At 35.0% G+C, this 120,257-nt stretch overlaps 3 protein-coding genes across 4 annotated transcripts; all 3 read left to right on the forward strand.

The window, feature by feature from the left end:
- The first annotated feature begins 4,282 nt into the window (after positions 1–4,282).
- Positions 4,283–53,430, forward strand: LOC143245192 (uncharacterized). Its single transcript, XM_076491246.1, has 4 exons — positions 4,283–4,896; positions 43,088–43,190; positions 49,162–49,307; positions 52,694–53,430. Exons 1-4 carry the CDS (start codon positions 4,599–4,601, stop codon positions 53,191–53,193), a joined length of 1,047 nt encoding a protein of 348 aa, XP_076347361.1. The 5' UTR covers positions 4,283–4,598; the 3' UTR covers positions 53,194–53,430.
- A 16,173-nt stretch (positions 53,431–69,603) lies between these two features.
- LOC143245186 (inactive hydroxysteroid dehydrogenase-like protein 1) lies at positions 69,604–90,679 on the forward strand. Its single transcript, XM_076491225.1, has 9 exons — positions 69,604–69,876; positions 73,257–73,383; positions 76,123–76,133; positions 80,067–80,165; positions 82,839–82,897; positions 84,555–84,634; positions 87,439–87,520; positions 88,605–88,820; positions 89,488–90,679. Exons 1-9 carry the CDS (start codon positions 69,672–69,674, stop codon positions 89,587–89,589), a joined length of 981 nt encoding a protein of 326 aa, XP_076347340.1. The 5' UTR covers positions 69,604–69,671; the 3' UTR covers positions 89,590–90,679.
- A 9,186-nt stretch (positions 90,680–99,865) lies between these two features.
- On the forward strand, positions 99,866–105,288 carry LOC143245187 (4-galactosyl-N-acetylglucosaminide 3-alpha-L-fucosyltransferase 9-like). Of its 2 annotated transcripts, none has more exons than XM_076491227.1 (2): positions 99,866–100,061; positions 101,818–105,287. In XM_076491227.1, exon 2 carries the CDS (start codon positions 101,826–101,828, stop codon positions 103,113–103,115), a length of 1,290 nt encoding a protein of 429 aa, XP_076347342.1. In that variant the 5' UTR covers positions 99,866–100,061; positions 101,818–101,825; the 3' UTR covers positions 103,116–105,287. The 2 variants fall into 2 exon arrangements, with proteins under 2 accessions (XP_076347342.1, XP_076347343.1); XM_076491228.1 differs by lacking the exon at positions 99,866–100,061 and adding an exon at positions 101,337–101,510 and having other exon boundaries at positions 101,818–105,288.
- The last annotated feature ends 14,969 nt before the right edge of the window (positions 105,289–120,257 follow it).

Genomic DNA, 120,257 nt, shown 5'->3' on the forward strand with positions numbered 1-120,257 from the left:
GATGTGGCGGTATATACCTTTATCTATAGAATATGGATTCAAAATTAGGGGCGGATATACGTTGAAAACCCTTTCTGTTTCTGTAACTTTACTCGAAAATTCCAAAATTACAACAAACCGACCTCTAGTGTCAGTATAGTTTCAGAAAATAACTTATATAATTCCAATGTATAGTTCTTTAATAAAAATTTTACATTTCTGAGGTTTCACCCATGTGAACCCTACACACGTGGGCTACTTGTTTTATAATTTTAGTTTATTTTTATGAGATTAACTCGTATTTTTTGTGTACGTATTCTCATCATGGATGTTTTTATATAGCTCACTCTCTGCTATAAACTGCAATTTGTACAGAAGAACACGTTGTACTTTGAGTAACAATGACAAGTTACATGTGAACAATGTAATAGAAATGCAGTATTGTTTGTTTGTTTTGAAGTTCTCGCAAAGCTACACTAGGACTATCTGCGCTAGCCGTCCATAATTTAGCACCGTAAGACTAGAGGGAAGGCAGCTAGTCATCGCTACACACCACCAACTCTTGGGCTAATATTTTACCAACGAGTAGTGGGATTGACTGTCACTTTATAACGCCTCCACGGCTGAAAGGGCGAGCATGTTTGGCGCGACGGGGATCCGAACATTACGAGTCGAGTGCCTTAACCAAGAAATGTAGTAACTTAGTGTAATTAGTATAAACTTGGAGTGTGTAATTGATACTATTCAAAGTTGCCTGAAAGAGCCAATCTAGCATCACTGGCGTACGATGTAATGTAATATCAGAGAAATATGCAAAACTCATACGATATTGTATATTACTATTGAGTTATAAAATTAAATAAATGTTCAGTTATTAACCTGGTTCAATAAACTTTTTTTTAAAAAAGAGAAGAAACTAGTGATAAAATAAATTGTAAAAATGAAGCGCATATATAGGGCTGACAATGTCAGAAACTACAGAAACAAGAAAGAGATGAATACATGAAACCATACAAAAAAACCCACATAAATAGTCAGTCCTAAGTGAACCTAACAATCCTATGGTTATTAGCCACTATAATACTGTATAACACTGTTCAGTCTAAGTGCTTTTGTTCAAACTTGAATTCACGTCGCTGATAGGAAATCAACATTTAGGTTTGTTTGTTTTAGAATTTCGCACAAAGCTACACAAGGACTATCTATGCTAGCCGTCCCTAATTTAGCAGTTTAAGAATAGAGGGAAGGCAGCTAGTCATAAGTACCCACCGCCAACTCTTTGACCACTCTTTTACCAACGAATAGTGGGATTACTGTCATATTATAACGCCAGTATGTTTGGTGCGACAGGGATTCGAAACCGAGACCCTCAGATTACGAATCGAACGCTTTAACCCACCAGGCCATGATAACCCTCAGGAAAGGAGAAAGTATATTTTAAAATCTTAAACTAAGTTATTTTTGAATATATTTCAATGTAATTGATTTGTATGAGGGTTACATTTTATGTGCATAAGGCATGTGTAAAGGATATATTTAGTTAATGCTATTTACTTTCAAATACTTCAAGGATTTTAATATTGTTTCGTATGTGTAGCATAAATATATATATATATACTTCATAATTCTTGTAAACAATGAAAACCCCACATCTATAGAGACACCTCTATTTGCTTTGTTGATTGCAACGTGACAAATACGAACATGCTATTTGGAGATCGCGGGATACCAGAATTATCTTAAGACTATATTTAATCACTATCTGTTCACTTGTAAAATTTAACAAAAAAAAAAAGCACAGTGCTTTGAAAATTCGGAAAAATAATCTTGTTAGGGCGACTTGTATATTGCGTTTAGTAATATACATCACATGATAAGAATAAATCTGCAAACATTTTACATATAGCGAAACCAAGCATCTTCTATCACAGGCCCGGCATGGCCAGGTGGTTAGGGTACTCGACTCGGAATCTGAAGGTCGCGTTTGAGTCTCCGTACCACCTAATATGCTCGTCCTTACAACCATGGGTCGTTATATGTGACGGTAAATCCCACTATTCGTTTGTAAAAAAGTAGCCCAAGCGGTGAGAGGTTATGACTAGTTGCCTTCCCTTTAGTCTTACACTGCTAAATTAGGGACGACTATCACAAATAGCCGTAGAAGAACTTTGAGCGAAATTCAAAACAAAACAAACAAACAAACTCCTTCACGGACTGTTTCTTTTAAATTTAAACCATTTAATCTGAGTCATTTTGGTATACGATGTGCCACCTACTTGATACGACATTGTGAATAAATTATTTCGTGGAACATTAATCGTAATATTTTTTTGATAAAGAAATATATGTGTTGTTATCATATGTGCTGTGATTTTATCCTTTAGCTTTCTTTTTTCAGTAACATAACAAATATCCAACTTAGCCGATAGTTTTAAATGTTACCTTAAATAAAACGTTTTCACGGATAAAACAAGATGAACTGAACTGGACAACGAATTTTTCGAATGAACAGAATAAAAGTAAATTATCCTGAACTCTTTTAAACTTTTATTGAAGCTCATTTTGCTTTAAACATAATTTATGAATAAGATAATAAATGTTTGTTTCTGTAGAAACTAAAGCTATAAATTTGGACGTATGGATATCGTAGAGCCATTTTCTTTATTGCCACGGGAAAAGCGTTCTGCTAACACAAAACAATCACATTAAAAACTGAAGGTATCTTATTTCATATTAAAGTTTTAAAGTTGTTAAATAATCAAATCCATTGTTTAAACTGTTGTGAAAGTTCTACACGCAAAAAACAAAACAATCTCAAACATTAACTTTAACACCTGAAACAGTGCACAATTATTTCGTGCTCAAGTTTTAAGTTTAAGTTTGTTTGGAATTTCGCACAAAGCTACTCGAGGGCTATCTACGCTAGCCGTCCCTAATTTAGCAGTGTAAGACTAGAGGGAAGGCAGCTAGTCATCACCACCCACCGCCAACTCTTGGGCTACTCTTTTACCAACGAAAAGTGTGATTGACCGTCACATTATAATGCCACCACGGCTGGGAGGGCGAGCATGTTTTGGCGCGACTCGGGCGCGAACCCGCGACCCTCAGATTACGAAGTGCACGCCTTAACGCGGTAGGCCATGCCGGGCTCTTAAAAAATGTCATCATCACCCCTCGTGCTCAAAAGCAATGCGGATTTCATGACGAAATGTACAAAGTTTTATAAGGTATCGAATGAGTTTTGAGATAATTACCGCGCACTCTCGTTCGCGAGGCCTGGCGTGGCCAGGTGGTTAAGGCATTCGACTCGTAATCTGAGGGTCGAGGGTTCAAATCCCTGTCACACCTCGCCCTTTCAGCCATTGGAGCGTTATTATGTAATGGTTAACCCCACTAATCGTTGGTAAAAAAAGTAGCCCAAGACATGGCGGTGGGTGGTGATGACTAGCTGCCTTCCTTCTACTCTTACACTACTAATTTAAGGACGACTAGTGCAGATAGCCCACGTATAATTTTGCGCGAAATTCAAAAACACGTTTTAATTTATTTCATTAACGTTTTCCATTCTCCAATCTATGCGATACAATTCCGAACTTATGATAACAAGTACTTTTATTGTTTTCATAATTATATAGAAACATATCAAGCACATGTGTTGTTTGCATTATTAGATGACTGGGAATTTTTATTGTATATACTATCGTTTGGCAGGCCATTTTTAAGGAACATCTCTATCTCGTTCGCAAAATAATCTATTGTGATAAATATCCATTTCCGAAAATTTGTTTGAATAGTTGAAAACAAGAACTGAGCTCAACTGATTTTTTTTTGTTAAGATTTTGTTTTTATGACAAAGCTATCTTTCTCTATCCCTAATTGTGAACTACTGACCAACGGAAACTTACCACCTATCGTCCGTGTTAAGACATTGACTCTTACTCCTATAACGCACCCACAGCTTATAGTGCGGCAGATACTTTAAGGTATCGCAAAGATTGGAATGTGGTTTGTTCGCTTCGAAAACCAGAGCTCTCCCAAAAGGTCAAGCTCTCGCTCTTCTGTTAACACGTCAGTTAAAATGACAAGAAACATGAATCTAGTTACAGCTGTAATAATATTATAATTAATAATAATAATAACACAAAGTGTAGTTTTATTATGCTGACGTTTAATGACTGAGAATATTTCCTTAAAATTTTATGAAGTAACCAAGTGGAACGTGCCAAGTCTCCATGGTAACCGCAAGGAGAACAGACAACAGCCTGTTATTCGCTTTTCCTTATGACTGTCCTTCACGCGTGTCTAGTTGGTGACGGAGCTGGTTTCGGTTACATCGTTCGTCTCTCGTTTCTTCTGGCAGGAGATTACACAGAAGGTTGAAACCCAACGTTAATCAGGAAACTTTGGTGACAGTGTCCTAGGGTCTGATCGTGGAAACAAACAGTAATTAATGGTAAAGATTGACTGATACGTTTACACTTTCTCGGGAGCGTCATATTTGTTAAAAATCTGTCATTCTGAAGACTGAGAGAAGCAATTTGGTATATCTATTAAGGCACGCAGTTCCGCAGGAATCGTATTAGTAAAGATTAGCCATTGGTTGATCTGCGCTTGGATAAATGAAAAACATCTCGAGCAAAGGAAACGAATCTTCGCCTCAAACAAACCTGACAGCGATGACGTCACCACAGATGACCACTGTTGAATCTTTCGTAATTCCTATGTTTGCTGCCTTTCTTATCAGTTGTTTATGTAACTTCTGCTTGACGTTGATCTATGTACTTGGTGGACATTCGAAGACATGCAAGTTTAGAAGAAAGACGTCCTCTGTTGATGTAATTTTAGGGTTCATCAGTCTGACCTGTTCAGCCAGAACAATGACAAAATCACTGGTTTACGTCGCCTTGTTTTTGTCTGGTAAGTCGCTCTCAGTAACCAGTTAAGTAGCAATCTCCATTACTAAAGTACCATCCATCCAAGTGAGACTATACTAAAGAAAATACAGTCGCTGAAGTTTAAGATAGAACAACTTACGTTGGAAGTGATTTTACTTATTTACAAATTGTAGATAAACATAAAAAAGTTAAAATTCCAGTAATATATGTATACATCAAAGTTTTCTGTACACCACGTGATTTAACATCAAAAGCACGAGCGGAAGAAGCAATAGATCTCTGTGTCGGGTTGAGGACTAAGCATGCCCCCACTCCATTGTCGGGGTGTTATAATGTGATGTTCAATTCTCCTACTCGTTGGTATGAGAGTAGCTTAAGAGTTGCCTTCCCTCTAGTATTCCAGTTCTAAATTAGAGACAGATAGCTCTTGTGTAGCTTTGCGCAAAATTCAAAACCAAACAAACTATTAGTTATTGTTAGACGTACCAACAATATTACCAGTGCGATTTTTGTTCATTTTATTATTGAAAAGTCATTACTAATATAAGTACCAACTGTGATTTTTTATTCAACAATATTAGTTCTTCACTTTGGTTTTTAGTGTTATAACAACATCTGTAAGAGCCTTAAGCAAACCATTACGAAGAGAAATTTCAATAACGTAGTTCATCAGGTCTGTTGATTGAGGTTTACGTACTACGAATTCACATCATCCTATAAGCCTTCTTTCTCTCCTATAATACTTTTTTCTCTCCTATAATCCTTCTTTGTCTCCTATAAGCCTTCTTTCTCCTTTTTTGTGCCTCCCACTGGCAAAGAGGTATACCTGCAGACTTATACAGCTAGAAACCGGGTTTTGACACCCATTTGTGTAGTTTTGTATTTAATAGTAAACAACCACAAACTACAACTTCTTTTTTGTTTCTTAAATTGTAATTTTATTCCAAACCGAAGGGGGACCGCCCATGGTTATGTTCTCTGAGATAATGTTATTATAATGTAGCTTCCGATGTATACGTACAAAACTCGGATCTCGGAAACTATCGTACCGATTATCACCAGTAATAACTGGATAATATTTTTATGACTAGACAGTATTATTGTAGCAGAGCAATAAATAAAACAATTGAAATTTCCACAAAAATATGTTTCAGATTTAACCAATAAAAATTACTGACAAAAAGGAGTGAGTTTCAGATTTAATCAATAAAAATTACTGACAAAAAGGATTGAGTTTCAGATTTAACCAATAAAAATTACTGACAAAAAGGAGTGAGTTTCAGATTTAATCGATAAAAATTACTGACAAAAAGGAGTGAGTTTCAGATTTAACCAATAAAAATTACTAACAAAAAAAAGTGAGTTTCAGATTTAACCAATAAAAGTTACTAACAAAAAGGAGTGAGTTTCAGATTTAACCAATAAAAATTACTGACAAAAAGGAGTGAGTTTCAGATTTAACCAATAAAATTACTGACAAAAGGAGTGAGTTTCAGATTTAACCAATAAAATTACTGACAAAAGGAGTGAGTTTCAGATTTAACCAATAAAATTACTGACAAAAAGGAGTGAGTTTCAGATTTAACCAATAAAATTACTGACAAAAGGAGTGAGTTTCAGATTTAACCAATAAAAGTTACTAACAAAAGGAGTGAGTTTCAGATTTAACCAATAAAATTACTGACAAAAGGAGTGAGTTTCAGATTTAACCAATAAAAATTACTGACAAAAGGAGTGAGTTTCAGATTTAACCAATAAAAATTACTGACAAAAGGATTGAGTTTCAGATTTAACCAATAAAAATTACTGACAAAAAGGAGTGAGTTTCAGATTTAACCAATAAAAATTACTGACAAAAAGGAGTGAGTTTCAGATTTAACCAATAAAAATTACTGACAAAAAGGAGTGAGTTTCAGATTTAACCAATAAAAATTACTGACAAAAAGGAGTGAGTTTCAGATTTAACCAATAAAAATTACTGACAAAAAAGGAGTGAGTTTCAGATTTAACCAATAAAAATTACTGACAAAAGGAGTGAGTTTCAGATTTAACCAATAAAATTACTGACAAAAGGAGTGAGTTTCAGATTTAACCAATAAAAATTACTGACAAAAGGAGTGAGTTTCAGATTTAACCAATAAAAATTACTAACAAAAAGGAGTGAGTTTCAGATTTAACCAATAAAAATTACTGACAAAAAGGAGTGAGTTTCAGATTTAATCGATAAAAATTACTGACAAAAAGGAGTGAGTTTCAGATTTAACCAATAAAAATTACTAACAAAAAAAAGTGAGTTTCAGATTTAACCAATAAAAGTTACTAACAAAAAGGAGTGAGTTTCAGATTTAACCAATAAAAATTACTGACAAAAAGGATTGAGTTTCAAATTTAACCAATAAAAATTACTGACAAAAAGGAGTGAGTTTCAGATTTAACCAATAAAAATTACTAACAAAAAGGAGTGAATTTCAGATTTAACCAATAAAGATTACTAACAAAAAGGAGTGAGTTTCAGATTTAACCAATAAAAATTACTAACAAAAAGGAGTGAATTTCAAATACCAAACAGTCAAGAACAAAGACAATATTTGTTTTTCTTTAGCAGAAATCTTACCAGTGTTGCAACAACATAGCAAATTACTTTCCTTGATAACTATGTATCAAAAGAAATACTTGAATAAAATATATTCTGTGTTTTAATGCGTGATAACAGCTAATTTTTTAAACTGGCATTTTAACACAATCATTTATATCATGGATTGTGAACTTTATTGAATGTCAGATATGAGTATATCCTTATAGAACTCCCAGACAATTTCAGAAAAGGCATCAGGACCAATAGGAAATTTCTGCTAGCATCAGCTGTAAATATATTGTTTCTGTAGGAGAAATAAATAATGCACGACATAAAGGAGAGTGTAAGAAATGTATGTCCTGTGTAATCGTCAGACACTGGAGCTATAAGTTACCAAACTAAGGAAGTATAAATGTGAAGTGAGGAGTATCGTAAGATGTTCAGCAGCGGGTCTATATATTATCAAGTAGTAAATTGCAAAAGATGTCATGATGGTAGTGATCTTTGTTGGTAGAGCGTGCACGTAAAGGAGAATATATGAGAAACGTACGTAAGCACAAACTTTGTTGATAGGACTAAGGAATTTAATATGCAAGTCTAATCGAAGTGCATGACGCTACAAAACCTCCATTATCTTTAGTGTAGAAGCCCATACGTCTGATAGTGTATAAATAAAAGACAAATTAGTATTGCTTATCTCTAACTAATCGAATCAGTAATCTGAGCTTTAAACTTAAATCGTGTAGCAGTATGTGTATTTGTTGACGTCAGAAGGGCCTTTGATTCTGTCTGGTTGAAGGCATTACTTTAAAAAGTATCAAAATTAAACATGTCAACTAATAGCTGGATAGTTAATTTTTATCAAATAAAATCACAAGACTCAAAATGAATAAACAAGTTTGACTGTGTGGGTATTTGGGTATTGATGTTGTTAAATACCCAGGAGGGTCAGGTACATTTGACCTCTTCCTCCCTCCCGAACGATTATAGCGTCTGTCTTTAGGGTTTTTTTTGTTTTGTTTTTTTAAAGCTTTGGGCCAGAGTAAAAGTATAACATCATACTCAGGTCCATTTCAGGGCTCAGTCCATGCATGGACGAACAAACAGTTTTTTTTTTCTTCATTTAATTTTTTTCCATATATATATTTTTTTGTATTTTCATATATATATATATTTTGTATTTTTCTCCTTTTTCTCGATTGAGAGAATGCTACTACTACTTGTAGTAACACCAACACACACACAGAAAAGAAAGTAGTAATAATTATTATTATTCAATACTTGAATAATAATTAAAAAAAAAAGATTAAAAAAGAAAATAATAATAATTAAAAAAGAAAATAATAATTATAAAAATAAAAAGAAACAAGGACTAAGTGTCTAGTGCATAGTGGCCAGCTTGTGTTACATTTCTTAAATATATGTTAAAAGGGGAGAGGTATTTAGGACCATTTACATCATGTACGTGATATCTGTCGAGATCACACATTAAGTCATTTTTATGCCAATTCTTATTGAAATATTTTAGGGAATTATGCAAGAGTCTTTCAGCTATTGTATCTATGTTTGCATACTTGTGCATGAATGTGGTTGAGGTGCTACGTGGTACTTTATATGCTGAAGTTAGTACAGAATTTTGTATACGTTGAAGTTTCTGTACATGTGTGGGTGCTATGTTAATCCAGGCAGGTGATGCATATTCTATTGTTGGTCTAATGTACGTTTTGTGAATAAACAAACAACAAAGTTTGTTTGCTTTTGAATTTCGCGCAAAGCTATACGAGGGCTATCTGCGCTAGCCGTTTCTAATTTATCAGTGTAAGACTAGAGGGAAGGCAGCTAGTCATCACCACTCACCGCCAATTCTTAGGCTACTTTTTACCAACGAATAGTGCGATTAATAATGTCCCTACGGCTGAAAGGGCGAGCATTTTGGTACAACGGGATTCGAACCCGCTACCCTCGGATTATGAGTCGAACGCCTTAACCAACCTAGCCATGCCCGGCCGAACAACAAGGTAATCCAACCCCTTCAAACGACAACCAGGCGTTCGTCAAGGCTCGGTGATTAACATTTAATGGTATATTCTATTTGTAAATGGTATACCTTTCTCCCAGTTACTCACAATCCAGTAGCCTAATGGCGTAGCTCTCTGGAGGGCATTATATAACCCTCTAAAGTGCAGATTGTAAAGTTTAGACTACTTTAAATGTCGTAACTTCAAGGAGTAACAAGTGACATGTCGCTTTAACCCCCCCAAAAAAAGAAAAACTCAAACCTTACTTGAAGATGATGGTATGATCCTATGTAAGAAGTGAGACACACTATTTAAGAAATTAAAGATACAACAGAAGTTAGCTTTAAGAACAGCTTACGGGTTACCTGTATGTTTAGACCACTAATCAATCTCAACATACTTAATGAAATACCACCCAGTAAAGACAGAATAATAAAGACAGCTAAAGATTACAAAATAGCAGTAAATCACAACCCATTAACTAAAGAATTCTCATATCTGTCTAGTAGTCTAAAAACATGTGGCACCAACTTGTCTCCCTTATGTCTGGTCAAAACTCTGTAATGTAGTCATGTGCACCAATCCACAGTTTGGGTACTTTACCGATAGATTATTCGGTATTCGGGTTGTAAAAGTGTATTTTTGTCGGGTGCGATACTCCCATTCTCCTCCCGCAAAAACAAACTAAGGGTATTTAGATCCCCACCCACGTTTTTGCTTATCTCCCAGAAATAAGTAAACAAGAGACCCAAGTTTTTTCCTAAAGTTTGTCGATTGTGAAATGCTTTTTGTTTTTGTTTGAATGAACATATTATTACGGCATTTAAGTAACATTTATTCTATTGAATCTAGTGAACAATATTAGCTATTCAAGTTATTTTTAGATCTGGACACCCGGATTTGGAATACTTTTGAGTTTATGATCAAATGGTTTAGAATCGAAATACCTACCAAGCTACAAGACAGCTGCTTATCTCTGCTTCTGTTATGTAATTATAAGGCTTATGGTATTTATCGCTTAGACTGGCGAGTCAAGGTCTGTTCTTAGATATTTTGTAGGATACGATATCAAATAAATATTTTAAATCTTTCTTTATCAGTCCTGTAGAAATTTTCATTAAGAAAATTATAATAATATTTGAACCGAATAAGAAAATTACGTTGTTGGTTTCTTACAGTATAGCGAAACAATAAAATGTATACGTTTTGTCTACTGCGGGCGTTTGAAGGCCAGATTTTAGTTTCCTAAGTCCCAAAACCTACTGCTGAATCTTCGGGTGGTAAGAAAATAATTATAAAAAAAATTTTACTGGTCTTACCGTACATATACGTTGTTGCTTATTTATTTGAAGTTAATCACAAAGCTGCATAATGGGCTATCGGTGCTCTGCCAACCATGGGTATCGAAGCTCGGCTTCTAGTGTTGTAAGTACTCAGACAGAATGTTACTTAAATGTAAAAAAAATGTATTCTTGAAATATAGCAACGTTGTGGAGATGTAGGATATTGTTATAAATTGTTGTTGTAATTTGACTGTAAAAATGCTTACCATCTAATTATTATTAGCGATTTCTTTCCCTTTTGTATATAATTTGTACTGTAGAAGTCTTTAGTAAAAAGAAACAAAACCTGTAATATAAATATTAAATAGGTGGTTTACTATATGACATCGAAATATAAATTATATAATATATCATAACACTACTGCACACCTAAATTAATTTAGGTTATTAAAGGTTGAGTTAGAAAGGACTTGGAAACTTATAAATATTAGTGACAAATTTTGTTTCTTGCTCCAAATACCTTGATAACTGATATATTGTTTGATAACTTTGATGTGTTGTTTGATAACTTTGATATATTGTTTGATAACTTTGATGTGTTGTTTGATAACTTTGATGTGTTGTTTGATAACTTTGATATATTGTTTGATAACTTTGATGTGTTGTTTGATAACTTTGATATATTGTTTGATAACTTTGATATATTGTTTGATAACTTTGATATATTGTTTGATAACTTTGATGTGTTGTTTGATAACTTTGATATATTGTTTGATAACTTTGATGTGTTGTTTGATAACTTTGATATATTGTTTGATAACTTTGATGTGTTGTTTGATAACTTTGATATATTGTTTGATAACTTTGATATATTGTTTGATAACTTTGATATATTGTTTGATAACTTTGATGTGTTGTTTGATAACTTTGATATATTGTTTGATAACTTTGATATATTGTTTGATAACTTTGATATATTGTTTGATAACTTTGATATATTGTTTGATAACTTTGATGTTTGATAACTTTGTTTGATAACTTTGATATATTGTTTGATAACTTTGATATATTGTTTGATAACTTTGATGTGTTGTTTGATAACTTTGATATATTGTTTGATAACTTTGATATATTGTTTGATAACTTTGATGTGTTGTTTGATAACTTTGATATATTGTTTGATAACTTTGATATATTGTTTGATAACTTTGATGTGTTGTTTGATAACTTTGATATATTGTTTGATAACTTTGATGTATTGTTTGATAACTTTGATATATTGTTTGATAACTTTGATGTGTTGTTTGATAACTTTGATATATTGTTTGATAACTTTGATATATTGTTTGATAACTTTGATGTGTTGTTTGATAACTTTGATATATTGTTTGATAACTTTGATGTGTTGTTTGATAACTTTGATATATTGTTTGATAACTTTGATGTGTTGTTTGATAACTTTGATGTGTTGTTTGATAACTTTGATATATTGTTTGATAACTTTGATATATTGTTTGATAACTTTGATATATTGTTTGATAACTTTGATGTGTTGTTTGATAACTTTGATATATTGTTTGATAACTTTGATGTGTTGTTTGATAACTTTGATATATTGTTTGATAACTTTGATGTGTTGTTTGATAACTTTGATATATTGTTTGATAACTTTGATATATTGTTTGATAACTTTGATATATTGTTTGATAACTTTGATGTGTTGTTTGATAACTTTGATATATTGTTTGATAACTTTGATGTGTTGTTTGATAACTTTGATATATTGTTTGATAACTTTGATATATTGTTTGATAACTTTGATATATTGTTTGATAACTTTGATGTGTTGTTTGATAACTTTGATATATTGTTTGATAACTTTGATGTGTTGTTTGATAACTTTGATGTGTTGTTTGATAACTTTGATATATTGTTTGATAACTTTGATGTGTTGTTTGATAACTTTGATGTGTTGTTTGATAACTTTGATATATTGTTTGATAACTTTGATGTGTTGTTTGATAACTTTGATATATTGTTTGATAACTTTGATATATTGTTTGATAACTTTGATGTGTTGTTTGATAACTTTGATATATTGTTTGATAACTTTGATATATTGGTTGATAACTTTGATGTGTTGTTTGATAACTTTGATATATTGTTTGATAACTTTGATGTGTTGTTTGATAACTTTGATATATTGTTTGATAACTTTGATATATTGTTTGATAACTTTGATGTGTTGTTTGATAACTTTGATATATTGTTTGATAACTTTGATGTGTTGTTTGATAACTTTGATATATTGTTTGATAACTTTGATGTGTTGTTTGATAACTTTGATATATTGTTTGATAACTTTGATATATTGTTTGATAACTTTGATATATTGTTTGATAACTTTGATGTGTTGTTTGATAACTTTGATATATTGTTTGATAACTTTGATGTGTTGTTTGATAACTTTGATGTGTTGTTTGATAACTTTGATATATTGTTTGATAACTTTGATGTGTTGTTTGATAACTTTGATGTGTTGTTTGATAACTTTGATATATTGTTTGATAACTTTGATGTGTTGTTTGATAACTTTGATATATTGTTTGATAACTTTGATATATTGTTTGATAACTTTGATGTGTTGTTTGATAACTTTGATATATTGTTTGATAACTTTGATATATTGTTTGATAACTTTGATGTGTTGTTTGATAACTTTGATATATTGTTTGATAACTTTGATGTGTTGTTTGATAACTTTGATATATTGTTTGATAACTTTGATATATTGTTTGATAACTTTGATGTGTTGTTTGATAACTTTGATATATTGTTTGATAACTTTGATATATTGGTTGATAACTTTGATGTGTTGTTTGATAACTTTGATATATTGTTTGATAACTTTGATGTGTTGTTTGATAACTTTGATATATTGTTTGATAACTTTGATATATTGTTTGATAACTTTGATGTGTTGTTTGATAACTTTGATATATTGTTTGATAACTTTGATATATTGGTTGATAACTTTGATGTGTTGTTTGATAACTTTGATATATTGTTTGATAACTTTGATGTGTTGTTTGATAACTTTGATATATTGTTTGATAACTTTGATGTGTTGTTTGATAACTTTGATATATTGTTTGATAACTTTGATATATTGGTTGATAACTTTGATGTGTTGTTTGATAACTTTGATATATTGTTTGATAACTTTGATGTGTTGTTTGATAACTTTGATATATTGTTTGATAACTTTGATATATTGGTTGATAACTTTGATGTGTTGTTTGATAACTTTGATATATTGTTTGATAACTTTGATGTGTTGTTTGATAACTTTGATATATTGTTTGATAACTTTGATATATTGTTTGATAACTTTGCTGTGTTGTTTGATAACTTTGATATATTGTTTGATAACTTTGATATATTGGTTGATAACTTTGATGTGTTGTTTGATAACTTTGATATATTGTTTGATAACTTTGATGTGTTGTTTGATAACTTTGATGTGTTGTTTGATAACTTTGATATATTGTTTGATAACTTTGATGTGTTGTTTGATAACTTTGATATCTTGTTTGATAACTTTGATGTGTTGTTTGATAACTTTGATATATTGTTTGAAGTTTTAATTCTGAATTAAGTTATTGCTATAGCCGAGTTATTTCTCTACAAGAACTGTTGCTTTACTTACCCGAAATAACCGAAACGTTATTACTCTGCCAATTTCGCGAATGAGACAGTCGCAAAATATAACAACTGAACTATCCAAGAACGATTTTACACGATAATTAAACCTTTATCATTGGTCCTGTGTGACTGGAAAGTTCACATGTTAGAAATAATTTGAAAACTTTCTCGGGTTTCCTTTATAGGTAATTAAAAGTGATGATATTTTATTTCATCAATGAACCGATTTATAAAAAAAATCTAAATTTATTTTAAGCGCCGTACTTAAAACAATTAACTATTTCTTTAGTCTGAAGTGTGTGGAAAATTAAGTTAAAATACGCACAGCCCATTTTGTGAACTCCAAGGACAACAAAACTTTTATACGCATATTGTATCTTACTTTTAATAATGTACTAGCGTTATTTAGCTTAATAATAATAGAAAATCTTACTCTAATTATTTTCGCGCAAGTTTTAATAACGTACTATCAGTAACCTTATTCAATTTAAAACAATATCAAATCAGTGTTTATTTAAATATACTCTCTGGTGATTCAGTGGTAAATGTTTGTATTTAAGTGCAAAGTTATAGAATGGGGTACCTGTGCTATGCCTGCTACAAGTATCAAAATTTGGTTTATAGCCGTATGAACTACCGGGTTTATGACTTAGATCCAGACTGATAATGCATAATTGTTTTTTTGTTTGACCGGACAGTTCATCACTGGTAAATACGCTTCTAAATGTCTTTGCGAGACTATCAAATAAATTTATATTATGTTCACATTTATATTATGTTCGGATATCAGTTATGATGTTTTTAGACTGATCACTTTCTAGCATTGACTTAAATCTGCATATGTTAGAACATTTATAGTGTTAGGTAAAGTATTACCATACGTATTTCAATACGTAAATTTCCCTGTTTCACCAAGTGCGAATCTCGAACAGACAGATCTGGTGTAAGATCAGAGTGTATATCCTCACGAGTATTCCTCGTATACTATATCAGTTCCTTGATCTTAAAATTGTTTTCCTGCTCAACTAAATAATGTTTTGTAGATTCGTGCATGCAGCTTAGTATAAAAATCTAGTTGTAAAGGTTTGGTTTGTTTTGAATTTCGCACAAAGCTACTCGAGGGCTATCTGTGTTAGCCGTCCCTAATTTAGCAGTGGAAGACTAGAGGGAAGACAGCTAGTCATCACCACCCACCGTCAACTCTTGGGCTGCTCGTTTACCAACGAATAGTGGGATTGACCGTCACATTATAACGCCTTCAAGGCTGAAAGAGCGAGCATGTTTGGTGCGACGGGGATCCCAACCCGCGACCCTCGGATTACGAGTCGAGTGCCCTAAGTACCTGGCCATGCAGGCCAGTTGTAAAGGTTGAAAATGAATTTGTTTTCCACCCAGTTTAATTGCCACCAAGTTGAAACTGCAATGTTTGAATTGCAATGATTTTTTGTTCAAAGATCCATTTAATGCACCATTAGCAACACCTTTACAATAAGACGTAAAAATATTTACACGTTACAAATTTTAAATGACATTTAGTTCCTTGACACAAGGGTGGTTTATTTATCTACAGATTTCTGCGTCTGCAAAAGAAAGAAATAAGTAGATCATTTTATATAGAAATTAATCAATATAAACGATATGTAAACAACTAACAATAGTCAAAACATCAGAGACTTTAATAATCCAACACCATAATTACCGTCTGTATGCTGACATGCTTTTCGTTTTTATTTATATATATTCTTGTTGTTCATCGATACTGGAATCATATCTTACATAAGTATAAGTTGACAAAATGGAACTGTAAAAATACCTGTTTCATTTATGTCAGAAATATATTCAAAATTACACTTATTTCAGTTGAGTTGTCCATGGTTTTTATTTGTATAGTTTAATAACAAGTACAAGAACTCTGGATATTTATCTCTGTTTTAGTTCGATCTTTCTTAATGTTGTGTCCAATTATTGAAATACTTCCTTTTTTCTCCGGATATTATTTTCCAAAGTGATTCTCATAACATGTTTTTATGCTTTGAAAATGGCGGAGAAGTTTTCTTTAGAATACAAAGCTTTATTTTACGTCTTTTTATCGTAATTATTATTCCATTAAACATTTTTCAGCTTCTCCTAAACAGGATTATGTAATTACAATTCTCATACTTCAGTGGGAGCTATTCAAGAAGCCGGATAAAAAGAATGGAGTGAATAGCTTCATTTCTAGAATAAACGACTGGAGGCCAGCTTCGTGAAACCAAACGCACCTAAACTTCATAAGACTGTGCGTCGCGTTTGCAGTGATTTATAACGCGTGCGCACGCGTGTTTATTTGTTATAGCAAAACCAAACAACACTATTTGCTGTGTGGTTTATAACTTTCATTGCAATACAACTTTAGGCACGTAAAGGGGAAACCTGAATATATGTCAACGTTGTTTAAATACAGTTCCATGTAATTTGCACTAATGTTAAAACTTACAAACATAGCGACAAATCCCGATTCTCTATTTTCATCATTTCGCTATATACCGTCCTTTTCAGGTTCATTTTCAGCTAATCAGCTAATATACTATCGTCTGTGTAAATAGTTCCTGTTATAATATCAAAAATAAATCAACACTAAGTTACCTATTGAAATATTTACTTATTTTTACCTGTGACGCATTCAAACTTCAAAGTCTCAAATGTATCTGTTCCAGTCTCGGTCTTACCTAATAACGTAAACTGATTTTGTCCAATGTTATGTCACCATGACAACCGTCGAAACTAACCAGAGGCGTTTCTAATCAGAGCAATAGGCGATGTTGACCAAAATATAATATCGTGCGCTTAATATCTCCTAAATGGAAGGAGCACAAACAAAGTAACTGTCGGAGTTTCAATAATGTTTTAGTCGGTAACTAACAGTTAGATATAAACAAAAGTTTTGTTTGTTTGTTTTGAATTTCGCGTAAAGCTATTTTAGGGCTATCTGCGCTAGCAGTCCCTCATTTTGCAGTGTAAGACTAGAGGAAAGGCAGCTACTTGTCACAACTCTCCGCAAACTCTTGGGCAACTCTTTTACCAACGATTGTTTTGTTTGTTTGTTTGTTTGTTTTGGAATTTCGCACAAAGCTACTCGAGGGCTATCTGTGCTAGCCGTCCCTAATTTAGCAGTGTAAGACTAGAGGGAAGGCAGCTAGTCATCACCACCCACCGCCAACTCTTGGGCTACTCTTTTACCAACGAATAGAGGGATTGACCGTAAAATTATAACGCCCCCACGGCTGGGAGGGCGAGCATGTTTTGCGCGACCGGGATGCGAACCCGCGACCCTCAGATTACGAGTCGCCTTTTACCAACGAATAGTGGGAGTAACTCACATTATAACGCTTCTACGGCTGAAAGGGCGAGCATGTTTGGTGCGACCGAGATTCGAACCCGCGACCCTCGGATTACGAGTCAAGTGCCTTAACCACCTGGCCAATGCGGGGCATAAACAGAAGTCAATACTCTTTCATCGACTCTGTGTTGTTATCAAAAGACCAATAATGCATTATTGAATAGCAAAAGCGCAAAGTCTACAAATTAATTAATTCGGTGCATTTCAACAAAGAATCGTTTTAATTCGTAAACTTCACAGCACGAGTTCGAGTTGGAACTTTCGGTGTAGTACTAAATGTTACAGTATCGGAGCCCTGGCAAAATCTGTCAGACTAGTGACGTCACCATCAGTGTCAATATTTCATACTTAGAGCCCAGTTTTTATTTCCGTGAATTCATTTTAGACTTTAAAAAATCTGTATCACTAATTATTTACTTCTTATGTTGCTATTAAATTGCACCTGAGTTTAAGCGACGAGCGAAAGAGAACAACAACTGAACAGCATATAAAAATCACTGACATTAACAAACGTTTTGAAAATGCACATCTTACTAATTTAGTATATTTCCTGGCCTGGAAATATATATTAAATACATATATCACCTGTAATTGTCGGGTGGTTAGGTGAGCTCGACTAGTGATATAAAGGTCTCGGGTTCAAATCCCAGCCTAACCAAACATTCTTATTATTTCGGCTATGGAAATGTTACAAGGTGACGGTCAATTCCACTATTCGTCAGTAAAAGTGTAGCCCAAGAATTGGCGGTAGATTATGATGATTAGCTGCTTTTCCTATAGTCTTACACTGCTAAATTAGGGAATAGCGCAGATAGACTTCGTATAGCTTTGCGCGAAGTTCAAAACAAACAATCTGCACTACAGTATTAACAACTTTGATGTTTATAACGATTTTTGCATCTCTTGTTCTGCCAACACGAACAACCAAAGAAAATGACTTTTGTTATGTATATTATGTAAATAATAAATCTTTAAAAGTGCGTGTGTTTTAAACACGCAGGTGACCACGTGACATATGACTACAAACATTTCACCATTTTAACACTTACACTTGATTTTAGCCTGCGCAACTGCATGGTGTATAAAGTAAATAACATTTTTCTCTGCATATTTTTATATTTTTTAGTTTTCGAAATGTTGAAACTGGATTTCGATACCCGTGGTGGACAGAGCGCAGATAGCCCATTGTATAGCTTTGCGCTTTCTTAAAAATCAATCTATCAATCTTTTCGAGAGTGCACGCATTTATATAGGATAATTTAAGATTTCACTTTAGAAAATTCAGAAAATTTTTCTCAGATCAAGAATGATCGAAGATCCGGGTCCTTCTTTTGAAATGTGATGGGGACACTCGATCTTAACGCGTCTATAGGGAGCAATTGTTCTTTACTGTACCATTTGAATACCAAATCATCGAATCAGATATAAAGGTTAACTACTTTGGAATAGCAACTACAAACTTTAGTTAATTTTATGGTTCGTACATTTATATTTTAGTCTTTAAACTGATCGCAACATGTTAAGATTATCCAAGATAGAGGAAAAGGACAAATATTAAAGGTCAATTATTGTCCTTGCTTTCACATGTTGGAGCTAGTGTTAAAAATGCATTACAACGGAAAATGGTAACAAAACTGAAGTGAAAGGTTCAGACTGAAAACATACTACAATATTTTGCTTTGGAACAATGAAAAACTTAACACAGAAAAAGTAAAATAATTAAAAGGATCAAATAAAGGGAGTTGTAGGACTTTCGAAATTGAGATATAACTGTTCAAAGGGTTTGTTTTGAATTAAGCATAAAGCTACACAATGGACTAACTGTGCTCTGCCCACCACGGGTATCGAAACCTGGTATCTAGTGGTGTGAGCCACAGACATACTGATGTATTATTGAAAAGTTATTTCAAGACAAATAGATACAAATTAAAAATTTAGTGTGTTTTTTTTTTGCTATAAATATTAGAAAAAAAGAGAAACTTCATATTAAAATATCATTACGTTTCTTGCTTAGAAAAATAATGCTCTGGTGAAAAATATGTGATTGGAATAAAAGGAAACAGTATACAGCAGTAAAACCATGAGACATTAAGACTTAATTTACTGAACAGCAGTAAAACCATGAGACATTAAGAATTAACTTACTGAACAGCAGTAAAACCATGAAACATTAAGACTTAACTTACTGAACAGCAGTAAAACCATGAGACATTAAGAATTAACTTACTGAACAGCAGTAAAACCATGAAACATTAAGACTTAACTTACTGAACAGCAGTAAAACCATGAGACATTAAGACTTAACTTACTGAACAGCAGTAAAACCATGAGACATTAAGACTTAACTTACTGAACAGCAGTAAAACCATGAGACATTAAGACTTAACTTACTGAACAGCAGTAAAACCACGAGACATTAAGACTTAACTTACTGAACAGCAGTAAAACCATGAGACATTAAGACATAACTTACTGAACAGCAGTAAAACCATGAGACATTAAGACATAACTTACTGAACAGCAGTAAAACCATGAGACATTAAGACTTAACTTACTGAACAGCAGTAAAACCATGAGACATTAAGACTTATCTTACTGAACAACAGTAAAACCATGAAACATTAAGACTTAACTTACTGAACAGCAGTAAAACCATGAGACATTAAGACTTAACTTACTGAACAGCAGTAAAACCATGAAACATTAAGACATAACTTACTGAACAGCAGTAAAACCATGAGACATTAAGACTTAACTTACTGAACAGCAGTAAAACCACGAGACATTAAGACTTAACTTACTGAACAGCAGTAAAACCATGAGACATTAAAACTTAACTTACTGAACAGCAGTAAAACCATGAGACATTAAGACATAACTTACTGAACAGCAGTAAAACCATGAGACATTAAGACTTAACTTACTGAACAGCAGTAAAACCATGAGACATTAAGACATAACTTACTGAACAGCAGTAAAACCATGAGACATTAAGACATAACTTACTGAACAGCAATAAAACCATGAAACATTAAGACTTAACTTACTGAACAGCAGTAAAACCATGAGACATTAAGACTTAACTTACTGAACAGCAGTAAAACCATGAGACATTAAGAATTAACTTACTGAACAGCAGTAAAACCATGAAACATTAAGACTTAACTTACTGAACAGCAGTAAAACCATGAGACATTAAGACTTAACTTACTGAACAGCAGTAAAACCATGAGACATTAAGAATTAACTTACTGAACAGCAGTAAAACCATGAAACATTAAGACTTAACTTACTGAACAGCAGTAAAACCATGAGACATTAAGACTTAACTTACTGAACAGCAGTAAAACCATGAAACATTAAGACATAACTTACTGAACAGCAGTAAAACCATGAGACATTAAGACTTAACTTACTGAACAGCAGTAAAACCACGAGACATTAAGACTTAACTTACTGAACAGCAGTAAAACCATGAGACATTAAAACTTAACTTACTGAACAGCAGTAAAACCATGAGACATTAAGACATAACTTACTGAACAGCAGTAAAACCATGAGACATTAAGACTTAACTTACTGAACAGCAGTAAAACCATGAGACATTAAGACTTAACTTACTGAACAGCAGTAAAACCACGAGACATTAAGACTTAACTTACTGAACAGCAGTAAAACCATGAGACATTAAGACATAACTTACTGAACAGCAGTGAAACCATGAGACATTAAGACATAACTTACTGAACAGCAGTAAAACCATGAGACATTAAGACTTATCTTACTGAACAACAGTAAAACCATGAAACATTAAGACTTAACTTACTGAACAGCAGTAAAACCATGAAACATTAAGACTTAACTTACTGAACAGCAGTAAAACCATGAAACATTAAGACATAACTTACTGAACAGCAGTAAAACCATGAGACATTAAGACTTAACTTACTGAACAGCAGTAAAACCACGAGACATTAAGACTTAACTTACTGAACAGCAGTAAAACCATGAGACATTAAAACTTAACTTACTGAACAGCAGTAAAACCATGAGACATTAAGACATAACTTACTGAACAGCAGTAAAACCATGAGACATTAAGACTTAACTTACTGAACAGCAGTAAAACCATGAGACATTAAGACATAACTTACTGAACAGCAGTAAAACCATGAGACATTAAGACATAACTTACTGAACAGCAATAAAACCATGAAACATTAAGACTTAACTTACTGAACAGCAGTAAAACCATGAGACATTAAGACTTAACTTACTGAACAGCAGTAAAACCATGAGACATTAAGACTTAACTTACTGAACAGCAGTAAAACCATGAGACATTAAGACATAACTTAATGAACAGCAGTAAAACCATGAAACATTAAGACTTAACTTACTGAACAGCAGTAAAACCATGAGACATTAAGACTTATCTTACTGAACAACAATAAAACCATGAAACATTAAGACTTAACTTACTGAACAGCAGTAAAACCATGAGACATTAAGACTGAACTTACTGAACAGCAGTAAAACCATGAGACATCAAGAATTAACTTACTGATGACTCAAATCAATTTGATAAGAAACCCGCGATCTAATAACTCATGTCTACGTCACTTAGAAATGTATTCATTATCACTGAAACTTTGCATGATACAAGATGCATCAGTATAAGCAACAGTATGGTTTGAACTGATTTAATATAAGCTTTAAAATTATTTCAGTCTCATCGTTACACATCTGTAGAACGTAATTGTTACTTTCATATCCACGTTTTTCCTTTCTTGGCTCTCCAGATCACGATTTCCTGAAAACGCAACTTTGGTATCCGCCATTTTGAACATCAAACTTTACAGTATTTCATGATTATGAAGCAACAAAGCCGAGCGAATACTTTTCGCATCTTGATGAATTGAAAGATCTTTCTTTAATGGATAATTCCATCGCTTTACGTCAATATATTATTCCACGGGTATACTGGACCACTTGCTGATGGTGATGTCAAATCAAAACATGATCATTTATGTGATACTGTGACAGTTGTAAGCATTTTGTTGATTTCCATCTGTGAAAGTACGAAACACTATAAATTCTTATGTGGCTTTTGAGTCATCTTTCAACAAGTAAAGCATACTACTTTGAACATCATCACTCGTTATATTAACTTGTATCATGAGGGACAGTTACCCTTTTTAAATAACTACTCAATAACTCGCTTCTACGAGGATGCAAATTGCGGTATCTTGGATCGGAACTAATTAATCCTGCCCTAATCTAGCGACAGAACTTGTAAAATTGTAGTCATAGATATTAACCGTTAGTACCTGTAGAAATTGTATGTAATCGTTATCAAATATCGCTACATAGTGTGTCAATTATAAAGTAATCTAATCATAAATTTTAAACTTCTAGAAATGTTATTAAACACATTTATTCATTCTAATACATTTCACAAAATGTACGCTTCAGATACATGAAAACTGCGTAGGCTGCTAATTTTTCATCGCACCTGTGTTGATATTAAATTGACTTCCTGTTAGGGTTAGCTGTAAATCACTAAATCTATAAAATATATTGATGCGGTTAAAACAGCAACAGTGAAAAGGATATTCAATTTTTTGTTCTTTTTACTGACTAGAATAATCACATGCTGACATGCAATAGAGAAGTAAAAATCACGTGATGGCATGACGTCATTCTTGGAAAGTCTACTGCCATTTATCAAAAAGTGGTTCGAATCTTACAGAAAATTATTTATACTGAGACAGAAACTCTTCTCAACCACATATCATGATTACGTGTGTCTCTAAGTTGTTCGAGAGGGAGGTTCGCAGGACACGAACCACGGACCTTCAGACATAAATGACTAGGCATACTGGACCTTGGACTCTGCCCTCTCCTAGAACGTGGAAAATCTCAGTCATGTATCGTGGCTACGCGAACTTATAGCTTATTTTACTATCACTTAAAAATGATTAGGACAAATAGTCCTTGTAACGCGAAGAGTAAATAGCACAAAACAAGCAAAATCACATTACACTGCGATGTAGAAAATCACTATCTTTTTCGACTACTTTCACCATTACATAATGGTCTGTATGAGCTCTGCCCACGACGTGTTTTCAAATCCGGCTTCCAGCGTTGTAAGTCAGTAGACATACCGTTGTGCTTCTGAGGGAGCCGAAAGAAATCTCAGTTAATTGTATACTGTTGAATATGTGTTATTATATAGATTTTAAATATGTAATTACAAATCACATGACAATCACAGCTGATATAAAGTCACAGCAGGACGACATGTATCAGAACTACATTTTTACATTCTTTCACGTGTTATACATAATGTTATGCAACCGAAATTGAGCGGTTTTGGAAAGGGCATGTGGAAAGCACAGAAAGTGTGTAAGCCTGGAAAAGCAATAATGGAGTGGCCATGGATTGCTTGGTTTGGTAAAATTAAACCATAAAGTGTTAGGCTCTGAGACTAGTTTACAATATTACGTTTTATTTGTTGTTATCAACAGCTGGATTACAGTGTGTGTGTTTTTCTTATGTAAAAGCCACATAGGGCTATACGTTGTGTCCACCAAGAGGATTCGAACCCCTGATTTTAGCATCGCAAAACCGAAGAATTACCACTCTACCAGCGGGAAAACTTGCCCATCTTAAAATGTAATTAGGTATTAAAATAATAGAAAATCTACGGCGAAAAGTAAAAAAAAAAAAATTATTCGCTGTTTGTTTTTTTTGTTGGAACATAATATTAATATTTGCAGCACTTCTACTTTCTTTGAGATGAACCTTAATATTTGGAACTACTGCTGTTGTTGCAGTAGTTGTACACAAGTGAAACGAATATTGAAGATATTCATTACGTGATTTCTTGTTTGTTTGCTTTGTTTGTTATTGAATTTCGCACAATGCTACTCGAGGGCTATCTGTGCTAGCCGTCCCTAATTTAGCAGTGTAAGACTAGAGGGAAGGCAGCTAGTCATCACCATCCACCGCCAAATCTTGGGCTACTCTTTTACCAACGAATAGTGGGATTGACCGTCAAATTATAACGCCCCCACGGCTGAAAGGGCGAGCATGTTTGGCGCGACAGGGATGCGAACCCGCGAGCCTCAGATTACGAGTCGCACGCATTAACACGCTTGGCCATGCCGGGCCACGTGATTTCTTTCAGATTATTAAAGATTAAAAGACATTTACATACCAAAACAACTAAATTATTGAACGGGCCAAATCCAGTTTCAATTGTTACATCCATATTGAAACTTAGGAATATATATTAGCCCATGGTAAAGTTGCTAACATCTTATTTCTATACGTAAAGAATCATAATTCATGATTTGCAAACAGCATTATACCACTCTAGGTTGGCCAGTATTTCATTTTAATCGGCTCACAAAACTGCACTAATATCTTCCTAACTAAAAATATTATTGATATACAAGTTGGAAAAGTTTCTTCCTTTATATTTTGAAGTAGTGTAGGTAAAATTTTTATCAAGCCAGCAAATCTGTTTTACAAGAAATACAGCATCTCGTAATGAAGTCCCAACAGTTTCATAAAATCAGCTCCTATGCTCTGAACTATGTAATAAATATTGATATATTCTGCACATAAAAAGATAGATAGCTTTAGCGTTATGAGGGTTCTTAGGTTTCACTTTATATGAACAATAAGGGGATTATAAATATCTCAAGAGTGTTTCTTCAAGCATGTTCAAAAGGATTTACAATGGACAACATGATGGAAGGTTTCTTTTTTGAAGATGATTTTCCGATCTTCTCTCGTTGACCCAATTCACGGCTGTAAACGTTGTTTCGTTTCTATTTCTAGGGTTTCCGTGTACTATTTTCTTGATTGGTTGAGGGTTGAGTGGAGGTGGTTTCTGATTGGTCGGTTGATTTTCTAAACAAAGATTGTCATCGAATGATTTTTGGGAAGTTTGCTCCGCAGGTTGTTGATCTTGTTGAGTGCAGATACTGTTGTTCTAACGTGGAGAACTCCTTTTATTTTCCTGGATTTTATGTTGTTTTCTTTATAGGTTATTTTGACTTGGTTCCATTCTGTATTGTAATATGTGTCCATATTGGAAGTTTTGGGCTTTATCAATCTTTTTTTTTTTGAGTTCTGTGAATGTTTGTACCAAGTATCTTTGTTCCATATACGTTTAACTGAGGCATATACGTTTTCAGTGCTCTTAACTTGGCACAGAAATTTAAAGTTTTTCATATTTTTCTCATTCTCTACAATTTCTCGTAAACAATTAGTACTGAATACTGTTGAACCACTTTCATTTTTCATACTTTCATTCAACAGTATATAATACCTTTTCAGTCTTCAGGGATATTGCTACAATCTCATAGATTGTAGAAGCAAGTCAAAACAATTAGATGATAAAAATAGAGCTCATATCTTTAACGATGTTGTATGACAACGACCAGTAACATGGGTAACATCAATCGTCATGAGTAAGTCTTAAGTTTTCTGTAAGTATGGAATATCGTGTTTCGTTTCTAACTTGAGTAGATCAACAGAAAGATATCTCGCAGGGAGAAAACTTATGGTCGATTTATAGATTTTGTAAAAAGCAACAATATAGTATCCACGCAAGTGTGGACATTATATTTTTCGTTTACATATAAATAAAGAGTTGTTTGTTTCTGAATTTCGCACGAAGCTAGACGAGGGCTATCTGCGCTAGCCGTCCCTAATTTTGCAGTGCAAAATTAGAGGGAATGCAGCTAGTTATCACCACCCACTGCCAACTCTTGGGCTACTCTTTACCAACGAATAGTGGGATTGACCGTCATATTATAACGTCCCCACGGTTGAAAGGGCGAGCATGTTTGATGTGACACGGATTCAAACCAGCGATCCTCGGATGACGAGTCGAACGCCTTAACCCATCTGGCCATACCGGGTTTTTAATTGTAGAGAGACACAACTGATACACTTTCAGAAGTCACAGACAGCAGGTAATGGAAACTGGATAGTACATGAATACAAAAGGTTGAGAAAATTCAGAAGAAAAGCGATAACAATATACAATATGTTAACATTTTTATATGAACTATTTGTATTACAAAATTTAGTTTGAAATGCCACAGAATATTCTGGTTAACAATGTAATAATTTAAGTGTCTGCAGCTATATTATAATTATATCTTATTGACTTACTGTGTAATCTTACAATAAAGAATTTGGATGAACGTGACAGAGCGTGTCATGGCAACAGGATGAAATTATGACAATTTTAAATAAACTTGGTAGAGCGTTTAATAATGAAAAAAAAAAGCTTCTTTGTATAGACTCGGGTTCCCCGCTGTTACAGCAATAAGTCTACGGAATTACAACGCTAAAATCAGGGTTCGATTGCCCTCGGTGAACTCAGCAGATAGCTCGATATCGCTTTGCTTTAAGGAAAAAAAAAATCACAAACATAAACTCGATAAAATGCCTCTTAAAGACAAACCTTAACTGATGGTACAAATCGGCCCGACATGGCCGTGTGGTTAGGGCGCTCGACTCGCGGTCTGAGGGTCGCGGGTTCGAATCCATATCACACCAAACATGTTCGCCCTTTCAGTCATAGTGGTGTTATTATGTGACGGTCAATCCAACTATTCGTCAGATCTATTGCCGGATCTATTTTTCTAGGACCTGGCATGGCCAGGTGGTTAAGGCACTCAATTCGTAATCCGAGGGTCGAGAGTTCGAATCCCCGTCGCATCAAACTTGCTCGCCCTTTCAGCCATGGGGGGGGAGTTATAATGTGACGGTCAATCCCACAATTCGTTGGTAAAAGAGTACCTCAAGAGTTGGCGGTGGGTCTTGAGTCTTACACTGCTAAATTAGGGACGGCTAGCGCAAATATCTCTCGTGTAGCTTTGCGCGAAATTCAAAACTACCAAATTAAAAAAAAAACGATACAAATATTCAAATAAATTCTAATCGAATCTGTAGCGTGCGTTTGACACATAAATTAGCACATCTTTTCATCGAAATAATTGTATTCATGAATTAATTGTCTGCTAACTGTAGTAAAGAAAAGTTAAGTCGAAGTTACAGATTGAAATAATAAAAGATAAGATGAAAAAGTACAATAATTATAACTTTAGGCACCATGGAAAAATAACACATGATACGAAACAACTATTCTTTTTGACCAAAGCTATTAGCTCCACTGAAAGATGATTTAACCAATTTCTTCTTAGTGAACAACTAATACCATAGATGAATAAGGAGAAAAGATGGTACCTCTGATTATAATTATTTATTTTATCTTTTGTTATTTCGGTCTGTAATTTGTTTACTACAGCTAGCTTTTAATCGTTTCAACAATACGATATGATACTTATTATGTAAAACGCACGCTGGATTACTCAGGCATGCTGTAGATTCAAATTTATTATTTAAATTATTTGAAGCTTTGTGCTGTTAGTTACGGTGTGTGTTCCAGTGGCAGAAGCTGTGAAGCGAAACTTTGTGTGTCCAATTAAAAACTAAAGTGATTTGGTGATACAAACTCGTTTATTTCTGGTATTAAAATGTCTTTTATTCACCAGTATGTATGATAAAAGTTAACGGATGAAATAGCAAACCGTGAGTACTTTATTTAAACTTAATAAGGCTTGTCGTAACAACAAGATGAAACTATTATTACTTTAGATAATTAATAAGGCTGTCTTAAGGATAAGAAGAAACTACGATTAGTTTAGATAAACTTGATAAGGCTTGTCGTAACAACAAGATGAAACTATTATTACTTTAGAAAATTGATAAGGTTTGTCGTAGCGACGAGATGTAACCATTACAACGACAAAGACAAACTAGATAGAAAGATGAAACTACCGTGAGAATAGTTAAGTTTTGTGATAAAAACACAAAATATTACATAGATTGGATGATTTAGTGAAAATATTGGTTATGATTTCTGTGGGTCACATAATTTATATCAGGATGGATCGTGACCACCACATTGAGTCGTGCTCTGTATCTCTTAGACAATTAATCGTTGGTATATATATATATATATAAATCAAATTTAATGTATGCATTAGACCGTTATTAACAGAGAATTTATGTTACCGAAACTCTGCCAAAAGATATCCTGTACAGATTTTATGGTAACTTATTTATGGTAATTTATTATGGTATAATAAATAATCCTTCAGCTTAAATGCAAAAGTTGAAGAACTACTTTGAGCGATTTGTTTGTTTTTAAATTTCGCGCGAAGCTACACGAGCGATATCTGCGCACTTCGAGCGATCGTAAACTCTCTTCTCTTATGAGGTCTCGCAGTTGATGTATGTTAAGTATCAGGAATTACGAATATAAAATTGAGAGTTCAATTCCACGCAGTTAAATATAGAGCTTAGAGAGTTTGTTCTGTTGCTTTGCGCTAAAAACTAACAAACCCTTCGTTTGTTTTAATTCTTTACAATAAGTAGAAATAGAAATAAATAACCAGCTACCCTAAGTGGCACAGCGGTACGCCTGCGGAGTTACGATGCAAGAATCCGGGTTTTGATACCCATGGTGGGCAGAGCATTGTGTAGCTTTGGGCTTAATTCAAAACAACAAGAACCATTTAATTTATCATTTGACATAAAATGCTGATTTCCTTTTAACTGAAATGTTAAGTGTTTGAATGTATAAACTCTGGTAACCTTGCACAATTCTGGAACATCAAGTTTCTTCACCAAAGTACATTCATTACCTTTTAATTTCTGAACCTCACACATTCAATGAGTTCAGTTTAGAGAACTCAACTATATTCTTCATTTCTTAAGATTATATTTTGCCTTCAGTGGCACAGGCGGCATGTCTGCTGACTCACACCGCTAGAAACCGGGTTTCGATACTCTTGGTAGGTAGAGCACAGACAGCTCCTTGCGAAGCTTGGTGCTTAATTCTAAAACTAACAAGCTTTTATTTATGTGTGTCTAACTCTTCCCACGACTCTGAGTTTATCAGAGCCAAACTTGATATCGATCTCAGTGTATGTTCTTATCAATATGGCGGATCTTACATTCTCACCCTCACCCCTTACAGAGGGGATGAAACTCTGCCGGAAGATCACCCGAGCATAATAGGGAGTCTGATACCAGGATTTCAGGGTAGATAAACCCAAATATGGCATCGCATTTTGTTTTTCTGTTTTTCCCCTCGGGATTCGAGGACGCCATGTTTGAAACCGTGTTCACACCTTTCTCACAAGCTAGTGGAGCCAAATTTCACTTAATTATTCAGCTATTACAAGGGAGTGTTTGCTGTGTACTGAACCTCCCGTTAGATAGTTATAAAAGTAACTGAAGATATTGAGGTTTCCAACCCTGAATCGGGTCTTTCAAGTTGATATCTGCTTTTCGGGCTCCTGTGCTACCTATTTCTCGCCGCACCCCTTTCTCACCCGTCAACTTTATACTGCCTCACCGCAATTCATCACCTTAAAGTAAAGAAGTAAAAGTAAAATACAGGAAAATTTCCAAGCAAAATTAAGTAATCATTCATGTGAAGGGACGAAGAGGAACCACAACGTTCCTGACCACCCATGTTGGGGAGAGAATTCTTCAGATTTCTCTCTGTCTAAACTAAACCTCTGCCAGGTTGATTTGCGTTTTGGAGGAGATTGACTGGTACACTGGAGCCTCTGTCACACTTTAGAGGGGGAAGGTTTAATCGTGAAACAGATTACACGTATTTTATGCTAGTAACACTATAAAATGCCAAATTTCATAACAAAGTATTTAACACAACAAATTAAAACTGGTTTTCAGGAACAATTGGACGACGTTAAAGGTGGACGTTAACTTCACGCTGTCCCGAAGTTTTCAGAAATGTTACGCAAATGTTTATACTTACCATTAATTGTATCTACAATTCATTGGAATTGTGTTGTCATGGTAACATGGCCGTAGTTAAATGTTTCCTGGGGTGGAAATTGTTGTTGTTTTGAATTTTGCACAAAGCTACTCGAGGGCTATCTGTGCTAGTCGTCCCTAATTTAGTAGTGTAAGACTAGAGGGAAGGCAGCTAGTCATCACCATCCACCGCCAACTCTTGGGCTACCCTTTTACCAACGAATAGTGGGATTGACCGTAACATTATAACGCCCCCACGGCTGAAAGGGCGAGCATGTTTAGCACGACGAGAATGCGAGCTCGCGACCCTCATATTACGAGTCGCACGACTTTACACGCTTGGCCATGCCATCAAATGTTCTAACAAGAAGGGTTTATGGATTTTTTGAAAACTAGAGAGAAGTCAGCTAGTCATCACTACCTACCGCCAACTCTTGGACTACTCTTTTACCAACGAATGGTGAGATTGTTCATCACATTATAACTCCTTCACAGCTGAAAGGGCGGTCATGTTTGTTTGACGAGGATTCGAACTCGTGACCATCAGATTACGAGTTTAAAGCCTTAACCACCTGGTCATGCCGGACTAGGTCTTAGCACTCTATCGCTCTAGCAATGTAAGATCTAACGTTACAAAATTGTACGTCGTAACATTCTGACAGTTTTAATCTTAATACCCTATAGCCTCTCACTAGCACAGTGGTAAGTCTGCTGATTTACAACGCTAAAATCAGGGGTTCGATTCCCCTCGGTGGGCTTAGCAGATAGCCTGGTGTAGCTATAGATGTGGGACTGAACTCATTATGTGCAATTTGTGATAGCAAACAGTAACAGACTAACATTGAAATAAAGAAAGAAGTTATTTTATTAAATTAACAAGCATGGAGCATGTACGTAAAATTGACAGTAGTGTTTAGTGGATCTTGTTTTTCAATGTTAAAGGCAGAAACTCGGTAACACATCGTAATTATGAGGTTTGAAATTTAGGTCTATGGAATCGCATCACAGTACGTGAATGAGGGTGTCCAAAGAAGTTGTTTTTTTTAAGACACTTACACAGGGTTTATCCTACTATATAAGATCTAATGGGTTTTTGTAGGGTGACTGGTTTGGCCACATCAGAGTGATAATAATGCCCATTAAGCTGTCACTTTTTGTGACTCTGAACAGGAACTTCATTTTTCAACACTGCCTTGATTTAGTCAGTCAGTGGCAGGTACCTTTCCTCGGGCAGAAGTGATCACTTCTTTCCACACAACCAGCTATGACCGTCCAGCTTCCGTAATGGTACTCCACTCCATAATAGAATTACTGCCGTATACTTTTGTGACAGTTAAGGTGGTTTCTATGTCACCAAACTAAGATATGTCAACTGTACGAGGAGTAAGTCAATCTGGACTCGCCAGTAGAAGAGTGTGATATCACCTGTGACATCTACTGTTATCCGTGTACGATATCAAATTGATTAAAGTGGTTTCCGTTTTGATATACTGCTACTGTACTCCATGCTATGAAGACAATGTGTGTTGGTAACGAGGCACATCCATACCGACTTTACAATAGTTTGACATGACTTATTTTCCACATTCTTTTCCCATTGGGAAGAGTACGTTCTATTGGTTTTGGATGCGCGGGCAATTCAGATATTGTTTCATCGAAGTGACTGGAACTGCATTGTTTCTTTACTCACCGTGAACATAAGTTATCTGAGTGCCACCTGACGGTTTCTCACTGCCTTCGATTGGTTTTTCATCATCCAATTCTGCAAACTCGAAAAAATATTGCTAATTCCTGGGCCGTTGTATTCTTGGCATGACTCTCTATATTCTGTGGTATTAATCGAGCTGTACTTATATGTGTACATCGAGGTTTTATTCACACCGACAAATGGAGACTAAGGTAACGATGAAACTAATTATGCCATAGCAGGATATTTATCCATACTGACAAATGGAGACTAAGGTAACAATGAGACTAATAATGTCAAAGCAGGATCTTTATCCATACTGACAAATAGAAATTAAGGTAACAATGACACTAATTATGCCAAAGCAGGATCTTTATCTATACCGACAAATGGAGAATAAGGTAACAATGACACTAATAATGCCAAAGCAAGATCTTTATCCATACTGACAAATGGAGAATAAGATAACAATGACACTAATAATGCCATAGCAGGATCTTTATCCATACTGACAAATGGAGACTAAGGTAACAATGAGACTAATAATGCCAAAGCAGGATCTTTATCCATACTGACAAATGGAGAATAAGGTAACAATGAGACTAATAATGCCATAGCAGGATCTCTATCCATACTGACAAATAGAAATTAAGGTAACAATGACACTAATAATGCCAAAGCAGGATCTTTATACATACTGACAAATGGAGAATAAGGTAACAATGAGACTAATAATGCCATAGCAGGATCTTTATACATACTGACAAATGGAGAATAAGGTAACAATGAGACTAATAATGCCATAGCAGGATCTTTATCCATACTGACAAATGGAGAATAAGGTAACAATGAGACTAATAATGCCATAGCAGGATCTTTATCCATACTGACAAATGGAGACTAAGGTAATAATGAGACTAATTTTGCCATAGCAGGATCTTTATTCAATTATAAGTCTTCTTCAGTATCCATATGTCGGGGCTATTTGTGCATGACGTCATGGAACATAACGATTTGTATTCTCAAGGTTAGCAGTTTAACTCTTCATGTAGAAGATCTTATCGATGATATACAATTCAATTATTATTTAATATAAACTCACACATGCGCAACACAATCATGAGTAAACTTTCACACGTCATATAAATACTCTTCAAAAAAAAGAAACGCAAAAGGCAAAATTTGAGACAAATTGTTAACAAGTTTATTCCGGGTAGTTCTGTATGACATGTGTGAAACTTTGCACATTCACTGCTGAACATCCAAAGTCTGCAAAGGCGAAGTCCACGCTCACTAGTTGAAGTTTAACGTCACTCAACATCAATAACGAGTATGCCCCCTGTGTACATCAATAACTGCTTGGCATTTCCTGCCCATGGAAGCGACGAGATAACGAATCACATCCTGTGGAATGGCTGTCCACTCAGCCTGCAAAGCTGCTGCAAGCTGAGGTAGAGTCTGTGGTTGAGGTTGTCGCCGTCGCAGACGTCGGTCCAACTCGTCCCAAAGATGTTCGATGGTGGGGTTTAAATCTGGTGATCTGGGGGTCAGGGAAGAACGTTGATGTTGTGGTGTCTCAAGAAGACAGTGGTGAGTCGGGCTGTGTGAGAACGAGCGTTGTCATGTTGAAAAACGTCGTTGACGTTCACCATGATGGGTTGCACATTGGGGCCTAAGAATTTCGTCGACGGTTGCGTACGGTCTGATCGGAAATCCTACGCAGCCCTGGTATGGTTGAGGCAGTAGACGTCGCGGTGGTGGTCATATCCTGAAGGGGACGTAACCGGATGTTGCGATCTTGTCCGGGCGTCGTCATACGAGGTCTGCTAGATCGTGGACGGTCACGAGTTGATCCATGTTGTTGGTGACGATTCCATAGCCTTGTGATGGTGCTTGGGTGGACATTCACAGCTCTGGCAACATCTGATCGAGATTCGCCTGCTTCCAAGCGACCAACGGCGTTGTTGCGTTGTGCTTCAGTCAGTCTTGGCGTAACTGTATTGCGTGTCGGTGGCTTAACACTGAGCTATGGAAACCGAGAACCCGTCACTTTTATAGGGATTTTGTACATGTTGCACTTGCAGAACATGCAGATCTCTCAAACAAATTTATTGGACACGCATGCGTTTTGGCGAAAAATCCGATGTTTTCCTTCGTTTTCAAAGTGCACAACTTTTATTGTCATTTTGGTCTGACAATCAGTGCCTTAACACGTGTAACATCACATACTCTGAGCTTGTAACGTTATTACATATATTTCTCTTTAAAATAAAAAGAATATCCCTTTTGCGTTTCTTTTTTTGAAGAGTATATTTTATGTATTTTGTCCTTTCAACGAGTGTCCGGCATGGCCAGGTAGTTAAGACACTCGACTCGTAATCGAAGGGTGGCAAGTTCGAATATCCGTCGCGCCACACATGCTCTCCCTTTCAGTCTTTCGTTGGTAAAAGAAGAGTTCAATAATTGGTGGTGGGTAGTGATGATTATCTGCCTTGCGTCTGGTTTTACACTGCTAAGTTAGGGGCGGCTAGCGCAGATAGCCTCGTGTAGATTCGATCGAAATTAAAAACAAACAAACGTGAACCTTCTAATGATATAATTGTGTAACTGAATTTATAATAGTAATTTGGTTTGATTGTACAGGTTTCCAGTACGAGCCCTATATTTTGTTTTGCATTTCACGAATAGCAACACGAGCGCTATCTTTGTTAGCCGTTTTTCATTTGGCAGTGTAAGATTAGTGGGAAGGCAGCTAGTCATCACCACCCACCGCCAACTCTTGGGCTACATTTTTACCAATGAATAGTGGGATTGACCGTCACATTATAAAGCCCCATGGTTGAAAGGGCGAGCATGTTTGGCGTTACGGGAATTCGAATCCACGACTTTAGGATTACGTGTCGAGTGCCTTAGCCATCTGGCCATGCCGGGCTAGTATTTTGGTATGTGTTAATGTTGATTCATGTATTATTTACATGTAAAATAAGGCTCAAGGAGCTCTTACAGTATTAATGTTTTTACCTCGTTTGAGGTAATGCTTAATTCAAAAATGGTTCAAGACGAGAACCAGAAAGTATTATGCACAAGTCCCGATTTTCAGCGGCCATGAACGTATTCAGACCCATATATGAAAGGGAGCACTGGTACAGTCAAACATATGTCATAATATCCTTTAGCGGCCTGGATCTCTGAAAACATTATAGCAATATTTAAAAACAGCAAATTCAATTACGTCTATTACAATCGGACTTTTCAACACTGACCAGAAAAAAAACCCAAGTGGCCCAGCGGTATGTTTACAAATTTACAACGCTAGAAATAGCGTGGTAGGCAGAGCACAAGAAGCCCATTATGTGCTTTGTTCCATTAGATAGGAAGATTCTTGGTTGAATTACTTTGTTTTGTTACACACAATATTTTGAAGTTGAGTTTTGAAACATATCCAGCTTTTACTGTTTCATGTAGAGTTTATTCTTCGTTTGAAAGACCAATTCTACTGCCTACTTATTTGTTTTATAAATTTCTCGCACAGTTGCACGAGCGCTATCTGCACGAGCTGTTTCTAATTTAGAGGTCTAAGGCAAGATGGAAGGCAAATAGTCATCACCAACCACTGCCAACTCTTGGGCTACTCTTTTACCAAGGAATAGTGGAATTGATTGTGACGTTATAACGCCCACACGGCTGAAAGGGCGAGCATGTTTGTTGTTACAGGAATTCGAACTCGCGATCTTCACATTACGAATCGAGCACCCTAACCACCTGTCTATGCCGAGCCGAACGCTACTGCAGGTCGAAAATACAGTCTTGTCCTCTGTTTAATGGAAAGAGGTACAGTCGTATCCTCTATTTAATGGAAAGAGGTACAGTCGTGTCGTCTGTTTAATGGAAAGAGGTAATCCAATAAAATATTTGTCATCCCTGTTTCGTAGCTACGTTTTTTTCATTTTTTTTCTGGAACACGAATGATTTCCTCATAGATATCTTATTTCAAAATCAAATTCTGGTGTTGTTGTTGAGTTAAGCACAAAGCTACACAATGGGCTATCTGTGCTCTGCCAACCACGGGTAGCAAAACCCTGTTTTAGCGTTGTAAGTCCGCAGACATACCGCTGACCCACTGATGGGGCAATTCTGGTGTTACAGATACGTGTACGTATTTATGAATTTGTTTGTTCAATTGTAACTACTTTTTGCACAAAGTGTAACGACATTTATTTTCTAAATATCATTTCTTGGCAGTGTATTGTCGTCGCATAAAAGGTGTGATTATTATTAAGTTTCGATTACATACCAAGTAATTCACTTTGATTTTTATTGAACTCTGTGTGTGTGACAATCGTATTCTGATTTTTATTAAACTGAGTGTGTGAACTAATGTAGTCGGATTTTTACTGAGCTGTATGTATGCGAACCACATTTAGTCATACAATTTCCACAGAGCGATTCATCGTTAAGGACATTTTAATGTTTCTGACTATTGTGAAGCATTGGTTAATGAACAAGAATACAATCGTGACGTGAAAATTTTATGCTAAATATTGTTTCAGCTTTTCTTCTTAGCATTGCGCATATTGTTTATTTTAATAATAGAAAAAACATAAGACATCAGAAATTACGTTAGGAAGCTGACAATGCTCTATGATTCAGTGTGAAAAGATAAGAACACAAGACAGCTGTGTTTGTACACCATATCACTGGTTCATTTCAACGAGGCCCGGCATGGCCAAGCATGTTAAGGCGTACGACTCGTGATCTGAGGGTCGCGGGTTCGCATTCCCGTCGCGCCAAACATGCTCGCCCTTTCAGCTGTGGGGGCGTTATAATGTGACGGTCAATCCCACTATTCGTTGGTGAAACAATAGCTCAAGAGTTGGCGGTGGGTGGTGATGACTAGCTGCCTTCCCTCTAGTCTTACACTGCTAAATTAGGGACGGCTAGCACCGATAGCCCTCGAGTAGCTTTGTGCAAAATTCAAAAAACAAACATTTCAACGAAATGCTGTTTAGTTGCTAAAAGATCCTTGGAAGTATGTGATCTAAAAGGCAATGCGACGTTCTTTAGGGAGTCACAGAATCATGAGCTGAAATGTACAGACGTTTGAGCGCTTTATATTAATACGATTTTTATATGCACATCAGCATGTCATGTGACACCCACAGTTAATATAGGGTCACGGTAGAATAGAATGTATCAGAACTAGATTTCTACATTATTTGGCGTTACCAACTGAAATTAATTGCTTTTGAATAGGGTATGACGGATCTTTACGACGCAAAATGCTTAAATGATAAAGATCGGTAAGTTAGAAGTTTCAAGATGGGTATATCTTTCATGCTTAATGACATGAAGAAACAGAGGAATGTGGATCACCATGGTGTACCAAGACCATTAAGAAAGAGATCTGGAACAAGTCACACTTAAGCTGTAGTTAGCAGACTGCATTATTTTGTATTAGAGAACAATCCTCGAACGCATGGGTCAGTGGCAAAAGCCAACTAAGAGCCCCGGGAATAGCAGGTAAAATAATGAAGAAGGGTATGTTGTCTAAAATTGCGACATAGGCCACGTGCTTCTACGACATAGCAATAAAATTGTCGCATACCTCAAGCAGCTGGATAACGAAATATGCTATTGCATATAAAGTTGCTGGACGTACAACTCACGGGTTTATGCGCGAATGGACTGTTAAGACTGACGTTGGGGAACCGTTGTCTACAATCTATCTACTACAAAATGGTCTGACATTGGAACTTTTTTTACAATAAAACTGTACTGCAGGACTATCTATTTTCAAAATCATCAGAGGTATCATCATAGAATCAAAATAAAACAATCAACCTTTCAGGAATCGAGGCGAGAGCAAAAACAAGTAGTTTCAATTCGAACATTATCTTCTGTCCAGGTTTCCAGTGAAACAAGGTCACACATGCTGTGTATAAGTTTTGTTAAAACATACGCTTCTTTAAAAACACTCTCAGATCGACGACACTATGCAACACAAATTGTGTTCCTGGATAGTATGTGTTATTTCTTAATTGCTTATGTTGTAAAAGTACAGAAAATGGCCATTATTCCCTTCAAACTTTGCTTTTGTGACCTGGATAATGAAATTTAGTAATGTTAAAATAGGCACATTTGCACATTTTCATTCACATAAGGTGTGAATAAAACAACATATGAATTAAGATTTACATGTATTTATACTAAAGTTATACAAAAAGGAACAAAAATGTTTAGAAATGAATAGTTTTTCGAGATTTGCGACTGTAACGTAAATCACTTTCACGTATCAGCCCCAAATATAGTCTCCCATCATGTTTTCATTATACACTTTCAGGTCACAAAAGCAAAATTCGAAAAGAAAAGTAGGTCTTTTCTATTTACTTTAGGCGTAAGCAATTGGGAGGCCTGGCATGGCCAAGCGCGTAAGGCGTGCGACTCGTAATCTGAGGGTCGCGGGTTCGCGCCCGCGTCGCGCTAAACATGCTCGCCCTCCCAGCCGTGGGGGTGTATAATGTGACGGTCAATCCCACTATTCGTTGGTAAAACAGTAGCCCAAGAGTTGGCGGTGGGTGGTGATGACTAGTTGCCTTCCCTCTAGTCTTACACTACTAAATTAGGGACGGCTAGCACAGATAGCCCTCGAGTAGCTTTGTGCGAAATTCCAAAACAAAAAAAGCAATTGGGAAATAACACTTTTTGCCCAGGAACAAGACAAAGTAAAAATTTTGTTGCATAGTGTAGTTTTTAATGCTATCTAATATTTTTTTAGCTAGTATCAACATTACACTCACGTTTCTTTCAGTTTAAAAGTACAATGTTTTTTTTCACACGAAAAATATTTACATCACCATCTGAGAACTGTAGTTTTGAGTTGCATCCACCGCCGCAAGTTCAGCCATATGCCAGTGACAGATAATTTTATGTAATACAGCAATATACTGTTTACAAAACAAATTATGATGAAGAAGACATGGACGTTATGATTTACGCATACTTAGTATATAAACTTGCAAATAAACACAAGTCTAATAATGTTTCAGTAACAACCATATACTTGCAGATAATTGTAATTCACGAACATAAAAGTAAAAATGAAAATATAATCTAAAGATAGAAGAAAAAATCTTAGAACTTCTGGGACAACAAATTACACAACACTGCCGCTGTATCTTTTATACTAATAACCCGTCTGAAAGGTATGACTTACCAGTATGAAAGAAATCAAATTATATTAACCGTATTTATCCTACTGAGTAAAAAATGTTTTCAACTCGTTATTTTAAAATAATCGCATAACACTTTATATTTGACTTTTAGCGATACAGGGCTCGGCATGGCCAAGTGTATTAAGGCGTGCGACTCGTAACCTGAGGGTCGCGGGTTCGCATCCCGGTCGCGCCAAACATGCTCGCCCTTTCAGCCGTGGGGGCGTTATAATTTGACGGTCAATCCTACTATTCGTTGGTAAAAGAGTAGCCCAAGAGCTGGCGGTGGGTGGTGATGACTAGCTGCCTTCCCTCTAGTCTTACACTGCTAAATTAGGGACGGCTAGCACAGATAGCCCTCGAGTATCTTTGTGCGAAATTCCAAAACAAACTTTAGCGATACACCATAACAAGGACTTATGACTCATTATAAATACAATACAAGTGCAAATGTACAGTCCATCTAAACTTGTACGAACATTAAAATTTATTTTTGTCAGAAGATTCAAGTTTGTATTTCTATTTTTAAATCACTGACGAAAATATAAACCTAGCATTTTATTCAAATAATTCTTAGTGCTCGAGAAACGCGTCCATTCAAGAAATAAGTGTTACAGTATGTTAAGGTATCAAAAATAAATAGGTATGTTATAAATTCCGGATTCCATGAATGAGTTATAGATCTCGAGTCCGTCCAGCTGTGAATTTTCTACCTGGTAACGGTTGACACAGTAGTTATACCCACCAATTGTTCACTGTTTTGACGGTTAGTTTCTGTGATAGGCATTATAGAAATCGAATATCATCTGGTCAAGCTTCTTCGATATATCATCTCCTTCCTTAACCGTAATAAATCAAACTAGTGGTGACAGTTGTCACAGAATATGAAGTAATCACTGGGTATTTATTTTCTGCTCACTAGATCAAGATCACATTAAGTAATTTTGCTTGTCATTTGTGTAAAGCACAATTTAAGAGCACAGATTAACAATTTCAAGCAACATATTGTCCGTTAGAAACAAATTGTTAATTATGAACAGCTGATTTCTAAACAAAAGGAACCTTTTTTACATCTTCTAACCGACTCCTGAAAACTAGTTTAGTGCACCTCTATAGCATTCATGTTGGTGTTAGATCGGTATAACAAGAGCCCCCAGTGGCACAGCGGTATGTCTGCGGACTTGCAACGCTAGAAACCGGGTTTAGATACCCGTGGTGAGCAAAGAACAACTAACCCATTGGGTAGCTTTGTGCTTAACTTCAAATAAACAAATATATGAGGAATAGACCAAGAAAAATTTCAATGCTCTTTTTGGACATGGAAATATCGCCCTTTGACCTCTTCTTGACTAGAAGACGCTACATAATAAGTGTACCTTTAAGTACAATTGTATGTAAGAAAGCATTAAATGTAATATTGTGTTCAAAACATTTATATTGTATGATTAGTATTGAAACGCAAGGTGGCGAAGAGCAAGAGTTACTCTAATCGTATGGTGCAAGTTACGTAGCCATGTAACATGGGATTGAATTTATTGGTTTGCCGGAAATAGTTCATTAGAGTTCGATTGTTGTGTTACCGATCAGATGGCTATCTATTAAATAACAATTTTCCTGATAGCTTCATGAAACGGTTAAATAAAATCATAAGCATCACCTTTAACAAACGATTGAGGATAGCAGGTATAGACAGAACGACCACCTATTCTGAAAGTAAAAAACAACAACAAATAATTATCTTAGTTTCATGCTTTTGTTACGGTAAAAGTACTCCTCCTCAAGGCGTTACTTCTGATGAAGACATTTACAAGTGATTTAAAGTCCATTGGATCTGATTCTCAAAAATATTGGGCATAAAAAATATTGTTATTTTTGCTTTACTTCAGGGTGCTCGTTAACTCTCGCGTCGAGATATTTTGGATATGTTAAAACACTCACAGCACTCCTGATTATGAATAGAACACACCTTGCCGCCCTAACATTTAGTGTTGACAAATCGGTAGTGTTATTCAAGCCTTTCTGCTATTGTTAGTATGGTCCTGTAGTATGTTGATACTATAATTTACTCAGGTTAGCTTGAAGATGATCTAAGAAGGTCGAAACGTTGTTCTCTGCTTTATTATTAAAAGTGTTAATACCCATACCAGTCGTCGTGAGATACGTAATGCTGTTACATTATTTATTATTACTTTACCCAAAGTTTTCTATAAGGTTTAAGAACTCAATACGTACATACATAAAACATGGTATACACCGTGAGGTGGCCAGGATGAGTTTGTAATAAGAGGTATCGGTAAAGTAGTGGCGGTAGGGGGGAGCTTTCTGTTACTTGATTTAAACATTCAACTCTTTTTGTCATTCCACGGTGTTTCACTCGATTAATTATGGTCACGAGTCAAAGTTGGAAATGACATAACTCAAGAAATGGTTCCTCATATTACACGTATGATAGCTGAGTGACTAGAAACTTCAGCTGAGTTTGTGTATTCTTGTAATAACTGACGCATCTTTTTTTCCTTGGATTCCTCCATGGAAGGTGCTATCTCCCCACGTGTTGTGTGTATGTTGCGTTGTAGGAAATTTAACATGTTTTCGTTAAGGCCTGGCATGGCCAAGCGCGTAAGGCGTGCGACTCGTAATCCGCGGGTTCGCGCCCGCGTCGCGCTAAACATGTTCGCCCTTTCAGCCGTGGGGGCGTTATCATGTTACGGTCAATCCCACTATTTGTTGGTACAAGAGTAGCCCAAGAGTTTGCGGTGGGTGGTGATGACTAGCTGCCTTCCCTCTAGTCTTACACTGCTAAATTAGGGACGGCTAGCACAGATAGCCCTCGAGTAGCTTTGTGCGAATTTCCAAAACAAACAATTTTCGTTAAAGACGTGACGCCAAATTATCACTAACTTACATAAAGATAATAAATGCTTAATGACAGCAATAATGTGGGAAGAGGAATTTTTAATCTGGTAACATGCCCCTTGTTTCAACTTATCATTCCAGAAAGTTTGGTTAATGTTGGTCCAGCGACCTAAGAGTAGTTAGATAACGGACAAACAGACAGATACACAGGTTTTTTATTTTTATGCTTTACATATAGATAGAGTCGTTATTAATATATGATAAAATTATTCGTTTTATGCGCAAATAACTTAACAGACATTTAAAGCAGAACAGAACAATATATAAAGGATTAAACTGCACTTTAAAGGAACACATAAGAAAACATGTAAACAGTTACGTACTATTTCTAATAATTAAAATACAACGTGCAATAATTAGATTTAAGATTTCACTAAAGAGCAAATGATTTTGTTTCAAACTTATTCATCCCGACATTTACAGTATTTGTTGCTTAGAAAATCTACAGATGTAAAATCGTGTAATTTGTAACAGATTTTACTGTTAAATATCATTTAATATGGTTTCAATGATTTATTTCGATATTGCTCAGTATTTATTTTCTGTACACATTTCAGGAGGATGGGTATTTGGAGATGCTTTTTGTCAGTTACAAAGTTATGTCGACGTCCTCTGTCGTCACTTGTTCTTTTGGTTGATGGCTCTCTTCAGTTTTGAAAGGTAAGAACGAATTTCATTGAAATATAAAGAGATGTATAGGTAAGCAATAAATAATTAACTAAAACTCAAATTATTGTTAGAAAAACAAGACTCTTTCTATTATTTTATAGTGAAATAAGCTGTTATCGAGTGATAATTCTATATTGTTGAACTCAACAAAATATTATTTTACCTACAAATACTTTAGAAACTTAAGACAAAAAAGAACAAACTAATAGTAATATGATAAAATTCACAAGACAATAAAAGTAAAGGTCATTGTGAATTTAGTGCCTCACAAGGATATCGAAGATATTAAATATTGCTTTATGTAATTCATTTTGCAATCACATGTTGCAAAGAAAATGTATAATTACCAAAAACTGGCAACTTTTTATTTCTAAATGGGCTTCATTTGTAATCCAACGAAACAAAACATGAAATATTTATCATAAACTGCACCTCCATCCACGCCAACTATTTAGCTATTTTTGTTAGGTTGGATACTGGGATTCGAATGCGTCTCTTATAACGCACACACGGCCTCAAAGCGCACAACAGATTTTTGTCACAAAGGTATCACCAACAGCCGATCATCTGATACACTAGCCACGTCCGCCCATTCTCGTAAAGGAACCGACTTATAAATAATTGTTTTTTTTTTATTTTCACTTGTCTCCAAGCCTCCTCACAGCTTCTCTAGGTTTATTGTGACACTTCTAATCGAGGAAAACTTTAAAATTCTCGTCTCCCACGGGCTACTCAAATTCTCACATTTAGGCGCCACTTAGAACTTGAACCAAATGGTAAAGTAAAGAAAAACTTTAGGAAAAGAAATATACTCTAACCTAGATCCTTCCTATGCTCTTTTTTGTTTCTTTTTGATTTTTTTCACTTGTAGGTAGATCATGATTTAGTGGACAATAACGAGTTTCACTGGTGACAAGAGAAGGAATGTGCTAACATTCTGTTATATCAGATTGCAGCGTAAAAAATAAAAATAATAATTAGTTTGAAAACTGAGTTAAAAAATAAAGCCGGTGTGTTGTATTTAAACTTCTGTATTCCTAATTTCGTATCGTCCCCCCAGTTAGTCAATGGTAAGCCTGTAGACTTACAACGTTAAATTACAGAGTTCATTTCTCAGCGATGAATAGAGTGCAGTTTATCATTTGTTTTACAGTAAGGAAACAACAGCAACATTTTTAATCGTACATATTTATGCCACGTTCTAACATCATCGTCCAATAACAGAAAAATTAATATACCATCCATTATGTGAAGCAATTTCCAACTAATTTGTGAGGAACTTCTGTTTGATTTAAGTTATGTTATTGATGTACCAACGTAATAAGGCACGAAAAACAGGTTTTTCTATCATTACTTTTCTTTGTAATTTTGTTTGCTTTTTTGTTTTAACGGAAAATTACATCAGGTTATGTGCTGTGTCCACCACGAGGAACTAAACCCTCGAGGCCCGGTATGACCAGATGGTTAAGGCACTCGACTCGTAATCTGTGGGTCGAGAGTTCGAATCCCTGTCGCATCAAACATGCTCGCTCTTTCAGCCGTGGGGGTGTTACAATGTGACGTTCAATCCCACTATTCGTTGGTAAAAGAGTAGTCCAAGAGTTGGGGGGTGGGGGTGACTAGCTGCCTTCCCTCTAGTCTTACACTGCAAAAAAGGGACGGCTAGCGGAGATAGCCCTCGTGTAGCTTTGCATGAAATTAAAAACAAAAACTAACTAAGTCCGCAGACCTACCACTGTACAACCGGGGAATTCTCTGTGTAGTATTTAACTTAAACATTTGAGAGCCATGATAGGTAAATAATATTCGTGTGAGGGTGTGTATGAGTATTGTGTTTTGTTCAATTAAAGCTTCCACAAAATGCGTAAACTACAAATAATGTTTGTTTTTGTTTGTTAGAACAGTGGTAAGTTTACAGGTTTACAATGCCAAAGTCAGAAGTTCGATTTTCCTCGGTAGACTCAGCTGATAATCCGATGGTTTTGCTATAAGAAAACATACACACTGGAACGTTTACTTGTGGGCTGAGAAACAGTGTTATGTCAAGCTGGAATTCCTCACAGGAAATAACATTTTGCTCAGTTTAATTTATTAAATTCTGTAGGAAGTTAGGCATAGTAAATATATTGTAGGTGGAACCACCAAGAAGTCAACCACAGACATACGTATATTTTATTATATATACTATTGTCGATACAACGTTTTAGGCAATGGCTTTCTTTAGGTATCACAGAAACGTTGTATCGACAGTATAGGTATAGATATTTGTTTATTTGTTTTTGAATTTCGCGCAAAGCTACACGAGGGTTATCTCCGCTAGCCGTCCCTAATTTAGCAGTGTAAGACTAGAGGGAAGGCAGCTAGTCATCACCACCCACCGCCAACTCTTGGGCTACTCTTTTACCAACGAATAGTGGGATTGACCATCACATTATAACGCCCCCATGGCTGAAAGGGCGAGTATGTTTGGTGCGACGGGGATTCGAACCCGCGACCCTCGGAATATGAGTCGAATGCCTTAACCCACCTGGCCATGCCAGGCCATAAGTGTAGATATACATGTATTAAGATATATATACTCTTCAAAAAAAGAAACGCAAAAGGCAAAATATGAGACAAATTGTTAACAAGTTTATTCCGGGTAGTTCTGTATGACATGTGTGAAACTTTGCACATTCACTGCTGAACATCCAAAATCTGCAAAGGCGAAGTCCACGCTCACTAGTTGAAGTTTAACGTCACTCAACGTCAATAACGAGTATGCCCCCCGTCAATAACTGCTTGGCATCTCCTGCCCATGGAAGCGATGAGATGACGAATCACATCCTGTGGAATGGCTGTCCACTCAGCCTGCAAAGCTGCTGCAAGCTGAGGTAGAGTCTGCGGTTGAGGTTGTCGCCGTCGCAGACGTCGGTCCAACTCGTCCCAAAGATGTTCGATGGGGTTTAAATCTGGTGATCTGGTGGGCCAGGGAAGAACGTTGATGTTGCGATGTTTTAAGAAGACAGTGGTGAGTCGGGCTGTGTGAGGACGGGCGTTGTCATGTTGAAAAACGTCGTTGACGTTCACCATGATGGGTTGCACATGGGGCCTAAGAATCTCGTCGACGTATCGTTGAGCCGTAAGATTCCCTCGAATGTGCAAAAGGTCTGTTCTGGCATTGTAGGCGATGGCAGCCCACATCATGACGCTGCCACCACCAAATCTGTCAACATCCTGCACACGAGGTCTGCCAGATCGTGGACGGTCACGAGTTGATCCATGTTGTTGGTGACGATTCCATAGCCTTGTGATGGTGCTTGGGTGGACATTCACAACTCTAGCAACATCTGATCGAGATTCGCCTGCTTCCAAGCGACCAATGGCGTTGCTGCGTTGCGCTTCAGTCAGTCTTGGCGTAACTGTATTGCGTGTCGGTGGCTTAACACTGAGCTATGGAAACCGAGAACTCGTCACTTTTATAGGGATTTTGCACATGTTGCACTTGCAGGACATGCAGATCTCTCAAACAAATTTATTGGACACGCATGCGTTTTGGCGAAAAATCCGACGTTTTCCTCCGTTTTCAAAGTGCACAACTTTTATTGTCATTTTGGTCTGATAATCAGTGCCTTAACACGTGTAACATCACATACTCTGAGCTTGTAACGTTATTACATACATTTCTCTTTAAAATAAAAAAAATATCCCTTTTGCGTTTCTTGTTTTGAAGAGTATATAATTACCAATATATATATGTGTGTGTGTGTGAATATATATATATATAGTGTGACTACAAATTTTTATTGTGAGACATATTTTGCTATTATATTTTATTACATTTACAGCAATTTAATTACTTTAACCAGCTTGCTAGGCTAAATTATAGTTTCAACTTAATGTGTCACTAGTTAAAGCTATTATACTTAACTTCATAAAGCTTGAACAAAGCAATGGAAGGTGCGACATAGACAGCGACCATTCGCATACACTGAATATATTTTAATAAATTAAATTATTAAATCCAAATGAAGCCAAATAAGTAAAAAACAAAATCATGAGGAAGGACTGCGGACTGCGTTAATTATAACCATAAATTTTTAAATTTTTATCTCAAGACAGTCTATGGTTATAATATAATCATCAAAAGTTCGGATTTGCTGTCTTTAACACCTTCCTTTCTCGTGATTTTGTTTGTTTACATACTTGGCTTCATTTAGATGCAATTATTTAATTTCAGTTACCAACATATATATATATATATACTTATCTGAGGTTAACTTCTTGATAATTGACCTACAACATTTTTTAATCTCTTTCAGTTTAGTAGATCTGGCATTAAAATATAGTTAATTAGTTTCATTAATATCTGGCATTCAAATAAGAAAGCAAAAAATCGGTCGTTCTATTGAATTTCTGAGGTGACGTTAACACTTTGCCATAAGCAAGTTATTTCCATTAATTGAGAACGGTTTCTCGAGCGGAAATGTGGCGTCTATAAACACGAGGGAAACTAGCAGGTTTGATACGCTTCAAATGGAAGGTAATTATTACCGAGAACAGTAATTTATTGTAAGTGTCGGGAAACAGGAGGGACAATGCAAAAAGAACGCTGAAACATGTCTGACTTAAACTTTGGTCTATAAAAAGCATAATTTATGTATAATGTTAAAATTTCAGTTAACAAGTTGGTTTATAAGTGACATTTTAAATATTATGGTTAAGTTTTCGGGTTACCTCTGCTTTTTTTCTTTTGATAATGATTTGTTTCTGAATTCGAATAATAGTAGAAATAGTCAAGATGTTATGCAGGATTAAGAACTTATACTGCTAAAAATCGAGTTTCGATGCTCAGCATACATAGCCGTTTGTGTAGACTTGTGCCTAGTAACAAACAAACAAAACTGGTAAGTCGTTCTCAAACTAATATGTATTTCAGTAAGGCTGGTACGGGTATTAACACTTTTACCAACACAAAGGAGAGAATAATGTTTCAACCTTCCGGTCATTAAAAAGTATATGATTGAGTTCTTTGAATTTCTAAGAAAGGGACTCGGTATATCCGTTTTGAATCGATATCTCTAAATAATCTCTAACCTGTGTGTTTGGAATTAAAAATCACCTTCAACGTGAAGTATCTGAATCTCAGAACAGTTTTTAAAGAAGTTCTAATGAAGACTTGTGCTATAACAGATAATGTTAAGCCTTTTGCAAGAACACATAATAATGTTAAGCCTTTTGCAAGAACACATAATAATGTTAAGCCTTTTACTAGAACACGTAATAATGTTAAGCATTTTGATATAACAAACATAGAAATAGTAAGATTTTTGCTATAACAAATACAGAAATGTAAATATTTTTGCTGTAACAGAAACAGAAATGTAAGTATTTTTCCAATAACAGATAGAGAAATTATAGATTTTTGTTATAACATAAAGATTTTTGGTATAGCGGATATATATATACTTGTCAAAATTGCTATATTACACATAGAAATGTCAACTGTTGAATTAGTTTATAAATCTCTACTCAAGCCAATTTTTAAACATCGTTATATTGTTTATATTGGAAATATTCTATAATCTGATATTAAATATGATGAATTTTAGATATTTTAGCTTCAAGTAAATTCAACATGAATTTTTATTTACAAAAAGATCACGCATACAGATAAGTCCTGTTAAAACTTTAATTTCAGTATTAATGCCCAAGCTAAAAAAAGGTTTTTCATCATGACTTATATTTCATAAAGAAATTTTTTCATTGAATACTAATGGCTGTATCAAAACATCACGAACAAAAAATCAATATTTTTATGTATTATTGTTGTATTTTGCATTTAGCTAACCCTAATTGTGAACTTTGACTAGAAAGAACGTCAACAGCATTTCAAACTGCAAATCATTTCCAATGTTTGCTAGGTTTAGCTGCTAATATTATACGATCTGTTTCTAAACATACTTAATTTCATTCTTCTCAGGTATACAAAACACCTGATGCCTCACGACCATGTTATAACATTTTCACCACTAAGTGTCAAGGTTATGATTCCGGGGACCTTTCTTCTAATCTCAGCTCAAGTATCATCACCCTTGTATGGCTGGGGTCAGTATGGATATGTTCCAGGTAAGTTCTGTGTGAAGTTTAAAAAGATATATAAATTTATTATGTTTGATATTTCATTAAGATGAAGAATATAATTAAAGTAAATTTTATTTTGGAATCATTTAAGTAAAACTTCTAACTAGATCATTTGATTTACCAAATGTAGCATTCTGTAGGGGTGTTTAATTAGTGCTAAAGTGACGCTGGTAGAATGGTGTTACAATGTGATTTCAATTCGAGTATAGAATATTCGTCTTTCAGTTTATTTAGCATAAATATACATGTTAAAGTATAAAATTTGCAAGCAGGAAACACATGTCTTACACATGGTGTAAAGAATCGCGGATTATGGAAAAAAAAACGAAAACAGACTTACAAAACGTTTTGCTCTTCAACAAGTTGTTCGATCACTGATTAGACTTACAACTCTCTTGAGTTGTTCGACACAACACTGAAAGTTTTCATAGGATGTAGCACTGTAGTACGTTGATTTCTCTTTTTCACTCATGCTTATTTTTAAAGTACAGATTTCAAGTAATGGTTAGTATAAATGAGAAAACTGTATTTTTCAAGTGTACACTTTATGCTATCTTTATGATTTTATTGCCACATTTGGTGTGAAAGGTGTACTGGCATTTACTACATATTTCAAAACAAAATAGTTTATTAAAACGTAATATATTTTTGACACTGTATTTTGCCAGTCACATTTTTTAAATTTATTGTTTGAATTTAAAAGTAATTTTCTAAATGTCTATGTAAATAAAAGAAAAACGTGTTTTCAGTCCGTGCATGGTAGTTCACATGGAAACCTAATAATCGTATTGACTAATTGTACGGTGGTGCTGTTACATTTATATGAGTGCAAAAGTAAAGAACGTTTAACATGTATTATTTTATACGAGTGCAGAGCTATGACTTTTGGAACATTTCTTTCAGAGACACTTACTTCAGTAACATGAACACACAAGAAAATATATTAAGTTAAATGTTTATGTTTCCCTGATTTATAAATAAGGCAATAACATTAAAGCTCAATACATATTCCAAGTTTAAATACGTTTTGTACGCTGAGAACTAATTTACTTGTTATATAATTTACGGCAATTAGGCATTCTCATAACTTCATTCATTTTCTATGCTCTACAACCAAAACATTGCGCGAAGGAAAATAATTGCAGGTTTCAAATGATGTATAAATGCGATTTGGTTCACAAATTTAAGTGGCCTGGCATGGCCAAGCGCGTAAGGCGTGCGACTCGTAAATTGCCCGCGTCGCGCTAAACATGCTCGCCCTCCCAGCCGTGGGGATGTATAATGTGACGGTCACTTCCATTATTCGTTGGTAGAAGAGTAGCCCAAGAGTTGGCTACTTAAATCACAAATTTAACAATTAGGCCTAAAGCTATTGGTGATAATGGACCCAATGTTTTGCTAGTACTTTAGCAAAGAGTGGATTATATAACGGAAAGAAAAAGGAAAATAATAATATAGCGACAAATGAAGATAGTTGAACTGTACACTTCTTGATAACATAATTTTAAAAATTCAATTTTAACTAATTTGTAGAGTTGTTTGTTTGTGTTGGAATTTCGCACAAAGCTACTCGAGGGCTTTTTGTGCTAGTTGTCCCTAATTTAGCAGTGTAAGACTTTAGGGAAGGCAGCTAGTCATCACCACCCACCGCTAACTCTTTGGCTACTCTTTTACCAACTAATAGTGGGATTGACCGTAACATTATAACGCCCCCACGGCTGGGAGGGCGAGCATGTTTGGCGCGACGCGGATGCGAACAGGCGACCCTCAGATTACGAGTCGTATGCCTTAACGCGCTTGGCCATGCCGGGCCTATTTGTAGAGTTGCTGTATCAAGGGGATGATCACAAAAAATATCAAAATTTTATATTACACCCATAGACAAAGTGTTTATACAGAAAATGTTGTATACGAAGATAGATGTATAAACTTTCCACGTTTTTACATTTCTATATTTTAAATCTAAATACAAGAACTCTAATTCTGCTCAGCAGGTTTTGTTTCATTTATGGCTAATAACAGTATTATTTAAAGGATTTGTATATTTAAAACATATAGATATACCCTTCTCACACATACGAGGTCTATTCAAAAAATACCCGGACTGATGTCATAAAACAAAATGTACTTTATTTAGAAGTTACAGGTCTGGGACCCCTTCAAAGTACTCTCCTCCCCAACGCACACACTTATCCCAACGGTGTTTCCACTTGTTGAAACAGTCCTGGTACGCTTCTTTTGTAATGTCCTCCAGCTCCTTCGTCGCATTTGCCTTAATCTCGGGAATCTCAGATCTTCTTCCTTTCAAGGGTCTTTTGAGTTTGGGGAACAAGAAAAAATCGCAAGGAGCAAGGTCAGGTGAGTAAGGGGGGTGGGGAAGAACAGTGATCGAGTGTTTGGCCAAAAACTCACGAGTTCTGAGGGCTGAATTTCGCAGCAACGCGGTGCATCTTCAAAATCTCGTAACAAAATCCAACTGATATCCCACACTCTTCAGCAAGCTCCCTGACAGTCAGACGTCGATTTGCCCGCACCAGGGTGTTGATTTTGTCGACGTGTGGGTCGTCAGTTGACGTGGAAGAACGTCCAGGACGCTCATCATCTTTAATGGACTGTCGACCATCCTTAAAACGTTCATGCCACTTGAAACATGCCGTACGTTTCATAGCAACATCACCGTAAGCCGTGTTAAGCATAGCAAAAGTTTCAGTCGCAGATTTTCCAAGTTTAACACAAAATTTCACAGCAAGTCTTGCTCCTTCAGATCATTCATTCTGAAATCCGCCAAACGAAAAAATCGCACTTCACTTAAAACTGCGTAGCTAACACACAAATGAAGATATCTGCAATCGGGAAATGGCGTCGTAATCAGCTGATCTGTGCAAACCTAGCGACACCAAGCGGATTCCCCTGGAACCAACTGGAGCCGCGCAATTCAAACAGTCCGCGTATTTTTTGAACAGCCCTCGTACACACATTGATAACACTGCAGATGTGACCAAATCTTTGGACTTTGACTTAAAAATGGCGCAGTACTCCCTTCGTATACGAGAGATCGAGGACACAATTTCGTATATATTCATTTATTTAAATTTTTGCTTTTCATAACTGTTTCAGCAGTCGGATACTTTTGGTACGAACATCGTACACAAAATACAAGTTTATCCTCTAATATATATTATAAGACAAACTCTTTCCTCTTACAGTTGAGTACTTCACTCACGACTTCGACAGTAATCCTTTCTTGAAATGTTTTTATGGGTGAAGTAACATTCTTCAGGTTCTAACTTACCATATCAATTAACTGTATTTTTAGATGTATTAAAACATTAATTCATAGTTTGTGTACGGTGATCTTTTGTTTGTTTCAGAATATGGAGTTTGTGATCTCCTTTTGTCTTCGGCTCATTGTTGCTCCTACATGACCTACACGTGGATCGTATTGATATTTCCACCTGTCTGCGTTTTGGGATTCTGTTTGGGAAAATTGATTCGTCGATCAAAAGCTTATTTTTCTCACGACGACAATATCTACATGCGTGGTCTACTGCGTGAAAAATCCAGGATCTTAGAAGAAGACAAAGAAATAAAAACAATAGTTCTCTCAGGCCTACTCTCTGTTGTTCTCATCCTTCCAACATGGGTACTTGCAATTTTCGAGAGCTGCGAAGTCGTCAGTAAGATTTATTCTGGATTTATACTTGTAGGATACCTCCTAGAGGTGTTAAGCGGGCTGATTTTACCAGTCGTCTGTGTGCTGTATCATTCAAAGATTCGAGAAACGATTATGATTCTGTTGAGGAATGACAGATGTTGCCCTGTTTTAAGATCAAGCAACAGTAGAGAACAAACAGTAGCAACTGTCCTGTGATAAACACAAAACAACAGCCTTTAAATACCACCCAACCAAATATCATTTCTAAAATATGTTTACATTAAGAAATAGTAAATGCATATATCTCGGTGGTTTATGAAAACACTTATTTTAATTTTGTACAGGTAATCCGAATGAATTTAGGCTACCTAATGGTTTATATCGTTAAACATCACAGTTAGCCTGAAATTGGCCATTTTCTTTTCTGTATTTGTAAAAACTAAAAAAAAATAATAAAAAATAACGACACGAATGTATAAGTATATAAAATATTTATTAAAATGATTTAGATTATTTCTGAAAAGATGAATGGCGAAAATAATGTTTTAACTTCGGTGATGTGCTACGTAATTCTGCGTTGTGTATCATATGTATTTTGGGTATTAGTTTAGAAATGTGTGATGTATAATTGTTATTCAGGTTGTTAAAGATGCCCATCATTTTTGTCGAAACCCGTTGTTAGTCCAACGTTGTTAGGGTTCTTTTTTCAAGCTACTATTTTAACATTACTGAGACATTAGTAACATTACATCTGTTCACAGTAATTTTTTATTGTGTGTGTGTGCATGTATGTGTGTAATTAATATTCTTGACAGAAGTAATTCTGAAGTTTGCTTTCAGTTTGTTTTATAGTTGTACAACGATGATATGTAAGCTTCCAGTGACGTCAATGGACTTTCTCACTTAAGAAAGAGAAGACGTAATGACCACCAATCTTTAGATACAAGACTAGAATTAATATTTTGTTAAATGTAGTATCAACATGTGTACATAAGCTTGCACACACGCATATATACACCGAAGAAACTCAGATGGACTTAAGTTTTCTGTATTATAGTTTTTCTCCCGGGAGATTATTCCTGGTATGTAGTTATAACACACGGTTTGGTTGGGCAGATTCATATATCTATTAAATAACATAAATTACTACTTTGATACAGTTATAACATGGGACTTTGGGACATTTGTATATCTACTAAACAATACAAATTATCCCTTGGATAAAGTCAGTTATAACACAGGGTTTGGGGACATTTGTATATCTACTAAACAAGACAAATTATATCTTGGATACAGTTATAACACAGGGTTTTCGAATGTTCGTGTATTTTCTAATTATACATGTTAAACAACAATAACTAATCCCATCATTTACCTAATGTGCGTGCAACTCTTCGAATGATTGTTAGTTCGTGCAAAAAACAGAGACAATAAAAACTGGGATATATCCATCACTAATTAATTAAAATATTTTAATACTTTCTGAAAATTTTCCAAATATATCTCAGATAAATTTTAAATTAAATTAACAAAATTTTATTTAAATTTGTGATAAGTTTAGTTAAATATTGCAAATTAAGTTTGGTTAAAATACTAAGAATTTGTTTTGAATTTCGCACAAAGCTACTCGAGGGTTATCTGTGATAGCCGTCCCTAAATTAGTTATTATTATTATTATTATGCCACTCGATTCCATGAAGGAACATAGGGCCGTAATCGCTTGCGGATTCATTAACAGGCTGGTTTTTTAAGTGAGTAGATTGTTAGCCTACTGCACAACCCCCAACCAGGAGGAGAAACCTGAGCCGTCCATAATTTTGCAGTGTAAGACTAGAGGGAAGGCAGCTAGTCATCACCACCCACCGCCAAGTCTTGGGCTACTCTTGTACCAACGAATAGTGGGATTGACTGTAACATTATAACGCCCCCACGGCTGAAAGGGCGACCATGTTTAGCGCGACTGGGATGCGAACCCGCGACCCTCGGATTATGAGTCGCACGCCTAACGCGCTCGGCCTTGCTGGGCACCCCTAATTTAGTAGTGTAAGACTAAAGAGAAGGCAGCTAGTCATCACCACCCACCGCCAACTTGGGCTACTCTTTTACCCACAAATAGTGGGATTGACCTTTACATTATAACACCCCCACGGCTGAAAGGGCGAGCATGTTTGGTGCGACGACATCTGTTCGATGCATTTGGATATGTTGAACCATAATAATTCACTTTTTGTTACAACGACAGTACACTAACCATCGTACGCTGTTTTTGGAATTAGGCCTGTTAAGGTTGTTATTCTGTTAATTTGTTACACTTGTTTCTTGTAATCCTTTCTGAAATTACTTGAACTACAGATAAAATAAAACAATGCGGTGATATTTTAAAAATACTCGGGTGTGAAGAAAAATAGTTTAATATTTCTTCTTTCCACCTACCACACCAAAACTGTTTTGAGCAAAACTTTAAAATTGTACGATTTATTTCTATTAAACGTAACTATCAATAGAGGGCACTAGCGACATAAACAACCGATTTGAGAAGTTCATAAACATTCTAAAATTTACAAATGTAAATATATTCGTTTCGTTTGTTGGATTTGGCACAAAATTAACTGAAGGTTATCTGCGCTAGCCATCCCTAGTGTTGGAGTGTTAGACTAGAGAAAAGGCAGCTAACAAGCAGCACTCCCAGTTCTTGGGTTCCTCTTTACAAACCAATAACGCCAGCTGGTTAAAGCGCTCAACTCGTCATCGGAGGGTCGCGGGTTCGAATCCGCGTCATAACAAATATGCTATTTTTTCAGCCGTGGGGACGTTATAACGTTACGGTTAGTCCTACTATTCGTTGGGAAAAGATTGTTTGGTTGGTTGGTTGTGTTTTATGGCAGAAAGTAACTAGGCTATCTGGGCCAAGCATCTGATAAAATCTTAAAATTACAATTAAATTAGCAAAATTTATAAAAGAAAATAAAGTTTTAAAACAACATAAATAGCATTGAAACCAATTTTTACATCTAGTCTACAGCGGTAAGAGAAAACTACAGTAATACAAGTTGTAAAGGACTTTCTGTAGTAATTATTATAACTCACCAGGAAGACTAACAGGTAAGTTCAAAAACCACCATTAGTCACCTGGAGTTGACTTTTCCAGTCCTGGTTTCGAGTTATTTAACGTTACGGTTATTTTTTAATTTCAAACCGAACTAGATGTACTTTGATTCTTCACATTTAGAAAGGTCTAATGTATAAATTTAATAACTTAAATACCATTAAAAAGATTAATGGCCTTTAAAAACTAAAAACACTTCTAAGGTGGACAGTTCACCATCGCCAATAACATTGTCTGATGTTACGGAAAATTTTTGGGAAAAACATGTTTAAAATGGTGCCGTAATTGAGCGTCGTAAAGACGGCAAGACAGTAAAATGTTGCTTATTGTGACCAAAACGTTGCAAAGACAACACACTGGTGCATCAGCCCCAGATAAAAGAAAACGATGAGTTAAAACCTGTGACCAATGCGTAGTCTAGTTCGGACAACTTCTTCTTTCCGATCCTTACGGAAGGAAGACAGCCAAAGTTCAAAAGAGGGTTTTATTTGCAAAAGCTTGTTTTCTTGTTGCTCACCCAAGCCGACTGCGAACTGGCACGGAGACGAGCCTCAAATACAGGACTATATTCCATATATGGAACAGGTACAGCAGTGAAAGTACCAGAGCACACAGATTTAGCTGCGGTGTTAGCGAGCTCGTTCCCAACGTGGCCCGGTATCCAGAAAAACTGGATAAAAGTAGATGTTAAAGAGTAATGGGCCAGTCGGTTTTGAATATCAGCGATAATAGGGTGAGAACTAATGTGAAGAGATTCCAGGGCCAGAAGAGAACTAAACGAGTCAGTATAAATAGTGCAATTTGAGTACTGCTCAGTTTCTATGTGATCCAGGGCAAGAGAAATGGCATACTCTTCGGCAGTAAACGCAGAAACTGTGGAAGGGGTTCGGTGGTTTATATGGATGGTTTGAAAGATGTTCAGCAAATAACAGACAGTATTTCCAATCGGGAGTATCTGCTTTTATCAGATGACTTACAAATAGGTCACATTTGGGGACTGTAAGAACCTGTAGATACAACAATGTTATTCAAGAAAAGACCCGATTTATCCAACTGTGCCTGGATACGAAAGCCTAAAGGAACAATGGCAGATCGCCTGTTCTGTAAAAGTATGGCCCACCGAGGAAGGAAAACACAACCCCATGTAGAATCTTTGGTAAAGAACGAAGTTTCGAAATATATAGAAAAGAAACTTAAAAATGGCAGAGGTGCAAAGAAGGTTCATGAGACTCTATGTATATGCTCTGAACTGGGGAAGTGCAGAAAGCCCGAGAGCAGAGCCTAAGTCCTTGATGAATGAGGTTCAGCATCTTTAAGGCCAAGGTCCTGGCAGAGCCATAGACCAGTGATCCATGGTCGAGTTTCGATCGAATAAGAGCACGATATATCTTTAACATAGAACCTCGATCCGCTCCCCAAGCAGTGGAAGAGAGGACATGGAGGATGTTCAATGCTCTCGTACATATGACCTGCAGCTACTTGATGTGTGGTATAAAGATCAGCTTACGGACAAAGATAAGCCCCAAGAACTTCATCTCAGGGGCCAGAGGTAACACAGCTTCACTACTACGGAGTTCAGGATCAGAGTGAATACTCCATTTCCGGCAAAAGTGCATGTAAACGGTTTTAGAGAGAGGAGTTAAAGCCGTTTGTTGTGTTCCATTTCAGTAAACGATTGAGGGCAGTCTGTAGCTGCCACTCAAATACATCATATTCGACGACTGACATGAGATGTGAAAGTCGTTGACATAAAGCCCGTTTGCAACAGTAAGAGGGAGTTGTTCAGTGATGACATTAATCCTTATACTGAAAAGTGTGACACTCGAAACATAGCTCTGAGGAACTCCAAGGTCTTGTAGGAAAGAATGGGAAAGTGTTGAACCCACACAAATATGAAATTGCCAGTTCACTAAAAGTGTTTTAATAATAATGAGCAAATGGCTACGTAACCAAATATATGGAAGTCTTACAAAGTGCCATACTTCCATGTATTATAAGCCTTCTCAATTTCAAAGAATATTGATACAAGAGATTGCCATTTGAGAAAGGCTTTTCTGATTGACGTTTCAAGTCGAATTAGGTGGTCCATGGTGGAACGCTGTCGTCGGAACCCACACTGGGTGGGCGAGAGGAGGTTGTTTGATTCGAGGAACCAAACAGACGAGCATTGCTCATCTTGTCTAAAGTATCACAGACAGTTCATCAAAGCAACTGGTCGGCAATTTGAAGGAATCTTGAGATCCTTCCAAGGCTTAGAGAATTTTTGTTTGTTTGTTTGGAAATTTCGCACAAAGCTACTCGAGGGCTATCTGTGCTAGCCGTCCCTAATTTAGTAGTGTAAGACTAGAGGGAAGGCAGCTAGTCATCACCACCCACCGCCAACTCTTGGGCTACTCTTTACCAACGAATAGTGGGATTGACCGTCACATTATACACCCCCACGGCTGGGAGGGCGAGCATGTTTAACGCGACGCGGGCGCGAACCCGCGACCCTCGGATTACGAGTCGCACGCCTTACGCGCTAGGCCATGCCTGGCCGGCTTAGAGAAAGGTAGAACAATAGCCTGGCGACAGGCATCAGGAAAAACAATCTCCTGCGAGATTCTGTTAAAAATAATCAGAATAAAAATAAGAGAGGCAAGATATAGATGGCCCAGCATTTCATAATGCACATCATTAGCTCTGTGTATTTGCTATTTCCTGACCATCAGAGAGCAAGATCGAAAGGAGAATCTTGTCCCATATGAGTTTGGAACTGGTGATAGAGGATATGTGAACTTAATCCAAGATTCCTTCTGGCTTTGACGTCTTACCCACCAAGCATGTGCACTGGCCTGCTGAAAAGCAATGTGGTGCGAGAATGTGAGATACCTACGAAAAGTATCTCAGGCCCGTTTTTGAGCCTTCTGTGCCATGTGGTAAGCAGGATTTCACCACAGACGATGGCAAAATTAAGTTCTGCGAGTGCAGTGAAAGAGGGCCAGTTTGCTTGATCCAGCTTTCACCAGGGAACGAGGGTCGAGTGACATCGACCACAGCCTGTCTCTCTCAAAATTATAGGAAAATGATCACTGACTCGTGGATTATTGTCAACTCTCCCTAAAAAATAGGAGAATAATGAAGGGAAGCAAACTGAGAGATCAATAGCAGTAAAGGACTGACTAGGTGCGTGAAAATAAGTGAAAGAACCAGTGTTGAAAAGAGAAAGGTTGTGATCAGATAACATATGTTCTACGAAACAACCCTCCCATCAATATCAGCATTTCACCAGAGGGAATGATGCCCATTAAAGTTCTCAAGGATTAAAAAGAGAGACGGCAGCTGTTCAATAAGAGCATCAAGGTCTGATTGATCATAGGTTTCTCCAGGCGACAGGTAGAGAGAACAAAGAGTGATGGTACGACCCAAGGAAACACAGATGGCTACGGCCACCAAGGGTATGTCGAGTGGCAAAGTAGGGTGGGCACATGGTGATCAATCAATAGTGCCACCCCCTCCATGCACTCATCCATCACACAGCTTGTCATTTCTGTACAAAGAAAACAGCCAAAAGGTGACGGTATCGGCAAGTTTCAGAAATGTTTCCTGTAAGGAAATACATACAGAATGATGGGAAGCAATAAGTATTTTGATGTCATTCAGATTAGTACATAAACCTCGAAAGTTCCATTTTTATTTATGTGTAGGCGAATTGGGTGGAGAACCATTCTACTTACGACCATGTCTTTTTCCTTTACTGTCTTTATTCGAAGGGGTCTATCGACCTCCATGGATCCTGCCCTGGGTCGAATGGGCAAGTCTTTGCTGTTGGAAGAGGATTTCAGTGACTGAGGACGTGAACGAATGATCGTTTTGCATCTTGGGGTGGGAAAAGAAGATATACCCGAGGAAGTGCCCGTACCTGGAACCAAAGGAAGTGGATCTTGGGATTTGCTGGAATGTATGTTACGGACAGAGATTGGTGTTGAAGTTGATTCATCAACATTTTTAACCATGGAGATCAAAAGATCATTTGGTTTGAGAACGATTTTTTTAGAGGCACAGGAAGATCCGTTTACACTCCAACTGTAGTAGTGGAACGAAGTGCAGCAACAAACGTCCGAGATGAAATGGTGGACAGCAACCTTCGAGCCTCAGGGTAAGAAATGTTTTGAATCACCTTCAAATGTTGTAACTCCTTTTCTTACAACAATTTAGGACAACAACGAAAGTAGGACGGGTGAAAGCTATTTCAGTTGACGTAATGAGGGTCCGTTTCACATTCATAGGCATCGTGATCCTTGCCACCACAACGAGCACACGTCAAGGAATCACGACATGACGTCTTCGAGTGACCGAACCGCTAACACTGGAAACATCTGAAAGGGTTTGGAATGTATGGCTGTAAGCTGAAATTAAGATAACCTGTCTTGATGGTGTCAGGTGGACGTGGTGATGTAAATGTTAGAATGAAGGCATTGGTCGGCATCACAATTCCATCATTGTGAGTGGAGATATGCCTCACTGGAGAAACTCATTGAGTGGAGATACGCCTTACTGGAGAAACTCATTGGGTGGAGAAAACAGCGAGAATCTCTGACTCGGTGATGTTCTTTAAATCTCTTTCAACAATAACTCTTCTTGATGAATTCAAAGTAGCATGAGGTGCAACCTCAATAAGTATATCACCGATTGTCTTTAAATGCAAGAGGAGTTCACTGTGTTGAGAAGTGAATGTTTTCACCAATTTGTCACCAGATCGAAGCTTCTTTACTGACTTTGAAGAGCCAGCAAATCCCTCTAGTCCCTTTTGAATGGGAAATGGCGACATCTGCCCTAAAGGTTTGTCTGAAAAAGAATGTAATTATAATAAAATGAGGTACAGCAGGTGTTACAGATGTTGAAGATTGCTGCTCAGAATCTTCAAGACGTGGACGTTTACCTATGGACTGTTTTTTAACTATTTTATTTAAGTTTTTATTTGGAGAATCCTTAATAAAAAAAGGAATATTTTGGTGCCCACTGACCCCACCCATCATGGAGCCCTACAAAGGGACACACTACAATGTCAAACAAGGACACTGCAGAAACGCCAGGGTTTCTTAAGCACTGTACCCAAACACCAGCATAAGATACAATGTCCACAACACCTGTTGAGAACATCCAACACTAGTACTTGGTTGACCCCAGCCCAAATGGACTACCCGATTGACCCAAAGGGGGCCACCTCAAGGCCGCCCCTCCCCAACTCTTGGGCTACTTTTTTATTACCCCTTTGTGTGGATTCCTGTACGTGGTGAGAGGACCTTCCAATGAAGGTTCTGTTCTTTCAGTTTATCTCCTCTCGGATCTAAACACCCACCCAGGTGTTTGCCGTGCGTGGTGATGACTAGCTGCCTTCCTTCTAGTCTTATACTACTAAATTAAGGATGGCTAACGCAGATTGCCCTCGAGTAGCTTTGCTCGAAATTAAAAGCAAACCAAACTAAACTAACGAATAATGAGTCATCATCACATTATAACGCACTCGCGACTAAAAGAACCAATACATTCGAAAAATAGTACATAAACTGTTAATATCATAATAATAAATCACGAATACGTACAAAATACAGTTCTAAATTGAAGAAGGCAATAAACTTTCTAATTTTTTGTCATCTAAACTCTTACCTTTGAACTTTGTACATAGATTTCTAAAGATAAATATTCTCCAAGAAAGGTTTTAAATTCACATTTTTGTCGACTGTTTTTCTTGTCAGCACGGCAAGAGAAAACGTCAGTAGTGTTTGCGCTACGCCTTCTGTGTTCCAGCGGCAAGTCTGGGATTTATAACCCCAAATATAGGGTTTCGATAGCTGGGATGAACAGCGCTCAACTGTTCTATAAAAGAAAAATGTTGTAGATCAAACCACCAATAATTTAACTACATATACATATAAATATATATATATGTTAAAATATATCAATTCTTGCAATGCCCTTCTTCAGGTATCACTAATTGAACAGTAAACCCGTAAACGAAAACATTCTAAACAGTCGTATGGCCAATTGTAGAACTGCAGCGATTCCACTTGTTGGCAGGCTTACCGTTACGAATAATGTCTCAGACCTTTCAAAGTACTCATACTCATAAACAGTGCACCAACATAACCTCACCGATGTGTCATTTTAGATGTTACAACATCATATATAGTAAAGTCCCTGTGAATTGATGATAAAATGATTCTCGAAAATTCTGGTATGTACCCAACAAAACACTGTAGTTACTCATACTTCGACAGTAGTCTTGGCCGAAATTAGATTTTGTTCATTAACTAACAATTTCCCAAGGTTTTCTAAGGTCTTAAACATAGTAGGTTATGCGTTTCTAAGCACTAACACTATTTCACCTATCAGTTTTATTTTTCATAAAACCCTATAACTCTTACTTGGGTTGTTTGTCATTTATTTAGTCAACTGGTATACTCTTTGGTTCTAATGATATAAAGGAATACTTAACAATATTTGTAATGTTAAGGTGAAAACATTATACAGTCAATGTAATGAGAAAATGGTCCGAGTAAAGACCATTTGGCCAAATTTTTGACCACATATTTATTCCTCCTTTACAATGAATTTAACCTTTTCGTATCTTTAAACTTTGTTTCGTTGTAGCAGGAAACTTTACGTTTCCACTGCTACTTCTATTCATATCGAATGAGTGTGCCATTATTAACCGAGTACAGCGAACTCAGAAGATGTACCACGTTTCGAAAGTGCCCAAATAATTTTTGTAGGGAGAAATTTGGTAAATAAGTCGCGATTATCCGTAAACAACGGCATGTGCAGTATTAGGAAATTAAAACAATGTGTTCGTTAAACAAACTTGTTCTTGTTATGTTGCTCGGCATGGCTAGGTGGTTAACAAATAATATGAGGGTTGCGGGTTCGAAATCCCATCACACCAAATATGCTCGCCCATTCAGAAGTGGATGCGTTATAAAGTGACGATCAATCCCACTGTTAGTTAGTAAAAGGTAGACCAATATTTGGCAATAAGTAGTGATGACTAATTGCCTTTACTTTAGTATTACACTGCTAAATTTAGGACGGTTCGCTCAGATAGCTATTGTGTAGCTTTGTACGAAATTCAAAACAAACCTTGTTCTGTTGTAATTTTGAAAACTTTTCATAGTGTTCAATAAAATAATATGTGTTTGCGATCAGCATTTTGTGTGAAAATACCTGAAACGTTAAAATAACACATACAGATGTGTTTATTATATTTATTTTCTTATTTAGAGAAAAGAAAGTACACCTCTGTATATAAATACTTTTTATTCTCTACTGTTTTTTTCTTAAAAGGTACAACAACAAAGTAGGCTTAATTTTTAAATGTTAACAACATGAGGTATACAGCTGACTAGTAGAAACGTTTGATTTTTTCTTGAGTATGTTATTTATTTTTGTACCTGATGCGATAAGACTGGTCCGCTCGTCATGTAGACAGCAAAACCTACAACCCAGTTGTACTTTCTTCGATAAACATTTCTAAACTGAAATTGCTATATCTAAAAGTAAGAATTTTTGGCTTCGCTACTTAGCCAGTTTGTAGTATTATATAACTTCCGGTTAAACATACTTACATTAAATACGCCTATTTTATTTGAAATACAGTTAACACTATTCTAAGCAACACTGAACTGGCTTGAAACACAGAAGCCATTTCATATACATTTCAAGTGATTTCTAAATAAATTAGGTCATTAAAACACAATTCATTTTTCTCGAGCTCTTAACTTCTTTCATAGCATAATAAAGCTCAGAAATCCAATGCATAAGTATTTCTGACAAGTTTCAATTCCGTAATATTGTTGAACATTTAAGATTTAATTTTAAAAGAAACTGAGAGAATAGACCAAATTTTTCTATAATTATTAGTTTTTGTACATAGTAATATTAAATGTAGTTGACAAAAAGGGTATTTTTGTATTTCAGGTTCGACCATCATGGCAACCATCATTTGTTTGTACGAGGTATTTTTAGAATGTAAATGAATTCTATAGCCAGTAATTCACCTATATTATAATATAAGCAACGAACACACACCTCTATGAGTTTGTGAGTATCCAGGCATCATCCTCAACATAATTTTTGTTAAGTGTATTTGCATTTCTTTCTATCCAGACGCCTGGCATGGCCTAGCGCGTTAAGGCGTGCGCTTCGTAATTTGAGGGTCGCGGGTTCGCGCCCGAGTCGCGCCAAACATGCTCACCCTCCCAGCCGTGTGAGGGCGTTATAATGTGACGGTCAATCCCACTATTCGTTGGTAAAAGAGTAGCCCAAGAGTTGGCGGTGGGTGGTGATGGCTAGCTGCCTTCCATCTAGTCTTACACTGCTAAATTAGGGACGGCTAGCACAGATAGCCCTCGAGTAGCTTTGTGCGAAATTCCAAAACAAACAAACAAATCTATCCAGACATCATCTCTCTACGTAATTTCCGTTAAGTATACAACGCGTTTCCTCTGTCACTCCACGACCTCCATCTATCCTGTTTGATAAAATGCAGGTAAAAGCTTCTTTAATAATATCAGTTGTCTGAAGGAATTCATAGTCCACGTAAACCTTTCTTTAGGAGACTAAAAAGCTAGAAGTCGTAGGATATGAAGTCAGGCCTAATGTTGCATTTGGTATTTTGAATCTGAAAAGCACTTTATGCGGCATATATTGAATGGCTAAATCAGATATTCCAAAGTTTAACATTAGCTATCCCTGTTGGAGCTGCTGACTAGAGAAAGGGCAATATGTGATGTCTACATAGCTACTCTCAACCAAATAGTAAGTTTGACAGTCTCTTTTAACAAACACTTACATCTGAAAATGCAGGCATGCTAAGTAACATATCGCGCGCAGCCACTTAAAGATAGTACACGACAAATATTATAGAGCGTGGAATTAACACTCTGAAGAGGAACATCTAGTATCAGATGAATATTGACTTAATGATATGGTCATTGTCATCTGTAAGTTATTAATCTACAGAAACAGTAATAGACAAAAGTTTCTCTTTAATCCTCCATACAGCATTTTATCAGGTATAAAGACATTGTAATTATGTGGACATTACTTAAAAGTATGAAGACTGTACGCCCTCAACAACTTACAAGGTGTTTTATATGTATTTGTGAACAAAAGGAATAAACATACAGTTTGTCATAAAACAGGTTAAGACTAGAAACCTAAAAAGTAAAACAGTTTTTACAGTTCTCTATAAATGAAACATATAGCTGTTTTAATCAGGTTTATTTGGTGGAGCACTTTCAAATATTCTAAAGTCACGAATCGAATCATGTAGTTCTTCTTTTCCAATCAGATGAAGCAGCTCATCTTCAGGTGCTACAGAAATAGAATTACTAGAAGAAGAGAACGAAGATCATTCATTGTATTTTTCACAGGATAACTCTTCTGTTCCTAAATTCGCTGATGGATGTGGCACTGGAAGATCGCTCTCATGAGGTACTGGTTTCTCATCAGATATAACATTCAGATATTTTTAATGTATTGTTTAATTTTGCCTGAATATCCAAAAATATTATACACGCAAAAATAAATAATTTAGATTTTCACTGGACTCACATACTTGCTCTCTTCTTATTCAGCCACTGTGTCAAGCTAAATGTGTGAACTGTTCAACACACACATGGTGGCCAATGTTTATCTTGGTTGCCAAGTTTACATTCAAACAGCGATAATAGCTACCTTCATCCTGTGTGTGACGTTTTTCTTTCATAAAGCTGTAATATATTTTCTATAAATTTAAGATAAACTTTGGGTTATTTTTGTATTTTCGGACTTTACTTAAACTGAATCCAGTCATTGTTTCAAATCATTTTCGAATACACTATATAAAATAATTTATGCTTACAGTTTATTTCTTTGTTTTAAATTAAGCACAAAACTATGCAAGGGGCTATCTGTGCTCTGTCCACCATGAAGCAGATGAAGTGGCTGAGTGAATGAAGGGTAACCAAGAGAGAGTGACTCAGCCACTTTTATACCAAGTCGAGTAACTTCTCAAATGTTCTAGCAAACTGAGAACCTGAGAGTTTTTAGATTCTCAGAAAGAACACATGAATATCAGAATGTAACAAAAGGGGTGCGCTTCACTATGATGATATCAGGAACAAATAGTTTATATGAGCAATATATTGGGACTTTTACCCCAGTGCAATCCAGTCATTGATTGAAATTATCCAAAATGCATACTTTTACCTGTTAAAATCTGTAAACAAACTTCATTTCACAGCATAAATCTATTTTATTCAGTTAATTACACGGTATTTCAAATAGTAAGGATAAAATATTGAGATATTACAAAAACTCAAAATCTAATGCTGATGAACAAATCCTGTCTATATTTTGAAATCGGCACAATAATATTATCCAAAATCATTTGCATTTTCTCTACTTGCAATTTTTCTGTTGTTCAGTGTTATTAAAAACCAATTTTAGTGTTATAAGACTTCAGACTTTACTGCTAATCTATTGGGTTTAGTTTGTTCTGAATTTCGCGCAAAATTATATTAAGGTCATCTGCACCAGCTGTTCCCAACTGAGTAGTGATAGACTAGAGGGAAGGCAGCTAGTTAACACCGCCTACCACCAACTCTTGGGCTACTATTTTACTAATGAATATATAGTACCGTCACACTATAGCACCCAATGGCTAAAAGGACGAATATGTTTGGTTTGACCAGCAGATTGCGAATTCAGTACCCTAACCACCAGCACTTGCTAGGCCCAAGTCACTGGGTGTGTGTGTCTAGAGGACGAAGCATTATTAAAGGTGTGGCAGAATGTAATGATGAAACGTGTCTGCATTTTAAGAGCATAAAGAACAAGACGAGTAAAAAATAAAACAGAGATGTAGGACCAAATCAATAGAATATATTTTGAATATATAACTAATGTTATTCAGCAGATTACAAGATTTTTTGTCAAACGACCCGTAGAATATATAGATAATTTATTTTGGGAGAACAATAGAATTTTGTTTTTTATATTTTTTTCCTTCAATAGAAAGCAGTCAATTAACATGTGAGAGAACAAATTCTATTTTTAATGGTTGCAATTATATATTTATCGTTAATTTATTATTTCTTTCTATCGTTTAGTTCATATATGAATTTTCAGTTGCATTAAAACGCTAACTCACCTTTTGGGTTTTTAGTTTTATATTTTAAGTAAATATGTATGTATCATGAAATGGATACCAGCTTCCCTAGTGGAAACGTAGGACACTATTAATATAGCAGAAGATTATGTGTGTTTATAATCACATGAGGTGCACTCTCGTGACCTACTCAGCAAATAAATGTTCAATCAAGTCCACTAAGAAAGAGAGTCACGAGATAATTAGCAAATTATTGCTGTTTATCACCTGGCATTGTTATTAATATTGAAAAGTATTTTTACATTATTCTCTCTCTTTGTTTTTGTTTTTGGAATTAGGTTTTTTCTTATTGGTACTTTTCCTGATTTTATTATTTGAAATAATATTGATACGTATGACACATTGTCCATTAACTTTTCCACCAGTGGCTCAGCAGTATATCTGCGGACTTACAACAGTAAAATCAGGGTTTCGATACCCGTGGTGGGCAGAGCACAGATAGCTCATTGTGTAGCTTTGTGCTTAATTCAAAACAACAACCATTAACTTTAGTGCCAAGTCTGGCCAGACAAGTATTTATTAACTGTCCTTTGGTAAGTGTTGAATTTACTTCTATGAGTTGTTATAGATAAATAAACTGCTTTTTGTTACTGAACCCTGGTTGTAGCGACGTGTTTATTTTAGATCAGTGAACACTTCGCCAACTTTTTACTAATAGCTGTTTTTGGTTGTTGTTTTTTTTTTTGTAGTTAAGCAGAACGGAACACATAGGTCTATCTCTGTCCGCTCCCTACAGGTAGTGAAATCCTGTTTCTAGCATTGTAAGTCCACAGATATATCGCTGTGCCACTGGGGGCTACTTTCAGTTGCTCTTGACACTAGCTAAACAAGTGTTAGAGGGCGCATGTCCTTTTGCTTTGTGTGTTAGGCGCTTATGGCTTAAATGAGATAAATCTTATAACTACATATTGAGGCAACGATACATTTTAAATCGATAAATAACATCGTGAAACCACATTTAAACGTCCATCATCGTTTTACACGTTTTGTATTTGAACATATTTAGGGATATAAAAGAGGAGCAACCAAATTAATTGCCTTGAATAATATAAATCTTAATACAGCAAAGTTATGTGAAATTAAATTAAATACTAACAGTCTTAATATTAAATCATGTAACGTTTTGAAACAACATGGGACCTATAAATCCATCTCGACTGTTCCACACACTAAACTAAATTAACTTAAGAAATAAACAAACCTTAAAGTTAGCCCTTATCATTCTTATACTTATGAAGCTTTTCCTGAAGCTCATTTATATTTACTGCCTCTATAACTTTTGAAGGTAATCCACCCAAAGGCCAACCATCCTCTTAGAAAAATAAAACTGTCTTAGTTTGATATGACTCGGTATACTTGCGTCCCATAGTCTTTCTATTCTTACTGTTAAATATGAAAAACGATGATGCATCAACATTAAAAATTCATTTAAAATCTCAAACTCTCCTATCAGACACCCCAAGTCTTCTTCTTCTTTGATAAAGAAAACCGTTTGAGAAATTTGAGCCTGTCCTCACATGACAAACTCCTCCATTCCAGGTATCATTCTGTTAACCGTTCCCTGCACCCTTGCCAGCAATTCGATATCTTTCCAAAAGTAAGGAACCCAAGACTGAACAGAATATTCAGGGCCTTATCAATAGTATGTACAATAAGATTTTAACCTCTCTAGACTTGTATTCAGTATGTCTGTAGATATGTGTGTGTGTGTGTGTGTATTTTTCTTATAGCGAAGCCACATCGGGCTATCTGCTGAGCTTACCGAGGTGAATCCACCCCCGGATTTTACCGCTGTAAATTCGTAGGCTTACCGCAGGATCAGCGAGGGACGTCTGTAAATACAGTTTAAAATCCACTACCACTAAAAACGGGACACTTCTTAGATGACTTTAGTGACTGTTCAATTATTACACCAAAATTCCTTTCTTCCATAATATTGCAAATGTTATTTCCATTGAAACTATAATGTTTTTAGATACATAGTGAATGTAACAGTTCTTTGTGAAAATTTTTCATCAAGTTGTTTACAAAGCAGAGTGGTTTACTGTAATTTCGAAAAACGAGAAAAGACAACAAACGAAAAAGAAAAACTTTTCAAAGTATGACTAACAATATCAGTTTAACTCAAACCCTTTGGAAGCTGCAAAATAAAAACAACATTTGTTATTTTAGTTATACGTTATGTAAAAAGCAGGATGTTTTCGAATACGTACATAAATTATTTATGAAGCACCGCCTTTGTTTTAGATATAATTATTCCTTTCACTTTTTAAATGTCCTGATCGGTTTTTCTTCAAATTATGACCGTAACTGAGCAAGAAAACAGCAGTTAGTTAACGAGGGTCCGATCTGATAAACCTAGAGGGCCAAATTCTTATGTTTTGAACACGCACCGGTATGGCTGCAGTTGATCAAGCAATACATTTAATTCAAGAAGTGGGAAGACAGTTAAAACGATGTCAAGAACTTTTAGCAGTTGTTGGTTTATTGTATGCTAGCAAAACCACCTTAACTTTTGCTTGGAAAGTATTTCAAGGCTTTCGAATTTATTTCATTGCACGTTTAAGCCAACAAGATTTCAAGCGATACGGAAATTGGGCGGGTAAAGTTTTGCCTAAATTATGAAATGCTTAAGCTGAAGGAAGAACTTGTGATACGTAACATTAATAATTATGCTACCGTATTTTTTTTATAAATCGCAAATAAAATAATTTTAACTATACAAAGTTTAAAGTATGTATATAATAACGTTAAATGGTTCTGTTAATGTTAATCCGTGTACACTGAAATGCAGACTAAACAGAAACTTATAAAAGCAGGCTTAGAACCTAACTATCAGGCTAAAACTCGATAAACAATATTATGATTACTTTTAATGTCTTTTTACTGTTCCAAAGGTATTTGCTCTACTAGTTGATTAATCAAATGTAGTCGATGCATGGGACTGTATAAGGAGTTAGGTGGATATTTTCACACACGCGCAAAGTACGAGCTGAATGAATATAGCCTTGAAGGAAATTGATGTTACAATCATTTCTAGGTTATATTCTTACTAAGAACAGTATGTAATCTCAGAAGACTAATAATGATAATTCTTCATTTATCTTTTTTTAACAAATATTCCTTTTTTCTTGTATATACAAATCCTGAACATTTAATAAAGCCACGTGAAGTAGAATACTTCACCTTGCAGCAGGTAGATACACTGGAAAAATTCAGAGTGAAAGAATAGTTTTGTGATGTCATGTTTTATTTCAGAACCTTTGCATGTTCATTGACCCTGTCAATTGGCAACCAATGTGATTATTTAATTTTACCAAATATAGTCATAAGTTTAATCAGAAATTTCAATTTCTAGTGTAACAATATTTTATACACAGTTGAATACAAGTCAGATTATTTCTGTTGTAAAATATACAAACAGTTTACAAAATATGTAATCTGCTTAAATGAAATTAATATTAAACATTCATGTATGCAGAAAGTATGGAATTAAAAATCACTTTGTGACAGGATGTATTATTCATATAAGTGTATTCTACTGGTTTTATACTTAGATTATTGTGTGATCATTGAATTTTTTTATTCCAATATAAGTTTAGACCTTTTATTTTTTTCTTCCAAAATCTATAATTATGAATACTTCTTGTTATTGTTAATCATTATTTGTTGTGTTTTTTTTTCCATCACGTAAGGGTTAGCATAATTTCAATTGAAATGAATAAAAGAATGTTCTAAAACTGTGTTGAGATAGCTTGTTAACTGTTGTAATTTGCAACTCAGTAGTTGGTGGCCTGTTAATTACACTGTCCAACAGCCATTTCTGTAGTATTAATTATTCATTTATACATTAAAAAAAATAGAAACTTCAGTATTATTTGTTCATTGTTTTGTATAGAGATTTTTATTGACTATTTCATTGCTATGGTAAATATAACCTATGGCCATCAAGGGAACATTTATTCCTTCAAGACCATCCTTGCACACTCACCCTTAAGAAGAGTAAGTTTCAAATCCACATTTACTTTTCAGGAAATTGTAGATTTCTCTCTTAAATTCCTGTAACATTTTGGCCCCCACACTACTGCTATTAAGAAATTACTCCATAAGTCAGTTATTCCATTAGAAGAAAAAAAAAAAAACTGAACTGGACACTAACTTTTTTTTCCCAAATGTTCAACTTTTGTTTTCTGGTCCTACTTTCTTCAGACAATAGCACAAAGAAACCAGAGGTTTTAATCCTTTTAGTCCTCGAGATAATATTGTAAACTTTGTTAATACTCTCTGTTACTGTTCCTTTTCAAGATAAATTAAATTTGAAGTTTGCAACCTATTCCTGTAACAAACCCTTAAATTTCATTATCACTTTGGAAGACCTCCATTGAGACCTTTTCAGTTCATAACACTATCAGCCAGCAGTTTCTCATATCTCAACTATATGTACTTCCTCTTCTGCAGGTAACAAATAATATTCTTTCAAAAAAGTAAGGTAAACTTCTCATTTGGTGAATCCATGTTGGATTTTATTTATATTTCACCAGTTGTTTTGTAAAGCTCATTTTGTCAACTGTGTATAACTTTTCCTAGTGTTGAAGTAAAACTATAATTTTCCAGACAGTTCTTATTATCCACTTTAAAAAATAGTAGTACCATAATTATTTTGTCATCGTCAAGCATCAGACACATCTGTTAATAATTAGAAGCTAGCCCATCTGGTTTTACCTTAAAACTCTGAGGAAATTGTTTTGATTATTTCAACAACATAGATAAAGGAATAATTAATAAATTGCTTACATTTGCTGATAATAGTTAGATCTTGAGTTTTGCTGGCTGTGAAGAAAAGAATGTCACTTTTAAAAGGGATTTAGATCATGTGGGATTTTGATTGAATAAACAGGGTGGTTGGCTTTTGGAATTGGTTGCTTTCATATATAGCAGAACCAGAAAATTCATATCAGTTTAAAGTTAATAAATATTTGCTTGATAGGAACTGCATATTTTAAAAATATAATTTTACATAGTGAATGGGACTGTAGATGGACCAACAGGTTTTTTATTGTATTTAAATGATATATTATCAGTTATAGATATATGAAGATAGTATGATGTAAAATAATTGAATAATGAAAGTTATGATGAACTGATGTAAGAGAAAAAACCTTAACTGAAATTGTTTGGTTTTAACCATTTAAGTCTGATGCAAGAATGATTAATCAGTTACACGTGATCGTTTAATGAATCTGAAGATTAATTAATTAGCACAGTCCACCAAGTTCATGTGAGGATGTTGGACCATAATAGCAACAAAAAGATTTCACAGGTAGTTCTCAAAAGCTGCTCATCACTTAAGAAAACATCAGTAATGTGACTGACCTGTATCACAGTTGTGTATGATACAGATATATCATTGAAATGATGGGACTGAACTGTATCACAGTTGTGTATGATACAGATATATCACTGAAATGATGGGACTGAACTGTATCACAGTTGTGTATGATACAGATATATCACTGAAATGATGTGACTGAACTGTATCACAGTTGTGTATGATACAGATATATCATTGAAATGATGGGACTGAACTGTATCACAGTTGTGTATGATACAGATATATCACTGAAATGATGGGACTGAACTGTATCACAGTTGTGTATGATACAAATATATCATTGAAATGATGTGACTGAACTGTATCACAGTTGTGTATGATACAGATATATAATTGAAATGATATAAATTTAAAAATATCATCTTGAAAGTTAAGAACTGATAAATTTTCTATTTTGTACATTTATTTATGTATACCATTTGAATCATATTGTAAATTATGGGTTTATCTCCTTTTTCCATACAATATGCTTCCAACTTAACAAACATCAACATGCACATACCTTTAAGTAGACATTTGTCATGATGCTTCAATCCATGTCACAACATAAGTATAATAAATAATAATTATTTTTCTCTCTCTTTATTCAGTTGTTACTGGTGGCACTGATGGCATTGGAAAGGCTTATTGCAGAGAATTGGCCAAACGTGGACTGAACATCATCATCGTTAGTCGTAATCTAGAAAAGTTAAAAACTACCGCAGAGGAACTTGGTATGTTATGTTGGACATGTAAATGAGCCACGTACTGTTAATGTATGATAACATTATGTCTTCTAATTTTCACATTTTGTTTGTATGAAAAAGATAGTTGCAAGCAAACAAATATACAAGTAAAATGTACAAAACTTAAATATACACATGAATGTATACATTTGTTTTATGTTGATGATTACTTTATAGCTTTAATTATTAGTTATTGTAACATGTGTCACAATGTTAAATTGGTTCTCACAAGTTTTTCATCCAGCAGATTTTCACATAGTTTTTAATTTTGGATTACATGCGAGTTTCCTCATTTAAAATGTAAAAAGTATCCTTTATCACTTTAATTATTAGTTATTGTAACATGCATTACAATGTTAAATTGATTCTCACAAGTTTTTTATCCAGGAGATTTTCACATAGTTTTTAATTTTGTATTACTTGGAAGTTTCCTGATTTAAAATGTAAAAAGTATCCTTGGAAGTGATAGTAGTTGAAACAGTAAACAAATTAATAGTCAGATCTACTTGTATATGCTGTTCTATGTTGCAAGAACTGTCCAAGATATGGCATTGTTGTGTACATTGATGTTGATAGCTTTTATATAGTGTTTTGTCCAGAATATTAATGGAAAGGTATTTTAACCATGTAGTTTTAGTAACAGAATGTCAATGGAAGCATATGATGCCTACAGGAAAATGTGGTTTTAATAAGCATTGGCTATGTAAAGTTCATGTATGACCTAAATGGACAGAATACAAAGACTGTTACAAGATTTGTTACAAAGTATTTTGATGTTTCTGACATTGGTGAATCATCACGAATTTTTTGCATGAAAAGTAGAAAAAAATTAAAAATGCAAGTGTGAAGAGAATGCTAAAGGTTACAAAGGTCATGGAGCTAGAAATGAAAAATGGTTCATAGTGGCCTTCCAATTATGATCAACCAACTTATAACTTCATATATTCTCCCCTTGGTGAGGATTCCTGTACGTGGTGAGGGGACCTCCCAGGAAATGTTTTGTTCCTTCAGTTTACCTCCTTTGGGGTTGAAACGTCCACCCTAACGCACCACTTTGGCCTTGAATTCCTGTAGAGAGCAGGCCTTGGGGTGGCTTCCCTAGGGTCCATCAGCTGGTCCACTTGGGCGAGGATGAACCAAGTACCAATGTTGGATGTTTTCAACAGATGTTGTGGACATTGTATCTGATGCTGGTGTTTGTATATAGTGCTCACAAAACCCTGGCGTTGCCTCAGTGTCCTTGTTTGGCATTGTAATGCGTCCATGGTGGGTGAGGTCAGTGGGCACCAAAAAAATTATTTTTTTATTATGGATCCCCCAGATAAAAACGTAAATAAAATAGTGAAAAAACAGTCCATAGGTAAACGACCTTGTTTTGAAGATTTTGAGCAGAAATCTGCAACATTTGTAACACCTGTGCCTCATTTTCTTATACTACATTCTTTTTCACACAAACCTTTAGGGCAAATGTCTCCCTTTTTCAATGAGAAGGGACGAGAGGGACTTGCTGGCTTTCCAAAGTCAGTCAGAAAGCTTCACTCTGGTGATATATTGGTGGAAACATCCACATATCCACACAGTGAACTCCTCTTGCATTTAAAGGCAATTGGGGATATACCTATTGAGGTTGTGCCTCATACTATGAAATTGTCACAAGGAGTTATAGTTGAGAGGGATTTGAAGAACATTCCCAAGTCAGAGATTCTCGCTGGTTTCTCCACCCAAGGAATTTCTGCAGTGAGACGTATCTCCAATTATGATGCCAACCAATGTCCTCATTTTAACATTTACTTCACCACTTCTACCTGCCACCATCAAGGTAGGTTATCTTAATTGCAGGGTGCAGCCATACATTCCAAACCCTCTCAGATGTTTTCAATGTCAGTGGTTCAATCATTCAAAGACATCGTGTCGTCATTCCTTGATGTGTGCTCATTGCAGTGGCAAGGACCACGATGCCTATGAGTGTGAAATGGTCTCTCATTGTGTCAGTTGCAATGCTTTTCAGCCATCCTACTTTTGTTCTTGCCCCAAATGGTTGTAAGAAAAAGAGGTGCAGCATTTGAAGATGATTAAAAACATTTCTTACCTTAAAGTTCAAAGGTTGCTGTCCTCCACTTCATCTTGGACATATGCTGGTGCACTTCATTCCACTACTATAGTGGAAGTGCAAAGGGATCTCTCTGTGCCTCCAAAAGAATCATTCTCAAACCAAAAGAAAAATTTTGATCTCCATGGTTAAAAAAGTTGATGAATCAACGTCAACACTCATCTCTGTCCCTCACGTATGTTCCAGCAAACCCCAAGATCCACTTCCTTTGGTTTTGAGTATGGGCATTTTCTTGGGTATGTCTTTGTCTCCCACCCCAAGTAGCAAAATGATCATTCGTTCATGTTTTCATTGCTGACATTTTCTACCAACAACAAAGATCTGCCCAGTCGAACCAGAACAGGATCCACGGAGGTCGACAGACCTCTCTTGAATAAAAACAATAAAGAAAAAGCAACAGAAAGGTTCTCCACCCTATTTGCCTACACATAAATAAAATGACCACTGTGATACAATGGAATTGTCAAGGTTGATGATCTAATCTGGATGACATCAAAGCACTGATTGCTTCCTACCATCCTGTATGTCTTTCTTTACAGAATACATTTCTGAATCTTGCCGATACAGTCACCTTTTGGCAGTTTTCTTTGTACAGAAATAACAGTCTGTGTGATGGATGAGTGCATGGAGGGGTGGCACAACTAGTTATTCAACATGTGTCCACCCTGTCTTTGCCACTCGACACACCCTTGGAGGCCATAGCCATCCCTGTTTCCTTGGGTCGTACCATCACCGATTGCTCTCCCTACCTGTCACCGAGAAAGACCTATGATCAATCAGCCCTTGATGCTCCCAGTGAACAATTGCCATTTCTGTTTTTAGTCCTGGGGGACTTTATTGGACATCATCCCCTCTGGGGCAGTGCTGATATTGATAGGAGGGGTTGCTCTGTAGAGCATATGTTGCTTGATCACAACCTTTCTCTTTTTCATACTGGCCCTTATGCTTTTTATCATGCACCTAGTCAGTCCTTTACAATTGTTGATCTCTCAATTTGCTCCCCTTCACTACTCTCCCACTTTACATGGAAGGTTGACAGTAACCCACGAGGCAGTGATAATTTTCCTATAATTTTGAAAGAGACTGGCCGTGGTTGATGCTACCTGATGCCATGATAGAAAGTGGATCAAGCAAACTGGCCCTCTTTTACTGCTCTCACAGAACTTGATACTGCTATCATCTGTAAACCATCAATAGACGACAGTGTGGCAGCAGTAACTGACTGTATTATACAGATAGCTGCTCAATGTATTCCTAAAACCTTGACACATTTTTCATGATATCCTCATCCGTGGTGGAATCCTGCCTGCCACATGGCATGGAAAGCTCAAAAATTGGCCTGGGATACTTTTTGTAGTATTCCACACTCTTGAACCACATCGCTTTGCAGCAGACCCATGCATGTGCCCGGTGAATAAGATGTCAAAACTGGAAGGTATCTTGGATTAAGTCCACAACCAGCATATCTTCTTCCACCAGTCCCAGAGTCATGTGGAACAAGATTCAAAAGGTCAGTGAGCAATATAATTCTGTTTCCCTCTCAATCTTGCTTTCTGATGGTCAGGAAGTAGCTGATACCCAGAGCATTATTGATACTGTAGGTAAAAGCTTTTGCTAGGTATCTAGGACTTCTGCTTCATCCTGCACCTTCTTAGCTATCAAGACTCGGATAGAGCAATTACTTCTTTCCTTTCAAGCTGATTGTCTCTATGACTATAATTGTCTCTTTACACTGGTGGAACTCAAACTGGTTCTTCATTGGTCTGGCAGTACATCAGTCGGACCTGATGATGTACACTACAAAATGCTGCGTTATCTATATCCTCCTCCTTTTGCTATTTTTCTGATTGTTTTTAACTGGATCTGACAGGAGAATGTTTCTTCTGATGCCTAGCACCAGGCTGTTGTCCTACCTTTCTCTAAGCCTGGGAAGGATCCCAAGATTCCTTCAAATTGCCATTCAGTTGCTTTGACGAGCTTTGTAAGATCTTAGAGAGGATGATTAATGCTCCTCTTGTTTGGTTTCTCAAATCAAACAACCTACTCTTGCCCACCCAGTTTGGGTTCAAACGACAGGGGTCCACAGTGGACCACCTGATTCGATTTGAAATGTCAATCAGAGAAGTCTTTCTCAAACGACAATATCTTGTATCAATATTCTTTGACATTGAGAAGGCTTATGATACAAGATGGAGGTATTGCATTTTGCGAGATCTCCAATTATATGTTTATTCTGGCCGTTTGCTCATTCTTATTTTAAAAAAAATTTTAGTGAACTGGCAATTCCAAGTTTGTGTGGGTTCAACACTTTCCCATTCTTTCCTACAGGACCTTGGCATTCCAAGTTTGTGTGGGTTCAACACTTTCCCATTCTTTCCTACAGGATCTTGGAGTCCCTCAGAGCTATGTTTTGAGTGTCACACTTTTCAGTATCAGTATAAGGATTAATGTCATCACTGAACAACTCCCTCATACTGTTGCAAACGGGCTTTATGTCAACGACTTTCACATCTCATCTTTTGCTGGAAATGGTATTCACTCTGATCCTGAACTCCTTAGTAGTGAAGCTGTGCTACCTTTGGTGTCTGAGATGAAGTTCTTGGGGCTCATCTTTGTCCATAAGCTTACCTTTATACCACACATCAAGCAGCTACAGGTCATATGTATGAGAGCATTGAACGTCCTCCATGTCCTCTCTTCCATCACTTGGGGAGCGGATTGATGTTCTATGCTAAAGATATAACGTGCTCTTATTTGATTGAAACTAGACTATAGATCACTGGTGTATGGCTCTGCTCTAGTGCTTTCTGCACTTCCCCAGTCCAGAGCGTATATATATAGTCTTAGGAACCTCCTCTACACATCTGCTGTTTGCAATTGTCTTTACTATATGGTTCATAACTTGGTTCCTTTCCACAGCAACCCACCTGGGATTGTGTGTTCCTTCCTTGATGGGCCATGCTTTTTCAGAACAGATGATCTACCATTGTTCCTTTTGGCTTTCTTATCCAGGCACTGTTGCATGAATTAGTTCTGTTCTTGGATAGCATTGCTGTATCCACTGGTCACCCCATCACACTATGGCTCATTACAATCCCCAAATGAGACCTTTCTTTAAGTCATTTGAGAAAAGCAGACACTCCTGATTGGAAGTACTGTCTGTGATTTGCTGAATGTCTTTCAAACCATTCTTCCATTCCAGTTTATGACAATTATGATTATGTTACAGAAAGTCCTTTACAACTTATATTACTGTACTTCTTCTCTTACTGCTGTAGACTAGATGTAAAAATTGTATTTAATGCTATTTATGTTTTTAATTCAATAATTAAACTTTTTGCTTTACCTTAATTTCCTTTTATGAATTTTAATAATTTTACTTTAATTTTAACTATTTAATGGACACTTGGCACAGATATACTGGTTGTTTTGTGCCAAAATCACCAAACCAACTAACCAATCATATATTCTACCAACACCCATCAACTCTCTTTAATGTGCACCTTATGTAAGTGGAATGAAAATTTTGAAAGTTGAAGTTCTCTGAACACTTCAAGTTGTAAAGTCTTGCTGGTCTTATAATTCATATACTAAAAATTTGAATGTGTTTTGAAATACATATATACATGTATGTATCAATAATATTCTAAATAATACAGAAATATTCAAGGTTTTAAACAGTGACCAAAAATGTTCTCTGTGTGAAATCTCCCAACATTTCAAACCACTGTTAATTGACTGTATTCATCTTCTAGACTTAGGAAGGTCGTATTATTGTTCTCTTCTTTACTAGTGACAGTGTTAATACCCATACCAGTTATTCTGAGATACATTTTTATTTCAAATGGGTTTCTCATCATCAATGATTAGATATCTCTTGAAATGTGTCATAAGTATATTTAATGTGTGATTTCTTTATAAATGCATTTTCTTACTTTACTAATTACATGAATATATAAAGTACAACATTTACTGAAATTAATTTGCTTATTGTCTTGTGAGTAGACCAAAAAATCCCAAGACTCATTGTAAATAATTAATAATTCCATTATTTAGTCTTAAAATAACTTGAACTTGAGAAAAAATCATAGATGTATAATGAGTAGTTGTTAGAATATAACACTTTTAATGATATTTGGTTTTTTTCTTTATGGAGTAAAATTTTCACAGGTTGAAGCTTGACCATAATTACTAATTTAAGTATACATACATGTCTGTAAGAGAAGGCTTAGTAGCTTTGCGTGAAATTCAAAACAAACAAACAGGGAAGGCTTAAGTATGTATTTATAACGTATATATTAAGTATCAAAATGAAAACTCTTTTTGCATGCAATATTTCCTTGTAACATAAGATTTCCTGTTGCATTTTTTACAGTTTTCTGCTGTAACTAACCATCAAGGATTGTTAAACAGGCAAGCTGTTGTGAATATATTGAGTTCAGCCCATTGGGATGAATGGTTATTTTATTTTAGGTAAATGTTATTTTAATATAACTTTTTATCTGTTTTGGCCTGTAAAAGTTACAGAAATTTTTTTTTTCCCTTCCCTAGAAAAAGACTTTGAGTTACTACTGGCATTATTCAAGTTGACTTTACTGAAGGTACAAGAGATCTCTATACTGAAATAAAGGAACAACTTGAAGATAAGGAGATTGGAATTTTGGGTAATTTTTTAACAGTTATCATGCTTAAGCAAAAAAATAAAAGGAGGGGATACTTTTTGTGCATCAAAAACTGGTTTATTTCTTGGGTACTAAAATAAACATCAAGGCCCTAAGCGTAATAATCTGGTATTGTTTATTTCATTCATTATCATTTGATGTAATAAATATTACCTTGCTTTATTACAAATTACTTTTTTTTTTACTACAGTTAGAAATTAATAGTAAATATTATTCCATTTAGAACATATAGTTTTTAACACTGTATTTCATCTTTTGTGGTATTTTGGTATAATCCATGTTATTCCTATATCATTTTGTTGATGGCTTTCAATTCTGATGTTATGGACTTTTATATGGCAGCTGTTTATGAAAGCTTGGAGCTTAGATAGTAAGGTTTTGATAAGTCTCCATGTGTTAGTACCATTCATTGAAGTAGAGTTTACACTTATGTTAAATATTCAGTTTAGTTTCTATTTATTCAAATTGGTTTCAGGGCTGTGAAGGCCCCTCTGGCTCTTCCTGTCTTGGTTTTGTTTTCATTTTTTCAACCTGTTTTGATTACAGTACTACAAAGATGTGTGAAAGGTTGGATTTCTTCTGTGTTAGTCTCAGAAAGAGGTATTGCTGTGATTCTCACGGTTTTAGTTGTCTCAGTATTAATTTTTATTCTCACTAATTATGGATGAGTATGAAGTTTCTGTGTTTTGGTTTGAATATCTGCTGGTATCAAACATGGTTGATGTTGTCGTCAAAGTCATAGTTCTGTGGCATCTATGTGAAAATCCATCACATATTCCTTGGTTGTTCTGTGGCCTTTTATTATTACCTAGCCTAATATTGGTAGGAAGCCATTGTTTTTTACTAATGCTGGAAACATAATACATGAATGTACTTATTCATGATGTCAGAAAAAACACTTAGGTCCAAGAAGTCTTAACATAAAGCAAGGATAGTTTAAACAACATGAAAGTTTTTATATTTTTATTTTAAGAGGATAAAGTTTTGGGGTTGTAAGCTTTGTTAGTTCATACATTTTACAATAAAGGCAAATGTTTGGAATTTAAAAAATTATGTAGTAGCATTTTGATATGTTGAATTTGAAATTTCACTGCAAAATTACAACTTTTAAATAACTTACATCTGTTTATTTCCATTTTTTATTTACACTGCTTCTTCCAAGGTATTTTACACCTGAAGTTTTATTTTGGCCCTAAAAAAACAAACTGAAAACGTCTTGGGAAAAAAAAAGCCATATGCATCATGGTATGATTAGTTTTTTTGAATAAAACATTTTTAACAGTAATCGGTTTACTTGTGTATAAAGTTAATACTGATTGTATCATTAACTGCATAACTTCCAAAAAATGCAGTAGTTTATACATTGGATATACTGGTTGTTGACTCAGTGATAGAGCATATCTAAATCATGCTAATCTGTGGAACCAAGATACACCTATATGGAAACATTTTTGCCATCAACAACCATACAGTTGAAGACTTCAATTTTGGGACTTATGAGTGGTTTAACAGACATTCACAAAAGACAAAGATCTAACAAGAGATTAATTCTGGGAACCCTACAGCCATCTGGTTTAAATGAATGCTTTTCTTTTCTACAAATTTTTTTTTCCTCCAAATTGTTTCAATTTTAATTTAAGTCTGTTTTATTTTTCTAGTGACTTGTAATATTTATGTGAAAGATGTCCTGTTGCAAAGTAATTTCGTATTCAATGTTCAAAATGCGATGCATGCAATTTTTAAGTTCTGCACCTGCACCTTTGATGTAACCTGTACAACCTTACGAAGGCTGTTAGCTCAAAACATCACCCTCTTAAAATGTAAACAACTTAATGATTGTTTAGCCTATTCATTAATTACTCTACTATTGTCTAAGTCTATTTATTAACTAGTAACAACTTTGATGTTATTATGAATGGTGTTATGACTATGAGTAGATAGATTACTATTTTTAAATTACTAACTTACATTATATTCCATGTTTTAGTTGCTAATCCATTTCCATTTTAAGAGAAGTCCTGAAGAGGATTGTTTTTTTTAGTGGAATTGGTCATATTTGATCCTTTGTCTCTGCTAGAAATGTGGTGAGATGCAGTTCATTTACGTGCGGGTCACTACGATTAAGATTGGAATCAACTATTTGAATGCTTTCAAGTGGGGTATTTCAGGACATGCTGATCCCTATCGTAGGTTGACTATCAGTTTAGTGAATCACATTACAATTTTTTTTGTTTTCATTTTCTCTTGTGTGTTTTTTTTTTCCCATTATTTTTGTACTATTCTTTGTCATGATGTCTTGTTGCTGGCAAATTGACATTATAAAGCCCTTTTGTCACTTATGCTTTTGAACTGTAACCTTTGTTAATTGTTCTGTTTCTCCATTATGTTGGAGTCCATATTTATAAATGGTGTCAGTGGTGTTTTTACTTCCATTGGGTCTGTAGTGATCTGGTATAAATATTCATTGTTGGTTTTGTTTTAGCTAATTGTATGTAGGTTGTGCTAATTTATAGCAGTTAATAAAAAAACAAAAACACTGATTTCCTTGTTTGAAAATAGATTAATCTGTTTCTATGTTGAACACTGAATTAGATTATTATTTATGGTATTAACATAGTTTATGCATACTCTTACAAATTACTTTTGTCCTAACAGTCAACAATGTAGGAGTTATGTATGACTACCCCAGCTATTTTCTTGAAGTTCCCGAGACAGTAAGTACATATAATTAATACTACCCACCAAATATTTTGGAGAAGTTGCCAAATGGTAAAATTCATGTGTGTAATGTGCATATAGCTTGTTTTCTCCATTTGCTATACTGCACATATTAAATATGTTTTATGTCAAATAACTGTTACTGCTTATTAATGAACGTAAATATCAGATGTTTATAACTTAGCATAATGCATTGATTGTGGACTCGTAACTATTTTTCTTAGTATGTTGATGTACTAGATTTCTCACTGTTTCTTTCCTTGTATTTGTAGTTCATTATTCGTAATGTTAAAATAAAATTATTGTTGTCCATTCTAACTATGTGTTTGACTAACAAAGTGAAACAAAATCACTGAAAATAGTACAACTTTTGAATACATGAGCTTAAATTAAATGACACTTGAGTTCAATGGAAGCTTGAAACCTCATTTTACTGTGATTTAGATATAACTACTACATATTTTCTGTCCAACAACCATAAAGACTGCAGATCTTAAGAAACTTGTGGTGTATGTTATGTCATACAGTTTTGTGTAGACTCATATGATAGCTTAGAAGCAGTTTTGTACTTCTATTTACATTTCTAACAAAGGAACTGAATTTCACTATTATGATTTTGATATATACCATAGCTTCCAAATTATGCAATGGTAACCTTTTATTCAGAGGCACTAAAGTGGTACAATGTTAAGTCTGAAAGCATATACTACTGAAAATTGTGCACAGCACAAATAGTTCATTGTGTATTTTGAACTTAAAAACAAATATTTTTCAAATACTTGCATTTCCTTAAGATAAAAATAATATTTTGGAAAAAAGACTGAAGAAAACGAATTTTGATAAATTATTGTTTGATGTTTTTGATTATTTTCTGAACCTTTAGTTATTAAACTTAATATTTCTGGTTAGCTTCTTTCCTAACTGGCTTAAAAACCACCTTTCAGAAGTAACTTGCACTTAATGTAAGCTTAGTGTTGAGTTCACAGAAGATGCAGTATGTTAAGTAATAGTCATCTAACATTTAAGTTCATTAATAAGTGGTAACAGTTATTTGACATAAAAAGTATTCACAATATGTGATATAGTAAACAAAGAACAGAACAGCTCAGGAGAGTTATAGCTACTCTACTATGTGAAACCTATGAATACTGTTGGTAAACATACAATATCTTGATAATAATAGCATTAGTATATTATTATTTTGTTAGTGGTTTACTTTCATATCTTCCTACTTTACATATATATGGTGTATTTGTCTTTATATATTCAAATTATTTTTATTTTTCTAATAAGTTGGGACTGATGGATGTTTTTTACCAGTGTGTGTGTGTTGAACAATGAAATTAAAAAACATAAATCATGATAAAATAATTATCTCCATGTTATAAGGGTTTTAACATTGTTATAATTGTAAATACATTATTTTCATTAGATATCTGTGCTTCTTGTATGTATTATGATTATTGTATTTGTGCACCAAGATATAGCATACTATTGAGGTAGAATTGTGGCATTGACTATATATATAAAATGGGGAAGAAACTATGAAAAGTAATACATCATTTAATTAATTTTTTGCACACTTTATTTATTTTAAAGTTAATATCATATATAAATACCAAATTGTATCTGGTATGTTTTTTTAATTTCTAGAAACTATGGAAGTTTATTAATGTGAATATAACCACTGTTACTATGATGACATATATTGTTCTTCCTCGGATGGTTCAGAGGTAGGTTTATGATATATAATATCACAGTCTAATAGTAGTTCGTAGTATATGTACATGTTTGTTAAAAGTTATTTGAGAGTTTAGTCAGATAGTAAGCATATTATCTGAATGAAACTAAAGTTGTGAGTGGAATTGAGGTTGGAGCAGTGGTTGATTTGACGTAGTATTATAATTGTCAGCCTCCCTTATCTTGTAAATTTTATTATAAAGACATTATTATATTATTTAACAATATCATAAATATCTTTGTGACATTGGTTAAGAAGTTTAATAATGTGTAGAAATGTGGGATAACATGTACACGCTAGCTCAGGGGTTCCCAACCCCTGGGGTTGCGACAGGGGTAGTCACGAAGCCTTAGCAGGGGAGTCACGCAGCCTTGTTAGAAGTAGCTTGGGATAACATACACGCTAGCTCAGGGGTTCCCAACCCCATGGGGGTTGCGAAGCCTTGGCAGGGGAGTCGCGCAGCTTTGTTAGAAGTAGCTTGGGATAACATTAATTTTATTTCATCAATTACATTTTCAAGTCGAGAGTGCCAAAAGGTTGGGAACCCCTGCACTAGCTGGAAGCTTTTGTAATCTTGTTGATTTTAAATACAAGAATAACAGTGTAATTTTGGGCATATTTGTTGTTCTGACACCATTGTTCAGGCAAAAACAACCATACAAGTGCAGTCATATCTCCAGAAGAATATACAGTTTTGTTCATGACAGCAGTATGTGTGTTTCAACTGGACTACTTGATATTTCTTATTTAACCCTTTCACTCTAATTTATTAGCTGTTGCATGTTTGTTAGTCACAGAGTATTTTGCCCTCTTTCTATCTTTCTATGAACTGAAATTTGCTTTTTTATTTTGTGTTAAAAATCCATGATTTTAGTCCTAATATTTGAAGTTGCCATCTACTTTGTGTTTAATTTGGTCATATCAAATGTTGCTTGTATTTTAGATACAAGAATATTTCAGGATAAGACGTGTTTTTAAAATTCATTCATTGATAACTGATTTTTTTTCCATTGTACAGTTATAATTTTTCTTTCTTGTGGTTATATATTTAGTCCTATTATAGAACCACAGTATATCTAGCTTATATATATATATATATATGTGTGTGTGTGTGTGTGTGTGTATTTAACAACATTTTAACCTCCTTTGAACATTATCAGATTAAGGAGGTCAAAACATTATCACTTCTTTTGTATTTAAATAAATGTTTTTTTTAATACCTGTATCAGCTGTCTCAAAATAAGTGAAAAAATATTTAAACTATTTATTACTGTTAATGTAAAAAAAATAAAAATATAGGGACATAAAAGCATAAAAATGCTGACAAATAACTATACATGTAGTAAACGTAATTATATTATCATTATTACTTTTATAAGCATTTGAAGGTGTATAAGTAGTTATATTTGGGTTGGCAAGTACATCTATCATTGCTGTTTGTTTGTTTTTATCTGTACTTGCCCTTTAAAATCCCCCTCAAGGTGAATTCCTGTACATAGTGAGGGGACCTCTCGAGGAAAGTTCTTTCTTTTCAGTTTACCTCTGTGAAGGGGAGGAGAGGATCCTGGTGGTTGAGTGGTATCTGGGGCCATGCAACACACTGCTTCAGCCTTGAATTTCTGTAGGTGGGTGTTCCCTTCCCCTCATGGGTAGTCAGCTGGTCAAGTTGGGCTTGCAATTTTATCAGCCATTGTATCAAACAAATCAATATCAGAACTGTAATGATAATATTTACCATAACTTTAATAAACGTTATGTCTATACTGTTAACTCTGTAGATCTGCAGTAAAAATTAAATTACTAACAGTGACAAAATGAAACATGATTGGGTAGTTTCTCAGGTGACATATAATTGATATCCATGTGGCCTTTGTCATTCTTATACAATTCCAGCTTGCTTTATTAACCTTTGGCCAGGTATGGCTAGGTGGTTAAGGCACTCATACTCTGAGAGTTACAGATTCAAATCCCCATCACATCAGACATGCTTGCCCTTTCAACTGTTGGGGCATTATAATGAGATGGTCAGTCCCACTATTTGTTGGTAAAAGAGTAGCCCAAGAGTTGGCAGTGGGTGGTGATTGCTAGCTGCCTTCCCTCTAGTCTTACACTGCTAAATTAGAGATGGCTAGCAAAAATAAAAAAAACAAATTTATTGACATTTATTCTGTTAGAACATGAATATTGCAAAGCTGGTGTTGACTTCATAACATTGATGTAAGTTTGATTTGTTATATTGCATAAAAATAAGTAAGGTAGTTTAGAAGTAGTAAGCAGTAATAACGTCAAGTGTGTTAGAACATGCCCATAACAGGTGAGATAGTTTTACCCACTCTAAAAAATTTAAGGTTGTAACAAAGGCCAGGCCTTGCAGTGTAAGGAAGTAGAGAGTATTTAGTAATGGAGTAAGTGTTTAGATTAATTAAACTAGGTCTGTTATTGAAAATGATATTTAATCCAGTTATAGCATAACTGATAGTAAAATTGCTTTGTAACAGAAATTGATAATTGTCTGGGTGCATATTTGATAAATTAATATTTAATTATTAGAGGAACAAAATATATTATTAATAATAGTTTTATATTATTTAGTGAAGTTTAATCACAGCATGTAATTGTGAATTATTATTCAGTTGAGAACGATATACCGAACTTTAATAGTTCAGATACAAACACCAGCAATTTATTATTGGTATTTGAACATTCTGTTTTTATAGTGAGCTTTGGCATACTTCATAAAACATGTTACAAATGGTCATAAGAAAATAAATTAAAAATTAACTGTCGTTTTCAAAGGAAAAAGGGACTTATCATCAATCTGTCATCCATTTCATCATTTTATCCTCTTCCATTCTTGACAGTCTACTCTGCTTCAAAGGTAACAAAAGAACATTCTGATTATTTAAATATTACATTAAACTTCTGATAATTATTATCCAAGTCCTTTGTTACAATTCCAATATTAAAACAGTCAACCATGTTCTGTGGCACTAATTACAAAATTTCTTTATAAAAATTTTCATGTGTTAAAAAAAAAAAAACTTTTAAAGGATACAAAGTATTCAAAGTTATTTTGGAGTAAGAAAAATAATGTTATATTTGTGATTAATTTCATTGTGGTTTGCAGTTTTCTTACATGGCACTTATATTATTTAGTAATTATAATGTAAAGTATTATCACGGTAATTGTTTTATTGATTTCTTATTATTTGATGGTACAGGAATGGGGTTAAATGTGTTTGAAGTGCTTGTTTCTGTATTATCATGTATTTGTTTCACTAAAACATTTGTTATTCAAAAATATCATATTATTTATCATACCACACAAAATCTAGAAAATAATCTTTGTCAAGAAAAACAAATGGACATTGTTTTGGCCAAGTGTTTATAAGTGACTGAAAAAATATCTGCATTGTTCTATTTTATAACTATGGGTTTGTAAATGGCTGAGAAAAAACATCTGCATTTTTGTTCTACTTTGGAAATGTGGGTTTGTAAATGACTTAAAAAATATATGCATTTTTGTTCTGGTATGTTACTGTGGGTATTTATGCGGGGTATTCTTAATAATTAATCTTGTGAGGTGCTTCTTGCTCAACTGAATAGAACATTCTTAATAATTAATCTTGTGAGGTGCTTCTTGCTCAACTGAATAGAACATCATTCTTAATAATTAATCTTGTGAGGTGCTTGTTGCTCAACTGAATAGAACATTCTTAATATTTAATCTTGTTAGGTGCTTGTTACTCAGCTGACCAATATGGTGTACATAATAAATAATTAATCATCTGAAGTACACTGCTCAGCTGAATAGGACAGCATACTTCATAAATAATATTGTGAGATATAAATTTCTCAGGAGAATTGAACAGTGTGCTTAATAATTAATCATTTGCTCAGCTGCTATGTAAACCACTTGGAGCTGAACATGAATAAACATTGTGGTTTTTTGTTTATGATAGGCTTATGTGGACTGGTTATCCCGATGTCTAGATTACGAGTACAAATCCAAAGGGATTGTGTTCCAGACCCTTCTGCCTTCTTATATTTCCACCAAACCTACTTCCTTTATAAAACCAGGTTATATCATTCCTGATGCTTCCACATTTGTTAAAAGTGCTCTGAACACTTTTGGCACAACTTATCGTACAACAGGATATTGGACACACGAACTTCAAGTTAGTGCATTCTTTTCACTTCTTTACAACGTTTGTGTTTCTGAGTAATAATATGCAATTGTTATATCTAATAGGTATTGCCAAGTCTGCTTTATGTGAAAAATGTTTCAACTGAAAATGGAACTTAAACATAAGGCTGAGTAACCAAAAGTATTTCATAAAGAATAACATTAAGCAATGTGTGGTGGGTTCTAAAGATATATTCATGTTAAATAGTGCTAACTCACATTGGTCAAATGGTTGTTAACTTTATTGAAAATGTAGTGTTTGAAAAGTAAAGAATCTTTTTTTTGTGACCAATTATTGTTAATAAAAGTTGTGAGAGCATAAAAGCATTTAATTTGTCAAACTAAATGTGAGTGGTTTCATGTTGCTAATTAATTTTGGGTTTATTTGAGGTATCTTGGAAGTATAGAAAATTGCATGTGTATTATCAGAATTTTTTACAGATGTATTCTGATTCAGAATTAAAGTATTTCATCAAGATATGGTAACCATATGCATCAAATAACCAAAATTCAGGTTACCAATTAGATTCATAAGTTCCTTGAAATTTATACACAGTGTGTTACTAATACCAGTGATATTTCTGGTATTTCATTTTGAGATAATTATAATTCAGGTTTTGTTACTTGGTCTACAGAAGAATTACATTATTTATTTGTAGTGGTGGTGTTGTGAACATCTTCCAGAAAGCCTGTGGAACCTTTCATCCTGGCTGCTGTTGAAGATACTAAGTAATGGCAAATTAGTGTTTAACAAGCAGTAGAATAAATATATATAAATTGCTTTGTTATTTCAGAAATACTAATTCAGGTTTGAAGGAAAAAATCATCTTAATTCACACATATAACATACCTATAACTGTGTAACAAAGCAGTTTGAAGTTTCCTCAGACCTTTGCGACAAGAGAAACAATTCTTTGGTAATGTTTTTTGTAAACACTCCTCACAACAGAGAAGTAGTTCTGATTATATGTTCCTTTTGTTTCAAGGTGTAAGTCAAAGCATAAGTTGTATTTACCAGTGGAAAGCAAACTAAATGTGGTTCAATAAAAATATTTTATGGATAATTAAACACACGTAATTGGTTTTTAAAAATCATGAGGTTCCAGTGTGTTAATTAATGTTTGTGTTTTTTTTCATTTTAACCAAAATTATTAGTTAAATTTTACATAAATTAAGAAAATATATTAACCACATATCTTGGAAAATAATTAAAATAATTTGAAATGCTATAATAGCATGTCAAAGTCTAAAATAATGATGTATCTTTTTGTATTTTGTGAATTATTGTTGTAAGTTAAAGTTGTATGTGTTTTTGATAAAAATGTGATGTTTTTCAAATTATTGGCGATTTATTTTAGTTGCAAAACATTCTATTCAAAGAGTACGGGGTGGGGAGGGAGATTAACTTTTGTGTAACTTGAAACAATCTTGTGTGGAATATAATTAGAAAAATGCAAACTTCCTTTGAGTGGCAACTTAAAGCTGTGTATTTTAAAAAGCCACCAAATTTTAATTTATTTCTTAACTGTGAAGAAATGATCTGGAGATTCCTGAAAAACAGGTTTTGTAGTGTAGGGTGCTTTTTGTTCCTCAAAAGGGGGAGCCAGAGGCCACTTGTTTTTTTTATCAGTTGCACCACCATACAATAGTGTGTTGTTTCTCAGTCAGTAAGTAGTATATACTAAAATAACATTACGTAAGAGGCTCTTAACATTGCAATTTGTACTGTTGTGACATCAGTAAAACGTGTACATGTCATGAATCATAAGAAGAATTATTCATCCTGTAGGCGACAACACAACATGATGTATGAATTTGAAACATATGGAATAAAAGAAATAGAATACTTTCATGGATCCTGTTGTTGTACATGTGTAACAAGAATAATGGACTTACTGTAATGATGCATTCATTTTCCATTGTACCATAGCTTCTACTACTGAAATGAGAATGTGGTTAATGTACTTTAACTTATGAATAATTTTAATATTGTGGGATATTAAGCATTATTATTGTTTTACAAATTTAATACACTAGATCTCAAGGATTCAGCTGTAAATAGAGTCTTCACATTGATGCAGTCACTAATGATACAATGTTAACTGTTGAAATGATTTGTAATCATTCTAAACATGTTAAATTTCAGTTAAAAGATTTTAATTTTAAAAAGTTGTAGTTATAAGCATAGTAACAGGTTGTCGGTACTCAGTTTGTGGAAAGCAGTACTTTTCAAACTTTCGTTTATTAGTTTTTATAAAACTGATTACAAGAAGACTGAGTGATATGAAGTTATGTAAGATAATTTTACTTTGTTAAGCAATATTTTTGGAATAATATTTTTCCATGTAAATTTTGTAAATAATAAAATGGTTATTTACTACAATAATACAGCTATCATAAGTAGACATTTTGGTAAATGATACTTGTGCAAGGAAACAGTGTTGATTCTCAACACCTGTCCCAACACAGTGGTCTCATCCTGTTATAATGAGTAATTTGTGTTCCAGAGATCTGAGCAATGTTGAGTGATCATGTCAAAGAAATTATTTATGTTCAATTCTCCAAGTATGTTGGTAGTGTAACATGTGGTGAAGTACAGTGTAACTTGTGAAAATTAGATACTGTTCAGTTATTGTATATCCTGTGACTCATCACTGATAGTTTTAAAACTAGCGTTAGTATGTTTAGTTCCAATTTTATGTTTAATGAAGTTAAACAGTAATGGAATTATGGAACCACATGCTGAGTATTGGTACTCATAGGAATAATCAAATGAACTGTGGTGGAAATGTTAATAATAATTTAAATGACAAACATACCGACTAATAATATCATTCTATTGCCTTTCTGTAGTTTTAATCTTAAAATGTGTTATTGTATCATTGTATGATCTAGTTCGTACTACAGACATTTGTGGTATGTGTCCTTATAACCTTTAAAATGAATTAGACCTGTTCACAGCTGCCAGTCTATGGACTGCAGTAGTTCCTCAGGGAAACTTTAGCCAGTCTATAAGACAAAAATTAATAATAAAATATTGTGTTTCAAAATATAGCTACTCAAGTATATTCTTTTACAATATAATTTAAGAAATTGATGTTACATGAAATAGTCTGAAATTTTATAGAAGACATTAACTAGTTAAAAATCACCAATTTTGACACTGGTGTATAAAATACTGAGAAAAAAATTCTCTTCTTTTCCATTATTCATAACACATCATTAGTTTAGGCCTAAGGAAACTAAAAATGGTAAAGATACACAGGTGGTTAATATATTGTTACAAGAGATGCGTGAATGTAAAAAAAAAACTTGAATATGGTTATCATTTGAGTCTCACTGTGAAGAGGTTTATTTGTTCGAAGTAAAGGCTATTATATATCTTTTATCACATTAAATCATTCCAAAAAAGGGAGAGGATAGGAGCTTAAGAACTTATGGATTTTTCTGTTTAAAAGTCATATTTGAATAAAAGGGAGTAGATTGGAAGTATTGAGAAATATGTGATGACCTAATTCTACTACAAGACGTCTCAAGTTCTGATTGAGTTACTATTTTTTCTCTTCACACCAAAACTAAGGAACTTTGATAGAAAGATATACTTTTATGGGTTTTTTTTTTCAAATATAGTACTCTGATATACATTTACAATCTACAATAAGGAGCTTCATCTGGAGTAAGTATAAGCCACAAGTGCAAAGTTGTTCAACAAAAACTGCTAAAATTTGACATTTTTTTGCGCATGCCTACGCAAAAAGTCACGTGAGTTATCAGTCTAGCATTTTTACTGAAGCTTCGCCTAAAATGAACTGTTTTTATACTTTTTTTTTTTGTCATTCAGATTAACGACAACTGATTTAGAGCAACAAAATTATAAGGTAAAAGGATGAACAGATACAGAAATATTGGTTAGGCCAAGCAAATCAGATTAGAAACTCCATGCAATCGCTACAGCTGTACAAAGTATCATTATTTCTACTACTTGCTCAAGTTAATATCACGTGACGCTAAATGCCTTTAAGATAAATTCATAAGATTTAATAAATTTGTTCTGAAAATTTAGCGATCGATAATTAATGGTAACCGTCCACCTGTAAGTGATGACAAGAAACGTGACAAAAGAAAATGAAAATTCCTCTAAGCTTGTCAATGTGCTACCCGTGGAAAAATACTTCTAACTGGCACGCATGGCCAAGTGTGTTAAGGGGTGCGACTCGTAATCTGAAGGTCGCAGGTTCGCATCCCCATCGCGCCAAACATGCTCGCCATTTCAGCCGTGGGAGCGTTATAATGTGATGGTCAATCCCACTATTCGTTGGTAAAAGGGTTGGCGGTGGGTGGTGATGACTAGCTGCCTTCCCTCTAGTATTACACTGCTAAATTAGGGACGGCTAGCACAGATAGCCCTCGAGTAGCTTTGTGCGAAATTCAAAAATAAAACATACTTTTAACTAAACTATGAATAGAGAACTCTGTGCGGAAAGCAACGAAACGTAAGTCATTTGATAACTCAAATTTTCTCTTTCTGTTGGTCATAAATAGTACAGTAGTAAACGTTAGAGAAAACCATTGGCAGTTATGAAAGAGGTGTCTGAATTTCTATTCGATAGTTCTTTAGACAAATATGATTGAAGGCTATAAAAGTTTGCCTTTGTTGAGCGATTATAGTGAGTAACTTGCATAAAGTTTCGTACTGTTCAGAGGGGCGGTAAATAAATCGGTTTGGTTTGTTTTGAATTTCGCGCAAAGCTACTCGAGGGCTATCTGCGCTAGCCATCCCTAATTTAGCAGTGTAAGACAAAAGGAAAGGCAGGTAGTCATCACCACCCACCGCTAACTCTTGAGTTACTCTTTTACCAGCGAATAGTTGAATTGATCGTCACATTATAACGCTCTCACGGCTGCAAAGGCGAGCATGTTTGGTGTGACAGGGATGCGAAACCGCCACCCTCGGATTACGAGACGAGCGCCTTATCCATATAACCGTGCCGGACCTAAATACATACATTTTATCCTATAATCTACCCCACAGCAGCAGGTCTGAAGGCTTGTACTGTTGGAAACTGGGTATCGATACCCATGGTGTACATAGCATAGATAGCGTTGTGCTTAATAACAAAGTATAACCCATAAAACTAGAGTCGAATGTGTGACGTGGTTGTATAGGTCGATTTCTGAGTATTTGACTGGGCTGTTCTTATTCCCAATTGCCCCTGCCTTTTGTATAAGTGTACATCATATAACATTTGATCAAGATTTATCATTCTTCCTCAGGGTTTGTCGAATATTGTTGATTTATGAGCTACAAGCAAAATATTGGATTCACTGATGTTTGGAAGACAAGGGAAAGTGCATTGGACTTCCTGTAACGCAGCAAACTCTTACACAGAGTTTTCAATGAGACTAAGGTACACTGTTAATCCCACACATGACTTTTTCCAAGCAAGACTTAAGTTTGCCAGTCGTAACATGAAAAAAAACAAACAAACTGTGATGTACATGCTGAGAAGACTGGATTTCATCATGGTGACATGGTATCACTGTATATAGTATAATTAATGTCGCAAGAAAAGCTTTCTTCCGTGGTTAACTAATTTTTGTGAAACGCTTTTTGCTGTAGTCAAAATAAGATGAGGCGTGCTAAATCAAATCCATAAGAGCAGGCGGTCCAATGAAAGGTCACACTGGAACTATGCCACCCAGGGAATGGTTAAAGAAGAACTCACTATATGTAAATCAATCTGTTGAATAGTCCGAAGTTGATGTCGATGTAACATTCAATGTATCACCAAGGCTCGAACCACGATTAGATTTTATCAGCTCTCTACCTAAAAAAAAATATTCTCTCCTTCCCCCACACATACATTGTTAAGATGGCAAATGATGGTAAAGAACAAGAAGTCATCCCATCCTCGTATTATACACCATGTCATATAACAACAAACAAACACCGAAATTCAGCACTGTGCAAAAGTATTAGGGAAAATTCAAAGATTAGATTCCAGAGTAAAAATGCATCTGAAGACGGCTAGTATGGGTATTAAAACTGTTATTTAAGAAGGTCGAAACCTTCTTAGGTTATCTTCACCTAATTTTTACTTCAAGTGGGTATCTCATCACCTCGAGATTCCTGGATACCTTTAAAGAACAACGGAAAGTAAATCACAAATGTAACATCAAAGTTTTATTAATCTGCATACTTAGTTTAACAGTAACTCAGTAGTTCTTCATTTCAGCAAACAGCTAATATTTTCTGTGTTCCCTCTTTGCTTTAATAACTGCAGACAGTCTTTCAGGCATTGTTGCAACATCTTTAATCAAAGTGTCCTTTAGAAATGTACTTCAAATATGTGTAATAAATTCCTATAAAGTTTAACTTCTGATTTTTAAAGTTTATGATCTATCAAATCCCGGCCTGGCATAGCCAGGTTGTTAGGGCGCTCGATTCGTAATCTAAGGGTCGCAGGTTCGAATCCCTGTCGCACCAAACATGCTCGCCCTTTCAGCAGTGGATGCGTTATAATGTCACGGTCAATCCCACTATTCGTTGGTGAAAGAGTAGCCCAAGAGTTGGCGGTGGGTGGTGATGAGTAGCTGCCTTCCCTCTAGTCCTACACTGCTAAATTAGGAATGCTAGCGCAGATAGTTCTCGTGTAGCTTTGCGTGAAATTCAAAACTAACTCATAACCAAACATATAAAATCCCAGACTTGCTCAAACGGGTTGACATTGGGGTTCGGTTCTGTGAGGGCTATCACATCATTTGAATGATTTCAGCAGTTTCTTTCTTAGCGAAGTAATTTCTACATTGGTTGAATGAATGTTTGGGATTATTATCTTCTTGGTAGTAAACTTCTTTACCAATAATATGCAAAACACTGGGTATACCATAACGGATCAGTATTTAATAGTGCTCGCAATGTTACATTATTTCATCCATTTTAAAAATGTCTCCTGTCGCCTCAGCAGAAAAACAGAACAAAACCATCACATTTCCCTTCTCCATTTATGCTTCAGAATAGGTGTTATGCATTGAAGTTAAGTATATTCCACCTTTCTTCCCGCCGAAGGTACAACCTACTGTTTGAACCAAATATTTTAAACTTGGATTCATCCATCCGTAACGCCCTTTTCTAATCATTAACAGCTCAGTTTTGTAGTTATTAGCAAATTTCAGATTATTGGCAATATTTGGAGATCAAAGTAATAGTTTTTTTTTTCACTACTACACAACCAGTCATTCTAATGTATTGAGTCTTTTTTATCATATAGATCCGGACACCTTTCTATTATATGGTGCACGGTCGCTAATCCTACGCTTGAGATCAGTGTTAGTCTTCCTTCTGTCCTAGAGGCTGCACAAACAAAGATACTTAAGATTAGTATCATTGAGTTTAAGTGTTCTGCTTCTTCCTATTTTAAAATTTATCTATCTCGGTTTCACGTTCTTTGGTGTACTCCAAAGTGTTTGGGGATCATTTCAAGTCTACAACAATTTGTCGGAGAATCCAACCAGCATCACAATAATTTCATGCGAACTCTCTGCTCTACTGACAATTTGCTACGATTTTGGAACCATGGAATGACAATAAACTTAATTACTAGAATCAAACACTGTTTTTTTTTTATCAAGGTTTATTTGTAGAATGCTATTAAATCGATTTCTTCTAGCATATATCAGCATCGTATGCTAATTCCTTGCTAATTTTTCTCTATATAGCTAAGATACTGCATGAGGTACCAAGACAGTTATTTCAGACTATAAATTTTATCCGTATATTCACTCAAAGAAAATCCTTATGACATGCCCTTGATACAAGTATATGGGAATTCTAAAGAATGATAAGTTTTCTCATCCTGGCTCATTCTATTGTCAACGTGGATCATTTGAACATTATCAAATAGTAATGGCATGGAAGGATTAGTCTCAAAAAATGGAAAATATGACAAAATATTCTCTTGTCGTAACAGTTTTGCACAGTATTGTAGATTTGGTGACTAGCCATATTAAGAACAGTATATAAATAAACCTAGAGATTTTATTTTGATAATTATATATAATTTTTTTAAATATTTGTTTAGTGCTTGTAATGGTTCTACTTACGAATTTTTAATTTAATTGTTAATTGGTTTTACTTACTGATATTGTCTTCTTGAAATAGGATTATTTAAGGCACTACAGGATATAGAGCGAGACAACATTGTATACTGTGTTTTTGTTGTATTTTTATTATTTAGAGGCCTGAGGAGGTTTGACGTCAAGTAACGAAAACATGGCTTAACATCTGGAACTTTCTTTAAAATATCTAAACAGTTTGAGCAGTGTAAAACATCATTTAAGTAGAAGTAAAATTATTATTGTTTTGTTTTTTAATTTACAATGAGTCCGAATTCATAGGTTATTATTTGTTTGAATATGTTAGTCAGTTCAGTTTTTGGAATATTTACGCCATACGTTGTACAGAACTCGAGAAATTAGGAATTGAAATAGTGTTATTGGTGTACACAATTATTTGTTTTTGAATTTCGCACAAAGCTACATGAGGGCTACCTGCGTTAGCCACATCTAATTTAGCAGTGTAAGACCAGAGGGGAAAAAGCTACTCATCACCACCCGCCGCCAACTGTAGAGCTACTCTTGTACCAACGAATAGTTGAAATGACCGTAACATTATGACGTCCCAGCGGCTGAAAGGACGAGCATGTTTGAGGAGAAGAGAATTCGAACGAGTCGAGCGTCCTAACCACGTGGCCCTGCCGGGCCTATGATTTTCTGAATATATCTTTAGTTTCTACAGCGTGATTGGTAGTTCACACTACGTTTTTGGTGCACTGTAAATCCTGGAGGGTAAATGGAAGAACATAAGAAAGTAAAATAAACTTTTGACACTTTGTGACGCACCATATGGCATCCAGAGAATTGATCAGTTTAAAACATTGACAGTATATCGTACGCTCACGAAAAAAAAAACAAAAAAACAGCGAGTTATTTTCAAGAACCAACGAATTACGATTTTTAATTATATCTGTAACTTAGTATTCCCTTCAAGAATTTTTCTGAATTTTTCATTTATATTGCTTCGTTTGTTTTGGAATTTCGCACAAAGCTACTCGAGGGCTATCTGTGCTAACCGTCCCTAATTTAGCAGTGTAAGACTAGAGGGAAGGCAGCTAGTCATCACCATCCACCGCTAACTCTTGGGCTACTCTTTTACCAACGAATAGTGGGATTGACCGTCACATTATACACCCCCACGGCTGAGAGGGCGAGCATGTTTAGCGCGACGCGGGCGCGAACCCGCGACCCTCGGATTACGAGTCGCACGCCTTACGCGCTTGGCCATGCCAGGCCTATGGAAGATGGTAACACAGTGTTTGCTTGAACTGTCATTTATGAAATTCTCATTACCGACAACAGTATTAATACATGGGCGATTTTTATTTCACACGAAACGTTTTAGTAGCCACCTGTTATTTGTTTGCTTTTTTTTTCCATGGCTGTACTTTTTTTGAACAGCTGAGCTGTTTTTAGTTTGGATGTAAAGAGGCTAGATGGTTACGGTTTCTCAATATGCACAGAAGAAGCACATGTGCTGATTAGGTTACAGCTTAAACTTGCAGATCGCTGTGAGCTGATTTTGCTGTAGGACAAAAATGGACACAATTGTGTCGTAACAGCTACTGTGTTTGTTAGCGAGTTCCCCGACAAAGGCCGTATTTACAAAATCAACATATTTATGTAATGAAACACTTCCTTGAGGCAAAGAACACTGCAGCTAACATTACTGAACAATTTTGTGATACGCCATAAATTGTTTTGACTATATACGTTTTACCATTGTTCAGTATCCTTCACATATCTCAGGTATTCGTGATACGCTTACAGTATTGCGTGAATGGTGTATTATTTGTACGTCAACTCTCGTAAGTGTCATCATTTGTGTTTCGAACATTTACAGAGTGAATACAAAATGGCGTAGGTTATTTATGGATAAGAGTACTCAAGCACACCTGTATTGCAAAAGTAACTGTTGAGCAAAAATGAAACAATCTTTGTGTTATGATTTTAACACACGAGCAATAACTCCATAACAGTTAGGATGCTGAACGACAACCCAACAGAGAAACATTTTTCTGTTTTACTTCTGAGAAATACACTGAAGTAAGGTGTTTTGTTAGCAAACAAATTTTTGAACTTTGAAAATCGTTTTAAGTATTCATAAAATAACTTCAAATGTACCGATGTTTTTCTTCTTCGTTTTCGAGTGAGATATCTCTTTAACGAATGGTTTCTCGCAGTCGGAGATGCTTTTCATTATGTACGGTTCAAAAGAGAAAAAGATATGTTTTACTGAAATATTTATCACTATTACGATAAAAAAAAAAACAACAAGTTTACCATCTATGTTCAAACATCAAATGCATACGTATTTCTCTTCTGTCTACACATCAAGTTATTCACTTTTATGACCCCCTGATTAGGTTTTACATTGTAAGATACACAGTATTTAAAACTATGTTAATCTGAAGACGTCAACAGTCCTTTAATAACACCATAACCACAAGAAGCGATGCTAATATATCTCTCAACGTATAATCCCTTTACGTATAATGCACCTAGTTTACAATAGAAATTAGTATTTGCGTTAAATAAATTACAAAATATATTATGTTCATCTAACAAAATGTTACATTCTAAAACGTTTGAAATTGGGATAAAATTCCAAATATCAAGGTGTTTGGGCTGTTTTTTTTTAGTAATTCAGCACATGCTCGAAACGCATGAGAATATTTGTGTTAGTTATTACTATTTACTTTATGCGTTCTTTGAAAACAGAGAGAGTACTGAAAACATCACACGGCTGTTTGTAAATGTATATCCCAGTTCTACGTAACCTCACTTGTTTGAAGTATTATTATGTATTTTTGTATAACTTCCGTTTCCTTTTCATTGTTGCACGCTCTGACGTTTGTCCTTTATCTTCGTTTCGTCAGGTATTTTAGGTTTATTATTAACATCCATTCGATCAACCAATGACGAACATCGTGTGCTATTAACGTCTTATACGTCCGCGGGTTTGGTAGTTAAAAAGTAGAGGAGAAACAACAAATCTAAATTCTTATTGTAAGTGTGCTTAATTGAACAGCTGTGTTCTGAACTGAAATACATTTATGTCGTACCTGTGTACTTGGATAAAAATGGGAAAGCAAAACCTTAAGTACTGAAATACCCGGTAAGATTAAAATGAAAACCATGTTATAATGTCATTAAAAATCGCTTTTAAACTTGCATTACTATCTATAGTCCTTTGTTTGTTCTAATATTAAGCTACTTTCTCACGTAGGAATGGGAAATGCTAGCAAAAATATATTCGTAAAGTAAATATCTCTACGCTTAAAGTATCTTTGTGTGACAAGATCCTTCATCTTCAGTTTCTGTTCATCAAAGTTTCTTCAGTCACTTCACTGAAAATGGGGTTAAAGTTCAAATATCAAGGAACTACTTGATCAAAACATCCTATCGCATGGAAGATATTACATTCGAACTATTCAATGGATATAAATTTCCTTATTTGTTCACGGGTCGTGATTCATCCAAAAAAGTAAAAAAATCGCTAATTTAAGTATAATTTAATAATACTTTATTAATTTAATTATTAGGCATACTTTACAAACAGTAAATCGAACGTGATCTCCAACTCGAGACTCTCTGTGGCTTGGCGATAGATTTGAGGGTTTATGAAGCTGAAAAAATGGGGCTCGGTTTCTGTGTAAATACCTCATTTTATACCTTTGCATGAAGGAATAAATATTTACCCCAATAACATTGATTTCATCGTAATGATATCTCGTCTTATTGTTTTTTTCAGAAACTGTATTACGTTGGTATATTTATTATTTTACAATATGCTTTAAAACATCTCTGTTAAAACGCACGTACTCGTATACCCTACTTTATAAAATGTAAAATTATTTACCCACGATATCGTTGGAAATAGTGGTTTAGGTATGAAGGTGGAATTATCCAAGAAAAAATATCAAAATTTATTTAGTAATTTTATTATAACTTTTTATTCGATCCACTACGACGACATAGTTGCAAATTAATGTGAATAAACACGTAAGTTTAAGAACATCAGCAGACGTAGTCGTTGGTTCAAATAATCTGAAGACTTTATTTAATAAAGTTGATGACGATAAATTAGAAAACGAGAAATAATTATACAACTGTTTTTCTCGGAGCAAAATATCTTTTATTGAAATTACAGGGAATACTTTTACTTCCTCCAATGTCACTAGGTGGACTCAACAGGTAGCCCGACGTGGCTTTGCAATAAGAAAAACACACCAAACAAAACGTTCGTTCTCTTTGCGTGTAGTAACTTGTAATCAACAGCTGTTTTAATCTGTAGATGTATTGTTTCATGACCGGGGCTTGAATGAGAGAGAAAAGGTAAAAATTAGAAAAAACACATTCATAAACAGCAACATAGCACGTTTCAGTAAGTTGTTTTTGCTACGTACGTATGTTATGAAAACAAATTTTAAAAAAGTGAATTTGATAAATATTTAGTTATTATCTTTAATCCATCTTATTCAACAACAACAAAAAACAAACTGTTTACCAATACTTCTGAAACTGATGTGACACCTCATTATAAAAGAGGATGATGTGAAACGTGGTAGGAAAACATTTTGTATATTGTTTTTTCTCTTGTCTGTTTTTCTTAAAGTTAAAGTTTATCGTAAGTAGTTATATCAGCGTGTGTATTTGTACGTATGTGTATATTTATATGAATTCTATCGTCTTTGTGGAGGCAAAGTGTATTACAGAGAAGGAAAAATGGACGCTACCTAAAATATTTGGAAAACATTATATTGTGACTTTAATAATTTGCGGGAAACTGAACGTAGCAACTGTAAAAATTTTGTTTTTCATTTATACATTAAATATACTTCTAACTTAAGCATTCTTTAAATATTTTACAGCTGAAAATATGTGTACATTTCTCAATACATCGAAAATGCGGATATTTCTTCTCTTATGTGGCATTAGCTGTTTCGTGTTTCTGTGGACGTTGCACTTTCTCACATCAAGGTTTGTGGAAGTGAAATTCAACCACGTTTTTGAAGACTCGAATTTTGTTCGTGTTTTCCAGCATAAAGCTAGACAGTTTTTCACGAAACGTTTACACCACGGCGACAAAGAAAAGCATGCTGTTTGTCCAACTGTTTCAACTGAAATTGAAGTTGTGAAGCAATCCCGTAAAGTTGTAATTCCTGAAGGAAACTTGAAAAAGGGAAATAATTACAAAATTATTTTTCTCTGGACAAAATATTTCAGTTCAAATTACAGTGAAGATTTTTACTTCTTTCGTCCTGGAAACGAAACATTCGTTCGCTATGGTTGTAGTAACCTGTGTGAAGTAACTCGGGAGAAACGGTTGCTTTCATCTGTTGATGCTGTACTGTTTCACGCCCGGGATTTGAACATGAAAGACCTACCAAAAATTAGAGAACCTCATCAAAGATGGATTTTGTATGGACTAGAATCACCCAGTTTAACCAATCTTCCATGGAAGAGTATTAATGGGTTATTTAACTGGACAATGACGTATAGAGAAAACTCGGATATTCAAGCGAGGTATGGTTATACATGCAAAAAACAATCCTTGGGAAAAAATGAAATTCGAGATTATTTCAAAATAAAATCTAGAGAGGTTGTTTGGTTTGTTAGTAACTGTCACACGTCAAGCAAGAGAGAGAAATATGTTCGTGAATTAGCAAAGTTTATTCCTGTGGACATTTATGGAAACTGTGGAAAAAAAAAGTGTATACCCTCTCAGTCGTCTAGATGCTATGAGAACATCCTAAACAAATACAAGTTTTATTTATCGTTTGAAAATTCCATATGTAAAGATTACATAACCGAGAAGTTCTTCAATATTCTAAATTATGATATAGTTCCAATAACATTCGGTGGAGCAAAATACGAACATTTTATTCCTACAAATTCGTTCATCAATGCATTAAATTTTCCAGACCCCAGAGACCTCGCCAAGCTATTGAAGAAGATTGGTTCCAACGGAACTCTGTATAATGAATTCTTTCGGTGGAAAACGAATTATAAAGTGTATTTACACCGCTGGATGTGTGAACTGTGTGAAAAACTTCACGAAGATACAACGCCTACTGTCCGATATAACCTCAAAGAATGGTTTGTGAAAGAAGCTAATTGTTTATCATGGAATTACACGAGTAAAACGTTTCTGCCATTAAAGTTGTGAATGTTAGCTTTAGAAATGTTCAATATTTTATCTAGTTTGTTAGACGCACTCAGACGAACTTTTATATAAAAATTGCGTTGAATTTGTATCGTGTTTGTTACCATTTTACATACAATGCGTTGTTGTAAATATAATGTTTTGTTTGGTATCAGAAATAAGTAAATGAAAGTTGATTCATGACAGATTGAGATAGGTTGGATTTGTTAATGTTTCCATATATATTGATGGATGTCTATTATAAAGAGAAAGCTTTAACTGACATCTGCCAAATTTAAATAGTGTTTAATAGGTGAAAATACTCTTTTTACAGACGCCGTACAAGGAAAACCTTGACACATTGTTAATATTCTATAACCTTAGCTTTAAGCGCATAACAACACCAGAATACAATTTGAAACGTGACTTGCTAACAGCTTAGACTTGCGGACTGGGAAGAGCACAGACAAAACCATAGAAGCGACACTAAACGTAAATGAGCATTTGTTTTTGGATATATTGAAATTTCTGGTAGCTTTTCGAATTCGAAAACGCCGGACTAACAAGGCTTTCTCTGTGTGAATGTTTTTTTTTTTTCTTTATACACTTGCACTTGGTTGGAAAAAAAACATACATCTCGGGGTTAACTGTTATAATGTTTGTTTACTTATTTAGATGCAAATATTTTCTCGGTTGTCTTGTTTGTTCTTGTTTAAATTTAATCGTTATTCTACTGAACAAACTAATATTTAAAGCTAGAAAGGACAGCTAGTCAACATCACACGCTGCTAACCCTGCGGATTTATTAACGAATAGTGAGATTGACTATCACTTTATAACAGCCCCACGGCTAAAAGGCCAAGCATTTTCGGGGAATGATTGCTATCTCGCCTCAGGTATATTACGAGTCAAGCGCTCTAACCAACAGGTCGTGCGACACGGTATATCTGCGGACTTGCACAGTAAAAACCGGGTTTCGATACGCGTGGTGGGCAGAGCACAGATAGCCCATTGTGTAGCTTTGTGCTGGCCCGGCATGGCCGGGTGGGTTAAGGCATGCGAATCGTAATCCGAGGGTCGCGGGTTCGAATCCCCGTCGCACCAAACATGATCGCCCTTTCAGCCGTGGAATGTTATAATGTGACGGTCAATCCCACTATTCGTTGGTAAAAGGGTAGCCCAAGAGTTGGCGGTGGGTGGTGATGACTATCTGCCTTCCCTCTAGTCTTACACTGCTAAATTAGGAACGGCTAGCGCAAATAGCACTCGAGTAGCTTTGAGCGAAATTCAAAAACAGAGAAACTTAAGGAAGGCTTCCCGGATCGACATTTCAAGTCGAACTGTGGGTTCATGGTGGATTCTGGTCCAACTTTCACCTTGGCATTCAGGTTTGGTGGCATCGATCATGGTCAGTCCCCCTCAAAACGATAGGAAAGTAATTACTACCCACTGGGTCAATCCTCCAAGAGAAGCGAGAGAAAAGTGCAGGGGAGCAGCAGTGAATGATTGACTAAAGTGCGCGAAAATAAGAACCAGTATTGAAGAAATAAAGGAAGTGATGCGAGGGCATACATTCTACAGAACGACCATGCTCATCAATATCAGTATTAACACAGAAGAGATTGTATCGATTAAAGTCTTTCAGGATTAAACAGATACCAGCCACCCTCCTCTCCTTCACAGGCCATCACGTACAGAAAACACATAAATAGATGTTTATATCAGATGTTTATATCCCAGAAGTATAATAAAATAAAGACACAGAACCTTTCCTGTTAGATCCCTCTTACTACATACAGGAATCCATCTTGATGGGTTGTCTAAAAGTGGAAACATAAATTTCTTTAGTCTTAAATATATTTGAAGTCACTAAGCGAACTGAAGTGACATTGCCCGTTAAATTACATTAAAGTTGATAATATTAAAGGTATCATAAGTACTCTTACTCTTCTGTAACCTGTTTTAGTTTCTAAATTATCCATCTCTGAATATAAGTGTGCAATACTAACATTGGTTCAAAGTATTAGAATACCCCATCAGAGGTAAAATTAAATATTATAACACATCTGTTATTTTCGCAGCGTCACTTTCAGAAAAATAAAAAGTATTCTCAGTTCCTAATAAGTCATTTTATCAATTATTTCCTTGTCATTCAGCTTCAAAACAACAGAATACCTAACGCTCGTCAACAATAGGTCAACAAAAGAACCACAGGAGAATAAAACTCAGCTCTCATCAGTAATGGGATCTTAAATTTTCTGTTGTTTGTAGACTCTTTATACTGATCTTAATTATTTTCAATGGGGAAAAACCATCTCTTGCGATATATTCAAGTAATTGAAAATGCTAAAACATGCTTGTTAGGGGGACTTAACGAATCATAAAGTTTGGCGTACAACTTCCTAAAAACTAAAATGCAAATAACAGATATATTTTACGTTTATCGCACTTTTCGCAAAAAGGCCTCTGTTGATTTATTTGGTGAAGTCTTCGGTTGCTGGGCAGCTATTTGTTGCTACACACACACGTGCTGACCTTTCATAGTGCATGCAAATCCTTTTAAGATTATTGATTTTATACATCAGAGGTTAATAGGTACATAGTTTCATTGTAAAATAAGTTTTAGAGTGGTAGGTTGAAACATAAAAGTAGTATCACAGGACGACAAGAAAGAAGAATAATAGCACATTAGAAAAAACACGGATTACAAAAATAAAATATTCCAGAGACTGGTTTGATTTGTAGTAATACAGTAAAATTGTAAAAAATAAAATACATAACTTGTGCAAAATAACAGTCTACCGTGAAACACATTTACCTGTAAAACAGTAAGTTTACACAAACCACGCGGTAAGTTTCAAAGCTCGAGAGTCATAAATTAAGCACATACAAAGAATAAGTGACAAACATAATGCTGCCCTTGTTATCAGTAGCACAAGGGGAATCGGTATGTCGAATGGAAGTGATGCATGCTAGAAAACCTTGGGCTTTATCAATCTGAAGACTGACAATAGAATTACTTTAGGTTTTATTGCAACTCTAACATTACATTTTACAAAGAAGGAGTGGAAATTACTGTTTTGTTTCGTAATCAAAGACAATGATAACGTTGACTTTATTTAGGTGCGGTACTCCTATTCTAATATTAAATGTTATTAACCAACCTAAGAAACCTTATTTTTCATAAATAAAGATATATAAATATCACAACATCTCGAGGACTCGGAAAACTTTAATTACAAAGATACACAGAAGAGCGTTTTATAAAACGACTGTAACACCTGTTATTAACAATCACAATGGCCGATCTTTCCAACCTGTAAAAAATGGCTCGAGTCTCCTAAATGCATGGGTGTTTCAAATTTTTTCCAAGTCGTGACTGTACATTCTGTAATATTTTGTTCGAAATAAGTTATAATTCGATATTTTTGAATCGTTTCTCCAACTGGTAATTAGTAAAGTCACGAAACCTTTCAGTCAAAACATTTACGTTATCTTGAAATAAATACATTTGTTGTGACAATAGTATATCAAATGAGCCGTCTACCGTACAGGTAAAATACAAGGCAATATAGGTGTTTGAAATAATCTGTCGGGCGAACTGTGTAATATACAGATAAATGGATATATGGAACAGTCTCCAAGGCAAACTGTGTACTATACGGACGTCATATGTGGCGAAACAGATGTCTGGAACAGTCTAAGGCAAACCCTGCACTACACGAATATAATACAAGATATCTACTACTGATAGGAGCGCCACCAATACAATCAATTACTCTGTCCATATGACTTTCTCAGAGATCTGTTGCTGCCATTTCGTGATGGTAGCTTTCAGTTGAAGACTGAGTGCCGAAAATTGGAGATATAGTTATGCTCAGAAAACTAAACGACTAGTAAACAGCAGAATCCTTGGTGGCCAGGTGGAATGAAAATTCAGTTCTTACTATTGAAAAAAAAACCTATGTGAATGTAAATGATATTTCACGTCCTGTACTGATTCACCAATGTGATTTAATGTTATACACTAATCACAATCTTGCGTTTCCAGCAATTAGAAACACAATAATGGCTTTGTCTTTCACGCTGAGTGTTATTTCTAGAAACCAATGAAATATAGTTTCCACAATTCTTACGTTGGAATTGGCTTACTAAAAACAACCGGCTATATTTATTGGCCAGAGTTTTCTAGTACACTTCATAGTTTTGAATCCCCCCTTCTCCTGCGGGAAGTCGACTGAACGCCATTCGTTATTATTTACTAATTAGGTTTTTACAGAAACTGTATCTTCTTGGTGGCGAGAGATTTCAAATAATAACTAAAGAAAAAAAAAAGGCTTCCCATATAACTTTGTAACTTTCCGCTGTAGCTCAGTGGCGCTGCACACACACAGTTCTTGCTTGTTTAGAATTAAGCATAAAGCTTTGACATTATATGGAGGTACGGCATTTTGCATAAATTCTATTCATTTAGGTTGCGTGGCCCATTTTAAGTTGTAATTATTTACTCTACAGGCAATTCCAAGTCTGTGTGGATTCAACTCTTTCCTGTCCTTTTACACAGGAACTACTTTCTACTTTTGCAAATTGGCTCTGTGATGACAACTTGCACATCTCTTGTTGGTTGTTGGGCATGAATTTTATGGAAGAGCAGTTTCAGACGACCCTCAATCGCTTGTTGAAGTACACCACAGCAAAAGTTTTGGCTTTTCTTTTTCCAAAAATCTTTCCATGCATTTTTGCCACCAGTAGGGTCTATACCCCAATTCCAGGATCTGTTTCAGTGATATTGTTCTTCCTGTGCTCCTTAAGGCAGAGTTTTGGGACTGATCTTTTACTGCAAACTTATTTTTTTTCTCACATAAAGAAGCTACGTGTAAAACGTTCTAGGACATAAAAATATTTTGTCTTCTCTCTTGCACCTATTTTTGAATGGATCAATGTTCTATGCTCAAGATCTATTGTGACCTCATTTGATGAAACTGACTTACAGGTCTTTAGTCTACGGTTCTACTAGAAGCTAGAACCTATTCACAATTTAGGGCTTTGGCTCTGCACGTGAATTTCCTCACTTTTCCGGTCTACAGTTTGTACGGTGAATCTCATAAACTTTATCTTCACCACAGCCATTTGAAACTTTCTTCGCATATGCTTCTAAACTTCAATCCTTACCATAGCGTCCCACATGGGGTTGTGACTTCCTTCCTCAGCAGGCTATGATCTTTCAGAATAGACAGCCTGACATTCTTCGTTTTGACCTTCTTGTCCGGACGCAGCTGGCTGAATTGGGTCTGTCCTTGGATATCGTTGTTGTTTCCACTGATCAACCAATCTCACCATGGCTTATTACAATCCCCACATGTGACCTTTCTTTGAGTCATATGAGTAATGGGGATACTCTTGATTGGAAGTACCATTTTCTATTTGTCAAACATATTTTGAACCATCCTTATGTTCCCGTTTATAGAGAGAGAGTTCGAAATCAGGTGAAGTTGTGGGCTCTGCCATGGTTTGTTGTGGCTCAGTGATTGCTCATAAGGTCTCCTCTACAGTTTCTGTGTTTACTGCCAAACTGTGTGCCATTCGTCTTGCACTGGATCATGCAGAAGCTATAAATACAGTTGTTGTGCAATTTACTCTCTCAACTCTCTATTGGCCCTGGAATCGTTTCATGTTATTTCTCACCCTCTTCTTGTTGATATTCAACGATCGTCAAACCATTTTACTTTATCCTTCATTAGTATCTAGTTTTTCTGAATTTCAGGCCACGTCAGTGTCCACGGAAACGAGCTCACTGATGCTGCAGTTATGTCCATCTGCTCTGATACTGTCACAGTCGTGCCGATCCCGTATATGGTCTATGGTCCAGCATTCATAGCTCGACTCCATGCCAGTTGGCAGTCGACTTTGAGTGATCATCGTGACAGAAAGCTTTTTCAGATCAAACTTTCTCTTGTTCTTTGGCTGTCTTGTTTCTATAAGGATCGAAGGAGGAAGTTGTCCTGGTTAGGCCACGCATTGATTACACTTTTTAACTCGTCGTTTTCTGTTAGCTGGAACTTATCCACCTATGTGTAGCCTTTGTGACACTCAAGTCACGATGGTCCACGTTTTACTGTCGTGCCGTCGTTACGATGGTGACACTGAACAACTTAACTGTGTATTTAAATTTTTACAAGCCATTGGCTTTTTAAAATTATGTACGAGGTTTTTATCTGACCTTTGCACGTTATTTAGTTTCAACTATATTTATTTTCACATGTTATGGACGTTTTCTTTTACGTTTTCACCTGTTGTATGGCGCAGATAGCCTAGTTGTTTTGCGCCAGAAAACAACAACCAACTAACTTTTCGACGTGTACTCTTTCATGTCAGTTTCACTATTATGTGTTCATACACCCTGCTGCAACATTTCTATACAGTATGCAGAGACTAACCTACATGTAGCTGTTTCTGTTACTGATTCTATAATCTGTTAAAGATAAATCTTAAACAAAATGTTTGTTTGCAGACTTTTGTAAGCCTTTAGCGGTAGAAACTAAAAGTCATACTTTTAAAATTCTTAACGTGGGGAGTTCAATTTTCAAGCAAATTTAAATGTTAAAGAAGGAATAAATAATTATAATGATATAAAATCAATAAAAAACTTCTGAAACAATCAATTTACCTTTTTTTCTTCTTCTTGTAAAACTTTCACAAGCCTGGCGTGGCCCGGTGGTTAGGGCGTACGACTTGCAGTCTGAAGGTCAAGGGTTAGGGTACTTGACTCACGATATGCCAGTTATTTCACGGTTAGTTCCTGTAGTGTAATGACATCAAGTTATATCATGGGAGGCTCCTGTAACGTAATGGCATCAAGTTATTTCATGGGAGACTTCTGTAGCGTAATGACATCAAATTATTTCATGGGAGGCTCCTGTAGCGTAATGACATCAAATTATTTCATGGGTAACTTCTGTCATTTGAGCGCATCCATTAAATTCATGGTTTAATCTTGTCATGTAATCACATGAAGTTACCTCGTGGGTAACTCCTCCTGTGTAATGACATCAAGCTAACTCATGGGTAAATCCTTCATTAATCACATCAAATACCAGTATGCTTAAATCATATTTTTCTAAGTCTCTCTCCATATCCATTGTACCATTAGGACCTTTATACTTCTAGACCTATGAGCCCTAAAATGATTTAAAACAAGACTTGCGTATATACGGTGTATTAATTTTCTATATGGTTCCATTAATTTGAACCCTAAAATGGTTTAAAGCTACAAAAAGTGATTCATGGGAATTTCGTATATGTATAGTGTATCATTTCTACTATGCAGTTTTATTTATGTTTGCAAGCAACAGCCTGAAAGAGTAAATCAATAATGAAATCTCTTTGATAACATTCGTACAGGAATATTGTGCAAGACCACATGTTCTTTCTAACGCATATTATCAGGTTTCCTGTACTTTATTATTAGAAATCTAACTCACGTCACTGGTTTAATAAAGTAGAAAGATCCAGAGAGAGAACTAGCAAGGAAAATCACGAGCCATATAAAGTGATTCTATTGAAATTCTGATACTAATTGATGTTAAAATAAAAATAATTATGCTGAGAATATAAATATGACAAAGCGACAGGCCAATACTTAGTTAACTATGTCACTACATTACTTCGTTAAAAAACATGTTATTTAAAAATATGCTTACAGGTGTTTTAAACTTTCGAAATAATCATCATCGCAAACTAAAAACGTTATAAAAACCATCAAATATACTAAGCTAACTAAGAGGTCCGCAAGGTCCTAATCTAGGTTAAAGTTTAAAATGAAATGCAACGTACTGTTTAATTTTACATTCATTAGAAAAGGTATATAACGTGGGAAGCTGATAGTATGTGCTTGTCGGTTCTCTGACACCGAGTAAATGTTTGCTTTAGTTACAGACATAACCAAGCATTGTCTTAATTATTACCGTAAAATAAAACCATTAAAAATACATCAAGATATTATTTTGTTTATTCTTACAAATGGTCACTGATTAACTTTGTTCGTACACAGTTTTCCTCTTGCTATATGATATAAAGAAAAGTAGTTCGTCTTTTGTGTTTTCAGTTATTATTGGGAAAATCTGATATCTGGTAAGCCAATAGCAAAATGTATATTATAATTACTACTTTGTGTGTTTTTCTTATAGCAAAGCCACAGAGGTTATCTGCTGAGCCCACCGAGGGGAATCGAATCCCTGATTTTAGCGTTGTAAATCCGTAGACATACCGCTGTACTAGCGGGGTGTACTGCTTTCCGAACGTGTGTGTTTGTTTTTTCAATTAATCAAACAATGAGAACAATAGGTGATCTCGTGAAGAGCGCGCGCGTGTGTGTGTGTTTTCTTACAGCAAAGCCATATCAGGCTATTTGCTGAGTTCACCGAAGGGAAAGATCTCCTGAAGATTGTTTGTTTGTTTGTTTTGGAATTTCGCACAAAGCTACACGAGGGCTATCTGTGCTAGCCGTCCCTAATTTAGCAGTGTAAGACTAGAGGGAAGGCAGCTAGTCATCACCATCCACCGCCAACCCTTGGGCTACTCTTTTACCAAAAAATAGTGAGATTTACTGTTACATTGTAACTGTCCCCTAGACTGTAAAGCACGTTTGGTGTGACAGGGATTCGAACCCGCGACCGTCATATTACGAGTCCGAGAGCCTTAACAACCTGGCCGATCTTGGATAAAACTTGAGTTAATTATGATTTATAGAATGACACTCCAAGATTTCATTAATATTTTAAAAATACTCATATTTTCATTTTAGCTTTTTTAATGTTTCAACACAAAGGTACACAGGGAGCGATCTGTGCTCTTCTCATTGGGGGATACTAAACCCGATTTTTAGAGTTATAACCATCAGACTTACGGTTGAGCCACCCATGTGTTTGTGTAGGGGGGTGTTAGAGCAGTTATATTCCATTAAATCTTATGTTATTGTACAAACAAGGATATCGTTTTCATAAAATGGTTGTTAGTGTTATGTGTATTTTGCTCACCCGCAACGATTTTTCATTTCCACTTTATCCATTAAAACTAGGCTCAAATACTTGTCTGTTGCACTTGCGAAACTCATTTAATTGCTTAACTTTCTTTAGGCAATCCATCACAATATTGAATAAAACTTACCGATGATTTGATCAAACTGCATCCATCCAGATTTTTAGATTGTTCAAGTAACCATGGCGACGAACGTCAACAAAACGATAAACAGCTTAAACAAAATGAATGTTACTCATGTATTGTTTAATTCTTTAAAGGACTGCAGAAAGTGCGAACTATGTCCTCATTTTTGTTTGAATATATGGTAGAAACTAACTGTGTTATTTCCTTTTTCGAGCTGCTAACACAGAATTTTAACAGGTCAAATTGTTCGGGTTGTTTAGGCTTCCTGAAGGTTTGCGCTAGCAGTATGAAACGTTGCCCAAAACTCCTAGTTGTACGCAGTCTATTAATACAAAACCTGTAAAAACTCCTAGTTGTACGCAGTCTATTAATACAAAACCTGTACCTGCTTCTTTGTCCTTTTGTTTTTATAACAATTGTATCTTTGAGTAAAAATTTAAAAAAATCGATTGTTTGCAAAAACGCTTCGTATTGATAATTATGGTTTACTGTATTTTAAATTCTAAAATATAGAACTGTTTTGTACAAAAAAAAGTAAAAAAAAACATATTCACTCTGAATGTCGAAAGAAGTGAGCGCTGATATAGCCGCTATCATTCCGCTACCGGTAAGGTAGTTATGAAATGAATTGTGCTCCAGTTCGCGTTCATTCTTTACGCTGTAACGCGCGGTTGAACACTTTACGGGACAACTAGTTGTTTTTAACAGCTGTTGTAATTCTCACTTTGTTCACTACGATATTTGACATCATTGGGAAGATTATTTTTTAAAGATAGTCAATGTTTCGATGGGGTGCTTATGGGTCTCGACTCCCAATCTGCGGATCCAAATTTCTTCCCCGAACAAATTTGTCGTTTCGTTCATGGGGATGTTATAATGTTCGGTCAATCCCCCTATTCGTTGGTAAAGAGTAGTCCAAGAGTTGGCGGTGGGTGGTGTTGACAAGCTTCAGTTACCTTTAGTCTAACGTGTAATAATTGGTCCGGCATGGCCAGATGGTTAAAGATACTCACCCTTTTAGCCGTGGGTCACGTTATAATGTGACTGTCAATCCCACTAGTCGTTGATAAGAGAGTAGTCCAAGAGTTGGCGATGGGTTGTGATCACTAGCTGTCTTCTTTCTAGTCTTACACTGCTAAATTAGGGACAGTTAGTGCAGATAATCTTCTAGTTGCTTTGCGCGAAACTCGAAAATAAACAACCCAAAAACTAACGTTGTACAAACATAAAACAAGGTAATCATTGAAATGCATCACTATATCTTTATTGTTTGATCAATTTTTATGGATAACTCTTTTCTAACTCCATCGATTTGTTGCATGTAATGAAAGAAAAAGACCCATATCTAATTGTGACACAAGTTTAATCTAACTTCGGTCGAGCTTTACCAAAGATCAGCGTGTCCGGACTTTGAAATCCACGAATTCATGATTAGTGGTTCGTTACTACAAAAAACTTGATCTACACTTTGGAACCTCGGTTACTCTATAAGAGTAAGGGTCAAATACTACAACTCTCCTAATCAAGAGTAGCTGTGAATTAGAGTAGTTACTGAGTTACTTCGTTGTCTTCCCCTTGGTCCAGGAGTTCTCAGTTTCTTTTGTCTTCGGATCGCTTTGGCAGGGCAACAGACGCAACGCACTACCTAACGATCTCACCCCACATGTCATTTTATCGTATGGACGTGTCATTGTGGGCCAGTGACTTGCAGTTAATATCAGCTCGCGGACCACCAATGGTCAGCAGACCAGACTAGTTTATCAGTTCGAAATCAGGAACGGCTATGTGCAATTAATTCTTGTGAAACGTTGCTCAGAAATCTGAAACAAGCAAGTAGTTTCGAATCACATATTAATGTATCGTTTTTTGCTGCAGTCTTTCATATGTTGTTTTACTTCACCACTTTAATGAAGAAATTTTCGCGTTAGATAGTGATCATCAGGTATAAAGATGAAGTTTATTAGATTTTTACCTGTCCCAGGAATCCTCGGCCATAGCTCACACTAGAAAGTTGTTAACCTTTCTTTTACTTTCCTATACACACACATACAAACATAAACACACTCGTAACACGGTTAAACTAAAGTTTTTTGTTATAGTATTCTAAGCCTTATTCGAGAGTTGCTAGCGTACATGCATAATTGGCCTAGTATTTGTTTGTGACTTAACTTCTGTTATCTTTACGAATTTCGTAAAAAAACAAACTCTTATGGATTACTTGAGAGTTGCTGGCACATAATTGTATATATTCCTGTTGCATTTCGCCCATTAAAATGAGGTTTATGGTAACTAATTGTGATACATAACTGTGTATATTCTTGTTGTATTTCGTTCATTAAATCAATTGGGGTTTATAGTAGCCAATGCTAACACAAAACTGTATATATTCTGTTGTATTTCATTCACTAACAATACTTGGGTTAATAGTAAGTAGTTCATGATGACGCATGACTCCTGTTGTATTTCGTTCTTTAACAGAATGGGGTTACCAGTAAATAATGGTGACACAAAAGTATGTGTATTTCTATTATATTTCTTTCATTAACACAATGGGGTTTATTGTAACTGATGGTGACACATAACTGTGTGTATTTTTGTTGTATTTCGTTCTTTAACAGAATGGGGGGTTACAGTAACTTATCTAAACAAATGTTTTGGACTTACGTTAAGGATTAATTTGTAAGTAGGAAGGGTCCGGGTTACTGACATTTTTTATATATAAGTTATACCCAGAGAGTTTCTTTCGAAGTGTTTTCATCATATTTTAACTTATAAGCTTCTCTGATGGCTACCATTACGGCATTTTCACCTAATTGTTTGTGAACAAGACCAGATTAAAGATTTAGTGGGGCCATAGGCACAGGTAATATTTAGAAATACTAATAACTCACTCTTACCTCTATTATGTTGGTCTTACATATGAGTTAATCTGGTACTATTTGTACATATATGTCCAGTCAATGATTATTTTGAATAAAAGAAACTTTGTCTGTGGTAATTATTGGTTGCATCACATGGGTCACTAGGACACACGACATGTTTAACAGACCCCTCATTAACTCTAGAATTATTGTAACTTATAATATAGTTACCAACGTTAAATGACTGAAACACTCTCTCCTGATATATGCGGGGGAAAAGTGCGTGTCTTAAATTCATATATTTTTCAGCCATTGGATTATTCTAACATGACATGTTTCTAAAACACTTTTATAATTACTTTTATATCATACAGGGTCGTTAAGTTTGCTAAAGAGACATCTTGCAACAATCATTTCAATACAATATGGACATTTTCTACTTGACCACTGAATTCCTAATATCGACTAAAGAACACCAAGTGGTCGTTATTACATTTTTTTTTTTTATTACGAAGCACAAATCTTCCTTAAGCGCTATCTGTACTTTGCACAACACGGAAGCTCAAATCCGGTTTATTGCAGTATAAGTCCACAGACATACCGCTGTGCCGCTGGGAGTCAATACGTTTGTTTTAACCTGCAGTAATCCCACACCGATCTTCTGTAAGTCAAATAAATTCATAAGTAAATATTTCGCAGTCACCCATCGTATTCATTTGAGTAAGCTTGTGTGATTTAACGACTATTTTATTTTATTTCGTAAACGTAATTTGAAACCTTTGTTTATAAATATTACAACTCAATATAAGAACGTGGCATATCTATTAAAAAGTAAAAACGCCGTATTTAAACAACCAGACACGAACAGAGCGTTTTAAGCCTCAAGCAATCTCCCGTTACGTGGAATTTTTGTTTCTTGTTGTTATATAACTTCCTCTGTCTGGGTAAGCTAATTGTACCTTACAACACAGAACCTTCTTCCATTCGTTACTGTATTGAGCTTGTAGTAAGGTTTTCTTTGTTTGTCATTCTCCCGAGTGTTAAATGAATAACTTTATTTTATCTCAAGTTATCTGATATCTTTTCTTGAAAGATAATGTTTATGGAATTCAAACAAATATAATTTAATTAACACACAAACACTTTTCAACTCACAAAGATGGGAACTGAAAGGAACGTTTATAGGAATCCTAAAAAAAAATGAAACCTGCAGATTTACATGAATGTTTAAAACAATCACCAGTATGTGTAATCCTTCCATTTCTTGATCAACCAGCGCCAAACTTGACAGAGGATGACATGAGGAATGTAATGGGGTGCTGGGCACCCACTAATTTCGGAAAACCTATCAATGTTGTATATCCGTTAGCATTACCATGAACTATGTAACCATTGTTGTAAGAATTCTGGAAAACAGTATGTTTTCAGTATTAGTGCCTTCATGTGTTTTTATTGCATTTTTAATGTTTTTTATGTTAACAAAAAATAGAAACACCGTTTCATATCTCATGTTACAAACAAATTTTATTTGTGTGTGTGTAAGTGTGTTGTATAATTATTGTTCTGGCCAAACATGTTTATATTTTATTTGCAGCTGTTTTCAAAGATGCATTTAATTAGTGAATAATCGAACTATTTTATGTTGCACCATAGCAAGGCTTCAACCAATATCTGTGCAAAAATAAAAGGAAACACTTGATTATCAACAAACAGATAATGCATTATCAACAAACAGATAATATATTATCAACAAACAGATAATGTATTATCAACAAACAGATAATGCATTATCAACAAACAGATAATATATTATCAACAAACAGATAATGTATTATCAACAAACAGATAATGTATTATCAACAAATAGATAATGTATTATCAACAAACAGATAATGTATTATCAACAAACAGATAATGTATTATCAACAAACAGATAATGCATTATCAACAAACAGATAATATATTATCAACAAACAGATAATGTATTATCAACAAACGGATAATGTATTATCAACAAATAGATAATGTATTATCAACAAACAGATAATATATTATCAACAAACAGATAATATATTATCAACAAACAGATAATGTATTATCAACAAATAGATAATGTATTATCAACAAATAGATAATGTATTATCAACAAACAGATAATGTATTATCAACAAATAGATAATGTATTATCAACAAACAGATAATGTATTTTCATGAGTTGGTGGATTCTTAATAAAAATAAAATTAATAGTTGGAATGGGCCGAAAAATTACAAAACAAATCAACAAGTATGTATCTGTGCAGAAATGAAAATATAAATTTTATATATGTTTTTCAAGAAATACACCACATAAATAAATATATTAATTCTAAAACATGTCTGTGTTTAAGTTATTGAATACAATTAAAATCGTAATATAAAATTAATTTAAAATTTTTGTCGGAATATTTTTTTAAAAAATGGCAACAAAATATAAAAATCTAGGTGACACTGTATTCATACATCAGACAATCATTTGTAATTAAGTTACATTTTTGAGAAAACGTATCATACACGCAATGAAACTTTATTGTTTAACATTTAGAAATAAGAAAAGAATTAGTCACGTAAATGTTTCCGGACATATAATATTTATGGAGATTATAAGCTTTTTTTTTAAATTGACATTTAGTAGCCTAAACTGAGTGTGTGATTGTGGCATTGCGCTAAATTTATTAGTTGGTATTATACAGTAGACCAGTTGTTTGATAATACTATTACACATTTATTTACTTTAGGTAGTTGAACTGAGAATTGAAAAGTGCATGAAAGTCCAATAAACATTATATACCCACCAGCATTATAAGAGGCCTAACTGTGTATCTTTGATTTGCTGATCCAAGCTGTGCAGATAAGTATTTAATAGGCGAAACTGCAGTCCGCATCAGAGGTTGGGGCATCGCTGTTGGTCTTGTTTCTCAACCATTGGTAAGCGAAATGTCACAACCATTTTGTCGGTTCGAGGAATTTCACGAAAACAAATAAAAAAAACAAAATCTGACAGTTAAGATCATAATATTCTTTCGTTGTCCCTGCTTGTCAGCATGTCCACGACTGATTGTAAAAGAGGCACGCTGATATTCGATATTTAACAGGTTGAAAACACTGATGTATAACTCGCAGTACTCTGCAACAACCAGATTAATTTGCAATGCTATATTGTAACCCATTAGTAACTTGTAGTGTTCTTTTGTGGATTACTAAACCACCTGTGAAACACGAGTAACTTCCAGTGTTTTATAGCAATCCACGAGTATCTTAAAGTTTTCTGTAGTAACTTACGAGTAACATGCAGCGCTCTGTAGCAATTTACGAGTAATTTGCAATTATCTGTAGTAATTCTCAAGAAACGTGCAATGCTCTATAGTAAAAGACTAGAAAATTGCAATGCTATGTAGAAACCCATAAATAACTTACAGCTTTTTTTATAATAACAGCCAATAATAGAAATATAAAATCGATGCACATAGCTAAGCCTAGTTGTTTGATACTGGTGTTAGCAAAGACACGCAATAATTTTATTCTTTTAAAGTTTATTTGAAAACTAACTGCACTTGGTTTAGAAATCAGTTGTTTTTTCTGACACCATTAACACATTAATTTCTAATATTATTATAAGATATATAACTTAGTGAATAAACGCAAAATCAAAAACAAAGGTAGCCAAATGTCTGGTCATCTAATTAGTGATGTGCCTGAATGGACTAACGAGATTTCTACTGTCCCTATCTACTATCTAGCGAAACCACAACCAAGGAAACGGGCTTGGAGAAACAACACTTTCCCCAGTGACAGAATCAAAACGTAGGTGTCTCCTTTTTACTGTTTTTGTTTTATAAGTACTTAACATATTTCTTGAACTTCTGTTTTGTTCTACAAATTACATTTGTTGATGTCCACTGATAGGCCAGAATTCATAGTAAACGTTAGTACAACAATTCTACTATACTTGCTAACTTCTCTGCTAACTGCATAAGAACCCACCGTTTCAGTAAACTCACTAATCAGAGATTTCTAGCTTAACTCCATATCAGTAAACTCACTAATCAGAGATTTCTAGCTTAACTCCATTTCAATAAACTCACTAATCAGAGATTTCTAGCTTAACTCCATTTCAGTAAACTCACTAATCAGAGATTTCTAGCTTAACTCCATTTTAGTAAACTCACTAATCAGAGATTTCTAGCTTAATTCCATTTCAGTAAACTCACAAATCAGATATTTCTGGCTTAATTCCATTTCAGTAAACTCACTAATCAGAGATTTCTAGCTTAATTCCATTTCAGTAAACTCACTAATCAGAGATTTCTAGCTTAATTCCATTTCAGTAAACTCATTAATTAGAGATTTCTAGCTTAATTCGAATTTTATACAGCTCAAGTTTTCCTACATTTTTAATAAAATTTCAAACGTTTAGTCATACGCTGGTCACGTAACGTGAAGATTCCCTCTGAGTTGATAGAAACTTCCTATATATATATATATATATATATATATTGGGTGGCGATTTTGAAGAAGAAGATATCACGTGTTTAGGCATCTTGAAGACTGGTTGACGACTAAACCATAGCAATGACTAATTGTTAAATAAACACGGGTATATACAAACCACCAATTTCACATTGCACGTGCAGATAGATATTGGAGCGGGCGATTTTTCGTAGGTTGGTGCTGTTAGGAGTTTGTATTGATTTGTTGGAATTCTCGGTGTGATCCCGAAGTGGGCGACAAAAATTATGAAATTATTAATAAAATTTTGTAATTACTGGCTTTTCCAATAACGAAAAAAGAAAAAAAATATTTCGAATTTATTTAAAATTAGCACTAACTGGGTAAATTAAAGGAGCGAAAGCAATTATAGGACAATCATAAATCTCAGAACGTTTTTCATTTAAAGAAAACACACTCTTATCAAAACACACAAAAATAATAAAATTTCAAATTAAAAATAAAACATGTAAAAAAGTTTACAAAATCAGTAAGATAAGGAATAAGAAACGTTAAAGAGTGAGATAAAACAGTGATAATAGGTCGAGAATGAATAGTAATAATTTATTATTTTACTTTGTGATTCATCTATATAAAATTAATATTAGTATTTGCTAA

Source organism: Tachypleus tridentatus, chromosome 2, assembly GCF_004210375.1.
Source record: "Tachypleus tridentatus isolate NWPU-2018 chromosome 2, ASM421037v1, whole genome shotgun sequence".
Lineage (NCBI taxonomy): Eukaryota > Metazoa > Arthropoda > Merostomata > Xiphosura > Limulidae > Tachypleus > Tachypleus tridentatus.

Coding starts and splice junctions, on each gene's coding strand:
- LOC143245186 (XM_076491225.1), top strand. CDS start 69,672: ATGGCTGCAGTTGATCAAGCAATACATTTAATTCAAGAAGTGGGAAGA. Junction 69,877..73,256: donor GCGATACGGAAATTGGGCGG/GTAAAGTTTTGC, acceptor CTCTTTATTCAG/TTGTTACTGGTGGCACTGAT. Junction 84,635..87,438: donor CTTCCTCGGATGGTTCAGAG/GTAGGTTTATGA, acceptor TCGTTTTCAAAG/GAAAAAGGGACTTATCATCA.
- LOC143245192 (XM_076491246.1), top strand. CDS start 4,599: ATGAAAAACATCTCGAGCAAAGGAAACGAATCTTCGCCTCAAACAAAC. Junction 4,897..43,087: donor CGTCGCCTTGTTTTTGTCTG/GTAAGTCGCTCT, acceptor TACACATTTCAG/GAGGATGGGTATTTGGAGAT. Junction 43,191..49,161: donor GCTCTCTTCAGTTTTGAAAG/GTAAGAACGAAT, acceptor CATTCTTCTCAG/GTATACAAAACACCTGATGC.
- LOC143245187 (XM_076491227.1), top strand. CDS start 101,826: ATGTGTACATTTCTCAATACATCGAAAATGCGGATATTTCTTCTCTTA.